At 35.9% G+C, this 144,179-nt stretch overlaps 11 protein-coding genes and 1 long non-coding RNA gene across 20 annotated transcripts in view; 6 read left to right on the top strand and 6 right to left on the bottom strand.

The window, feature by feature from the left end:
* Window positions 1–605, bottom strand: part of LOC130589931 (uncharacterized) — a 1,539-nt gene extending 934 nt beyond the window's left edge. The window contains exons 1-2 of the mRNA XM_057391581.1: window positions 287–605; window positions 1–157 (exon numbers count right to left, since the gene is read on the bottom strand). The exon at window positions 1–157 is cut by the window's left edge and continues 934 nt beyond it. Coding sequence (XP_057247564.1) covers window positions 1–157; window positions 287–605 — 476 coding nt within the window. The remainder of the gene's footprint in view (window positions 158–286) is intronic.
* A 30,035-nt stretch (window positions 606–30,640) lies between these two features.
* Window positions 30,641–38,923, bottom strand: LOC104901653 (probable polygalacturonase). Its single transcript, XM_010689245.3, has 5 exons — window positions 38,148–38,923; window positions 36,490–36,610; window positions 34,826–35,074; window positions 33,066–33,219; window positions 30,641–31,489 (listed from the first exon to the last, which is right to left on the bottom strand). The coding sequence occupies exons 1-5, from the start codon at window positions 38,547–38,549 to the stop codon at window positions 30,964–30,966; spliced, it is 1,452 nt and encodes a 483-aa protein (XP_010687547.2). The 5' UTR covers window positions 38,550–38,923; the 3' UTR covers window positions 30,641–30,963.
* A 4,280-nt stretch (window positions 38,924–43,203) lies between these two features.
* Window positions 43,204–48,427, top strand: LOC104901652 (photosystem I chlorophyll a/b-binding protein 6, chloroplastic). The gene is made up of 5 exons (XM_010689244.3): window positions 43,204–43,359; window positions 43,458–43,631; window positions 44,611–44,648; window positions 46,154–46,668; window positions 48,237–48,427. Exons 1-5 carry the CDS (start codon window positions 43,310–43,312, stop codon window positions 48,252–48,254), a joined length of 795 nt encoding a protein of 264 aa, XP_010687546.1. The 5' UTR covers window positions 43,204–43,309; the 3' UTR covers window positions 48,255–48,427.
* A 2,759-nt stretch (window positions 48,428–51,186) lies between these two features.
* LOC104901650 (pollen receptor-like kinase 3) lies at window positions 51,187–54,395 on the top strand. 2 transcript variants are annotated; one of them, XM_019251254.2, is made up of 3 exons: window positions 51,187–52,097; window positions 52,206–53,003; window positions 53,391–54,395. In XM_019251254.2, exons 1-3 carry the CDS (start codon window positions 51,641–51,643, stop codon window positions 53,957–53,959), a joined length of 1,824 nt encoding a protein of 607 aa, XP_019106799.1. In that variant the 5' UTR covers window positions 51,187–51,640; the 3' UTR covers window positions 53,960–54,395. The 2 variants fall into 2 exon arrangements, with proteins under 2 accessions (XP_019106799.1, XP_010687545.1); XM_010689243.3 differs by having other exon boundaries at window positions 51,187–53,003.
* Window positions 54,396–61,481: 7,086 nt separating this feature from the next.
* On the bottom strand, window positions 61,482–68,370 carry LOC104901649 (uncharacterized). Of its 2 annotated transcripts, XM_010689242.4 has the most exons (7): window positions 67,796–68,370; window positions 67,486–67,593; window positions 66,365–66,526; window positions 64,396–64,567; window positions 62,215–62,288; window positions 62,031–62,138; window positions 61,482–61,918 (listed from the first exon to the last, which is right to left on the bottom strand). In XM_010689242.4, exons 1-6 carry the CDS (start codon window positions 68,117–68,119, stop codon window positions 62,058–62,060), a joined length of 921 nt encoding a protein of 306 aa, XP_010687544.2. In that variant the 5' UTR covers window positions 68,120–68,370; the 3' UTR covers window positions 61,482–61,918; window positions 62,031–62,057. The 2 variants fall into 2 exon arrangements, with proteins under 2 accessions (XP_010687544.2, XP_057247141.1); XM_057391158.1 differs by having other exon boundaries at window positions 61,482–62,138.
* Window positions 68,371–80,552: 12,182 nt separating this feature from the next.
* Window positions 80,553–83,614, top strand: LOC104901648 (ethylene-responsive transcription factor TINY). 2 transcript variants are annotated; one of them, XM_048635130.2, is made up of 3 exons: window positions 80,553–81,161; window positions 82,803–82,871; window positions 83,230–83,614. In XM_048635130.2, exons 1-3 carry the CDS (start codon window positions 80,642–80,644, stop codon window positions 83,289–83,291), a joined length of 651 nt encoding a protein of 216 aa, XP_048491087.1. In that variant the 5' UTR covers window positions 80,553–80,641; the 3' UTR covers window positions 83,292–83,614. The 2 variants fall into 2 exon arrangements, with proteins under 2 accessions (XP_048491087.1, XP_010687542.2); XM_010689240.4 differs by lacking the exon at window positions 83,230–83,614 and having other exon boundaries at window positions 82,803–83,004.
* Window positions 83,615–89,477: 5,863 nt separating this feature from the next.
* Window positions 89,478–94,044, top strand: LOC104885379 (uncharacterized). 4 transcript variants are annotated; one of them, XR_007269095.2, is made up of 5 exons: window positions 89,478–89,919; window positions 90,711–90,796; window positions 90,875–91,041; window positions 91,137–93,543; window positions 93,788–94,044. It is a non-coding gene; the product is annotated as an uncharacterized LOC104885379 (long non-coding RNA). The 4 variants fall into 4 exon arrangements; XR_788892.3 differs by having other exon boundaries at window positions 89,480–89,919; window positions 90,875–93,229; window positions 93,457–93,543; XR_007269096.2 differs by having other exon boundaries at window positions 89,481–89,919; window positions 90,875–91,213; window positions 92,351–93,543.
* Window positions 94,045–110,954: 16,910 nt separating this feature from the next.
* LOC104901646 (ethylene-responsive transcription factor ERF017) lies at window positions 110,955–112,012 on the top strand. Its single transcript, XM_010689239.4, has one exon. The coding sequence runs from the start codon at window positions 111,070–111,072 to the stop codon at window positions 111,742–111,744; it is 675 nt and encodes a 224-aa protein (XP_010687541.2). The 5' UTR covers window positions 110,955–111,069; the 3' UTR covers window positions 111,745–112,012.
* A 7,216-nt stretch (window positions 112,013–119,228) lies between these two features.
* LOC130589930 (uncharacterized) lies at window positions 119,229–120,688 on the bottom strand. The gene is made up of 4 exons (XM_057391580.1): window positions 120,506–120,688; window positions 120,130–120,242; window positions 119,614–120,062; window positions 119,229–119,455 (listed from the first exon to the last, which is right to left on the bottom strand). The coding sequence occupies exons 1-4, from the start codon at window positions 120,686–120,688 to the stop codon at window positions 119,229–119,231; spliced, it is 972 nt and encodes a 323-aa protein (XP_057247563.1).
* A 3,962-nt stretch (window positions 120,689–124,650) lies between these two features.
* On the top strand, window positions 124,651–128,682 carry LOC104901645 (20 kDa chaperonin, chloroplastic). Of its 2 annotated transcripts, none has more exons than XM_010689238.4 (6): window positions 124,651–124,824; window positions 125,058–125,238; window positions 126,768–126,947; window positions 127,035–127,190; window positions 128,097–128,174; window positions 128,262–128,682. In XM_010689238.4, exons 2-6 carry the CDS (start codon window positions 125,065–125,067, stop codon window positions 128,436–128,438), a joined length of 765 nt encoding a protein of 254 aa, XP_010687540.2. In that variant the 5' UTR covers window positions 124,651–124,824; window positions 125,058–125,064; the 3' UTR covers window positions 128,439–128,682. The 2 variants fall into 2 exon arrangements, with proteins under 2 accessions (XP_010687540.2, XP_010687539.2); XM_010689237.4 differs by having other exon boundaries at window positions 124,652–124,824; window positions 125,061–125,238.
* A 112-nt stretch (window positions 128,683–128,794) lies between these two features.
* Window positions 128,795–129,503, bottom strand: LOC125492700 (uncharacterized). The gene is made up of 2 exons (XM_048635411.1): window positions 129,069–129,503; window positions 128,795–128,872 (listed from the first exon to the last, which is right to left on the bottom strand). Exons 1-2 carry the CDS (start codon window positions 129,501–129,503, stop codon window positions 128,795–128,797), a joined length of 513 nt encoding a protein of 170 aa, XP_048491368.1.
* A 1,568-nt stretch (window positions 129,504–131,071) lies between these two features.
* LOC104901644 (auxin response factor 7) lies at window positions 131,072–139,121 on the bottom strand. 2 transcript variants are annotated; one of them, XM_010689234.4, is made up of 13 exons: window positions 138,727–139,121; window positions 137,639–137,748; window positions 137,426–137,521; window positions 137,095–137,151; window positions 136,829–136,984; window positions 136,657–136,741; window positions 135,906–135,996; window positions 135,637–135,801; window positions 135,353–135,548; window positions 134,790–134,928; window positions 132,705–134,629; window positions 131,957–132,147; window positions 131,072–131,857 (listed from the first exon to the last, which is right to left on the bottom strand). In XM_010689234.4, the coding sequence occupies exons 1-13, from the start codon at window positions 138,767–138,769 to the stop codon at window positions 131,683–131,685; spliced, it is 3,429 nt and encodes a 1,142-aa protein (XP_010687536.1). In that variant the 5' UTR covers window positions 138,770–139,121; the 3' UTR covers window positions 131,072–131,682. The 2 variants fall into 2 exon arrangements, with proteins under 2 accessions (XP_010687536.1, XP_010687537.1); XM_010689235.3 differs by lacking the exon at window positions 138,727–139,121 and adding an exon at window positions 138,067–138,224.
* Window positions 139,122–144,179: the final 5,058 nt, after the last annotated feature.

The following is a 144,179-nucleotide window of genomic DNA, read 5'->3' as shown; positions in this document are numbered from 1 at the left end:
AATGAACCAGTGACATTCCAAGTCATCCATGAATCTATTAACCTTTGATCAACTTCGTCAACTCTAAGCCAATCTTGTGAAGGAACACCAGCCTTTATTGCCTTGTCAGCTAATTCTCTTGCATCATCATCCTCATCCCTATCAGAATCCACATGCCCTCCTCGTTTCCCAAAAAATCAACATCATTTTGATGTAGAGTGTCAAATGGAATGTGGATGGTATGTGGGGAGACGAAGCAGGAGAAATAAACTCATTCATGTGCTGATTTACATAATGTGGGTCTGACAACATGCTAGTAAATGATTCAAATTGCATATTAGGAGCTGATGTCGGTACTCCATGCTATCCCTAAAGTCCATTGAAGGTACATAACCCACATTACTTTGCACATTTATCTCTTTGGGAACTTGTTCAATGTACACCTCCATTGCCATGGCTGACGTTTGTGTCACTGAAAGCCACATAGCACTCAGTGACTCGTCATCCTCTAGTGCAATTGGCACATATTTTCCCGGCATCGGATATCTCATAAACAATTTCAGTTCCACATACATACGATCACATCCAACAACGTCATATACCCTATTCAGAATCTCTTGAAACATCATACCGGAATTGATGAACAAAAACTTTTTCCTTCCACCTCTATACACAATATCAACATCATTTTGAGATAATTCACCATTCCAATAAAGGTATAGAGGATATTTAGGTTGTTCCATATTCTACATACAAAAAACATAATGTTTAATTAAGTTATTCTTATTCTACATATTCAAACAATATCAACACTATTTTTCACCTATACTAGTAGTATTTACAACATAAACACAACAATTCATGCAAAATCAACCATCACAAAATGCTCAAATTCATTTTTAACCAACCAACAACTAATTTAACTAATCAAACAACTAAACAATATGCTAATAACCTTTGAATTATACTAATCACCTTCCAATTATACTAACCTTCCAATTAATACAAAATCAACATCACAATATCCTAAATTTTTAATCATCAACAACTAAATTATACTAATCAAACTAAACAATTTCCATCTAACAAATATGGCATGCTACACAAATTAAATTAAAAAAAAAAACAAAAAAAATACTCACAAAGATGGAAAAGATGCTGTGGTCGGAAGAGAGAGAGCAACAAATGACGGACTGTCGTCGGTCGCCGGTCGCCGGAGGTGAGAAACGTGCGGCAGCTGTCGCCGGCGGTGAGGAAGGCAGTCGGAAGAGAGAGAGTATTGTGAGCACCGTCGTCGGAAGAGAGAGAGAGTGTGAAGTGATTGTGAGAAAATAAATTTCGAGCATTGGGAAATTGGGAGTTAGGGCTGGAAATTGGGGATTTTTATAAACCGCTACTCGGAGTAGCGGTTTTCTTTAATGAACCGCTACTCCGAGTAGCGGTTTACAACGGGTCCAAAAATCTTGTAAACCGCTACTCAGAGTAGCGGTTCATTAAAGAAAACCGCTACTCAGAGTAGCGGTTGATTTTAAATATAACCGCTACTCTGAGTAGCGGTTTTAATGCATTAACCGCTACTCTGAGTAGCGGTTTTACTGCAGTTTTAAAAAAAAAAATTTTTTTCGCGTGCCGTCCTACGTGGACGGTACGCAGGGAAATAAAATTTTTTCTCACACATTTTGGGAATTAATCCCCTTTTTGGCATTATTCAAGGAAAAAATTCAAAAACTATCTCTACATTTTATTTTCTAAAATAACAGATGTTGAGTTTAAGTGTCCTACTTTCCCCCTTTTTTTCGTTCAAATGAAACAGTTAGTTATCATCTTTCTTTCTTTTTACTTTTTTTTCCCTTTTTCTATTTTTTGGTGTCCCCCATATGTTGCCTTATATAATAGAGATTAAACGCAAACTATACGGTTTTACGGTCTGACTGTGGAGTACTCTCAATTGCTATATTCTATTTTGGAAATTCAACTCTCATTTTTCACCGATTATTTTTAATTTCTTTATAACCAAAAATATTTTTTTGAAATAGAAATCTCATTAATTTAATACCAAACGGCCTCTATGATAGATATCAAAGAAAAATGAGTAACAATTAAACAAGGTTAAATCGAATTCATATTGGAAAAAACTACAATGAATCAGATTGAGAAATACAACTCAACCACCTTGTATTTGGTAAATCAACCAGATATTGATGAGGAAGTCTATTATTTTGACATTGTTTGGGAAGATAATTCTTAATCGAGACATGTCGAACGCATTCGAGATTTCAATACCTCCATGTTGAGTCTGGAACTTCAACCAATGAGAATTTTTTCTCATACTTAAAACAAACAACACCATACTGACAAAGAGATACTAAATTATTCGGAAAAAAACTAGAAAATGAACTAAAAACTGAAAATAAAAGAGGAAAAAGGGTTTATTATGGATGAAATCATCCATCGCAACCCCTAACTGATGAAAAAGGATAGAGGAGGCTAGGGTATTAGAGGAAAAAAAAAGAGATCGTCGTATTGCTGTTCTGTTATAAGTAAAAATATATCATTGTGTGATCTTATATTGGATTCGTCTTCATATGTAGATTTATAATATCAAATTATTACTTCCTCCGTTTCATTATAATTGTTACACTTTGATATTTTACACTATTCACAAATTTCACCTTGACCATCATTTGTGATTTATACGCAGATGAAAATATAGTCATGTAGGATCTTGTTAGATTCATCATAACATGTATTTTATTAATATGTACTTTTTATAATTTTTACAAATACAAAACTAAAGATATATGTCCTCAAAGTTTTGCATCGACATGCGTGAAATGTGTAAGTGTGTAGATTAAAATGAAATGGAGGGAGTATTCTTTTTTACCTAAAAATAATAGTAAGGGATACTAAAGATTAAAAAACATTTTGAGTTTTTGACCATACAATGTAGCAATTAAGAAAAAACGAAATGAATACTTTAAAGTTAAGTCGGTGGTTGATTGAAATGAGCAGTAGGTGGTAATCTAATGGTATTGATATTAAATTTGATTGATTTTAGAGATTCTGGAATGAGTCTCACTCCATGCAAGAAAGGATCCCCAATTTTCTTTTTACTTACAAGAGGTTTCATCTTACCTTATTAAAAAGAAATTGATTGTTCTAAAAATTTTAATCGGCAATCATTTATAATTTTTTTTATCTATTCTATCTCATTCAAGATCTACTTTAATTCTTTTTACCTTCAATGAATGATCTAATTATTGATCTTCATATCATCTTTTCTATGCTTTTACCATACCTCGCCGTATATTCCCTCTCCTCAATTTTCTCTTTTCCACATTTTTAGTTATTATGGATTATTTAGAAATCGAATAATGATTATTGAATGTAAATAGTTTACATGTTTGTAATTAAATAATATTAGCTATAATTAATTTCGTTAATAGCATAGAGTACTTAGTTAAGTAATCTGGTAAATTAATAATTAATCATATTCCAAATTGGTTAATGCTAACAATTTAAGTATGTAATCACAATATATATAATGAAATATTGCATTAAATAATATATAGCAAGTACAAACACATATAGTAAGGGTGAAAGTTTGGTGTACGGTTTGGATTTGAGATTAATCCAATCCCATCGAAACGAAATTTGGATTTCAATTTGCAAATCCGAATCTACACCAATTAGAAGTTTGAATCCCGTCCAATCCAATATGAATTTTCAAACTTTAGATTGGACCAGATCCGAAATTTCGATTTTTAAAACTAATTTTTTATGAAACAAATTAGGTGTGACAAACCAACAACAACAACCCAATAGATTTACAATTTACAAATTCATAATTCATTACAAACCTCATAGTCCACTAATAAACTAATAACAAAACCATGGGCCATAATTCACTACAACATAACGTAACAGAATACATGAGATTAGTCAAACAACACATAATACAACAATTTCAGTTGAACAACAAATAATACAACAACAACACTTAAGCACTAAGATTTTTTTATAAAAAAATAAGTTAAACACTTAATTTCAATTCATAACACATAATACAAGACATATTACTTTTCGATTATATTGAATTTTCAGATTCAATTACCCTCAATCCAATCTAATCCGAAAATCTAACTTTTTAAAAAGAACTCAAATTTAATCCAATTCGAACACAGATAGAATTCGATCTGAATTACTAATTTCGATTGGAATGGATTGAATTTCGATTTTTATCCGAATAACTTTCACCCTAAACTATAGAATTATATTACATATTTAACCAAAAAAAAAGTAACTCAATAAATAAATTAACTAAAAAAGAAGATGTGTGGAAGTAACTCATTAATCGATGTCTCTTTAATTTATAAAGAAAAAAATAGGTTGTTGGTGTAATTTTTCAAAAAAATTATTGAGGAAGTCATTTTATTGTTGCAAAATATGCTACGTTATAAAATTTGCAGAAATGATAGCCGTTGAATTGGAAGCATCAGTTCTGCGTTGGATCTACTAATTGAAAAGCTAAGCAGGCATCATGTGCATAACTTAGCAAATGTATAATGCCATGTGTCCTATGATTTTTTTTTCTTTTCAATTTGGATCATTTTCATGATCCATTCATCCTTCTCTTTATACCTTATTTTTTAAAAATATTTTTCACTCTCGCTTCATGATTTATACTCTAGTTCATCTAATAGGCATGCTCTTAATCTATCACATACTTTATGTTGTTCACAACTCACAAGGCTTTGCTTGGCTCATTTGGTACTAATTCCAGCTCCCAACATCAAGGTTTGGAGTTCGAATCTAATCAAGTGAAATACACTTGATTGGATGAAATTTCCCTTATATTTGCAGACTCCTTCCAAATGTCTGGGACTTGTTGGAATATTTATAGGGTAATGGGTTTTATTCTCACTAGGTTTTATACTAGAGGAGGAGGAGGTCTAGTATGCAAAAGATTAGAGTACACAAAGTTGCATAATCACGTGGAATAACCAAGGGAAAACAGAAGCTGGTCGCGGGTCGCGACCTAGGGGCCGTGTCGCGAGTCGCGACCTAGGGGCCGTGTCGCAAGTCGCGACCTGTCTTCTGCCTTGGAACGTGAAAAGATGCCTTGACGGTTTTTAACCGTTGTGATGTGTATGTTTTCATTTTAATGACTTTTAGGGTCCTTAAATCAGTGGATTAAAGGTCTTTGATTAGTGATTAAGATGGGGGTTATGAAAGTAACCACTCTAATCTATGAAGGCTATATTTCCTATAAAACCTTTGTGGATCCTATGAGGAAAGGGTTAGAAGAAAATCAGAATTTTCTATACTCTCTAATCTTCTTGCTTTGCTTAAGAGAAACCTTGCAAATTTCTCTTGAGTGTTCTTCACAAACACAAAATACAAGTTCTTGTTGATTCACTTAGAAGATCATCTAAGTGGATTGTTCTCTCCATGGTATCTCATCAGTTATTTCGTGGTAACCCGATGATCCTAGAGGGGTGAAATTAAACTAATAGGAAAGCGTAGTTTTCGTGCCTTAGAGTGGGATATCCGGTTCTCTCATTGATCACACCTAACAATCTATTAGTTTAATTCTTCTTTCTTTTCGGATATGGCTCAATCACTCAGGGACATGACTATGAACTTCCAAAAATTGGATAAGTTCGAGGGGGTGGGTTATCGGAGGTGGCAAAAGAAGATGCATTTCTTGTTGACTACCTTGAATGTGGTGTACGTTCTTTCAACACCCATGCCACCAATCTCGGCGGATGGAGAGGAGGAGTCTAATGAGGCTTCAAGGAAGAGGGTAAAGTGGGAGAATGATGACTACATTTGCCGGGGTCACATTCTTAACTCACTTACCGATCCTTTGTTCGATCTCTACCAAAACGTGGAGAGTGCAAAGGAACTTTGGGATGCTCTTGAGGCCAAGTATATTTCGGAAGATGCTTCAAGTAAGAAATTTCTTGTTAGTAATTTTAATTCATTTGAAATGACTAATGATCGGCCTATTGTGGAGCAATTCCATGAGGTTCATCACATTTTGAGTCAAATAAGATCACATGGTATGGTGATGGATGAGGCAATTGCGGTTGCCTCAATCATCGATAAATTACCAAATTCTTGGAAAGATACTAAACATCTTTTGAAACATAGAAAGGAAGACATGTCCATGGAGCAATTAGGAACTCATCTTCGTATTGAAGAGGGGATCCGGGCTCAAGATGGGGTTAAGGATACTACTCCTAGTATTCCTAAATCTACCGTGATTTAGGTAGAGGTCGGTGGGTCTAATAAGACCAAGAAATCCAACAACAACAACTATAACAAAACCAATGTTGCAAACAAGAAGAGGAAGACCCTCACTTGTTGGATATGCAATGGTCCTCATCTTAAGAGGGATTGTCCTTCTAAGAACAAGAAGAAGACAAAGAATGAACAACCTAGTGTTGTTCAAAACCAAGGTTAAATTGGACATGTAAATCTAACTGAAGAAATGCATTTTGTTGCTATGATTTCTAAAATTATGTGTATGCAGGTTGATGATTATTGGTGGATAGATTCGGGAGCCTCTAGACATGTGTGCAACAATAAGCACTTCTTCAAGTCTTTGAAAGATTTGGATGATGGTCCTATCTTGTATATGGTGAATGATTCTACGGTAAAGGCTACAGGAATAGGCCAAGTAGAATTGTTGTTAACCTTGGGAAAGACTTTAACTCTTCGAATGTTGTTTATGTACCGGAAGTTAGGAAGAATCTTGTGTCGGGAGGTCTTTTGAATAAGTATGGTTTTAAAGCTGTTTTTGAGTCGGATACTTGAAGAAGAAGACCTTGAAGAAGTATGGTTTTAAAGTTTGCAAGGTTTCTCCTAAGCAAAGCAAGAAGACCTTGTATTCCATTCTTGTAACCCATTTTAAGAGAAGGCCTATTTTCAAACTTAATTATCGTTTGTGTCTTGTACATATATACTTATATGGTATCTTGTTAGATACGTTTTGACATATATATTTTTCAAATATGAACTTTTTATAATTTCTAGTTATACGTAGTTAAATATATTTATAGTCAACGTTATGCATTGACAAATGTAAAAGTCAAACTGTGTAGATTAAGGCTATGTTAATAAGCTTTAATGAAAATAAGTTAAATTAAGCCAAAATAAAATTTAGCAAAAATAAGTTCATAAAAATATTAAGTTTTACAAAAATAAGTTTACTTCAAAAAATCTTCCCCAAGTTTGAGCAAAAATATATTCAGTAAAAATAAGTTTGGCGAAGACGAGATAAGTTTCGTAAAGATAAGTTGAAGAGAATATCATAAATTAAACAACAATACGTATCAATCTAGACGCTTTCTCTCTCCTTTTTTTTCTCACTTCTCTCTCCTCTCTCGCAAAACTCTAGTTTTCAAGTTTTTTATGTTTATGATTCTAATAAACTTCAGTCTCTCTCAATGGAGCGAGAGTTTTTCTACCCATATATTAGGTTATATCTACCCATATATTGGGTTTTATCCGTCTCCATGTGAGAGTTTGGAGACTTTGTTTTTGGTTTTTTGTGTAATTCAAGAGGTTGCTTTGTTAACCGAAATTTGTGCGAAGTTGCAACAGATGTCAAGACTTCGTTTACAATCAACCATGTTCTACTTCAAAACTACAAAAGATCAACATACCCCCTTGCAGAAGGCTGCATCAGACAACGATGTGAAAGACGAGGATTTTCAGAAGTGTTAGATTTACTTAATGATCGCGATGTTGTCATATTAGAATTGTATGTATTTCATTTTGATATGTGTTTGTTTAGTTTTGACTTATATTGTAGATGTCGTATGATTTTGAATCAATGAATTAATGTCAATTGTTTTCTAAAAAAAACAAAAATACATTGAAGTAAAAGAAATAGAGATCGTAAAACATAGTAAGCATTATTAAAAATAGGTAATGGCTTTGTTTGGGAAAACATTTTAGCTATTTTAAATGATAAAGTGCTAACATATTTTAGGTTAAAAAGATTAGTAGTGTTTGGGAAGCACCTAAAATAAAATTCCAGGTGGCTAAAATGACTTAAATGATAAGTTAAAAATTTTACCTTTTCAAAATCAGGTGACTGAAATTTTGAAAAATCTTTCCAAAATTTTGACAACAACTAATTTTGCCAAAATAATTTATCAACTTAATCAACTAATTTTGTCAAACAGTTATACTAATTAGTTCCAGCACCTTATCAATTTCAGCTTTATCTTATCAATTTCAATTACTCATCAGTTTCAGTTTATTTTTAGTTAATAATGCCAAACAGAATCAATTAGTTAAAAAGTTATAAGAACAATACTCAAAAAGTTAAAATTTAAGGTAAAGTTAAATGATGTGATCCAAAGTAGTTAGGTCAGACCCTTAGCTTAAATTAGTATAATACAATACTTGCTTTTTTTTTAAAAATCTCATTAGACTTTTTGCTAGGATGCACGTATTTAATTCGTAGACTTTGGAGGCAGTCAATTATGCAGAATAATTTCAGTTTCAATTCTTTTTTTTAGTGGTGAGAAATTTTATATTTATGATGATGAAACAATATTCGTAGACCTAAAGTAATAAAAGGAAAATAAAATAAAAATCAAGGTCAAACATAATAACATAAGATTAAGTGTAAACATTCGTTGACTGTATCAATTTTACATCTTCACCGGAGGATAAGTTCAAGCCTCGTTGGTCTTAAATACCATCAAGGCATCAACGAGAGAGTGTCAATAGATTGAAAATTTATAACTTGGATATACATCTAAGAATATTTTATGATCATTGCTTTCAAATGAGTAAAATTCTATATTTTTTTAATCACTTTTACTCATTTGCCTAAAGGAACAAACTTTGTTAAATGGACAAATAATTCTACTTATTGAGAAAATGGGCACAGTTTTGACCAAACCTTTTAGCTTATTTTCTCAAATGAAAATAAATATCGGTTCATTTTGAAACTGCAATATTGATTTTAATTGTGAAACTTAGGGCCTGTTCTCTTTAGCATAAAACAGTTGAACTGATCTGAATCGAACTGAACTGATCTGAACTGAACTGATCTGAATTGAACTGAACTGAACTGAATTGAACTGGACTGAAATGAATAGTGATATGTGAGAGTAAAAGTATTGTCAAGAGCTGAACTGAACTGAACTGGTCTGAACTGAACTGATCTGAACTGAACTGAACTGAATTGAACTGAACTGAACTGAATTGAATTGAACTGAACTGAACTGTACTGAAAATAAGCTGGGGAGAACAGGCCCTTAGTCCACCATTGATGAACTCTGAAACATCAATATTCGTTTTTGCCATCAATGAAGGTCAACTTTCTCAAATTATATATTTATAATTTATCGATTTGATTGGCCACAATAAGATAGAAAACTATGAAAGAGAGAAACAATCGAGGAGGGATTAATTGTCGGATAAGAGTAATTTAAAACTAGTGTTGATTCTTAAGTCTTTTTTTTGCATTATCGATCATTAATTACGCCCTTGAATTCTAATATCAATTATCAAATACAAAATTACTCCCTCCATTGATAGAATTCAGAGCTTCAATATTTAATTTTGTCATTCATTAATTTCAACGAAGGTTGCAAATTTGGAGCAAAGAGGAAAAAAAAATAGTAGAAAAATTGGAGGTGAGAAACAATTAATGAGAGATAATTTTGAAGGTGAGAAACAATTAAGAGAGATAATTTTGGAGGTAAGAGAAACAATAGAGGATAGGTAAAATTGGAGGTAAGAGAAACAATAAAAAAGAGGAGTAAAGAAGATGAGGAAAGAAGAGAGATTATTAAATATATTGCTAGTTTTGAGTAGAATTTTGCTAATTTGGAGAATTTACTATAAAATTACCCTTGGATGTACTAAGAGCATAGTATATCTGAGTGTGCCATGCATGTACTCAGTGGATACACCTTCATAACACATACTCTATGAGATTTAATGTTTCATTAATAAAAAAATTATGTTATTCATACACTTTATTTGTGCTTTAAATTTAAGGAAGAATATAGTCATATAGGGGTCTTGTTAATTCGTTTGATATGTACGTTCAAAATATCATCTTTTTATGATTTTTAACAATAAAAGGTTAGAAATATTATTTTTCAAAGTTGTGCATTAGCAAAGCGTGAAATCTCATATGATCAATAGATAAAAAAATCATTGTGTTATATGGTACTTTGTATTTACCAATAATGCATAACTGAAACAATCAATAATTTACTATCCAATCAGTAAAATTTCAATAAAAACAACTACTATTTTGAAAATATATATTAAGGTGAATTCAACAATTATAAATATTTGTTTTTAACATATACTAGTAAAAAGAACTATTGATCAAAGTTGCTATGTTTCATCTTATATGGCGTAAATGACGAACTTTGACAGTTAATTATTTTTAATTCATATTGATACAATTCTTAATAAGCCTTTTTAATGATATTACTACACATATCAAATAATTTCATATTGATTTAGCTTATAACAGAATAATATTAGGAAATTACTTATAAACAAATTTATGCTGCAATATCTACTTCATCCGTCCCATTTAACAGTTTCCATTTCATTTTGGGTACATAAATTAAGGAAACAATGATTATGTTGGTATATATGCATTGAGAGTTGTTTTTTTGGCATGATTGTCATTAAAAAATGAAAAAGAATGGAAACCTTAAATAGGTGGACATGTGATGAGAGAGAGATAGAGAGAGAATATAAAGTGTTCTTTGTTATACCCAACCAATGAGATTGATGAGGGAGCATTAAATGAGAGTGTCAAAAACCATGTGAAAAGGAGGAAAGAGATAGAGAGTAAAAAATGATGTCCTAAAATAGAAACAAGGAAAATGGAAAAAATATTTTGGAACATCTAAAATGGAATACAAGAATTATAAAATGGGACAGAGGGAGTAATCCCTCCGTTCCAAAATATAGTTCCCATTTCCATTTCGGGTGTCCCAAAATATATAGTTTCCATTTCCATATTTAGTTCCACATTTTTCCGTAATTTGTCTAGAAAAACCGTGTCCCATCATTTATTTGCTTCTTGAATTTTGTTTTTTCCTTTGTTTATTCAACGAAAATGTTACAATAATGCTCTTTCACCAATTATTTTTCATTCTCTCTCCTAAAATCATCTTTTCTCATACAACATTTATTTAAATAAACAAAAAATCTTTACTATCCCTCTTAGATTCTACTTGCATAAATTACCATCAAAAAAGGAAAATGGGACTTATATTTTGAGATGGATGGAGTATAATTTTATTTGCCATCAAATAAGAAATATTCGTGGTCAAATCAAAGTTTCCATAAGTGTGTATACCTTATATGTAAAAGCGAATGGAGTGGTGTACAAATATTATTGGAGTCAAAATGATCAAATTGGTATAAAATTAAGGGTCACTCCTATATAGGCTATATTTTCAATTACCAAGTTTGCTTGGTGGAGTAGGTGGGGAACTCACCTTGTAACTTTGAGGTCACAAGTTCGAACCCTACTACCTACTTGTGCTTGGGAGTAGGGATGTCTTTAATCCCCCTATTCTCAAGCGTTAACTTATGTAGTTGGACTGGCTGATTTGCGATAAGTTTTAATCCAGTAGGGTCCTTCTTCTTACCAACGCATTCCAAGTACCCAAAAATATTCCCAATTCTTGGTCCTTAATGGAGCCACTGATGCTTACAAATAAAAGTATATTCAACTAGTGTCACCTCCCTATGTCATTTAAGGGTTCTATTTAACTTATTTTTTCTGAATGTATCAATTTTTTAATGAACTATTTTTTTTTAGATAATTTGTTTTTTGATTTTATTAATATGGTGGAAGCCCAAAAACACACGATCCAAGCTTAGAATTAGGACTTGGCTTTCAAAGCCCAATAAACTCCCTCATTTACATTTGAAGTAACAAAGACAAACAAAGTAACAAGGAGACAGATATGTGGAGCTATTGGCCACCATTAAATCCAAGCAAGAAATTCTGAATTCCGGTGGAGACCTTTTTTGGCTAGTGCATCAGCGACATGATTACAGCTTCTAGGTTGATGAACAATTGATGCAGAGGTGTTCCTTGTGAGGAAGTTTCTGATGAAGTTCAAATTCACCGCATTAAGGGAGTCATATTCGATTACAATATTTTCACTATTGACTCGGACGGGAAAGAGGGATGAGATTTGGAGGGCTCTGAAGATTGCATTGACTTCAGCATGATTTATCTCTATTGCAGGGATTGGAGTGGAGAAGATGCAAATGAATGAGCCATTAGAGTCACGTAGAACACCCCCAATGGCAGATAAGTTCAAAAGTGGATTGAATGATGCATCTACGTTCCATTTCATCGAGTTTGCCTGAGGAGGAGTCCATGAGGGAGGAATAGGTAGTGAGGGGGGCTGAAGTGGCAGTTTCTTTGTTTCACATCATTGAAGACATTTCGGATTGCGGATGATATCTTCAAGAGAGTAAGGCATATGATCACCCCACCCTTTGATCCACCATCCTAAACGAGTAAGGATGAGATCACAAATCTGTTTGAGGGAGCATTTGGAATCATTGAAGATTCTTTCATTCTGTTCTTTCCAAATGGACCAAATAATGATGTAAATAATTGCCCACCATACGTTCTTGAAGAAAAGGGGTGATTTTCAGGGCTTCCATTGATTGAAAACCTCCATGATTGATGAAGGTGCAATCCAATTAATGTCCCATAACCTTGCCCACCAACACCATATCTGCCAGGAGAAAGGACAATGCAGCAGTAGGTGATTCATAGTTCCAGAGTCTTCATAACAAAGAGGGCACAAGTCTTGGGATTGCGATATGATATTAAGCTTTGCGAGTTTGGCTCTCGTATTTAGTTTCCCCCCGGTAAGAAAGCCACGTAAATAACTCGATCCTTGGAGGAATTAAGCCCCTCCAAAGTTTAATGACCGAGTCATGATGATGATTTTGGAATTGCTTTGAGAGTTCAAGAGAGAATGACTTGACTGAAAAGTAACCGGATTTACAAGGAGACCATATAAGCTCATCATTATTTTCCAAAGAGAGACAAACCTTGTCAAGTGATTGTTGAAGGGCATCTCTTTCCAACAAGTCCCTGCTCCTTAGATCCCTGAACCACATAAATCACCAAGACCATAGAGTACCATTCCAAACTCCCATTGAGTTGACAGTTGCATTTTGGTTCGAAGCGATTAAAAATAGTCTTGGGAACAAAGACTTGAGCGGTTTTTCATCGATCCACATATCATGCCAGAAAAGAGTTTTTGTACCATTCCCAATTTTTGTGCGAATTCCATTCAAAGCAAGTTTCCTCGCATCTGGATTTTTTAGAATTGAAGCACACAAGTTTCTCCACGGGCCACCTGATTTGGGGATTTGAATGTCTGCAATTTGGAAATTTTAGGGGTACTTGTATTTGCATTGGATTACAGTTCTCCATAAATTCTTCGGTTCTGCGAAATATCTCAATATCCATTTGAACAATAAAGCCATATTCCGGTGAAGTAAGTTACCAACTGAGAGGCCTCCCATTTGTTTTGGTTTTTGGATGACATCCCATTTCACAAGTGCTATTGCGTTTTTTTCAATGTTTCCGCCCCATAAGAATCTTCTTTGCAAGGCTGAGATTTTGTCAATAACCCCACTTGGAATTGGGAAAATTGACATGTAGTATAGTGGGAGGTTTGATAGTGAGCATTTGATGAGAGTCAAACGACCTCCAATGGAAAGCATTTTCCCACGCCTATATGCTAACTTTCTATCCATTCTTTGGATTAGTGGTTCCCATGTTGCAAGGCGGGACGACGATCCCCCAATTGGCAAACCCAAGTATGTAAAAGGTAGGGAGCCCTTCTTGCATACAAGAGTTTTTGTTGCAGAATCAAGCCAATCGTTAGAAACATTAATCCCCATAATGGAGCTTTTATAAAAGTTTACTTGAAGCTCTGATGCAAGGTGGAAGAGTATGAGAGTTTTTTTCATGTTTTGCAAGTATTCAATGTTTGGAGGGCAAAAAGAATAGTATCGTCCCGCATATTGGAGGTGAGTGATACTCACACCCTTCGACATATTGGTAAGCCCTCCCTTAAGTTCATTGCCATTGCTTTTGTAATAACAAGATGTAGAACCTCAACAATAATATTAAATAGGAAGGGTGATAGGGGATCACCTTGCCTTAAGCCTTTTTGTAGTTTAATAGGTGAGTTTGGGGGAACCATTTATGAGGATGGATGTTGAGGCAGAGGTCACACAAGCTTGAATCTAACTCAACCATTTGCTCAGGAAACCCATTTGAGATAGGGACCAAACCAAGAACGACCATGACACCGAATCAAAAGCCTTGTGGAAATCGATTTTGAAGATTGAGGTAGGAATGTTTCTTTTTTTGCAGGAGTCAATTAATTCTGATGCAATGAGGGCACCATCTAAAATTTGACACCCCTTTACAAACGAGAATCGAAAAGGACTGATCACCGAGCCAATCACCGCCTACAATCTGCTTGCAAGAAGTTTTGTGATTATCTTGTATAGGCATCCGACCATGGAGATTGGGCAGAAGTCCTTGAAGCTGCCCGAGGAATCAGTCTTAGGGATTAGGGCAATAAAAGCTACATTGCTGCCATGAGGGAGAAGAGATGAGTCCCAAAATTTGTGTACATACACGTCATTTTTATAAACTCCCAAGCACTTTTGATGAAAACGAAAATTGAAACCGTCGGGCCCGGGAGCTTTATCTGAGGCACATGAAGACACTGCTTCATCAATTTCAAGGTTTGTGAAGGGAGCAATGAACTATTTGTAACTAGTCTAAACTTTTCTTAATTTTGAAGAACATAACATGTACGTCTAATTGCTAGTTATTTTAAATTGTTTTAGATGAACTGAACATACCATGTAAAAAAGTCAAAATGGCATGGTGGAGTATGAGGTGAATGTTAACTAGAACAAGTGACACATTTTTGCTTACCAGTTACCACATGAGAAATGAAGTTCTAAATTATAATGTTATAATGCAAAAAACAACAATTTATTGAGTAAATAGGAGAAAAACTCTCACTTTCGGCTCCTATCTTTATCATCATACTATACGACATTTCCAGAATACTTTATACTCTTAATTATTCAATCAACTAGTACTTATATAAATTATGTAAGAGCCAACTAGATACTAAGGGTCATAAATGTGTTTATTCTGCAACTTAAGGCTAATAATATCTCCATAGAATTTCAAAAGTCAGAGAATTACTCATGCTTTTTTTTTTTAAAAAAAAAAAAAACTCAATCAAGGATAACATGTCCAATTTCAACTTAGAATAAAATATGATACATTAAAATTGATTGTCCTATTAGATATTTAGGGCGGCTATAGTAATACAAATTGAGGGGGAGGGTGGTCTTAAGAATAAGCCACCTAGTTGCAAGTTATTATCTGTATAATTTTATTTTTCTTTGGATTTTAAAATAACAATCCTAATGGCTAAAAATAAGTATTAAACATGACTTAGAAATTGATGATAAAATCACACATCAATGAATGTTAATAATGCTTAATGTATATTTTTGGCTTTTTATTAGGTCTTGCTATTCACCGTGAACAATAAATTTCTTTCTTTCATTCAAAAAATAAAAAAAAAATCCTTTCTTATTTTTTCGAAACCATAAACGGCGGTGAAGAGAAGAGAAAAGAAGAGGGGAAGTGAAGATTGAAGGTGGTGTTGGACTCCAACGGAGGTAGCTTGGGCTCGAGTGAACACAAAGGAGGAGGGAGGAGAGTTATGGGTAGAATAGGAGGAAGAAGAAGAATGGGTCGTTAGATGAAGGAGTAGGGATCTTCTGCTTTCGGTATCTATTGCTAGCGATAGGCAGGGGAGGAGGAGGAAGGGCAAGAAGGGAGGAGAAGGAAAGAGAAGAAGGGATGATAAAGAATAAGAAAGGAGGGGGTGGTGGCTGCAGGAGATGGTGGTAGCATTGGCGACAGTGGTGGCGATAATGGTTTTGGTAGGTTAAAATAAGTGGAAGGAGAGGAAACAGAGAGAGAAAGAAGAAACATAATATTATATGAATACAAACAACATTTAGTAAATACTTTTTTTAAAATTTTAATTTTTTTATAAGGTAAGGAAAATAAATTTTAGGAGACCTTCCTCGCGAGGGGAACTCCTAAAAAGTCATTTACAAGGATAGATAGAAGAGCAGAATTGTTACAATCATTGAAGTTGAAACTAGAATTAACTTAGTGATCTACATTTGCAACCCAATCTGCTGCTTTATTAGCTTTCCTGTAGATATGTTAGATGTGTACGTAATTAACACTGAGTAGCAGTTGTTGAATGTCGTGGATGATGTAATCAACTTGCCATGGATGTTGCCAAATTTTTTTGACTGTGTTGATAACTAGAAGGTTGTCTCCTCAATGTGAATGTCTTTTAAACCCATGGAGACAGCCAGAAGGACCCCCTTTTTGCAATGACGTGGCTTCAGCCACAAAGATTAGAGCGGTTATGAGTTTGTAAGATGTTACTTGAAGAAGGTTGTCGAGGTGATCTTGTAAGGTAACTCCTGCTGCCGCTGAGGCGTCTCTGACGGAGCCGTTGAAATTGAGTTTGATAACGCCTGGAGGGGGGGTGACCTGAATGGTGGTTGTTGGTTGATTATGGTGTGCGGACCATGGTGAATTTCAGAATGGAGAACCTGTGAGGTAGCAATTGTCAAGCTGAGTGCGTAGAAACTACTCGTGATAAAGGAACTTTGCCTTTTGGAGGACCTAAAATGGTTGAAAGGCCAATGGGGGGGGGGATATTATGCTTTCCAACACTTAAAAGGCCAATGGGGTGTTGAAAAGATAATATCATGAGCAAGCCAAGTAGCGAATTTAACCGTGAATTCCCTTGACAATGTACAACCCTAAATGGGCTGTCATCTGCAATTTTGGAATTAAGGAAGAGGGATCCCTTGAATCAGGGAGATGATGTGAGGGGGAGCATATTTTTGAAGATTTAGGATGTCCCAAGATTGGTTCGGGTGGATAAAATTTAAGACAAGAAAATTGAGATCTAATTGATGAATAGGGATGTTGAGCATTTGGGAGAGGGTAAGTGGGAGACCCAGTTATCAAACCAAAAGGAGGTGGAATTCCCGTTTCCTATTTTCCACCTAATGCCTTTGCGAATTATGTCCCTTTGGGCAAGAATTTGTCTCCATATTTGAGAGTCGGTTGCTTTTGGTTTGCAATTGAAGAAGAGAGTAGAGGAGAGATATTTTCATGATATCAATTTAACCCATAAGTTATCTTTCTGGGTGAGAATTTTCCATCCTAGTTTGGCTAGGAAAGCTCCATTTAGGGGGCTAGTTCTTCGGAGGTCGAGGCCTCTTGAACTTTTGGAGTGCAAATTTTTTTTCAATGTAATTAAGCGTATTGCATTATTGTCGTTTTGTTGACGCCAGAAGAAAGAACGTTGCATTGTGTCAATGTTTTTAGAGATGAACTGAGGTAGCAGAGAGGACGAGCAAACATAGGCTGGAAGGGGCTCCTGATTAGTTTGGATCAGTGTATGGCGCCTGCTTTAGAAAGGAAAGCTGATTCCCAGTGGTGCATTCGTTGTTCCGATTTTTGGATAATATGCTTGAAATCGCTTGGGGTGAGCTGGAAGGAGTTGAAAAAATCCCTAAGTAACGCCCCAGACTCGAGTTTGGGGTCATTTGAAAGTGGCTAGCCAGAGAGGATTTTCTAGCATTAGTTACTCTTTTGAAGAAAATGATAGGCGACTAGTGAAAATCTATTAATTGACCCATTAGTACACATAAGGAGTCAATAGTGTCTTTTAAAGTTTTGCAGGCCGTTGTACTAGCTAAGCTATCACCCGCAAACAATAGACATGGAATATTAGTGGCATTAGGCCGGAATTTGAAACGCCAAATCCTGAACTAGGGGATTTAGAGAGATTTTTAAGTTGGAAAACAAACACTTCCATACATAGGATAAAAAAGGCGGGGTTAAAGAGGGTCTCCTTGCTGGAGCCCTCTGGTTGGTTTGAACCATGGACCATTACTACCGTTGAATTTAGGGAGTAGGAGACATTGGTAAGGCACTCTTTATATATTCAGCTTATCCAAACATCAGGAAAACTAAAATCTTTTAAGGTGGCCCACAAGAAGTTCCACTCTATACGATCATAAGTTTTTCCATGCCGAGTTTGAGAGTTGTGTGTCCAACCAGTTTTATTTTGTGATTTGTGAAAGGTATTCAAGATTTCTTTGGCAATAGAAATGTTATCATGGATGGAACGATTTGGTGTGAAAGCATTTTGGAAAGGGCTAATAATTCTTTGAAGAATGGGGCTTAACCTTCCAACAATAATCTTGGAGGTAATTTTGTACATAGGATAATTAAGGTTGATTAGTCAAAAATGATTGGGCTTTTCTGGGTGGTAGACTTTAGGAATAAGAGTAATGATCGTATGGTTAAGCGAAGGTGGGAGCTTACCATGTTGAAAAAAAGTTTTGGATAGCAATAATTAGTTCTTTATGAACAATTTCCCAATAAGCTTGGAAAAATTTACTTCCAAACCCATCAAATCCTGGGGCTTTGTTGAGATTGATATTAAAAGTGGCTTATTTTACATCAGTAGTAATTGTGGCAATGACGAAGTTGCAATCAAGATCATTAATTAGGGTGGGGACAAAAGAGAGATCTAGGGTCATAGGCGTCTGGTGGGCGACTGTGAAACGCTTTCTAAAAGAGGATGTGAGCATACTGGTAATGTCGGTCTGATCCTCAACTTATTGACTGAGATCATCCTTGAGTCTGTAGATAGTATTGTATACTACCTTTTTTTCATTTCCTTGTGGAAAAATCTTGAGTTGCGATCTCCTTGCGAAAGCCATAATTTTCTGCTATAAGTAGCACTTGCGCGTTGATTGAAGAGAAGAAACTTTTCTCTTTGAGTAATTAGTCTATTTATGTGTGCTTTAAGAATTGGGTTGAAAGGTTGTACTCAGAGCACGACTTGGAGCTCGTTTATCTTATTTTCATTGCTGATAAGTTTGTTGGTGTTGTGCGTATGGAGCTTTGAAGCGCAAAGTTTTAGTTATTTTTTTGTGTGGATTAGCTTGGTTGAAGCGATGAAAACGTGAACCTGGACGTTGGAATTCCCAATTCTTTTTGACTATAGTATGTGAATGTGGCTCAAGGACCCATTTGCTTTGTAAGCGAAATTGATAACGAAACATGTTTGGCGTTGTATCCGTAGAGAAAAAGATGCGTGCATGATATGAGATAGTAAAGTTGCCCTAGTTTAAGAAACTTTTAGGTAGAGATTGGCCAACTGTGCGGGCCAATCCAGCTCAGCCCGTCTCTTGGGCTGAGCCGGTCCAGCCCAACTCAAACCGTGAAATTGATGGGTGGATCGTGGGCCAGATTTTTAGAGCCCAACCCATGAAAGCCCGCTACTAAAGTCGCCCAACCCAGTCCACGAAAGTGGTCCAGTCCAACCCATGAACCAGACCAGCCCAACCCAAACAATTATTCAATCGAATTGTTTATATTTTAATCAAATTGCATATAGAATAATTCAATCAAATTCAAAAATAATGACATTATTCATTAATATTGATAATTGTATATATTTTAATTAATATTAAAGGTTTTATGTAACAATAATAAATGATTATATAACTTTGAAAAAAAATCTCATGCCGGCCCGCTAGCCCGCCAACCTGCTAGGCCCAAGAACCGCCAGAACCGCTTCCCGAACCGTGAAAACGATAACAGACCAGTGTGGGCTAAGATTTTTCATCTTGTAGACCAGCCCACCCAAACCGTGAATTTCACGGCCTGGTCTTGGGCCGTGAAATCTTATCCCGGCCCACTAGGGCCCCGACTAGCCCGCATCAGTGGCCATCTTTACTTTCAGGAAAATCATCTAGAAAGGAGTAGTGTGCAATAGTGCGGTCTAACGTTTATAAAGGGGATTAGGATTGTCATTGTTTCTCCAAGTGAATTGGCCTCGGGAGCAAGGTATATCAATGGCATTAGTCAAGTAGATTAGGGAGGTGAAAGAGTTAAAAAGGTAGAAAGGGTGCCCCCTAATTTATCAATAACCATGGGCAAAGTCGCCTTGAAATATATCGTTGTAGGTCTGCCCAGAATTGATCTTTTTCATCTTCTTGGGCAGGCCAATAAACTCCAGCAATAGTATATGTTTTTTTTTTTTTGATTAGGAAATTAAGTTAGCCCAAGGGTTAATCCCTACAAAGCTACTAGTCTGTAAGAAATACCAACACATTGGCTGGTAAAATCATCTAGAAAGGAGTAGTGTGCAATAGTGCGGTCTAACGTTTATAAAGGGGATTAGGATTGTCATTGTTTCTCCAAGTGAATTGGCCTCGGGAGCAAGGTATATCAATGGCATTAGTCAAGTAAATTAGGGAGGTGAAAGAGTTAAAAAGGTAGAAGGGTTCCCCCTAATTTATCAATAACCATGGGCAAAGTCGCCTTGAAATATATCGTTGTAGGTCTGCCCAGAATTGATCTTTTTCATCTTCTTGGGCAGGCCTATAAACTCCAGCAATAGTATATGTTTTTTTTTTTTATTAGGAAATTAAGTTAGCCCAAGGGCTAATCCCTACAAAGCTACTAGCCTGTAAGAAATACCAACACATTGGCTGGTAAGGCATGCATAGCATGCTAAGGAAATACCCCAACATAATGCTGGGAGTAAAGATCGAACCCTTGACCTCAGGGGCCAAAGGGGAACACTCTACCCACTTGAGCTAACTCCTATCCTTAATAGTATATGTTTTGTGATTAGGCTTATAAGTAATGTTAAGAGAGGCAAGCCGAGGTTGGACGACAAAAAGCGTCACAATTTTTATTTGTCTATCTCTTATTATTACATAAATTTTTTTCTTGTTATTTATTGAAAATCTAATATTATTTCAAAGGAGGATTCAAGAATGTAAGAGATAACTACATAGTCAAACTCATGCCAACTAAGAGGTAGAGTAATGCATTTCTTGTGGTTGCATTAATAAATGTTGTTGATGTGACACAAAAGAGTAAATATTTGTAGATAATAGATATAGGGAGGGTATACCACTACTAGTTGGACTCTTGCAAAAATTGCAATGTTTTCCTTGAATAAAGAAATATAATTATAGTATTAAAAATGTGCTATTTGGGCCCAAAGTGGTTGGATTAGGAGAAATTGTCGGAGTGAATTAAATAATTGGTGGTAGAAATTGGTTAAATGAGTTGGAAAAGTAGGGGTGGGGGGGGGGGGGGGTGAAGTTGACCACTCGCACTAACGTATGTGCCAAGGCTTTTAAAACTCGCACGTGATTTATATGTCCGTCTTTGATGCTTCATCATGAATCCAAACATCATGCATGTACTCACCATTCATTGGGGTTGCTTCCATGATTCATGATTGGTATTTCTTTATCATCCATATCTTCTCTTCATTCTTTTGAATTTGAATTTGAATTGAATTACGATTAGGTCTGATGTTCGTCACTAGGATAGAGAACCTCGTTTGTTATAATGACATAAGTCATCTGGATGATTCTAAGATTTATCTTCACTGATTCATCTTAAAAAATTGTTTCTTCAGAAAAGAAGAAGTTAAGTTAATAAGCTATGTTTTCTTCAGTTATATTATTGTTAGATTTGGACATGTTACTCCCATTTATTTTCAGTTCAGTTTAGTTGCAATTACTTCAGTTCAGTTTGATTGCAATCAGTTCAGTTCAGTTCAACTCCAACTATCATTTCTATTAGTTATAATTTAATTTATTGTAGTTCTATTCAATTTAGTTCAGTTGCAATAAGTCCAGTTCAGTTTAGTTGCAATCAGTTTAGTTCAATTCAATTCAATTGTTTTATGTCAAAGAGAAAGGCCCTGAGGATCTGTTCTTTTTGACATATAACAACTGAATTGAACTTAACTGAATTGAACTGAACGAAACTGATTGCAACTGAACTGAGCTAATCTGAATTGATTGCAAGTAAACTGAACCGAACGGAATTGAATTGAAATGAATTAAATTATAACTACAAGAAATAATAATTGAACCTGAACTGAATTGATTACAACTAAACTGAATTGAACTGATTGCAGCTGAGCTGAATTGAACTAAACTAAACTGAACTGAATTGAACTGAAAATAAGTTGGGGAGAACAGTCCCTTAGAACATATCATATCATATCATAAAAGTTCAGATATAATCTTTTTATCAAACATTTTCAGTTTCGTATTAGAAAAACTATAAAAAGTGGATACTTGAATATAAATGACGACACGATTGCAACAAAAAAAACCACATGAATACGGTATTTTCCCTCTAAATTAGCGTCAAAATACAATCAAATTTCAATTAAATGAATAAATTAGAGCTGGGGAAAAAAGCAGAAATTCAGACTAGACCATACCAGATTAGACCAGACTAGATATATAATAAATCAAATCAAATAACCTTGTTTCGAGTGAAAAATATATAGCCTAAGGGCCTGTTCTCTTCGGCATAAAACAGCTGAACTGAACTGAATTAAACTGAACTAAAATGAATAGTGATATGTGAGAGTAAAAGTATTATTAAGAGCTGACAGAACTGAACAGAACTGATCTGATCTGAACTGAACTGAACAGAATTGAACTGAAAATAAGCTGGGGAGAACAGGCCCTAAGTCTCAATATTAAGTTGAAGAAAATACATCTTTATATATAGTGGTAAATAGCAAAATATACAAAAAAAATTTCCTTTTTTTTTTCAAACAAATTACTTTCGATAATATCCAACTTGAAGATGTTTATAATATTTCAGTATTTGACTTCCTTTATTAGTATTAAAGTATTCTTTGTCAACAATGGTATGTGATACAGGTGAACAAAAATGCACCTTCAGAAATAAGTGGTAACCATGACAATTATAGCAAAATATAGAAGGTTTTTTTTTCTCCCTTCCACTTTTATGCAAACAAATCACTTTCGATAATATCCAACTTGAAGATGTTTATAGCATTAGAGTAGTTGACTTCCTTGATTAGCATTAACGTATCCTTTGTCAACGATTACATGCGGTACATGAACTTATGGTTGACCTATTCTAGTAACATGGACAAGAGTTTAGAGTTCACTTTGATTACTAATTATTAGCTGGTCACAAATAAAAAGTGTTGAAAACATACATGTGTAAGGGGTTATTTCTCTCAAATATGTGGAGTATGGACCCGGGTGCATGGTGATTTACATGCACCCGATATGAAACGACAATCTCTATTCAATAAAACGCATGTATGAACTGGTGGAGCAAAAGACATATGAAATTACTTAAATCTAACAATAGAACATCATCATATTTTGGAGGACTTTTTTCTATTGAAAACCACACTTAAGTAATTGTATATTCAAGACACACGGCCAGCTCAAATAGTGAGTATAAAATTAAAAAGCCAAGAAGACAAGAGGCCTAAAGACCCATTGCCACTACAAGGTGAATACCCCCAGCATGAAGTGATGAGGATTCGAACCCTGTATAATACCCTTAAATTCGGGGTGGTACTCCACTGATCTACCACCACTCCCTCAATTCTTGCACTATTCATGAGTAAAGAAAATTTTCCAATTTTTTTTTACTATATAATTAAAAACAGTCATGTGGGGTCTTATTTGATATTATGATTCGTCTCATTGAGTACATTATGAAACTAAAATCAAAATTTTATAACATTTACTGTAATCCCCCGTAAATTTATGGATTTTATAAATATATTTTAATATATATATATATATATATATATATATATATATAATATATATATATATATATATATATTTAAATATATAATTTAGTTTTAAAATAATTTATTTCTTTAAAAGGTTGATTATTTGAAAGTCAAAGGAATTATTTTGATGATTTAAGGAAGGTACAATATTTTGTTAAGACATGCTTTGAAAAACATTTAAAATACTATTTGGATTTGAAAAAGGAGTTTAAATGGGCTTGAGGAATCCAAATACTAGTTATATTAGGAAAATGACTTCTAGTGGTGTTAGGAGTTTCAATCATCAATCCTAATCATCATTAGACTCTATTTAAAGCCCAATTGTCTTTTCCTAAGCCCAAAAAAACACATATATAAATACATTAAATCCAAAATTTTCACTACACATAATTTTCTCTCTCCTCACTCCCCTAGAAACCGACGCATATTCTCTCTTCCTCTCTCACGATTTTTCTTTCCTTTTTTTCTCTCTTCCAAGAAACGATTTATTCTTCAACAATAAACCTCCCTTCCTCAATCAACAACCGCCGACCACCGTGTACTGCTGTTGCTGCTGCCACCTCCTTACGCCGTTTGATTATGTTTCTTCTTCCTCAAGTTTTATTTAAAGATTATGTTTTAAGATTTATTTTTAGTTTAATTATATTTAGAAGCTTTAATTTGATGATTTGAGTATGAATTTAAGATTCAATAATTTATGTATTGAAGAAATAAAAAAGTCAGATTTAACTATTATGTCTATATTGGATTTTTAGGATGTTAAAGATTGGAAGATCATAGTAGTATGCTATAAATTATGAAATTGATTTTACTTATAAGTTTAAGTATGTTTAAAGGGAGTTTTAACAAATTATATGTTGCTGGAATTTTAAAAAGAATTTTATTAATGAAGTTTTAAGGATTTTAATGACTAGTATATTAATACTATGCTAGGAAGTATTAGTAATTAAAGTTTAAAGATGGAAACAACTTTTAAATATTTTTAAAGGAGGTTCAAAGTATTTTAAAGTTGCTGGAAATTATTTGAGTATTGATCATGAATTATTATTGGTTGTTTTAGGTGGAGAATTCTTTCTAGGCGACTTTTAAGGTTGTTAAAGTAGACTATCAATTTGCCTACACAAGATACGTATATACCTATGTGTTGATTGATGTAGTATCATGATTTTAAGAAGGAAAATTATGTAGTATAATGTATAGGAACTATGTGAGTTCATATATGATTGCTATTATCTGTTGGATTTTGCATGAGAATACTCTTTACACTTCTATTTTGGGATATGACCCACTATTATCATAATCATTTTACCTTTTAAATATTGGCCCACATTCCCTCTCTTCCAAATAAAATAATACCACTGTTATTACCTACCAACTCTAACCATGACCCACATTCTATCTCCTTAAAATAAAATAATACTACTTTTACTAAAGGCTAAGGCTATGTTTAGTTCACCTAAAATTTTCTGATCTGAACTTATCTGATCTGAACTTATTTTTTCTGATCTGATCTGAACTGATCTGATTTACAAGATCTTATCTTTTCGATTTTTCTCAATATATAAGAAAAAATATAGTCATGTGGGGTCTTGTTTGATTCGTCTCAATGAGTACTTTATTAATACTCAATTATTATAATTTTTACTAATATGTAATGAAAGATATTTAATAGTAATAATGATTTTTAAATATAAGCATGATATGAACTGATCTGATCTGAACTTATTTTTTCTGATCTTATCTGATCTGAAATAAGCAAAAATGAGGTGAACTGAACATAACCTAACTCCTAGCACATCTACTTTTCAATAAAATAACAATTGATAACCAAACAATAACTTATCATCTAAAACTACGTGTTTTGATAAGTGTCAAGAGTATTTTGGGGTGGAGGGAGTATTTATTAGTAACATGTTAGAATTGTTTATTTATTACTCAGCTTTGCTGATTCGTGCTTTGTTGATCACGTGTTTCATGGCTTTGCCTTATTGATCCTGAGATGATACATTCTTGGTGAGCAGATTCTCTAGTGCATTGTCATTTACAGGCATAAAGATGATGCATCATGGGGGTTCAGGAATGGATAGCTTGTGTAGCTTGTTGATTTATTATTGTACTTTAGTTGATACATTTTATATTTAGTTTGGTTAGAAATTAATGTTAAAGTTGTTGAGTGGCTTAAAGTTAACTTGGTTATTTATTAAATTTCAATTCTAAACTTTAGTTATATGTTTTTCCCTGCAAAATTTTGAATAAGCCGATACATTATCACACGGGTGGTAATGCTTTAATGATTCTCTAAGTTTTATATTTGAAAAGTATTTTTAAAAAAGAGAGAATTATCAGGGTGTTACATTGACTACTCCATCCGTCCCAAAATATAGTTCCTAATTCTAATTTTTTACGGGAATTAAGGTAAGTAGAATCTAAGAGGGATATTCAATATTTTTTGTTTATTTAAATAAATGTTGTATGAAAAAAGATAATATTACGAGAGAGAATGGAGATAATGGGTGAACGAGCATTAATTATGACACTTGGGTTGAATAAACAAAGCAAAAAATTAATTTCAAGACGCAAATAAATTATGGAAACATGGTTTTTCTAAGCAAATTATGGGAAAATGTGGAACTAAACATAGAAACAAGAACTATATTTTGGGACACTTAAAATGGAAATAGGAACTATATTTAGGGGAGTCCGTTTTTGGTGAGACGGGCACACGTGAGTGTTAACGTGAGATCGTTGATGTCATGCTGACATCACGCGCGTGCATCAAACCAGTATTAGAATTAGTTAAGCGCTTGCACCTATTAGTTATGCTAGACTTAAATTGCTTTTGGGTGAATTAGTTAAGCGTTGAAGTATATTAGCTAAACGCTGAAGTATATTAGTTAAGCGCTGAAGTATAAATTAGTTTTATCGTAAAATTAAGATTATAATGCATTTTATTAGCCATAATTTCAGTATCAAACATAAATAATTCTCTCTTTCTCAAAAAAATTAACTCACTAATTCTCTCTTTCTCAAAAAAATTAACTCACTAATTCTCTCTTTCTTAAATAACTATCGCATCTTTGCATTAGTTATGCCAACCTCAAATAACCAATGCAAAAACAATGTTTATTAATGCATACAATAAATAAAACTAATGACCTTAAAATCATAACTATATATTGACTAGCCATACTATCAACCCTCAAAGTATAATTGTTAACCAAATATCGAAACTATAATTGTAAAACCATGCATCATTGTTACTCATGAAATTAATAAATAATTATTCATATGCTATAATTATAATCTTTCAGTTACTTTCTAGATTGAAACTACTACCTCCGTTTCATATTAATCTACACACTTTGACATTTTACGCTATTCACAAATTGCACTTTGACCCTCGTTTATGATTTATACGTGAATAAAAACATAGTCATGTGGGATCTTGTTAGATTCGTATTAGTATGTACTCCCTCCGTCCCTTAATAGAGTGCCCATTTCTCCAATGCACGTTTGCCCATGCACGTTTTGTATCGTTAATATCTTTAATTTCATATTAGTAAAAATTATAAAAGTTTGATTTTCTTAATGTACGTAATGAGACGAATCAAACAAGACCCCACATGACTATGTTTTTTCTTATATATTAGAAATATTTTTTGAGGGCTTTCTTTACCTTTGAATAGTGTCCAAAAAAGAAATGGGCACTCTATTAAGGGACGGAGGGAGTATTTTATTAATATGTACTTTTTATAATTTTTACAAATACAAAACTAAAGATCTATGTCCTCAAAGTTTTGCATTGGCATGCGTGAAAAGTGTAAGTGTGTAGATTAAATTGATACGGAGGTAGTATTAGCCAAGAAATCGGAACTAAAAAAAAGGGTCATAACTAATGTAAAAAAAAACAAAAAAAAACTAAATACCAAATATCATAACTATTTATCAGAAAACAATAACTAATAGCCAGAATCACAACTATCAACCATAAAACCATAATTATTAACCACAATTAATAACTAATAACCTAAAAATTATAACTATATATCCGAATATCATAATTATTAAGCAAAAGTTAACTGTGAATAAAAAAACCATAACTAAGAGCCGAAAATATGTAACTAATTATTAAAATTCCTTAACTAATTGAAAAATTATAACTATAACTTGAAAATGACAAAATTAGAAAGAACAATTAAAGTTGGTTTAATAGGGAGAAGCCACAATTTTGTTTTGCTGTCAATTACTTATACCTTCTCAACAAAATAAAAACCCCATATTCATTCTTTCTCGCTTGAAAATTTTTTCCTCTCCGTATTGTAGCTGCTTCGTTGCTCTATGATAGCTAGGGCAGAGCTGCTCGTTGCCACCACCATTCCTCTTTGCTTCACCATTGCTTCTGCTAGCACTCTAGTCCCTGTTTTTTCTCTCTCATATGTCTCTGTCCTCCTGCGGTGCTGTGTAGTGATGTCACGGCTGCGTTGCGGTGGTCGCCATGGTTGGGTCATTAAATCCTATCATGCTATTTGTTACCGCTTTGTTGCTGTTATAACTGGTCTTCTTAAGCTGTTCGTACTCTGATTGCATCTTTCCCTCTCCTCCGTTATCTTTGCGTCGCCGCTACTGAAATGTTGAATTTGGACGGTCTCACATTAAGCTAACATGAGACCGTATTTCATAAGACTTAGCGTATTTAGGGATGGAGGGAGTAATATGTAATTAAAGATATCTATACAAATATAGGAAAAATTGACAAGAATAATCTTAACTTTTACCATTCCGCTCAAAATAATCCCGACTATGGGTTATTCAAGAATAATCCAAACTACTGGGAGACTTTCTCAAAATAATCCAACCTTTTATTATCCTATATATAATAGACCCAAAAGGGATCATTGAAGGGAAGAAAAATAGAAGTTTGGATTATTTTGGGAAGGTACCCCAAATAGCTTGGATTATTCCAGAATAACCCAACGTAGGGGATTATTTTAAGCAGAACGATCATAGTTGGGTTAAATATGTCAATTTTTCCACAAATATAGTAATAGTCGTGCCTAAGGAAGTATATGTGCCACGTGACACTCTACTCAAACTCCTAATACAAATACCTTATATCCATGCATACTCATCAATTTTAAAAAATATTGTGTAATTGTAAGGCCTCGAACACGTGACCTTTGAAATGAAAAGTGAGAGTTTAACCATAAATACCGTATGAATTTATTGTCTAATGTTTGAAATAAAATATGATAGTGTCCATAATAAATATACTTGACTAAAAAGACTTAAATAAGTATATACATTTCTAACACTCTTATTACGTAACTAACAAAAGATTATTGATGTCATATTCTCTTAAGAAATTATTTTCAAACTTAAAACTTTTGGATTATTTTACTTATCACGTCAACTTTTCAATTTCTTAATGGACAAAAAATACGAAAAATGACCAAAACATTAAGAAATTCAAAAATAATAACATATTTGTTTATTGTAAATAACCCGAGACATCGTCCGGGCCAAAATACTAGTTAATAATACAAAATGTGCATTGACAAACGTGAAAAGGAGAAATAAAAAATTACTCCCTATGCTTTTTTTATCATTCTCACTTAGAATCTTGACACTATTCATATTTATAGAGAATCTTCTCAATTTTTTTTCAATTTTATAAGAAAAAATATAGTTATGTCAGATCTTGTTTGATTCGTCTCAATTAGTACTTTATTCATATTCAATCGTTATAATTTTTACTAATATATAATGAAAGATATTTAAGTGCAAATATTCGTATTGAGAGACGCGTATAAAAAAACGATAAAGATATAAAAAAAATTAAGGAATATATCGAACGTGTACGGAGTTTATCTAAACCACCTAGATCTGAAAACTTCAAACAAAACCACTGCTATTTATCAATTATCTTTCATCAAATGATCAATAGAAGTCAACCCTTAATCACTAGGTTTGTCATTCATTTTTGAGGTTTAAAGGTTTAAGATAAAGCAATATACCTATTGATTGAAGTACTATAATTTTGGTTTGGGTGATAAGTACTTCGATGTTATATAGACCACTGGGTTAAGTTATCTTTAAGTCTATCATCATTTTGCTCATTACGTTAAATTAATCAATACTATTATACTAGCCTACTAGGTCGCAAAGATAAATTATAGGTTTCATTGGTTCAAGTGAGGTCAATTTAGATTGAGTTAAAATTGAATCATATTAATTTGGGTATAGTTTGGGTTTGAATCAAATAAATTATATTGAGTAATCTTTTTTTATTTTATAAAAATAGAAAGAAAGAAACAGTAAAAGACCCTTTCGCGAAGCAGAACTAAGTAATCTAAGTAAAAAAAACTTATATGGACTAAGTCCACGCTAAATTAGTGTGGACCTAATGCTAATTCATGTGATTTATGAAAAAGAAGGATTACTATTTTTAAAAAATAATATAAACAATAATCCTAATGCTAATTTGTTTTTTGATCCATATGAGCCATGAAAGCGGTATAAAGTACAAAGAAAGGGAGGAGGGATTCGAACTTGTGACCTGTTCACAGCACCTCAATCTTAACCACTAGGTCATCTAACAGTTTAAGTTGACATTTCAAATGATGTCCTAAAAAACCCATTTGACGGTTTAAGTGTAGCTCAAATTAGGATGTTCTGTTTATAATTGCAAATCACCTTTTAGTAGGGCTTCTATTCTCTAAATCACCCAAATCTAAAAACATATATCCACACTCTTGTCACTTTCACTTTCCAACCAAGATCATGAGACAAGTTAACAACAATGTATTACCTAACTTACTGTTTTCAAAATACAGGAAGATAAATGTTCCATAAAGGCAAAACTTTCTTATTTTCTAATTTTGTTTCCAGAACTCAAGATATCACTTCCATTCCGCATGCATTTTGTGTACATTATCTGTGTATCTGCTCTATTTACAAATCAGTAAAATATAAACCTAACATTAACGAATCGATAAACAAAATATCGATGGAAAACCTACAGAAAATGGGGAAAAATATCTGACCAACAAAACTAAGCTATGATCCCCTGCATTCCAGCAAAAACTCCGGCACAAGGCATAAAAATGCAGCTATTGGGACATAAAGAGAGCGAGAAGAGGAAAAACCCTGCAACCTGGAGAATCCCTCAAATATTATAATCAATATCTGTTATATTTTGTGAAGAAGAAGGTCGTACGAGTTTTCCCATTTCATCGTATAAATCAAGGTTCTCACAAGGAGCTGGGAATATGGTCCCAATCACACGGCCTTGTACAAAGGCACACTGAAAAATTTTCTTCTTTTTGTATGAGATTCCAACAGACATGTCACGGAAAGTAATATTTCTTATGGGAATGTCTTCACTCCCATGGATTCTCACGGGTACACGAACTCCTTGGCCATGGATTGAAGTAAAGCTAATATCTTCAATGATTGGAAGAGCTTTGGGATCATATCCCTCATCCGGGTGTTCATTGTAATCTGTTTTGATAACTATCCCAACCCGTACTTCATCAAATGTCAGATTTCTGTAGGTGACATGTCGTACATATCCACCCCTACCAGGAGCTGTCTTGATTCGTACAGCTCGTCTAGAACTCCATACAAGGACATTCTCAATGGTGATGTTTGAGACACCACCAGACATCTCGCTCCCAATCGATATACCAGCACTGCACAAATTGTACAGAGAGTACCGAGGGTTATACCTACTTAATTAGCAAGTACAATATAGCTAGAGCCAAAATGAATTTCTAATATTCTTCAAATATAAATCATTCGGACTATTCTCAGCATATTGTACTACAATCACATTTCAGCTGTTCAGCAAACTAAAAAAGGATCTCGAGATTCATAAATTCAGTCCTTATTGTTCTATCCTAAGGAGACTGCTACAAGGTAGGTTCCAGAACCTTATAGCATGTCTACTCTACTAGTATACAATAAATTTGCCTGACGTTTGAAATCATATTTGAGATTGTTGAGCTGCCTATGGGACCTGAACTTGATGTTAGATATATTATTGGACAAGGAAGCAACTTGATACAAATTGAAAAAGATCAATGCTCACTTCCCATGGAGCAAAATTCTAGCTCAACTTCTTATGCTTGTAGCCTCCTGCTAAAGTTGCAAAGAGAGCAATGTCCATGTATAATCAAATCCAGAATTTTTAAACTGTGCAAGTCAATTGACCAGATGGCATGGACAGAAATAGCAACTGTAAATACTATATAGCATAAGCAACTAAAAAGATTTAAATAAATGTGAAAATTTAAAAATTGAGGCCCAACTCTGCATGAAATTTTCGTTTTCTTGTCTTTTCAACTTCAACATCCTTCATCTTTCTCTCTCCTACACACTGCATTAATATCGAACTTGTTCATTCCTTTAACCTAAAACATGTGTCTGCACAGACATTTTGGAGCTTGGCAAGCTCAGGTTTGCTCAAAAAGCTCTATATATACTCTTGAGTCTTGAGCTACAAGTCAGAAGCTCACCAAAGTAAAAGTTGCACTTATCATCGTCGACTGAAACCAAGTCAATGCAGAGCTTGCATTTCTTCAACTTCATCTATATTTGATTCAACCATCTTTAACTTTCATGTACATTAGATTGACCAAAGAGTTGGTCAGCCTACCTTATAATCTTTGGCGTCCAGATCCTATCCATTAAGCTTTTATACCATTCAAATCTACATCTCTCAGAAAAGGGAAGAACCTAATCATCACAAAGTAGTGAGATACTTGTTGATAATTACTTGTTGATTTTTCAATTTTCCTTTATTGGAGTAATTGTGACCAGGTGGATCTTAAAACTACTAAACTTTAAATACTGAATCAGGCTATTAAGGAAAAGGCTGATTTCCCTACTTTGTACACCCTCTCTCCCTAAAATTTTCAGCTCAGCAGTCAGCTGTGCATGAAACTTTTGTTTTCTTTCCCCCTTCGACATAAAAGATTCTGTAAGAATAAAGTATTTCCAAATTCTCCTGAAGTTCTAACTCCTGCACGTTCGGTGACCAGGATTTATGGAGCTTGGAAGCTCAGTTTTGGCTCAGAAAGCTCTCTAGTCTTGAGCTAAAAAAAATCAATATTTTTAGTTGAGGTTCACGTCACATCTGTTGCATGATCAGACTGAGAAATTTATATGTAAAGGCATTTTCATTCACTAGTTTCATAATAAAGGAAAGCTAGAAACAGGCAAGCAATATTATGCAATTGTGCAGTACTTTAATCCAAGTTTACTCACCTGACCATAGAGCGAAGAATGAGATTCCGGATGAGAATGTTTCTAGAGGGACGGCCATAAGCAATACCATACTGATCCCAACCACTCTTTATTGCTATTCCATCATCCCCCACGCTGATGTAACAATCCTCAATCACCATGTCTTCACAAGAATCTGTCGCATAGGAGCAAGGTTAATTATTTGAACATGGTTGCCAGCATGACCAGTTTGGTAATTGCACATTTGCACTCCCCCCTTTGCGGGATGCATACTATCTAATTTACTTCCTCCGTTCTATTTTAGTTGCAATATTTGATTATTGCACTATTCATATACTCGACTTTGTGCCTCTTGATCTTACTAGATTTATCTAGTTATGTATTTTCAAGATATAAACAATTTTCAACTTTTACTTCAAGATAATTAAACGTTACCAATGGTCAAAATCTTGCATTGCACGCATGAAAGTCACATTGTAAGATACACTCAAAAGACAACAAAATTCTATAATTGGCCAAAGCAACACAGATCATTTACTTTCAAGTTTCAATGATGGACATCAATCCAAATTTTTTCACATATGAAATAAGAGTTAGCATCAAAAGGAGATTGATCTTCAATTTTCAACCAAAAGACCTCAGCTCCCCCCCAACACATAATATAAGACGTGGAAAAAGGAAAGCCACCAATGGTTGGAAACAACTGAGCAATTTGACTAAGTTCGAACCAAGAAAGAGCTATTTCATTCTCCGCGGGAATCCGACGTTCGTATGATTCTATTCTTTGATAAAAAGAAATAACAAAAAAGGCATGTTGCTGCCATTTTTGAAAGGATTAAAAATCAACGAAGTAATGTCTAAACCCAATGATTCAAAAAAAAAAGATAAAGATTTCCGGAAGTGGTCACCTAACATATAATCCCTCTGCCCTTCTTGTTTGCCCCATTGAGAGCAAGTTGCTTTTCTAATTTTTGGTTGGGCAAAGTTGATAAAAAGACAAAAAAAGATGGACCAACAGTAAAGTGGTGGATCCTCATAGTCACTTTAATTATGGGGTAATCTTCTAGGGACATCCTAAAAAGAAAATTGGGACAAACAAAAAGGCACAGAGGAAGTACACCATAATCCATTACACCAAGCGTCCTTTTTTTCAGGTCAGGTTGGAGAGAGGGGGAGGGGGGGGGGGGGGGCTTCAAAAGTAGGCAGTTTTAACCCAGGAGTTGAAGCTATGCCATTGCCATTTCTCGCAAGTTGCAATCAGCAGCTCAATTATCAACAACTTTCAGAAAAAAGAAACCTGCCATTGCCAGGCAGGGTACCAAATCTAGCTAATATTGGCTGGGAGATAAAATTCATGCAAACCTATCCATCCCAGAATTATTTGGTAGCATCAAAATGGCCAAAACAACAATACATTTGGTGTTGTTTTAGGAGCCACCTCTTCGTTGTCTTTGGGCCTTCACATGGGACTTGCTACCAATCATTGATGTATGTCTCAAATCGACCAATGGAGAGAAAAAAGCCTAGGGGAAAGCCTATTGCAAGAGGAGCATGCAAGGAGATAAAGAGTAATATTGTTTTGTATGTAGAAAGTCGAAAATTTAGCAGCATTATAATGGAAAATTGAAATTATTCTTCTTCATTGTGTGTGTGTGTGGTGGTGGTGTGTGGTGGTGGGAGGGGGGGGGGGTCTGACAAGACGGTAAATAAGCTATGGCTTTAAACAACTACAGTTCTTTAACACACACCGTCTTGGTAAGAACCATTTAATATAAACTTACCAGGGTCTATGCCATCAGTGTTTGGAGCGTCATGTACAGGCGCCAAAATTGTGACATTCCGGATTGTCACATTTTTACAGTCATAAGGATGTAGCGTCCAGAAAGGAGAATTACGTAAAGTAATGTCAGAAATAACAATGTCACTTGACCACATTATCTGTACAAGAGGACCTCTAGTATGATTAAGGACCTTCCGCTTATACTTCTTCCACCATGTCTGTCCCTGGCCATCAATTGTACCATTGTTTCCTGTGAGCAGAGTAAAGTTAAATTATGATGGTAGTGGTTGCAATCTTGTCAGCTACCATACCAATTTAGAACAGATTCACCCAGAAATAAGTAGACACATCAAAATCAGCATCCAACACACCAACCGACAAAATCAGAACCTACACATGCAAAAAAATACAGCGCCTCAATCTTAGGTGGGAAAAGGGATACAATCCGATATGATCTCACAAGTCATAATTATGTTGTTGAACTTAAAACACAATGAGCACAAAACCTACCACAAATTAATAGAAGATGTCAGACCACAGGATACATAGTATAGTACTCAGTGTCAGCTCAACCTCCTTATAATGCACTCCACATCCGAAGAGAAGTCCTCAAACCGAGGATTCGAAATTGTAAGAGATAAGAAAAGGTAGGTTTATACAATAACTGTTGGCTTGTGCCAACATATGGTTGAAGTAGTTTGACAGCCTATCCATGGAAGGATTCAAAGAAGCCTATGAAATTGAGATGCCTCTCCAAAGATCAAAATGGTTTGATGCTGTCAGTAGCCACTTTTTTGCGCAATTTATACACAATTAAGAGCAATATAGAGTCATTGGAACAAATCCATAAGGTATACATACTCCGTTCTAGTTGCAACACTTCCCTGCTAAGGAAGTTTCTAACTAATTGCAACATCACCTGTTTTGCCTTTTTGTTTCTCTTTTTTTCTTCTTTACATGGGCCTCCTATTTCATCTCTCTTTCTCTCATCCACCACAAAAATCTCCTAATTTCTTATGCATAAGTAAAACAACAACAAAATATATATAGATAATTTAAATAAATGATACTATTATTGATTGTCATGTAACAATGGTTGTCACTAAAATTATAATTTTATCATTCCAATTTTATTGCAAGTACTATAATATTGAAACTTATTAGCGTTCTAATTTTGATAAGTTTCAATAAGTTATAATCAAGTTAGTAATTACAAGAAGTGCCAATAAGTTGTTCATATAAGTTCAAATAAGTTAAGTTCAGTCGTATATAACACACCCTAAACTTGAAGAGTAGCCATATCTACGGAATCTACCATTTGCCAAGTCTTCTCTCTAAAATCTACACTTCTCACCCCCATACATTCTTTTCTCTTCCCTTTTTCTGTTAACCTCTCTTTCTTCTTTACATCATGAGTGGAGCACCATTAAGCTTAGATAGCAGGTTTCTGTTCATTCATCTATCCCCTCGAAATTAAAATAGAGTCTTAACTATAAATAGCAAGTTTCTTAATAGCCCCACCATGGATAAACTCCCAATCCTTCCCAGCTAATGGGACAAAAAGCGTTAAGATTCCTCTCATTATCACCAAAAGGAAAATAAACTCTTCCTTTCAAGTTCAATCACTTAGGACAAAGAATACACTAGTATGCTAAAAATCCTTACCAGTTATGACGACATCTCTGAGATTTTGTCCATGAATCAAACTACCATATCGGGGCCCTGGATGCTCTCTCCCATATCCATACGATGGCAAGGGTGGCATCAATGGCCATTTCTTCTCATCCTATTAATACCATGAAAAATACATGGTAAGAAATAGCTTTAAAAGCAATAAATAATGAAAATGACAGAACTCAATGACATTCAACTCTATGACTGCCTTGTAAAAAATAATAGCTTTAGAAAGATACGATTTATAGCTTATATAGAAATAATAGATTTAGAAAGATAACATTTATAGCTTATACAGAAATAATAGCTTTAGATAGATATGATTTATACCTTATATAAGATACAAAACTTAATTGCTAATGCTAATAAGCACCATGAATATACGACGAGATTTAAGAAAAAACCACATAAAGTTGCTAGAGAACATGAAGATGACTGAGTAATGAGTCTTGTTCCACCAAAAGCCACTGTCTCCAATGCTAGATTGATACATATTGAAGTCATTGCAAGGAGTTGTAAATCTAAACTTTTATATCGGAAATCAAACATCTCTAGCTCTAATCTCCTCTAATTCATTTAAATTCAACTAATAAACTCTCTCCAATAGCAGGGTTCATATGTCAGTTGATACTAAGACAATTAGCATCATGATAATCATAATAAGAATTTGAACGAATGTGTTCAAATTTAGAAGATATTGGCAACAACATTCAGAGTCCAGTCTTTCATCTTTGAAATGGATGCTACAAAAATTGGCGTTGTGGGCTAGTGGCTTACTGAAAGGACATAGATATACGTATCTGATAAAAGCATGCCAACTGTGAGCTTTATGTATAGGAAAATAACCCAGCTTGATGAAAGTCTACACAATGGCGCAATGTTACAATAATTTTCTCATGTCTGCCAATAAGTTACAAGAGGCATCCTAATAATGCACAGAATCTCCTACATTCTTGAACAGGCTCGTAGAGAACATCAGTTCAATACAAATATCCATAGCTTTGCACATAATTATCATTTGGTATTTGCACACTTCTGTTCACTCCTTTGATTCACCCAAATAATTTTATAGAAGACTCCACCTAATCACAGACATTTAAGGCGCATAACCCTCCCCCTTCCTCCTTTGAACAAAGCAAAAAAACAGAAACTTTCATGTTCCTTTCATGCCAACTCCTATCTACAATATCTCTTCCTCCTTCAAAACCAATATGAAACAGATTCATGTTCCGGCACCATATTGCCTCAGCAACTTTCCATATTGAGCCATTTGGACAGTTACTAAAGCACAATCAATAAGTGTAATTGGCCAGCAAACATTTATCAATCATCACAACAGTAAATTCAGACCTGATCTTATCTCTCCTCTACTACTTTAATGGTAAAGATCCAACACTAAAACTGCCATAAAAGATGAATCTTATCCTCTCTCCTCTACTAACAAAGCTCAACCCAACTAATCAAATCAACAAACTTAACTTACTATATAGAACACAAATCCAAATCCCTACTCAATTCTCTATTTAAAACATATCATATCCACCATATATAACACCAAGTATATAAAAAACATCACTTAAACCCAAAAATTTGAAACCTATCAACATAACAACTTTATAAATAACAGACATTATAAAATTTAAACTCACATCAACTCCAAGAATAACAGCATCTTCAGCAAGGTACAAAGTCATATGACTAGTCAAATTAAAAGGGCAAGTAAGCCAAACTCCAGGTGGTACATTGAGCTGAGCTCCACCTCTCTTCCCAAACTTAGCAATGGTGGAAATAGCCCTTTCAAACGCCGCTGTATTATCAGTTCCGCCATCGCCGACCGCCCCGAAATCCGAAATATTAAAAGCAACCGGCCTTAGCCTCGGCATTGGCCTCCCTGGAGCTCGCCGGAATGTTAATAAACCATCAACAATGTTGCGCTGCCATAAAAACACCGATGCAAACACCATGATCCACAAAACCGTGAAAAGGGTTTTGTGATTTGACAAAATTGAGGGTACCCATCTCCTTAATTCCATCCTATGTTGCTGAAACATGGCTTAATTCCAAAACCCACAAATTAAAAGATGCAGATTTTGAGGTTTTAAAGTGTTTATTATTATTATTGTTCTTATTTATTTTAGTGTGAGTTTGAAGAGGAAGGAGAGTGGAGGAGAGAGAATGAAGTTGCCATTGATGAATATGAGGTGAGGATTTGGGAAGGAGAGATGTCAGGAATCAAAATCAGGTGAGAGATGGAGAAATTTTGTTGAGTAATTGGGAAGGGATGGTGATGGAATTAGAAAGTGTTAGTAGAATACTTTGTAAGTTAGAGAGGTTCGTTTCTTTTTCAAGAAAATACAAATAAACTAATCAAGGGTTTGGTTGGTGAAGATTGGTATATTGGCTAACTTTGTAAGAATGGTATGGTATGGTAGATTGATAGTACTTCTACTTCATGAGCAATTTTTATTTCCAAACAACATAAATGCCAAAGCACTAAGTTTAAGTGGAGCTCCTCTACTTTGATGATTAATGTATGCCATTATTTTATTTTGACATGTATGTATGTTATTATTAAGAAGTGTTTGTGATATATGTTATTTTTTATCCGTTATATCATCTTTATAAGTAGTTTAATCATTGATGCAATATCAGTCTTACGCTTATTTTATCAACATAACTCCATTAATAACATCCACATCAACTCCATCCTAATCGCTTGGGAGCCCCCATATTATCCGTTCTTCAAGCTCAACTTCGAGTTTCATCATCATCCTCTGCAACTGCAAGTATCATCATCTAGAATCATTAAGGAAAAACTATCGAAGTGGCCACCTTCAAACTTGGTTCTTATGCAAGTCTGCATAGCTGAGGCTAATGCCCTACAAACAACAAGGCATCCATCCTCCTTGTCATCCAAAAAGGTATTTAGGATCTACTAGTTGAATGTGAAAATCTTCTTGTCTCCAACTCTATCAAGCGCATACGGAGTCCTCTGTGGAGAATTACTTCCATCATAAAAGATATCCAAAATCTCTTTACCACTTTTAAGAATTGGAACATCCACCATATTTTGAAGGAAGCTAACAAAGTCGCTGATTAGATTACCAATGTTGGTCACCTGGTTACTTGTAGCATGTAATTAGATACGTGTACTTCTCCTTATCTAAAACGATGATTTTAGTGTGTTCCCCTCATGCAGAGAGCCTCATAATTCTCTTTTTTCCTTACCTTATAAAAAAACATAATGAATTTATGTACTTGAGAAGTATGAAAGACATAAATACCCACTCTAATCAATCACATGGTCACATTAACTTCTGTAATCTCATTTTTTGGTGATCAATATAACTATCTAGCTAAATTTACAATTCTATCTATTATCAAAGATATAATAAAATAAAAATTTGTTATCTAAAGCAGGAAGACACGTTGTCAATGAGTTCCATCTCATATGTGATAATGTGTAGTAGAAATAAGTTTTTGGGTAAAAAATACTGATGAATTAAAAAAAATAGTTGCAAAATAATCATGTGAATAAAGTTGAATCTCGAATATTATGTAGACACCTCCAAAACTTTTATTACCTCCATTTTCATGATTTCGAGTTTACTCAACGAACTTTTTTTTTTATTCTACATAATCTATTGTGACAAATTTTCGATGCAAATAATTGTGACTTTTTAAATTCAATGGTATACTAACAATCTTTTAATATATTTCTATGATCTTACATGATGGATTAGTAGCCGATTTCATTAGACACTAATTAGCTTTTTAGTAAGTGAAAGTATTAGGTCAGACCGTCTGACCCAATATTCTCGTCAGACGGGCTGAGCCCAGTACTATACAATTTTAGTTTTGACTTCCCTCCACAAAACTATGGTAGATTCTCTATCTCACAACTTTCTCTCTCTCGTTCGCACATTTTCTCAAGTATACAGTGGGTTACTTGTACTTCTTAGCTAAACAATTTGCTTCTCCTGCAACACAAAATGAAAGATCTGTACAAGTGTTGGAGAATTTCTTTGTTGATTATATTGTGGACGACATTATTGCTGGGCATCATCATCATCACTTCTCCCCCTTTCTTCTTCACCTTCATTTTCACCTTGAAATGCATCTTCTTTCCCATCAACCACTAGTTCATTTTGATTTTCTTCATCAACCTTAGATCTCTCAGATCCTTCATATTTTGTTTTGTTAGAATTCTGCTCACCAGTAACAGTCACATTTACATTGTTACTGGTTTTCTTGCTCAAATTACCGCGTTGCTTGTGCTTATTACGGGACATGGTTGCTGAATGAGTAGCCCTGTTTGTATGCGATTGCGAAGATGATGATGATGATGATGATGATGATAGTGTAGTTGTTGCTGCTGCTGGTTCTGCAATATCATTGAAACTCTCTCTCTGAGCTGCCAAGGAATCCGGGGTTGATGAAAAGAATGACCAGACAAAAATGAAACACAAACCCAATATCACCACTGCAGATACAGTAATCAAGGACTTTGTGGCAGAAGAGGAATGAAGAAGAAGGAGAAAGTGAGAGAAAGTAGAGGTTAGTGTTTTGTTTTCTTTTCAGTTGGACTTTGTTTTCTTTCAGTTGGACTTTCTTTTCTTTCAGTTAGACTTTCTTTTCTTTCAGTTAGACTTTGTTTCTTTCATTTGGCTTTCTTTTCTTTCAGTTGGACTTTCTTTTCTTTCAGTTAGACTTTCTTTTCTTTCAGTTCGACTTTTTTTTCTTTCAGTTGGACCAACTGAAAGAAATAATGGGCCAACTGAAAGAAATAATGGACTAACTGAAACAAAATGAAGACTACCTGAAGAAAGATGTAGACTACCTGAAAAAGAATAAAGACGAACTGAAACTCAAGTAAGTCTAACTGAAGCACAAAAACCCACTGAAAAACAAAGAAGACTAACTGAAAACAAAATGAAGACTACCTGAAAAAAAATTGGAACCACCTGAAAAAAAATGAAGACTACCTGAAAAAAAATTAGAACCACCTGAAAGTCGTCCGACCAAGATTATGGTCGGACGAGTCCGACACAATACTAAAGCATAATGACGATATAACTTGGGATGACAATCGGGCAGGGGCGGATCCAGCGTGGGTTCAGTTGAACCCACGCTGGAAAAAAATGAAACAGCGGCAAATAGATAAAAATAAGATCTGTTTAAGAAAAATATCTCGCGCGATAATCATCATAATCGAGATGTTTGTTTCAGTGGTTTGTGTCATGCGGACTGGCGGAGTACACATTGGCGTAGTATGTCGACCTGGGTTCGACTTCTGCTGGCCACATTTTGCTTTGTTTTCTTTTTTTAACTTACTTTTGTCAATCTGCTAGGAGAGGTTAAGAGTGATAATGTCCTGTCCACAATTCCCTTTCCATTTTTAGATTTTGTACTCTTTACATCTACAATTCTACACTTTTATAATTCTTGTTTCCTTTTTTTTTTAGTTTTATGGACCATTTGTCTAATTTACTTCATTTTATACTCCCTCCGTCCCAATTTATTTGCTACATTTTGCCATTTAGAGGTGTCTCAATTTATTTGCTACATTTACAAATATTTCCATATATAGTACATAGGTACCACACTTTATTTACAAATTTGCCATCACTCCCTCCTTGGTTTTGTAAATGTTTCCATATATAATACATAGGTCCCACAATTTACCTATTTGCTTTTTTGTTAATTCCATTTTTGTCAGTGGTCCCCACTTCCTCCTTGGTCTTTGTGAAAAAGTGCTTGTAGCAAATAAATTGGGACGGATGGAGTATTAAAAAGAGGTCTACATAAATAATCTGAAACTCCATTTATATTCCCAAAATAATTTTAAAAGTCTCCCAGATTCTTGGAATTGTTTCCAAATAATCTGATCTAAAGTTGGAATTATGTGACAAGACAGGTGAGAGTTGAGTTTATTCATATTAACTTGTCCTTTCTTTATTGTTTTTAAAACCCAACCTATTGTTTGACGGTCACTCTTCGCGTTACTTTTTTTTTTTTTTTTATTCTTACATCCACTTTGTACATAGTTCATAACTACTTGGATATAATGATTTGCGTTGTTGTATAAGTGTTTATCACTAAAGATTTTAGACTATTCATAGTTGTATTGTTAGTTTGGGACAAGTTTAACAATTAAAATAAATGATAATATATCTTTTTCTCAAAAAAAAATAGCAATTTATCAACTTACTAATTATTAGTTGATTGTAATTTGGAGTTATGACTAACCATTAACGTATTAATTTTTTTTGATCGATTAATCTTGGTTTTTTTTTTAATAAGTTCGAACCCACGTGACCTAATTCCTGGATACGCCACTGCAATCGGGCAGACAAGTTCTATAATTGCGATCTACATACTACCCATAGAAATTACAATTCCAACACCCAAATGATCATACCCACCCACTTAACCACACAACCCACTTGTTCATTTGTAAATCTACATCAATATTACCATATATCCCTAGACAACAATAATGACTTATCAAATTTCATTTACATCACGAATTACTGTCTTATGTAACTGTAATTTTTTTGAATAATTAGTAGCCAATATCTCAATCTCCAAAACATTGGGCCAGAACTAAAGAAGTTTGGCATACATTCTAACTTAAAAATTTCATTACCAGTGGGCTTGACTGAACTATAGCCCAATGAGTGGTTGTGTTCCACATGTCATAGTGTAAATGGCTGTTATTCATCCCAGAAGCCAATTCTGCAGATAAGCTACTATTTATAAGTAGGTAGTGGCAGTGCTCATCTTATTCAGTTGTGGGAATTAAATAGAAATGGCTCTGGCTGTAGCTTCAACTGCACTGTCTTCAAATCTTCCAATAAGGTGATAATTAATGAAATATTCCATATTAGGAAACTTGTATAGTTATTTAATTCTCATGGTTTTTGATTTTATTATTTCATTTTTGGAAAAAAAAAAAGAGAAATTCCAGGGAAATTATTATATCCAAGCCAAATGAAGAAATGTAATATGATTGGAAATAGTAGTAAAGTGAATGCAGCTAAGGGAGGAGTTTCAAGTGTTTGTGAACCACTTCCTCCAGATAGGCCTTTGTGGTTCCCTGGTAGCACACCTCCTCAATGGTTGGATGGCAGGTAAGATTTACAAATATCAATCCTTCCTCCGTTTCGTTTTAAATGCAACAGAGGGTATTATTTGTGAGATATAAAATTCACTCATGGTATATCTGCATGGTACACCCAGTGGTATTTTTGTAATAAATTAGAACTTCAGGTGCTCATTTGACACACCAGATTTGCTCATATGGGCATTTTGCTCATTTACTCATTTGCTCATTTTGCTCATTTTGCTCATTTTGTAATAAAAATGTTTGCTCATTTTCTTAAACGAGTAGAAATGTTTGCTCATTTGTTCATTTTGCTCATTTGCTCATTTTGCTCATTTGGTCATTTGCTCATTCGCTCATTTTGCTCATTTGGAGAAAATAGTTTTGGGTGTACCACGAGCATGGTACACACCCAGATGTACTATAAATATTCTCGATATAAAATATTCATTTATTGTATTTAAAACGAAACGGAGGAAGTATATGTAATAATGTCAACATTATTACTTAATGTTAGAGATCATATAATATCTTTAGGATATTATTTGATTCTCCATAATACTTACTTCCTCCGTTTCAAAATAAGTGCAACATTTGCATAGTGTATACTATTCACAGTTTAAACTTTAATTAGCTTTGGTGATTTACATTTTAGGAAAAACATAGTCATGTGGGATCTTGTTAGATTCGTCTGAATGTGAATTTTTTAATATCAACTTTTTATAATTTTTACTTATTGATGATTGAAGATATTAACGGTTAAAATAATGCATTGGCAAACGTGAAAACAAGAAGTGTTGCACTTATTTAGAAACAGAGGAAGTATATTTTATCAAGATTGTAATCTCTTAGTTATCTTTCTAACATATCTTTTAGATTTCATGTAGTGCTATAAACAAGCTTTCTCATTAACTTCGTCACTTGATGCATTTAAAAACTCTTGTTTTTTATCATTATTATTACTATTGATGTTAACTATAATACCCAACTTTTCCTCTATTTTGTAGTCTTCCTGGTGATTTTGGCTTCGACCCACTTGGATTAGGTATGTACTAGCCTTTATATGCACGCGATGCGTGCGTTAATTTCAAAATTTGTTATTCTATTAGATACTCCATTCGTACTTTATTTATGATTAAACTTAAATATGAAAAATTTCAACAGTTAGATGAATTTAGATATATTAATTCACTAATGTAAAAAAATAAAAAGGTTGTGAGTGATTGTTAACGTTAATTTTTTGTGAATGAATATTGAACAGAAAGAACAAAAATAATGAGTTGGTTTAACTGAATTAAAGAGTATCAAAGGTAGTGAATTTTCAAACTTTTCATGTGCACGTTATGTATGCCATCTTTTTTTATAAGGTATAAATATTTTGTCCATTTAATTTTTGATTGAAGTATTTGATGCACATACCATTTTAAACTTGTTTTAAATGGCAAGTTGGAATGAGAATTTTTAAATGATTTGCTTTTGTAATTTTTTTCATTCCATTAATTAGATCATTAAGGGTATTTTGGTCACTTCAAAAGAGGACACCACACCTCCTCCCTTGGCTTATATAATAGAGATTAGGTGACTTCCTATTGCTATGCGAAATTAATAATTATGTTGATTAGAGTAATTTGAACTAGTAATATGAAAATTGAATTAAGATGGATGTGATATATCATATAAAATCATTAAAATCTAATTGTTGTGTGATTATAATACACCTTAGATTACTAAGTATTATTATTAAATTGATTTTCAGAAGAAGTACAATATTCAATTTATACTTCCTCCCTTCTGTAACCAAAGGGGATTGCTTTTACCTCATCCATAAATCATGTAGTTTATAAATTAATGATAATTGTTGATTTCATAATAGTAGCAAAGATGCAAGCAGGAGTATCTAATGAAAATCCTGTGGCTACTCTAATTTTATGGTGTGTCATTCGATAAATTCACAATAAGTCGTCACATTTTTCAAAGTTTCCACAGGACTCATGTCTTTTCAAGCGACTGAATTATACTCTACCTTTATATCATAATTAATATATTTCGTGTTCTGAACTCATATTTTAGGGTTTACAACTAATACAATTTGCTAACTTTTTTGCTATCAAGTGAGAAAAATTAAATTAACTTAAACCCATTATTACTTTAGATAAAGAATTTGAACTACTTTAATCAATTTTAAGCTCCAAATGAAGATTGGATGCATAACCTTTAATTTCATACACAATTTATTGATGAAAATATAATGGTGACTGGTAAGAGCATCATTGACACACTTTTACAATCATATGAGTATCGCCGTATTGTTGACACTAAAGAAGTAAGAGTATAATAGATTTCCAACAAGTACAATTTACAAGACCAAATGACGTTCTACCTTGAAACCATATTTCAATTGCATAGAGTATATTAATGGTTACAGTCGTGGGTTTGACTTTAATACCATATCAAATATGGGACTGGACCGCACCCATCACTCCATCAGTACGCTACTTACAGAGCTCTTTTAGTTTCACAACCAACTAAAAATCAACAAACTAAATGCAGGTTCAGACCCAGAGACACTAAAATGGTTTGCACAAGCAGAGCTAATGCACAGCAGATGGGCAATGCTAGCAGTAGCAGGCATCCTAATCCCTGAATGGCTCGAATCCATCGGCCTAATCGAAAATTTCGATTGGTACGATGCTGGATCCCGCGAGTACTTTGCAGACCCAACCACCCTATTTGTGGTGCAACTAGCCTTAATGGGATGGATTGAAGGTAGGAGATGGGCAGACTACGTGAACCCTGGTTGCGTAGACATCGAACCTAAGCTTCCACACAAGAAGAATCCTAAGCCTGATGTGGGTTACCCAGGTGGGCTATGGTTTGATCCCATGATGTGGGGAAGAGGGTCTCCTGAACCTGTCATGGTTCTAAGGACTAAAGAGATTAAGAATGGAAGGCTTGCTATGTTAGCCTTTGTTGGCTTATGTTTTCAAGCTTTGTATACTGGTGAAGGCCCTCTTGAGAACCTTACCAAGCACATTGCTGATCCTGGTCATTACAATATTTTTTCGGTAAGTACATCAATTGCACATAGAACTTATAAGAAAATTAATGGGTCCTAATTGCTAAAATCAAAAGTTAACCTATTCGGCATAATATCAATTTTCCATTTTATACTTAAAATTAATCATATTTGTATCCAACATGTCAATTTCAAATTTACAGCAAAAATGGAAAACTATTTTTTTATGATTTTCTTATTTTTGTTTGTGGTTTTTTTTAAAAATGAAAACAAAAAATGATAACGAACAAGCCTAAGATTAGGGATGACAATTGGGCGGGGCGGGTGCGGAGGATGGTACCCCCACACCCGTACCCGCATTAAATTCTCATCCCCATCCCCGCCCCACCACCCATTGCGGGGGAAAATTCTAGAACCACCTCCGCCCCACCCCCGCACCCGCGTCGTACCCGCGTCATACCTACTTCATCCCCGCAAAAAAATCCACCAAAAAATCTGCCATAAGCCTATTATAGTGGTCTACTTCACAAAATCACAATATAATATAGTAAAAGAAAAATTAAAATACATTAACAAAGGCAAATGTTTTATTACATTTCAAAAGTGTCTTTAAATACGTTAGTAATATATGTATATAAATAGAATTTTAATAATAAATATGCGGGGCGGGGGTGGGGCGGGGCGGGCGGAGATGGAGCGGGTATAACATAAAATCCACACCCGCTCCACCACCCATTGCGGGTACAATTTTAATCCCCATCCCCGCCAAACCTAGACCCATCCAGCCCCAATTGGGTGGGGATGGGGCGGGTCTCCTACTTGACCCACCCCACTGCCATCCCTACCTAAGATATTATTTTACGATTGGTATAAGTATGTTAAGGGGATAATATGCTACTTTTGCCTTTTTAGAACTATAAGACCCTGTTCTCTTTGACTTATAATTTTTTTTTTATCACAAAGAAATTGGTTTTAGATTTAAAAGTCAGTTTAATTAAAACAAGTTTGTTTAGTCAGTTAGATGGATTAAGGGGACATGACCATATAGGGGTGCGCACCAGTCCAGGACCGAACCGGGACCGGTTGGACCGGTTCATCAAAATTTGGAATTTATGTGGCGGGATCCAGTCCGGTCCGACTTTGGACCGAAATTTGTATTTTTTTTATTAAAGAAACTTTTTTTTGCTTATATTTAAACAAATTTATAAATTCATTAAATCAAAATCCAATAATTCTAAATGCAATAATGATGAGGTTTTAGCTTTCTAACTTTCTAATTTTTAAACATTTTTAACCCTTAAACCTATTTTTACAAAAAAAAGGAAACTCCAAACCACTTATCCGGACCGAAAAATTATGGGTTTGAACCGGACTGTATCGGGAACCCGGAATCCCAAATTTTCATGGACCGGAGACTCCGATCCATTGTGGTTCGATGGTCTGAATTCCAGTACTGATCCAAAATTACACACCCTAATCCTATATAATTAATTCATCAATTTCTTATTTTTTTTCCTTTTATAATATAGTGTGAGTTTCCTTATATGTACAAAAGTAAGATAGTAAATGTTTATTATTTAATATGTTTTGCTGATTTTCTTTGGTTGTTGTTTGTAGGCTTTCTCATCACATTGATCTATGCTATTGGCTGTGGGGAAAGGGAGAGACCAGAGTTTAGTATATATATATATGCATGAAAAACTATTTGTACAAACTAACGAAAAAGCAGAGTAATTCTTATTGATACTAGTTCGATAGTCACATTGATGCCTTTATTATATATCAGCTAATGAAGCTGCAATTTCATACTTGCAAATGTTAATATGAAGTATCCAACGAGTCAAGTAATTAAAGATGTAACTTTGTCTCTATAAGAAAAATTGATGATTGACAATAAATTTTTGTAACTCATTCATGTAAATTTTTTAGTTTAATTAGCATTTAATATTTCTCAAGTTACCAACCCAATAAACAAAGTTTAGCTAATCTTTTGCTTGTTAATTTTTTATGCAAATTATCAACTTGAGATGAATAAGCTTTAACACTTTGAAGCTTACCTAACAATTATATGCAACCTCTAAGTTAACAAAATGAAAGTATTGGATCAGACGGGCTGACCCAAGTTCATTAAAACCCCTGCAAAAACCTTCAAAAAAAATCATCAATGGCAACTCTCACATCTTCAAATCTCTCTCCAACTTACACTCCTTTCTCAAAACCCATCTTCCCCAACACCCCTTTCACTACCCTCCTCTCTCTCTCCTCAAAACTCGCTCGACTCGCGGGTCACACGAGTCACCCCACCCCCTCAACTCAACTCTTTTCTCTCTCCTCGAAGTCAGCAATGGAGGTTACGACCGCGGAGATGGCAGACGAGGTTCGGCGGACGTTCGTGAGTGGAAAGACGCAGAGTTATAAGTGGAGAGTAAGTCAGGAGAGAGAAGAGGTTAAGACATAGAAGTAAGTTACTTTCATTTAGAAGTAAGTTGCTTTCATTTAGAAGTAGTGAAAGTATTGGGTCAGACCGTCTGACCCAATATTCTCGTCAGACGGGCTGAGCCCAGTACTATACAATTTTATGAAACAAACCTTAGGAATTCCTTTGATGCAAAGATCAGAGAGAACGCGATTAATAGCGTCGAGATTTCCATGTCTTTTTGGGAAACATGGCTTTGCATATTTGAAAATGCTGTCAAGGCCACTGTGAAATTTTTTGTCGTTGCCAAGGCTTTTGATTCTCCTCCCATTGTGTATGGGTCTCTTGTTGCACAATATAGCAACTATGAATACCTGACTAGTTTCCAGAAAAACTACTAGCGCAGTGTATTATTTGAAGAGCAAACCATGATTGTTCCTCTGCGAAAAATGAAAAAGATAATTCCGGCGATGAAAAGGAGAGTAACAACATTGGTTCCACAGCCAAAAACTGTAAGGAACTGTTAAGGACAAGTGAAAATAGGCATATTGTTCATTGATGTTTGAATAAGCAAATAAAGGTGGAAAGGATTTCAGTTGCAAAAACTCCGCAGTAGCAAAAACTCCTATTTATCAATCTCACATCACCACTCCGCAGTACCTTTTGATGATAACATAAATCCGTAGTAGCAAAAACTCCAGAAATTAAACTTTGCTATGGGATTTCAGTTGCTATGGGATTTGAATGAGGGTTGTTTAATAATGAAGAAGGAGAAAATGAGAGAAAGTAAAGGTTAGTGTTTTGTTTTCTTTTTAGTTGGACTTTGTTTTCTTTCAGTTGGACTTTCTTTTCTTTCAGTTGGACTTTCTTTTCTTTCAGTTAGACTTTCATTTCTTTCAGTTAGACTTTCTTTTCTTTCAGTTGGACTTTCTTTTCTTTCAGTTGGTCCAACTGAAAGAAAAGAAAGTCCAACTGAAAGAAATAATGGACTAACTGAAACAAAATGAAGACTACCTGAAGAAAAATGTAGACTACCTGAAAAAGAATAAAGACCAACTGAAACCCAAGTAAGTCTAACTGAAGCACAAAAACCAACTGAAAAACAAAGAAGACTAACTGAAAACAAAATGAAGACTACCTGAAAAAAAATTGGAACCACCTGAAAAAAAATGAAGACTACCTGAAAAAAAATTGGAACCACCTGAAAAAAAATGAAGACTACCTGAAAAAAAATTGGAACCACCTGAAAGTCGTCCGACCAAGATTATGGTCGGACGAGTCCGACACAATACGTTCTCTTAGAAGTAAGTTGCTTTCATTTAGAACTTATTTTATTTACTTAAGTTTTGTTTTCAGTTAGAATAAAACACTTAAATGAAACAATAAGATAAGTAACTGAACTTAAAAGATATCCAACTGAAAATTTTTGGAAACCAACTGAACAAAAATTGAAATCAACTGAAAAAAATTTGAAACCAACTGAACAAAAATTGAAACCAACTGAAAAAAATTTGAAACCAACTGAAAAAAAAATTGAAACCAACTGAAAAAAAATTGAAACCAACTGAAAAAATTTGAAACCAACTGAAAAAAAATTGAAACCAACTGAAAAAAATTTGAAACCAACTGAAAAAATTTGAAACCAACTGAAAAAAAATTGAAACCAACTAAAAGTCGTCCGACCAAAGATTATGGTCGGACGATCTGGCACAATACCTTCTCTTTAACAAAATAACGATATTGAAAATTGACTCAAACTGATATCGGCTATGACTTTTTAACCAAGTATGGAATTACACGTTCTCGAAGAAGGCAGAACATGTCAAGTCTGGAAGAAAGAGAAAAGTGTTAACTAGACCTTGTACAATTGAATATTGAGATTTGAGATATGAATAATTCTATGGATTTTAATACATGTAGCTTTTAAGGTTGCAATTAAACATTAAATACAATTTTTGAGTAGTATTATTTGAAGAATTTATGACACAATCACGCGTCAATCAATATAAATAATGCTTATTTAATCTTTAGTGATTCCATTTTTAAGAATTGCATACATCAATAAATGAAGTTTTCTCTTCTTTTATGACAAAACTTATATTCTTATTAATAAAAAACAAGATTCAATGTAAAACCAAAAAAAACAAATTTGGCGGGTAGGCTCTAAATAAATCTCTTTTAAGACATACTAAATCTTTAATTCCCTATATTTCCTGCTAAAATTTATCAACCATGAGATTGATTTGGTTAATAAAAGTGTGTTTATCTTAAACAAACCAAACTGTTTCCTAAATTCCCGTTAAGTTACTCATGAGTGTAAGGTGGGATTGAATTTAATTTTCACCCTCTCAAACACCTTTCTCTATTATATGAAGCTATTATTAGTTAATCACCTTCTAATCAACATTTTTTCTCAAACAAAGAGTAATGAAAGAAAGAGAAAACAATGACATATTGCAAAAATCAAATAAGCCAAGAAATAATAATAATAAGAAACTACACCAGATTTCCTCCTCCCATATAGAAGAGCTCTGATTGAAAAAAAGAGCTCAAATAAACAATAACATCACCATTAGAAAAAAGATAGAGAATAAAAACCCATTAAATGTCCACTGTTGGATTCCTTCTCCTTCTCCTGTGTCTCTCATTATCACCTGATTGTTTGTTGTCAATGAGTGAGGCAGAAGCACTCTTAGCGTTCAAGAAATCGATGTCGAATGCGGAGTCTTTAGACAGTTGGAAGCCGAATTCGGACCCTTGTAAGGACAAATGGGAAGGTGTGTTTTGTGATGAGGAAGGAAAAGGTGTTGTAATTCGTTTACATTTAACAAAGATGAGTCTTTCAGGTACCATTGATGTAAATACAATAACTCAAATAAAAAACTTGAAAACTCTTAGTCTTTCTAACAACACATTTGAAGGTGCATTACCACCTTTTAACATGTTAAAAGGTTTAAGGGCACTTTATGTTAGTTCTAACAAATTTTCAGGGGAAATTCCTGGAGATTATTTTGCTGATTCAATATTAAGAAGAATATGGTTGTCAGATAATGAGTTTTCTGGTAAGATACCTTATTCTTTAGGGAAAGTACATGGTTTGATGGCACTACATTTAGAAAGGAATAAGTTTATTGGTGCAATACCTGAAATTTCCCAAGAATCTTTGACAGAGTTGGATATGTCAGGAAATCAGTTGGAGGGGCAGATTCCTGCTAGTATGGAGAGGTTCGGGGCGGATGCGTTTAAGGATAATTCCGGTCTTTGTGGGAAGCCGGTGAGTAAGGAATGCGTGAACGGAAAGAAGACAGGTGGTAATGTCAAGGTTACAATAGCTATAATGATAGGAATTGTGGTCATTATGGCTTTACTTCTTCTTTTATCAGCCTTGATCAAGTCTAAAAATAATCAACATGAAGAAGAATTTGATGTGCTTAATAAGGAATCTGCCGAGGATGTGGTTGAGGTACGTGTCCATGGGAACGCAAAGACTGGTGGTGGGAGCACTCGAAGCCAAAATGGTGGTGGTGGTGGTGGTAGTGTTGGTGGTGGCAGCTCAAGAAAGTCGAGTACTAATGATTCTTCATCACATAAGAAGGGTGAACATGGGAGTAAAAAAGCAGGGTCTCAACAAGGGAAAAATGCAGGAATGGGTGATTTAATTGTCATCAATGATGAAAAAGGTTCATTTGGTTTGGCTGATTTGATGAAGGCATCTGCTGAGGTTTTGGGAAATGGAGCATTAGGATCTGCTTATAAGGCGGTCATGTCTAATGGGGTGTCTGTTGTAGTTAAGAGGATTAGAGATATGAATCAACTTGGGAAAGATGAATTTGATGCTGAGATTAGAAGGATTGGAAAATTTCGTCATAAGAATATTTTGACACCCTTAGCTTACCATTATCGAAAAGAAGAGAAGCTTGTGGTTTCTGAGTATGTTCCTAAAGGCAGCTTGTTGTATGTCTTGCATGGTATGATACCTAAATCATCTCTTCAGAATATAACTATCATATTTCTTCAATGCTAGCGTTAGTTTAATTGCATGTGTTGACATATTAGAAATTTTAGCCGTTAGTACAAATTAAAGCTAAGGATTGCTTCATTCTTTGTTGCTGTTTTGTTCCTCAATACATGCAACAACATTGGATTTTCATGGTATGCAAAAGAAGATTCTTGAATTGAAGAATTGAAATTTGAAAAAATGAACTTAAAAAGATCACATATAGATTAGTATGCTGTCAAGTATCAAATTATACAAAATATGTTGCATCTAGATTAAAAGTACATGTATATCATAATCTTCATATGAGCTCGAGCTCATTAATAATTGATCCTAAAACATTGAACAATATGTTCAGGAGATCGAGGAATTAGTCATGCAGAGCTCAACTGGCCTACACGACTAAAGATCATCAAAGGCATAGCAAGTGGATTGCAGTACCTATATGCAGAGCTCTCTGACTATGAGCTACCACATGGGAACCTAAAGTCAAGCAATATATTTCTTGGCAGTAACTATGAACCAATCCTTTCAGATTATGGGTTCTTCAGAATGGTAACAACCACACAAGCAGCGCAAGGAATGTTCGCTTATAAATCACCTGAATCAGTTGAAAGCCAACAAGTATCATCGAAAGGAGATGTATATTGTCTTGGGATTGTCATCCTTGAAGTCCTAACTGGGAAATTTCCTTCGCAATATCTCAATACTGGAAAAGGAGGCACAAATGTCGTCCAATGGGTAAGATCAGCTATTGAAGAAAAGAAAGAAGCAGAGTTCTTAGACCCGGAAATAGCATCAACTACAGATGCACTCGAGGCTATGACACGACTCCTTCGTTTGGGGGCTTCTTGTACCGAGACTGAAACTAATAAGCGGCCTAGCATGGAGGACGCAATCAAGAGGATAGAGGAGATACAAGCTTAAAGGATAACAACCAACATGGCCATTGCATAATATGGTTAAGCCAGATATGTGCAAGAGAATGTCGAATTGTCAGCATCACATAATGGAAAAGTTAAAGATTAATCTTCATCATTTGAAAATTTGCAGTATTCCAAGCTTATTCATAGGTTTGTGAAGATCCAATTCAAGCAATGTAACAAGAAGAAAGTTTTCTTTTAGTGTTTGGGTGCTTGATAAGATTGAATATCAGAGCTGACAACTAATCACATTCTCAATTCTTTTGTTAGGTTTTTCTTTTTAGAAAGTTGTTTAGAAAGATTTATATTTTGTATTTTTGTAGGAAAACCAATTTTATTGTAAAATATTACTTAAAATATATCTTCAGCATGTGAGTTGATTATTAATGCATAAATCTTCTGTAACAACAAAATAGCCAAATTTCTCTGGTTCTCACAGCTTCTAAAACCAACTTGTTAGCATTACTTAATAGAGGGGAAAAGGGGAAAAAGTATACATCATTTTGTCAGCAACATTTTTATTTTGATATCTAATATGCATGTTTCATTGAGTTTGCCGTAAATGCAATCAAGTCGCGATGAACCCTTTCTAAGGAGTTGAGACATATTTGATTGCAATTGGCAAGCAATTAGAAGAGCCGAACAGATGATTATTTAACGACAACGCCTTATAGATCTTAACCTCATAATTGTTGTTAGAGCCAAGGATGGTTTTAAAAAATTTCATATTAACAACATTTGCTTACTTATAGAAAACTATTGTCCCAAGGATTTTGCAGAGCAGGAAAGAAACGATATGAAAAGATCAACCTTTCATTTGCAGAGTAAAATATAAGAAACTATTCAATTGCAGAGGAAGTCTTGAAAAATTGACACAAACAAAAAAAAGTCATGTTTCGATATTGAACAAGAGGATACCTGATATTGCAAGGCCACCCTGCATAATAATCGTTGAACCTCGCTAGTATGATGTGCATGCAAGATGAACTCCAAGCACAGGGTGGGTCCCTGTGCTGGAGCCTCCGACGCCCAAGTCAATACCCGAAGATGGATAAATATAAGAGAGAAAGTACGCTAATTTTTGGAGAGTGGAGAGAGCCCTTTACCTTGACCGTTCGTCCCCTATTTATAATAGTGACTTATTAGGTTAAATAGAGTAAATGAGCCTCTTAAAGTATACGAGCCATATAACGAGTTATTCCCAATAAAGGGACGAGCATATTCGTATTGGGCCTAATATGTTATTGTTAAGGTAATCAGGAATATAGACCGCTTTAGGTGGCGTCATTATTATTCCCATACAACTAGCCCCCCAGGTCTAAGTTAGATTGAAGATGGAACTTGAGCTGAACGCTTTATAATTTAGCTATGGAATGCGCCTTGAGGCTTTATAACATATTACCATCTTTGCAGTTAGTGTTACAAAGATAATATCGAGTTTGTACCGTACTGTTGCACTTGCTTTCTTTTCGAGTCACAAGTTGCTAATCGGTCAATTGACAGTACATGGTGTCGAGCTTGTACCGTTGCACTTGCTACTTTTAGAATCGCAAGTTGCTAATCAGTCACCCGACAATACATGGATCCTTGTCGGAAGTTGCTAGGTTCCTTTTAGCTTGAAAGAAAAGAATGTAGTTTAACAATTAATTGTTAACTTTACATTTCTATGATCATTTTGAGCAATATTAATACTCAAACGTTTTTCTGATGATTTATACTCGGTAGCCTCACTCTTGAGTTTATGTCAGCTTAAGAGTGACGTCAATATCCTTTTTATATGAGGTATATTTGTATGAGTTTATACTAATATAGCCAACTATTATGACATACCTAATAGCCTCTTACTCTTAAATTGAGTTTGAGTCGGCTTAAGAGTAGTATAGTATAATATTTACAACGTATGCTATGTATATGAGTATGTACGCTCCTTTACTTGCGCCATAAAGATATGTTATGGCGTAGTCATTACTCTTCACATAAGCATAATTGAATCAAAGCTAATAAACACTTGTTGTGAGGTGGACTTAATCACACTCTTGTGGTATGTTCTTGCAAGTGAGCATATCATGTTTATTGAGTAGTTTGTCTCAGTTCAGACCTTTATTTATACTCAATTTAAATTTGGCCACTTTAATGCAGAGAACATTAGTATATAGGACATATTGAGAAATGTATGCAATTTCACAATGAGACATAATTTATGCTCACAAAGATGATATAGGAAGAAATACTTAGCTCTGCTCCTATAATAGGAGAAGTTGAGTCTGTGATATGCCTTATTGAAATACATAGACCATACTCAAGCTCAAATAAAGAGCACAGCTTCAAGAAATCATGAGCTTGATAATATCTCTTGTTCTGCATTTGGAGGTTTGCATGTATACAAGACAAGTGTGCTCGACTAAGGTTTGCATGCACCATCCTTTAATTTGTGAATGTCTGTGAAATTTCAGGAGCAACAATAGTATATTATGCTTCTCACTTAACGACGGATTAATATATAACTAACCGCTAGGTTTTTCTTCTCCTTAATAGCAGATCCACTTAGGTTGTAGACTGTTAATAGAGATAGTCAATTTGAGGTTTGCTTCTCTTTTAACGGCAGATCTACTTAGTTCGTAGACTCCTAATAAAAATAGTAAATCTGAGGCATGCTTCTCTCTAACGGCAGATCCACTTAGGTCGTAGACCGATAAGAGAGATAGTCATGAATGTTATATTACTTCTCGTTTCTTCCTGACAGTTAGTTGTTAATGCATTTATGAGTGTCCCCAATATATTTAGTTCAGCATGATTTGCCTAAATAAAGAGCGTTATAGTATATGGGCTGGAGTATATGTACCAATAATGAGGCTTGCTCATATTTGATGAGAGTGTTGTCAACTTATTTTTCATCTGATGGAGTGAAAAAATCCTGGTGCACTATGACCCTGATGTAAGAGATCTCCAGATTCACGGAATATCCATGTATGCCTTTATCATGTAAATGTGCAAATATAGCTCAAACGATGACGATCACTCAATGATATATAAATATGCTCAAATAAAGAGCTTCACGAGTGTGCAAATGGAAGCTTATGAGTTCGGCCTTGTGTGGCGACTAGCTCTTGCTCTTGCAACTCTATGCGATTTTAATGCTTCTCATTATTTTTAGTAAAAGAAGTAGAGTCTGCCAACTGTAGTATGCCCATGAGTTTACTAATACATAGTCTAGCATATGGGATCTGTGAGGTGTTGTCTGCAGCAAGGTATGTAAGCCATGATCAATGAGTCAGCTCGGCTACAAGCTGCAATAAGAGTTTCTGCGGGTCTTTTTCTCATCTTTAATTATGCTAGATTAAATTGAGTAACTCCAAGTAGATGGAACTTGTAGCACACATAATCCAAATATAAACCGAGTAAAAGAATGAAAGTTCCCTGGCTTGCTGTCTCTTAGTACTAGAGTAACTTCACAAATTTCTGAGTGCATTTTCTCCTGGAGACACATGGTTGCTTAGATAATGCACTAATCATGGGTGCCTAAATAGAAAATGAATTTCTCCTAAGCAGTTTGTCGAATGATTAGTGTGCAAATACATAATACTACCAGGTTCAAGTAGATGCTTGATGCCATCAAATAATATATAAGAAAATTAATGTTAGATTGAAATTCAATATGTTGTGATTAGGATTCCTAGAGACCAATGTGTCTTGATTTAGTGATTCTTATTCCATAGAATAGTAGGTGAACTCAAGTCATCCTATCACATTAATACCATATCGATTTCAATAGAAGTGGTGCTACCGAGGCACGCATAAAACTAGCTTGATGTTTTGATTTCATTGAAGCATATTATCAAACACTTTATGTGCGTTATTGATATGTGCTTGCCTACCTAACATTGATTGATAATTTTTTTCCCCAAATTGATGAGGTATATTGGTTGGAAATAGATATACAATAAACTCAACCAATAATGCAGACCAATATTCAAACAATTGAACAAAATCTGAGGTACTAAATATATATCAACAATAATGGCATAAATAAATAACTTATTCCATTGTATATCAACAATAATGGCCCTCCGTGGTGAAGGTTTTGATCCATGCACAAGAATCCTTTGAAAAGATATCGTGAGTCGCAAAGGTTCAATTGCTAATTAACCCGATATTTTGATAAAATAATGGAAGCAATACCTGATAAACATATTTGTCGGGATTGCCGCTTAGAACAACTCGATATTTTCAGCAATATATAGATGATGATAGATCATTTTTTGATTTTTTTCAATTTTGCAAAGTAGCTAATTATGAGTGGTAAATTCTATAATTAATTATTAGCGTGAACTCAGAACTCCATCAATCTGCCACCGATGAGTATGTAATTAATATATTGATCGTGCCGCAATCTCCACCGCTATCTCTCCTTGATGTTCAGGAATAATAATTAATTATTATTTTCCCCTCCTTTTAGCGTCAATTGTTTCGATATAGAACAAGAGAGTATGATATTACGAGGCCACCATGTATAATCATCCTTGAACCTCACTGGTAAGATGTGCCAGCAAGATGAACTCCAAGCACGGGGCGGAGCCTCCGACGCGCAAGTCAGTACCCAAAGATGGATAAATATAAGAGAGAAAGTAGGGTACTTTTTGCAGAGTGGAGAGAGATCCTTGTACCTTGACCGTTCGTCCCCTATTTATAATAGTGACTTAGTAGGTTAAATAGAGTAAATGAGCCTCTTAGGGCCTACGAGCCATATAACGAGTTATTCCCAATAAAGGAACGACCATACTCGAATTGGGCCTATATGTTATTGTTAAGGTAATCAGGAATATAGACCACTTTAGGTGGCGCCATTATTATTCCCATACAATGTGTAGTTTATTTGAAAGATTAATACGACTAATTATGACTCTTCCTGTCTCAACCGCTTGTTATTGAAAGAGCATTATTTTTTGCCACGAAAATCGTGAACACAAGAATTGGTAATAAAAGAAAGATGGATTTTTGGCGGATATCTTAGTTATTTATAATGGGAACGGAAAAGTTCTAAGAGTTTTAGGACCAAGTAAATTAATGAGGATTTTGAACTTTATAAAGACCATCCAGCGTTACTTTCTTTGCAAGAGTGGGATCATAACACTTGTGATTTTTAACTTTTTTGGTTGATATTTATTTTATGTTGATAACTTTATATAGTATATACTTATTTGTTTACATTGAATTTGAGAATGATATTTCTACTTTTTTATATTATTTGACTTTCATGTCAATATGATATTTTTTGGCCCCAATAACAAAGTTTCCAAGATCGGCCACTGAAGAAGCTAGCTTAAACTTAAACCCTCGCTGGTAATGGATTCACCATCCTTTGTTCCTCTCTTTTCAATTGTTTTTTTTTTTCCTCTCTATGCAACTTTGACTTCATTAGGTTTATTGCAATAGAATTTTTGTTTATGTATTGTTTCAGGAAAATGGGGTCTTGGTTTGTAGTTTTAGCTTTTAGTTTGCCAAGTGGGACACTTGCCCTCACTCACTTACACATACATCCGCCACTGATTATGACTATTTTTGGTAACACTAGCAAACTGGAAGCTGAAATTGATATGTTAATTAAATATGTCAACAAATTTTGAGGTGACAAGTAGAATTGATTAATTATCGGAAATGGTAAGATAACTAATTAATAAATAAATAATTTAAAAGCATGATTGATTCAACATCTTTTGGTTCTAAAAAACATAATCAATTACCTACTCACTACACTTGTCTAGTTCAACCCTTTCTCAATCCAATACCATTACTTGTTAGTAAACTAGTAATGGATTCTATTCAAACCCGTTAAGATCCAGAGCAATAGTTGTGTCTCCAGGTTTTTTGGGAAGGATTTAATTGGGTGTAGAGTTTTGCTTGGCGAACGGACCTATGGCCTTAGGATATTGAGGAAAAAGCGAGCCTTGACTTAATGCTTCAACAAGTGTTCCCATCCCAAGAGACCTACAATAAAATTATTTGGGCATTCACCAAATCAAGTATCTTCTCTACTAAATTGTTCACCCTATTACTTGATAAACTCCGCCCTCCCTCTCATCATGATGCAAGTAAAGAAGTGTGGAAGGGACTTGTTCCTCATAGGATTGTGGTGTTTGTATGGATTGCGCTGACGGGAAAAATCAATACTCGTAGCAAGTTAGCATCCCTTGAGATTATTCCAATCGAAAGCAGCATATGCCCTTTAGGCTCCTTAGAGTCCGAAATGAGTGATCATCTTCTTCTTCATTGTGTCTTCTCGTATCAACTATGGATGTGGTGGATTGATTTATGGCAGATCAATTGGGTATTTCCACTCAACTTACAAGATCTTTCAATCAATGACATTGGCAAAAAAATCACCTTCCTTCAAAAAGGTATGGTCAACCTTTTTTTTTCATTATTATGTGGACAATTTGGAAAGAGAGAAATTACCGCACTTTTTCTGACACTTCTTCATCTATCAAAGACTTGAAAGATATTGTTTTACTCATAATAGGGTGGTGGATTTATGGATGGAAAGAAGATTTCCCATATTCTCCCATTAAAATAATGAGAAACCTTTCATATTTGCAATGGAATGACAGTTTAGGTACTGGTTTCTCGCTCCTATCTCAAAGATTACCGTGTCTTGGTGCCCCCTAATCTTAACATAATCAAGTGGAACGTTGATGTATTGGTTAATCCTCTCAAATCTTGCTCTGCAATTAGTGGTGTTTTGAGAAATCATTTAGGGAATTTCATGTGCATATTCTCATCCTTTATTCCTTTTATTGGAAATAAGTAGTGCTGAAATACTTGCAATACATAGGCCAATCAAGATTTCTCTATTGAATGAATTGACAAAAAATGCAAGTTTGATCCTTGAATCAGATTCAGCAAATGCGGTTCTATGGTGTAATAGTGACAGTGGAAGTCCTTGGAATTTGAACTTTCAATTAAACTTCATCAGACATGCTCGTAAAAAGAATCTTGATATCTCAATAGTTCATAAGGAGCCAACTTCGTGGCTAATTCATTCGCTAAGCGAGGTCTTCATCGCCAGTTTGAATTCATTGTGTAGTTGTGAGTCTTCTCAAAACAATTTTTCCCCATTCACCATCTCCATCGATGCAAAAGTTCGAAAGAATTTGGTTGTTCATAGCATGTATGAGTTTATATTTGATGTAATTTTTTGTTTTATACGTATTGTATTCTAAACCTGGAATGTATAAGTTGTTTGCGAGAGGAATATTTCCTCAATTTCGGGTGTGCTTGGCACTACAAAAGTTTTCTTCTTTTATAAATCCTCTTTCTGATTAATGAGAATGCAAGCTTCATTATCACACAAAAAAAAACACTTTAAATTACAATAGGTACATGCCTAACAACTCTAAGATTTTATAACTCCTTAAACATTTTTCGTTTAAGGGATTAAAACAGATTACCAAACACAGGATTAGAGAAGTCTCATCAGTTGGACTTAAGACACTTCATGTGACAGCACGATTTAGAGCTTAGTTCATGTATTCATCTAGGAAGATATATAAGTTTATGCTTCTTTCGTAAGCTTCGCTTTGGTGGTGTTATTACATCAGAAGGGGGAAAAAAGGACCAACCGCAATAAATGAAGAATTTTGACTTCCAATAATACATAAAACAAAGAATTTCACTTCCAATCCCAATTAGGGGAACACTCTAAGCAAATTCAACAATTTAAATGAAGCGATAGAACGTGTTCATTATCATGTTAAGGTTTAGGTGCAAGTTATACTACCAACGGAAGAGAAAATGCAGCCATTATCTAAGATCACCAACATGCAGGAGTAGCACCATCACCAGCAACGCTGAACAATGCCAAATTACCAATGAACAATTGAAAGAGTTGACCTTGTTGCAATTACGAACGTCTTCCGAGCTCCCAGAAGGCATACATCGCCCGTTTTGAAATGTAAGGTCATATTTCCTAGGCAGGAACAGCACAAGCTACTTCATATATATGCTTGTATTATAAAAGTACTTTGAAAGAGCATCTCAAATTTGAAACTCTGTATGTATCTGCATGTTCAAAGGCTCACAGGAAAATGACTGAAAAGGGAGGAGGATCATCGTTTAAAGACTCCTTTCACCATCCCCTGCAAAGAGCCACCGAAACCTGCACCTACTGCCTCCGCCAAATACTGAGCCTGTGGAATTATTATAAGTGTCAGGGAACTACGCAATTCAGAACACAACAATTAACAAAAACAAAAGATAGCAAACCTCTTGCAAGGTCTTCTTTAAGTCAAATGCATCTCTAACTCGTGCATCCAAGAATGCCCATGTGTCACGGAAATCTGCAACAAATTGCATTCCCAATGTCAGAAGGTAAGCTTCTGAAACAGAGTTGAAGATTGCGCCATACAACTAGCACATCTACAAAGATCTATTTTTTTTAACTTCAAAACATAGCACCTTGTAGAAGATATCAACTAAAATACTTTTTTGAATTAGACCAGATAGTAGGGAATTTTTATTGGAGCAACAAGACGAACCAGTGGACATTCATATTTTGCAAATAACACTTGAAAGGCAAGCAAAGTGCAAATCCTTCTTGCCAAATCAAATTAAGATCTTATCTAATGTGAATTTCACGGGGAAGTACAAAGAATCCTACAAATCGTCCATGAATAGTGGTAAATGATACTGAGTGTTGACTAAGAATCTGCTTAAGCAGCCGCTTTTTCTAGTCTTATTCACCTGAAGTTTTTGGACTGTACTTAGCTATGTTCTTTGCATTATCCAACTACTCTTCATGTCAGCTACAAAGTTGACCATGAAGTTTATTTTGGAAATTAGGGGGGAGGGGTTAAGAAGTTTAGGCTATGTATCATCACTAGACCATATCTGGGTAGCTCACCCTATGGCATATTCAGGTGAATGGGAAATAGTCTGAAAACCCATAACCTCTCCCTCTTCGAAGAGGATATAATATACTATATGCTCTTAGTAACCTTGCAACACGAAAATCCCAATATCATATGATACACTATTTCCTCCTACTTCATCTCTAATAAGAATTCATAGCATCAAACTATTATCTCCCTCTGCTCTCCTCCTCCCCACCTACTGATACAACCTAAAAGTGCTCAAGGAACCTGGAGGCTCAAAAGTCAAAACTGTTCTAATGGACAGAACAGAGCATGAACTCTGTATTCATTTTTAATGTATTAATTTGGAACTTAATAGCGAAATATACGAGATTGATAACCTTATCCTTCCTATCCATAATTCTCAACGGATGCTCCTTGTATGATAGATAATAGATTATCATCCACTTCTAAGGATTCATGTTGTAGTACGTGCATCGGGTACTTCAAGGGTCGTGATACATGAAACAGATTGTGCAATGTGAATACTCCCTCCGTCCCAAAATATAGTTCCCATTTCATTTTGCACAGTCTCCAAGACGTACCTTTGACCTACGATATCTTCTATTTCTTATTAGTAAAAAAATATAAAAAATTGATATTACGAATTTACATATTGAGAGAATCTAACAAGACCCCTCATGAATATGTTTTTTTGTATACATTAGTAAGAATATTTGGTCAAAGTTTTTAAAATTTGACTCCCAAAATAGAAATGGGAACTACATTTTGGGACGGAGGGAGTACTAATTAACTCTAGAGGTAAGGCTAACTTATATGCAACTTCCCTTATTCAGCTCAAAATTTCATATGGACCAATATATTTTGGGCTCAATTTCCTTCTTCCAGATCTCATAGCTCCTCTTATTGGCAATATCAAAAAAAAAAACTTTTTCACCTACCTCGACATAGCTTGTGCAAACTCTTTTCACAAGCCAGTCCAATTTAGCTTATTCGGCTTTAACAACATCTTAGGCATGGACTGACTTAGAAAATAATACATACGGGTTCTTCGTGTGAGAAGTACAATGACTCCAATCTTATGATGAAGCAGAAATATTTGAAGCTATATTATGAGTTTGTGACTTCATATTTTTATATTATGACTCTAATGATAAGTGATGCTACACTTTATCATTATGTTGCGACTCTAACTACTCACTTTCTCACCAGACCCTGACTTGCAAAACTTGACCCAAAAAAAGTCCAATATTACAACAAAGAATGGGTGAAGAATTTGGCAAAAAATAGAGTTACGTGGAGCTGAGATAAGATTTCATCTTTCCACCTGCTCCAATCTAACTATATATTATCCCACTAAAAATTATATTAGTCATGAAGATTGCTCATGCAAAGCCAAACATAACGCATCAGATTTTTGCTCATTATAATATCTAGCACCATTTGAATTATATGGCCATTTTCTAACTTTCGACATAATATTCTGAACCTTGCTAAGAGTAACAACGGCAAGTACTTAGCATTGACATAACAGCTGACAAACAAACCACGCACGCAGGAGGGTCAAACAAACCTGGAGAATTATCAGTCAGCATGTAAACCTCAGTCGTGGAGTATATTCCACCAAGCACAGTACGCTTCACATACCAATCAAGATCAGAGGCATCATCACCAGCAGCATGCCAGATCTCGTCAACCAATGCAGCACGTTGCTTAAAACTTCTAGGGACATTTGTTGGCAGCGCCTATAATAATAATAATAATAAAGAATCTACGATCAGCCATTACAGACTCGAGGAATGGTTGCAAATTCTAAGAGCATGCTTTCACGCCCTAAGAAGGAGTCGTGGAAACCATCTCATAAGTTGCTGCATACAAATTACAACATACTTCTTCCCTTAGAATTTTTTAACCTTGGAATTTTTATCCTTCATCTATGATTATTAACTGGCCATAGTAAAATGAACTAGGAAAAATTGATAAGAGTAGTCACACCTTTTGCCATTCTACTCATAATAGTCCCACCTTTCGAGAATCTAGCAATAACCCCAACTATGACCCATATCTTCCCACACTGGGCCATTTTAACCAGTAACCTCGATGAGTTGAACTTTAATTTCCTTTTTAGAAGCAATTTAAAAAAAAATAAAAAGCCTTAATCCTAACTCCACCAGCCCTCATCTTCAAAACCACCCCCTCCCCTTCCAGGCTTCCACCAGCTGCCACCCCCGCCACAGCTCCCCCGCCCACCCCCCCGAAAAACTAGAACAGCAACAGTGACTGGTTGACGTGGAGCTTTCTGCACTTCCATCCCCAAAAAGCCACTTCCTCCCTTAATGTAGAGGACATCCATAAGAGAGACAACAAGCAGGCCACCACAAAGGCCCAAGCCCATATTGATCAGGACAAACCATCAGACTTTCCAGGTGAAAAGATGATCAAGAGGAGAGAAAAGGCCCACAAGCATGTAAGCGACGGCGAAGATGCAATCAACACTCTAATGAGAGTAAAGGAAGTCAAAGTAATCAACGGCTGTGATGAAGCTGTTCCATGGGAGTAAGAAGTCTGCTCCTAGCATGAAGTAGATGATGTATGCAAAGTGAAAGAAGTCTTTAGGATATTGTTGGGGTTAGTCAGAAATTTGGTGGTTGAGAAGTGTGAGTGCTGCTTCGTCGACGGAGTTTCCGGCAACTCCCATGTTTTGGGTTTTGCTTTTGGACGCGGGAATCCCTTGGGGAGGAGAGAGAATTTAGGAGGGTGTTGTACTGTTGTATTGTTGCGTGATCGGAGAATTTGGACTTTGGAGGGAGGGAGGTTGTGGCAAAGGTGGCAAATGTGAGGGAGGAGGGGCGGTGGTTTTGGAGGGTGGGGACTAGTGGAAGGGGAGGGGAGAGTGGTGGTGGTTCAGTTTTTTTTCTTTGAAGGATTTGAATGTGGTAAATTATTGATATCATCTGCTTCTTGTATAAATTGAAATGGGTGAAGTGAATTCAACTAGATATTATGTTGGACTTAGTTAATTTGCTTGACTATGCCGCATAAAAGACATCAATGTTTATGTTTTTTTTTGCGATCAGAAGGGAGGAGGTTCAGGGGAGGAAGTGGAAGGCGACTCAGGGATGCTCTCAGGTATTAGCGCCCAACGATTGAAGAGCGACTCAGGGATGCTCTCAGGTATTAGCAAAAGCAACACAAAGATAAAGTACATAATTCCACCATCCTTGAGGTAGAGCATAACATAACCATGTTCGGAGATATGAGACAATTTGCGTTCTTTAAAGTGAGTATCAGAGATATGGGTCCGATCCATGTTCACCTAATTTGCCAAAGACAACTTTCAATAGAGCTTTTCTTTATGTTTTGAATCCCAATAGACCCTTGCCTTTCTCCCCCTGGTTTCATAATTCAGGTTGAGAGAGTTGTTCACAACCCGTCTATATAACAAGCCTATCCCAATGTATTTGACTTAAAAAAATTATTAGTGATGAAGATGCATCAACATTTGGCGCATCTAAGTATGCAAATTATTGAAAAATAGTTACCTGGACACTAATAGCCTGGGCCCATTTTGATATATATGGAGCCTGCATTTCCAGCCGGATCCTTACAAGTTTTGAGATGCGCTGGCTGGGAATCAAAAGCTCCAGCTCCGTGTCAGACTCAATTAAATCAATAAGTCTTTCCAAACAGTCATCCATGAAATACTGCAAGATAAACGTGAACAATATCTATTTTTAAAAGGAAGTGTACAAAAAGAAACTGCCAGTATGTAAAGGACCATGAAAAGATTGAGTTTTCACAACAAGCAAAATCAATCTGGTTCAAGGCACCACCTATGTAGACCTTGTTTGATGTCATCACTAATTCTCATACGAGGGCGGCTAATTATCATTTAAAGAACCATCCAAAGCCAACAAAGAGTCAATACAAGAAGGGAAATCAATTGACCAAACCTTTCTACCTAGGACCCAAGGCAAGCAATGGGCTAGTTCATGAGCAACCCTATTGCCATTCCGGCATCAGTCTTCTAAGAACAGTACTGGTAATAAAGTTTGTAACAACGTCAATTCCTTATCAGAGTCGGAACATATGATCCTATGTATTCTACTTTCCAGACACAAAACCAACATGATATCTCCAAAGTGACTTAATTGTTTTAGATAAACACTAAGGCTCCGTTTGACAGGGTGTAAAACATTTTCAGTGTAAAATGATTTTAATGGAAAACAATTTACCGTGGAAAATACAATTTCAAAATTAGTTTTCCGTTGTTTGGTTCCATGTAAGAAAAATGATGACATGAAAGGAAAATGAAAAGGAAGGTAAGGAGGTAGTAAGAGGAGTGTATAAAAGAAATAAGGAAAACAATTTTCCCTTCATTTGGAAAGGAAAATGGTTTTCCATCATTATGATAGCAATTTTACTCCAAGAAAAAATGGTTTTACACTCCTTTGCAAACCAAACAATATAAAATTGAAAATAGAGGAAAATCATTTTCCAAAAAAATGTTTTACGCCCTACCAAACGGACCCTAACTCTACAACATTCCCAACAAATTCACTCATACTATAAACAGAACATTACTACATAATATGCAAAAACAAAGAAAGATATGTGAGTAATGAGCATTTTATAGAATACAAAATCAAAAGTGAAAAAGTACCTCAACAAGTGCAGCTTCCTTCCTAGAAAATGATCCAACAATAGAAGGAGAGATACCAACCTCCCTCGCACCCGCCATGAGTGCCGCCTCACTCCATCCCAGCCTATCCTGAATTACACAATCAACAATATCACATTAACATTAACATCAACACAATCATCATCATCATTATAAACATTAACATCAAAAAAATCATCATCATCATCATCATTATAAACAATAACATCAACACAATCATCATCATCATTATAATAAGAAAATCCCCGAATAATAAGAATATGAATGGGGAAGAAGGGGGTCACGTGCATACCACGTGACGGAGAGAAGCGTGAAGAACACGAGCTTGCTCCTCCTCATAGTCCTTAATGGGGAGTGTAGAGCGAGCTTTTCCGGAGGACGACGACGTCGTATGAGAAGAATTAGGGATTTCCGATTGAGTGGTGTTAAAATTGGAAGAATTAGGGGTTTCCGATTGAGTAGTGTTAAAACTGGAAGAATTAGGGTTAGGGTTAGAAGTGAAAGTAGAAAATGGAGTGGATGCTAAAATTGAAGAAGGAAGAATGGTGTTGGTGGTAGTGTTTGTGATTGATTGTAAAGAATTGATGAGGAGACGTTTCGTGGTTGAGCGAAACATGGTTTGAAGTAACTCACTAACTCAGTAAACTCAGTAACTCAGAAACTCAGTAAGAGAGAGAATCAAAAAAATGGTCTTAGAACTTAGAAGAAGATGATTACTGATTAGTGTAATAGTGTTTACAGTGTCAACGACGAGGATGCGGAAGAGGAGGATCAGGATTCAGCCAGGGAACTGGGGATCCATCCACGTACACGGTACACGGTACACTTGTTCTTCTGCTGCTACGTGGTGTTCTAATCAAACATTCGTTATGGTCTTAATTATGGAGTAATAACACACCAAGCTTAGTTACCAACTTACCATAAGATAACTGTTATTAAAAAGTTTCCTCTAGGTTTCCTTAGGTTTCCTTGGGAGGGTGTTTCTAGGCGATTTTCCTAGGGTTTTCTTTGGGGATTGTGTTCTTGAGTTTTGACTCGAGATTCTTGGTTCTCTTTGCATAGAGTCCAATCCCCATACCATCATTAATGATTCCAGGTTATTAGTTTCGGAAACTAACGACAGTTCGCAGAGAAACAAGGAGTGTGATAGTGGAAAGTTAGGCGATTGGGTCGAAATCCATAACCCAATTAATAATCCTAATGATGAAGGTGTGATTGATTGGAATGATGATGTCGCAGACGATGAGGATGCTCATATTGAATTAGGGCTTGTGGGAAAATTATGGACGAGTCGGAACATAAATAAAAACGCTTTTATGAATACAATGAAGAATGTATGGCAGCCTACGTATGGGATTGATATAAGAAGTATAGGAGAGAATACTTATGTCTTTCAATTTCACCATTGGAGGGATAAACTCAGAGTGTTGGAGGGGTAACCATGGCACTTAGACCGTCACGTTATCTTACTTAGTGACATAAAAGGTAATACAAAACCATCAGACATGATTTTATACGAGTTGCCTATGTGGATAAAGGTTTACAATTTGCCTTTCAAAGGTAGGTTAAATCCGGAAAACGTCGAGACTATTGTAAGGAAACTTGGAGGTTTTGTGAAGGTGGACTTTTTGGGATCGATAGGAATTGACAAGTCGGATACGACTCCGAATCAATGTGGATGTTCGCAAGCCTCTGACCCAGAAAATCAAAGTTAAAATGCGAGGTGGAGACAAAGACTTCTTTGAGGTAAAATACGAAAAACCGACCCTTTTTTGCTTTTGTTGTGGTAGGATGGGGCATGGTTTAAAAGATTGTATGGACTATGGAGAGGAGAAAGAACTGAATGTGAAGTACGGGGGATGGTTAAAGGCGTCCCCATAGAAGAAAGTGAGTCTTGAGATGGATAGGGGACGAAAATTAGACCATGGTAGTTGTGCAAAGGAACTGTTTATTTATTAATAGACCAAGACCGCCATCAAGTGCTAAAGAAAAGGAGGAGGTGCAAAAGATGGTTGGCAAACAGACAGATATTACTTTAGCTGGGGAAGGAGCACAGGATCGTACGGATGTCGATCAAGATGATGTGGGAAGCAAAAAAGGGGGTGAAGGAGAGATGCAGATGGTAAAACTCATAAAAAATGACTCACAGCCAGTAGAGGAGGGGGTATAAATATTGTTACATTATAAACCGATAAGCACACAAAAGAAAAAAGGGTGGAAAAAGAAGTTTAGAGAGGATGAATAGGAGAGTAGTGGTGGAACCGTGGTAAATGGGGTTCGTAGAAAAATGAGGGAGGATGAAGCTGATAATGATGACTTGTATGAAGGTGAGACTTGTGGCATTAAAAAGAAAACTGGTTTAAATGTTTGCGTGTTGAACAACCATTCTGAGGAAGTGGCGGGCCCCACTAATAGGGGGCTTGGGGGTCAATGAGTAACATATTAGCATGGAACTGGCAGGGGTCGGGGAGCATGCCGGCAGTCAATGTGCTACGTCGTATTGTGTTACATGAAAAACCTCATTTGGTGTTTTTATAGGAAACGAAATTACACCAAGCTAAAATGAAGAGAGTTCGAATGAAACTGAAGTTTAAAGGTATGTTAGCGGTGGATTGTGAGGGAAATGGGATACGGCATCGAGGAGGAGTAGGATTACTATGGACGGAGGAGTGTGATGTCACTATTCACTCTTTCTTGCTGAATCATATAGATGCACTTATCAAAATTGGAGGAGGGCATGAGTGACAGTTCACTGGCATTTATGGCTATCCGGAAACAGAGAATAAAAAAAAGACATGGAGATTTTAAAAAGGTTGAAAAATGAAGACGACGGGTCGCGGGTGTGAGGTGGTGATCTAAGCTTGATGTTGTGGTCAATGGAGAAAAAAGGGGGTGGTGAGTTCAAGTAGGATGAAGCGAACATCCTTTGGAGTGTCTTGGATTATTGTAGCTTAGAGGATCTGCATTTCCAGGGGCATCCTTACACGTGGACAAACAATCAAGGAGGAGTTGACTGCCTACAAGAGAGATTTGATTGTTTTATAGCCAATGCAAGGTGGAAGGATATGTAATGGCAGCTTTTATGTTACACATCTTGAAAAACGAAAATCTGATCACCTTCCCATCTTGCTAAGCATTCGCACAAATTTGAAAGTAGACTCGAAGACTAAGCGTAAGATGCTATTTAGATTTGAAGAGATATGGACAAGGGAGGAGGAGTGCGGGGATGTTATAGCTGCAGCATGGGATAAAGGTGACGGTGTAAGGGGAAATCTGACTCGTGCAACGAGAGAACCTCGCGAGTGGAGTCATAACCGGTTTGGGGAGTTTGCGAAAGAGATGTGATCTTGTAGGCAACAAATGGGTGCGTTGATGGAGGCTGAACAAACATCCGAGACCATCAAGCAAATGAAGGCCCTTGATAGTAGGATGGATGAGTTAGAAGCGAGAGAGGAAATTTTTTGGAACCAACGGAGTAGAGAAGAATGGTTAAAGTATGGAGACTGGAATACAAAATTTTTTCAAACAAAAGCGAAACAGAGGGAACGAAGAAATACGATCACGAGAATTAAGGATGATGCAGGAGTGTCATATGACGAGGAGGAAGATATAGCTGAAGTTTTTGTCCACCATTTTCAGGATTTTTTTGTGCAAATTCCGATACTGACATGTCCCCGGTTTTAGATGAAGTCCAAAGATCAATTTAAGAAGAGATGAGGAGGATGTTGGAAGAGCCCTTTAGGGGTAAGGAGGTTAAGGAAGCTCTCAACCAGATGCATCCAACGAAGGCATCTGGCCCGAACGGAATGTGTGCTCTTTTTATCAGGAGTTTTGGAGTACCATAGGTGATGACGTTATCTCTACAATCCTGGATATTTTGAACAATGGAGGTACTATTGGTTTTCTTAATCAAACTTACATTGCTTTAATTCCAAAAAAAAACGAGTGTGAGTCTCCTGTTAATGTTAGACCAATTAGTTTTTGTAATGTGCTTTACAAAATCATTTCTAAAGTCTTAGCTAATAGCTTAAAAGAGTCCTCCCCGAGTATTATTCATGAGTTTCAAAGCGGTTTTATCCCTGGTAGACTTATTACTGATAATATCCTTATTGCCTATGAGTGCTTTCATTATTTGAGAAAGAAAAGAAACAGGAAAAGAAGGTTACATGGGGATTAAATTAGACATGAGCAAGGCGTATGTTAGAGTTGAGTGGGATTTTTTTGGAAAAAATGATGCTGAAAATGGGTTTCCCGGGGAGATTTGTTAGCCTCATCCTGAAATGTGTTAGATCGACCTCTTTTTCGATTCTTCTTAATGGCCAACCTACACGCAATTTTAGCCCTACTAGGGGACTCCGACAAGGAGACCCCCTATCACCTTTTCTCTTCATTATTTGTGCAGAAGGGCTCTCTTCATTACTTCGAGATGCAGAAGTAAAAAAACAAATCCATGGAATAAAAATCGAAAAAAAGTGAACGCAATTTCTCACTTATTTTTCGCAGATGACAGTTTATTGTTTACAAGAGCAAATGATATGGAGGTCGATAAAATACTAGATATTCTTTCAACTTATGAAGCTACTTCAGAACAAAATTTGAATATGGAGAAATCGGAGGTGTCTTTTAGACGAAACATTGATTAAGAAAAGCAAAATTTACTTCAGATGAAGTTATCCTTTAAGGCTGTAGAAGGACACGAAAAATATCTTGTTCTCCCAACTTATGTTAGTGGATTAAAGAAGGTTTTCATATATATTCAAGAACGAGTGTTGAAGAAGCTAAAAGGGTGGAAAAAAGGTTCTTGTCTCATGCGGGAAGAGAAGTTCTCATCAAAGCTATAGCACAAGCAATACCAACGTATGCCATGCAATGTTTTCGTATTCCTGTGGAGATGTTAAAAAAGATTGATCAAGGTATGTGTAGGCGATTCTTCTAGGGACAAAAGAAAGATGAACGAAAGATGGCATGGGTGGCTTGGAGTAAAATGTATAGGTCGGAAAAAGAGGGATGTCTTGGGATCCGAAACCTACAAATATTCAATGAAGCTTTGCTCACAAAACAAGCTTGGAGAATCAACAAATTTCCAAACTGATGGCAAGAACTTTAAAGTAAATACCTCCTAATACCTCCCTCATGGATGCTAAAAAAAGCCTTATGGCGAGTTTCACTTGGAGATTGATGATTTCAGCTATAGGCATACAAAAGGGTCTTCGCAAGGTGGTGGGTCATGGGCATAGTGTGGAGATTTGGGACGATCCTTGGGTCTCAGGCCTCCCAAATTTCAGGCCGAGGAATGTAGAGAGGCGCGAGGATGCTGGCCTTAGGGTACTAAGTGATTTGATGAGACATAGGAGCTAGAACATGACGATGATAAATCAGGTTTTTCTAGTTTGGGAAGTAGCAGCCATCACGAGTATACCGGTGCCTCATGTGGGAGGGGAGGACAAATGGGAGTGGCATCACACTAGAAATGGGGAGTTCATGGTGCGCAGTGCCTACTACATTGCCATAAAAGAGACGAACGACATGGCCGCGCTTTCATAACGAAAACCGCGTAAAAACAGCCCCGCCCGATCGGGTCGGGCGACCCACGCCCGATCGGGTCGGGAGACCCACGCCCGATCGGGAGCTTAACGGCAAAAGAAAAACTCGTCTCGGGCCCGACCGGGCGAGACACGCCCGCGTCGTAATCTGGTGTCTCGCCCGACCGGGCGAAGTGGCCTGATACCATCGGGCGAAGCACAAATACATGCAGGCCTGGAATTCGTTGCGGGCCCGATCGGGATCCCTCGCCCGACCCGATCGCGCGAAAATCCCAGTCTTTGTTAAAACAGCCATAACTTTCTCATTTCTCAGTGGAATTGGTCATATGACTTATCGTTGGAAAGCTCTCAGAACAAGCTATCATCTCAAATTTGAATCACCTCAAAATCATTTATAGATTGAAAGATATGTGCATTTAAAGTCAGCCTTATGTCCCAAATGACGTTTTCCTTCTACGCAACCTCATCTCCACACCCATACACCTCCATGAGCTCCATATTACGCCATATACCCAACACCAGTGTTACTAATTTGGTTTTGTATTCCAGTCACTTGTAGTGAAGGAGAGAGAGATGAAGTCACTTTTTCCCCATTCCCTTTTATTCTCCTTATATTCCTTTTCTCAAACTCAAAAAGTTGAATAAAATATGTTTTCTAGAATATAATACATTATTTATATACATTCAATTTTTTGCAAGATTATTTTTTCACTATTATATTGCTAATATGGGCAAAAATTGTCCATATCTAATATCGTTTTATCATTACTTCTTGAAAAACCATTGCCACTCTTATTTTCCCATTCTCTTCTTTTGGAGCATGTCCTCTTTACGACGACCAACATTTTATGATAAATCATTTATTATTTCTGGCCAATTAGGATTGCAAGTGGCAGAGTTTGAAGAATCATCAGGGGGACCCAATTCACGGACAACTGCCATTACATTGTGATAATGCGCCACCAAACTACGTGGGGTTCCATTAAAAGGAGATGAAAGAATGTATTTACGACCTATGACAGATGCATTACATCTCCTTCAGTGATTGCATCTTGAATCTCCTATATAAATTGTGCATAGTTTTCCCTGATTGCGCTGCTTTACAAAATCCAAATCATTTAGTTCCATTGTCGCAAATCCATTGACATCATATTTCTGCAGCACACATCCACTTTCAATCAAGGTATTGCCCATGTCCATTCTAAGTAAAACAATGACAAAATATACCTTCATTAATTTTGCACTTGCCAAAACATCTTCATACATAGTAAAATAGCTATTAAGTTCTTCCTTTGAAAAAAAAAAATAGCTCTTTAAGTTCTAATATATGTAACTAGCCTTTCTACCCGTGCAAAATGCACGGGATTTTTATTTATTTCATAAACTAAAGATTTTATGCTGTTTATCCTAAAATTGAATATTAGCTCATCATTTGACGTTTTTATAATCATATAGTGTATTAAGAATATATTAAAATTGTTTTCTGATCCGTGCGTTCAGTGACTAATGTAGTTAATATTATGTTGGAACATGTGATCAACCATTTTTTTAGTTAATATTCAATCTACATTAAAAAAAAGATAAGTCCAAGTTTCTAAATATACATATATTACATATCAATACGCACAGTTAAATTATATGATATGGTGCATGGGAGGTTCGAGTTTCTAACTCTCGATATGCAACAAAGATTTGCCGTTTGATGGCAAGGTATGGTCTTGGCTGGTGATATTAGACAATATTACATGTTGTCCCAGAAGGAAGCAGACAAGACATTGTCTTCTTTGCAATCAATAGCTCCTACCTGTGGGAGTTTTGCCGAGTACTCATACTAACAAAAAATATGCGTTTGAGGCCAGGGTCTGATGAGTGAGAATTTGGTCTCACTCATATGCATATTTTGGCAAGATTTACATGATAATTTTGAATCCAAATGCACTTTTTCTCTTAATTTCATCATTTTTATCCTCTAACGATGCATGCTAGGTAGATGAAATTTCATGGTTCTTTCCCCTCTCCTTTGACCACTAACTATTGTTGATGTGTTTGTTTATGAGGAAAAAGGCAAAAAGGAAAACGGAGCGGGCGCTCCTTGTAAAAGAGGAGCGGGCGCTCCTGCACGTCCCTGTACATGACAAAGCAAACCAGAAAGTTGGAGCTAGGAGGGAGCCACCAAGGAGCTGGAGCTCCTAGCATGAGGAGCAAAGGAGCGGGAGCTCTCAAGGAAACAGGAGCGGGCGCTCCTTGATGCGTTGAGGATGGCAAAGGAGGGCAGAAACTTTGGAGCTACCAAGGAGCTACCATTGAGCAAGCGCTCCTTGGAGCACATTATACAAGGAGCGGGCGCTCCCCACTTGCTGGGCAGCCACTTTTATTGGCAGAAACCTTGGAGCGACCTAGGAGCTACCAAAGAGCTCCCGCTCCAGAGCCTCATTTTGTTAGGAGCGGGAGCTCCTGTTTTACAAGGAGCGGGCGCTCCTTGTTATTTTCGCGATATTTTTATGTTAAACGCTGATTTTAGCCTCGTTTTTGTGGGGATATAAATACCTTTTTCACTTAATGACGAATTAACTTTAATTCCAGAAAATCATTTTTAGGGAGTTCTTAGCTTAATCTAGTGAGAGAAAGTAAGGTTCTAGAGAGAGAAAGTAGATTTCCATGGTTTTGTAGCTTGGATTATGACAAAAATTATGGTTTTTATGCAAGATCTTCATTTCTTCTTCATGGTTTAAGTAATATCTCCTCTTCTCTCTACTTCTTATACTCTTATCTTTTTGTTTATTTAAGTTTTGTCTAAAATTAGTTTAACCCATGTTTAGATTTTAGTTTTTATCTTAATCTTGATTTAGTTGGTGTGTTGATTGTTTAGTTGTTCATGTTTGATTCACTTTCTCCTCCTATTAGTACTATTATGATGACTATAATGATTAGTGAGTAGTTAATTAGTTGGGGGTGGGGGAAAACCCAACCATGATTGATTTTGGTATTTGAATAAGAAGATAGGGGTTCTTTGGGTTTCTTAATCGATCAATAGCATAACTATTATCTACTTGCATTCTAGAATTATGATGTTTGTTGATTTATGCTTTAGTCAAGTTGAGAGAGGAGACTAGAGTTGATGTTTATGTTATTTTCTTACTTAATTGCTCATGAGAGTGAGAATTGAGTGAGGGTTTGTTATTTGATCCTTCCCCCTACACTTCGCATTTCTTACTTCCTAAATCATGATTGGATGGTGTTTATCCCCTTCTCCCAATGTTTTTATCAATCAATTTCTTGTCTATTCATTTAGCTTTTTCTTAAGACCTTAGTTGATTACTTAATCTAGTTCTTAGTTTAACAAACCAAACCTTTTGCTAAATCTTCGTCTTAGCTTGCAACAATTAGCAACATTGGTGTTCTTCTTGCTATTCCCTGTGGATTTCGACCCTTACTTATCACTTTACTTAGTCTAGTGATTTAGTTAGGTTTGTTTGATTTTAGGAAGCTAGTGACGACCTAGTTTTTCCTCTGTCAAAATGGCGCCGTTGCCGGGGAAAAACTAGATGTAGTTGAAATTCGAGATTTCTCAGAGTGGATATTAAATATTGGGGATGGGGAGGTGGGAGAGCCTAATGACGGGGAGGGTTGTGTAGAAATACCCGACGGTATACTGATCAATGGAGGAGATGACCCTATCGCGGCCTTAGTCGACAACACATACCCTGGCCTAGAAGCTCATTTATAGGAAGCAACTTATTTCCAAGAGAGAGCCATACTTGCTCCAACACATGACATTGAGGAGACGGTTAACAATTGTGTGTTGTCCTAATTACCCGGTGAAGAAAGAACTTACCTTATTCCCGATGCAATTTCAAAAGAGGAGGCAAATTTTGGAGTACATGAGATGTATTCAACTGAATTCCTGAATACAATCAAATGCTCTGGGTTGCCAAATCATAATATAAAACTAAAAGTTGGGGCACTGATAACGCTTCTTATGAATATTGACCAAACTTCTGGGTTATTATGTAATGGTATGCGTTTGGTTGGCAAACACCTTGGTAATTGCATCATTGAAGTTGTAGTCATATCTGGAAGTAACTTAGGCGACAAAGTGTTTATTCCTCAAATGTCACTAACCCTATCTGATAGAACAAAATTTCCTATTATCAAGTTTCAAAGGAGATAATTTTCTTTGATTGTTTGCTTTGCAATGACAATTAATAAAAGTCGAGGGCAATATTTATCTCATGTTGGTTTAATTTATATCTTCCTAGGTTGGTTTTCAGCTATGGACAATTTTATGTGACAATTTCAAGAGTTATGAGCAAAAAAGTATTGAAGATTCCAATCTGTGATAAAGAACGAGCGAAGTCGAATATTACCACTAACGTGGTGTACGAAGAAGTGTTAAAATGTTTAACTATTACTGATTATAGTTCCGTAATTTGTTAATGTAAATTATTTTAATGATATTTAAGGAAATTGTTATTTATTAATTTTAAATTCATCACTTAAGTATATAAGGTTCACCTTATTAATTTTCTTTCGAATAAAATAGCTATTAAATCTGTTACTAAATTGATGATACCTTTTTATGTATCCTAAAGGGTTATAAGTCAGTTTCTAAAATAATCTCAATACATGATTATGAAATCTTAAATCATAAGTTAATATTCACCACCATGATTTTAGGATAAACTTCTTAAAATCTTCAATTTATAAGACAAAACATTTCCCGTGCAGTATGCACGATGCACGGGAAGCAACTGTTCTTTCCGAAAGCAATGTCGGAGAATAAATATTTATCCCAAGAATGGCACTAATCTCGTCTGACTTCCCTAAATTTCCTATCAGATTTCAGAGATGGCAATTTCCTTAAATTAATGATTTGTTTTACTATGACTATAAATAAAAGTCAAGGACAACTCTGTCTCATGTAGGCATGCATCTTCGGGTACCTGTTTTCAGCCATGGACAATTTTATGCTGTCGTTTCTAGAGTTACGAGTAAAAAAGGTCTCAAGATCCTTCTGTTTGATAAAAGAACATTGTTTGCATGGATATACACCAAATGTAGTTTACAAGGAAGTATTCGCAAACATTTAAATTTATTTGGAAATTTCATTTATAATTTTTGCTCATCACCACTCATACTTTATGTTTTATGATTTTGTGTAATATAAAAGGTTCAGTCAATGTTATTATGTGACTTCCTTTAAATATATAATAAAGCAATAAATACTTCCACACATTATGCACCGATCATAATACTAGTATTCTTTTAAAGCAATTCTTAAGAGTTTCTATTATAAACTCCAACACAAATCACCCTCAAGAGGTATCATTTGACCACTTTGTTTTTTACCTGTACATTATTAGAAAATTGTTGTACGGAGATTCTAATTTGTGAAAAAGCAAGCCAAATGCAATACTTAAAAATAGAAGACATAAACATAGTGAAGATACCAAGGAAACAGGGTCATATATGTCTATCGAGGACAAAACAAAGATATATAGTATGATAAGTCTGATGTAAAGTTATACTATATGAAAGTCTTAAAGTTAAGCATCACCTAATTGATTAATTACCAAAACGTGCTTCGAAAATACTAAACAAGACTGCTACGAAGGTAGGAGTACAGTCAGTATACTATACTCAAATACTTGCAAAAAGTAATCCAACTAGACAATCCGACCCGAACCTAATCCAAAAAAAACGGATTAGGGTTGGGATTTTTGACCCATTTAAGTAAATAGGTTTATACGATTAATCCATTTAATTAAACAGGTTAGGTTCAGGTTGATATTTTCGACCCGAAAATGACCTGCTTTGACCCTATTGACTTATATATATATATATATATAGAAATTTCTCGGAAAAATATATTGGTAAATCTGAAATTTGGTTACAAAAAGTAAACATCGTTAGAATAGGTGATAATTAATTCTAATTAAGAAACTCTAAACATGCATACTTTCAATAGTGGAGTTACTCATTTAGCTTTTTAAGAAGAATTATTTTTTATTATAATAATTATTATGATTAAATGAGTTATACGTAGCCCGTTTATTAATTAAGTCGGGTCACAGTTGATTTTTTCAACTTATTTATAAAATGGGTTAGGTTTGAGTTGCATTGAGGGATTCTTGACCCATTTATTATTGAACCGAACACGAATCCGATCCAACACGACCTGATTATCAGCTGTACCTGCATCATTCACCAAAGAATTAATTTTCCAAGGAATATTTCAGCTATTCCGTAGCGAATTTATAACTACTATATCATCACCTTACACACACATTCTTAATCCCAAAAGCAACAACAACATGAACACCTTCGCACATACTCCCAAGCTTCAGTAGTGGATATCGAAGTATTTTTAAAATAAGAAATACCAAACATGCCACCAAATAATAGTTAATTGACATATATCAACAGAACTAACCATAACTTTAAGGATCTGTTCTCCTCATCTTATTTTCAGTTCAGTTCAATTCAATTCAATTCAGCTCTGGACAATACTTTTACTCTCACATATCACTATTCATTTCAGTACAATTTAATTCAGTTTAGTTCAGCTGTTTTACGCCAAAGAGAACAAGTTTTAAGAAACCCAAAAATATTCTTAATATTAGATTGTCTGTCCATCATAGGAATAAGTGGTCAACCTTCATGTTGTCATAACTTTCATTTTCTATTTCGTGCTAAACAGAAAATTACGAAAAACTAACAAAATCGATTATTATATTTAAGAATATAATATAAAAATAATTGATCATTGTAAATGACTTGGAGTATCTTCCGGGCAAAAATACTAGTTAGGCTTCGTTCTTTCAGACTGAGAAAAACTGAATTAAACTAAATTTAATTAAAATTGATTGAATTGAATTAAAAATAAGACCAAAAAATATAAGGGTAATGTTATATGTAGTCCTAAGGTCTACATATAAACATTAAATACATTCTTTAAATTAAAACAGTTTAAGAATTCAAGACACATTTTCAAGTAATAAATGCTTAAATTCAATATTTTATTTTCATTTTAAGCACGTTATACTGTTATACATGACCCTAAGAAGTAAGGACTATATATATCATTTTCCAAAATATAGGAGTACTTCTCAGTTTTCAATATTGCTACCGTTGGGTCCCGCTAGAGTTATACTTTACGGCTTTCCCAGATAGTGCCTCAATTAAACAACGTGGATAACCAAAAAAACCCAATTTTACTGCTACAGTGCTACTCCCTCAAATCGAATCTAAATGTTACTATGTTAGTCCCAACAATAATTCCCCTTAAGCCAAATCACTATCAAGTATCACGTGCTTTTTAATTTAGCAACAGAATAACAATATCAACCGCGTATAACTTCCCTCATTCCTATGTTATTTTTATCTTCTCTCTCCACGTACCCACCCTCTCCTTTGACCAACACGCTTCTTTAACTGTGTTGACTTCTCTCCCCTCAAAAAAACACACATATATAAACCACTTCAACTACTGCACCCCATCAAAAAATCAACCAACACTAACATACTACAGAACTACACTCTCCAAACAACTAGTCAACTACTGTTCTTTTTTACCTTAATCGCGAAAACTCGAAATGGTAAAAAAATCACCGGAATATCAAGAAACCAAACACGAAAGTTCGATAAAATACACCGGTGTTCGGAAGCGAAAGTGGGGGAAATGGGTGTCCGAAGTCCGCCTTCCGAATAGCCGCGAACGTATTTGGTTAGGTTCATATGATTCACCCGAAAAGGCTGCGCGCGCATTTGATGCCGCACAATATTGCCTACGAGGTAAATCAGCCAACTTTAATTTTCCTGACAATCCCCCAAATATTCCTGGGAGATTGTCAATGACACCAGCAGAAATTCAAGCTGCTGCTTCGAAGTTCGCAAACTTATCTTTTAGTGATGTTAGAAATGATCATTGGATGGTCACGGAAGTATTGGAAGATCATCATCATCAACAAGAGTCTTTGTCTTATTCGTCGTCGTCGATTTCCGACGAAACGACGGTTCAAGACTTTCAAGTAGTGAATAGTTTTCAGGTGGTAGAAGGAGAGGTAGAAACTTCTTTTCATGAGCAGTTGAATTTGTGTACAGCGCTTGGTTCAGGTAATTATGTTTCGGATTTTGGGTATTATTGTACCGAGTTTGATGATTTTACTGCGGCTGATTTTTATACGACAACACAACATCAACTGGATAATTTTAGTTATGGTTGTGAGGATGATACTTATGATGCATCACTTTACCAAGACTCGTATCTTTGGAATTTTTAAGAGGGGTAGAAGAAATTGAACATAGTAAAAATTAGTAATATTGTGAAGCAGAATTTGGAAACAATTTTTTTCTAGTTTCCACTATTCTGTTCAAATGAATTTGATCGTTTGATTGAATTATTCAGAAAACAATAAGGAAAAAAAAAATTTGATAGTAACCTTTTAGGATGCAAGATGTAATATGAGAATTTTAGCATTTTGTTGACTTTTGTTTTTAATGGAAATTTTTTGTGAAGCAATGGCCTTCATTATCAGACCAATGACTATGATCCATTTTCTTTTGTCGCTAATGTGTGATTTACATAAATATTGTGATTATTTATAATTATATGATCTTTGAATTCTATGGCCAATTATTCTCCATCGCAATATCATCAACTTGTTGAGGTTTAAAGGAGATGGGTGGAGAAGAAGGGATTTGCGTATGAATTGGTGAACCTTTTTCTTTAATAGATTTATTGAGTTTTGACATGTGACGAAATAAGGAAAGATGTACCGCGACCATGCATATGATGACAAAAGAGTAATGATTTTAATGCCTCACCTTAAGAACAAGATAAGAGGATAATGGGGATGATCGCTGATGACATCGGGACGAGGGGACCTCTAAATAATAAGGTGGAGCCTTCAGGCATATTTGTACCTATAATGGCTTATATGGTTCATTAATTTTTATGGTTAGTTTTTCTAAAAGGAAAACTCTAATAGTACATTAATCAACGTATAAAGCATTCATCTAAAGGGACAAATCTCCGCAGGACAATGACCCTACATTTATTCCATCCCAAAAGACACTATCTTAGCAAGGTGATGAGCTACATAATTCTCACTCCTTTTCACATGAGACCATACTAGACCTGTTCAATGGATCGAGTCCCCAAAAAAGCCTTTGACCCGACCCTATATTATAGGATCATGACCCGACCCAATTGAAATATGGTCAGTTGTATAGGGCCTAACCCTAATGAGACATTAGCAGGTCGGATCGGGTAAAAAAAGGTTACTTGAGTTTTGTGCAGGGTCCAACCTTTCAAACTCATTTTGTTAAAAAACCCTAAATTATCTCTCTCTCTCTCCTTCCTTCTGTCTCTTCTCTCTTCTCTCTTCTTCTTTCATTCAAAATTGAACGTATATCTCCCTGTAAATTGTGAAACAAACGGTTTCTTAGATTGCGACACCATAGCTGTCAAACACAAGGTATTTATATCTACTTTTTAGTATTTTATTCGAATTTTTTCGATCTGCATTTTAGTATTCTCTTCAAAAAAAAATTCCGATCTAATGTTTAGTATTCTCTTCCATTTTTTATGATTTGTAAATCAATGCTTGAAGTTCTGATTTTAGAATTTAGATTGAGTTCATTTTTTTTCCTGATTTCTTCCCTGTTAGTGTTATTTTTGTTCGATTCTTCATTATTTCCTTGTTAGGGTTTTAAGCCTTAAATTGTTCTTCATTTGGATTTTTTGTGTTACAGGTCCATTGATTAAACATATCTCTTCATTTCTCAAATGGACCAAGAATGCCCCAAAATCTACCCAATCAGGTATAATTTTTTTGATGAGTGTTGTTTTTCTTTTTGAATATTTTGATGTCGATCAATTTATGTGTTGAACATTCAAATATTTGATGGGTTTGTTTATTTTGTGAATATAGTGATGTTGAATTTATTTGGTGGACATTTAAATGTTTGATGGGTTTTGTTTATGTTTTGAATTTAGTGATGTTTCCATTAATAAAACCCTAGCCGTTTTTCTCTCAAGCCCCTTACCCCAGCAAAATCCTAGCGGTGCAGTAACCCAACAGGGGCTCGCCGACCGCCTGCGCCGCTTTGGTACGGTGGCCGTAAAGCCCCTCCCCCCTTTCCCCTTCTCTGCTAACTCTAGTTCGATGGTGTTTTGAAGCGGTTTTAGTTGAAGTTTTGTGTTCGTCCTCTGGTTTCTCCGGTGGTGGCGCAGTGGTATAGCCTCGCCGGCGTTTGTCGTGTCTGATCCCCCACCCATGTTCGTCCTCCTTCCATGTTTGTCGTCCTTTTTCCATCTCATATTGAGTCTTCTTTAAGACATCCAACCTATCCTTCTGCAAGTTTACGATAGACAGGACTTGTAATAGCTTGGTTTTGTTTCATAGTGTCTGTAAAAGTAAATGTAGCTCCTTTAGTTTTTTTTGCTTGTTGTATATGTGGTTGTATTAACATTAGGTTGTACTTCCTTTTTTAAATTAATGCACGTTTTCTCGTTGTTAAAAAAAAAAGAACTTAGTGATGTTGAATTCATGTTTTGGACATTTTAATGTTTGATGATTTCTCCAGTAATTTTTTTTTTTGTTATTGAGCTGGAGATTTTAATCAGTCTCTCCAATCAAATTATGGCATAATAAGTTGTTTATATAAAAAAAATTAAGAAACTAGGGATAAAAATAACAATTGCAATGGAATTGGGGTAGAGAATGTTATTACTTAATAAAAGTATTAGAAATCAACAATCTTGTCTATGTCTTTATAATTACATATAATTATTACTTTATTATGTTCTACTTTGAAACATTGAGCATTGAGCAAAATCGTAGTGGATTAGTAGTTAAACTCTCACATTTTATTTCAAAGGTCATGTGTTCGAATTCTAGTAACTACGCATTGTTGATATTTTTAAATGAGATTGTAAACATGTGTATTAGAAGCTTGAGAAGAGTGTCACGTGGCACGGTTCCTTCGTTAGGAGCGTCTTTTAATATATTTGTATAGATTTGCCCGGCCTAGTTCCAAAACTACGTGTTTTGGAGGAATTTTTGAAGAAAGGAACCCAAAACAAGTCGTGTTGGACATTGTGAAGCAAAAAAAAACTAAAGTATCATCTATTAGTTGTTTACTAACATGCGTCAGAATGCTGACGCTGACCAAAAAAAAAAACTGTTAGCAAGTGTTTTTGTTGGTCTAAATATGTTGTGAAAATGATATGGAAAGAAGATAAATATGAAGAGAAGAGGATCAAACATTTTTTTTTAGTTCATGAATAAGAATATTCTAAGCGGAGCGAGATAAAAAAAAAATTCAAGAAATAAGTGACATAATAATCTATATTAGAATAAGATTCCAACCAGATAAGTTGATAGTTTGCGGATGTCAATTGTTGTATGGTTGAGGAAGGCTCTCAACATTTTTTAGGTTTTCTAGTTTAGCACGTGAATAAGTTTGAAGGGGTGAACAACATGGTGTTTATTCAGATGCATCCCGCTATTCCATTGTACATATGGCAAATAAAAGAAGTGTATTAAGCACCATTTTTTTTTATCACGTTGTGGATCTTTTGGATTACCATGAACGCAATGAGAGAACGTCATAGTTTCCTTCGTACTCAAAACTTGATATTCCTTCACAAATAACTTTTGTAGCCAATATTGGCCTTGATCTCATGGGTTACAAGTCTACTTTAGCCACTATATACAAGTGGGTGGCTCATTGGACCTAACAATCACACAAGTCCGGTTGACTCGGGCTAAGTTTCATTCGATTATGATGACCATACAATAAAACTTAAAAAGAGGTAGCTCTTTACCTTGCACATTAATTCTCTGTTGCAAGTTAAAACACTGCCGAACATGAAGATCTGGAATAGGCTTATCCATGTGCTTCTTGATTACTAATGCTAACGGCCTGTCAAAAATTGTCCGACTTTGAAGATTCAACCCGCATGAACCAGTTTTTAAGGATCATAAACCAATGTTTCTAATGACAGAACCAAAGTTATATATTTGAACCTGTTTGACTCAAGAAATTTATGTGTCAAACCAACTGTCCTAGGACTCAACTCGCTGAATTGATATTCCATTCTTTTATTTGGATGATTAATTCACAATTTTTTGAGTTTTTTCTTAAAGTCATACCAAACAAGGCGAATCAATTGTGAATTGGTGGATTACACATAAAAAAAGATCAACAACCATTCAAGAATTGTAGGAATTGGTTGAACCGAGCAAAATCAGAGAGCCGAACTATTCTTAATGTTTCTTATTTTTGAAAATACTTTTTTCAGCGATATATAGTATAAAAAATAACAATATTGGTTTTCATTCTGCTACCGGTTGTTCATGGGATAGATAAGGCCACATTACATTTTCTGTGTTCACTTACCATCGTCAGTATAATTATTGTTGTTATATTGGTTTAAGGATATGCTCTCTTCACCTGCCTTAACGAAAAGCTCAAGGGTTTATAAGTTTAATTAAGTTTCAATAAATATAATTAATTTGTAATTAATTAGCTCTAGCTAATAAATTCAAATAAGTTTTACCACTTTATAAAATAAACTTGAAAAAGTTCAAATTAGTTTAGAAGAATTTAGGAAAGGTGAACGTACCATAAACGGTATATATTATGAATGTATGATTGTTATGTGATACATACATACTAAAGGTTGTACCGTTATTGTATGAGTTAAAAACATTTCACTCATGTAGTTGTAAAATGAGAAAAAAAAATAGTGCTAAAAAGCATTCTTGACTTGTATTTTGACCCTCACCTAACTCGAGACGACCTATATTGACCAAACTCGAACCTCGCATGTTTAACCCATTGGGCAGGTCTACTATCTAATGAATCACTTAATTTGGTAAGATCATCGCAAGGACAAGAAACGATAGACATTCAACTAAAATTGATCGATAGTGTACGCACTGTCCATAAAATTGATCGATGAATATATATGCATCGAAGATTTTTTTCAAGGGAACAGGAAAATTATCATTAATAAATTATCATACGACAACTACAACTATAACTCTTATCTAAAAGATAATCCAAAACACCAATATGAGATTCTTCATCCAATTTATTAATATAAATAACATTTTGAAACTACTTCTTTGATATGATAATATTCCAACCACAAACTAATTTTGACGACTTAACATCTTTTATGCCTAATGTAATAGTAAATTGAAATCTAACTTTCATCTTGATATTCTTTATCTTCAACCAATAAGTACGATTTTCCACATATTCAAATTTCCAAGCTAAACAATAGACTAATTAAGACTCTCAAGGTGAGAGTAGATAGAAACGGAATGGCTCCCTACCCTAGCGGGTACGTATCTAAATCCATCCTTGCCCACCACCCGCCAGGGTATCTGCGTATGTTTCGTCCAGCGTCGTACCCACTTCATATGCGCAACTATCCTCCCAAATATCCCAAACAATCTGTCATTACTACAGTTCCAAAATAAAATTATTAATAATATAAATATATAAATTGAATTCTAATAATAATATTCTAATATATGATATGCTTTTAATAGAGAGTAGGGTATGAGATAAAGGAGAAGCGGGACGGGTAAAGATGGGGCTGGGCAAGTGAGGATGGAGCGAGGCAGATGTGAATGGGGCACGGCACGGCAGGCAGGGTGGGCAGGGATGGGGCTGGTGTAGCATTAAATCCACACTCGCTCCACCACCCATTGCGAGTACAATTTTATTCGTCCCCATCCCTGCCCTATTCCCGGCAAACTTAGACTCATCCCCTCCCCAATACGGCGAGAATGGGCCGGAGTCTCTCACTTGACCCGCCCACTACCATCCTTAAGATAGACCCATCATATTGATAAAGAAAAGCCTTACAACATGAGGAGAGACCACCTTTATAACAGGATAGAATTATTAAAAACAAATTATAGACTAATAAAACTAAGAATAAAGCGATGAAAATAACAAACATTAAGGCATTCCACCGGTATAACAACCAGCGGGGTCCTACAAGCTAGGGTTTGGGAAAGAAATTTTTTGAAAGGAGTTGTTATATCAATAGGTACGGCAGATTCTTGAGTCTTGACATTGCGGCAAAGTGTTGTTCCTCCAGGACATCTTTATGCAATAATTTGTACTTAGTTCATGATTAATTCTTTAGCTTACATGAAAAAACTAAAAAACAGAATTAAAAAAAGTCATGAAGAGACAGCCCTCAAGGGAGAAAAAAAAACGACTATCCTCATTTTCCACTTATAAATCATCAAACAAGGGCTTTAGTAAGTTTCGGAGATCTATGAAGATTCATTAATATTGAAAATTTAGAATGGTCCACTTGGAAAAATATCATGAGGAAAAGGACGTGAGGCTGAGTTAAGTGAATGGATTGACATTTTGAAAATGCATCCGCGCTTCCGTAGTTTTACCATGCATGCATAATAAAGTTGAAGTCTTCATTAGGAGGCTTTAATAATAATACTATAAAAACAAGAAAGGCGGCGTTACTAATAAGCAAAAGAGAATAAAAGCAATTACACAGTTCTTTTGATGCTTATTCAAACAATCATGTGTGTTGTGTGTCACTTTCCTGTACATTTTAAGTATATTTTTGACTGGTTGATGTATATCATTATCAGGGAAGTGCATGGTCCTAACAGCTAACCGTGTTAATAATCATGGACTCTCACACTCTTTCTTTTTAGTACAACATATGGTGGTCACATTATCCGCTATCTCCTGTTCTTCTGCACCACATATCATCACTCTCCTCACTTGCACACTTTCACTACATTTTATTGTACTAAATTGATTCTCTATATATTGTACAAGTGCAGAAGTCCACCTATCATATCTAGGATGTTCTCCTCTCGCCCCCCTCCCCCCCACCCCACACCAAAAAAAAAAGTTTTATTGACTCTTAATTTTACCAAGCAAGATTTGGCCTGTAACCTAGTAAAGAATTGGCCTCATAATTTTAAGGTCATGAGATCAAATCCTATTATGAGTTATTTGAAGTGAGGTTTCCCTTACCATTCACCCTCCCTTCAAAGAATCTGACTTGCAAATCTAACTGATTATGTAAATTCAGTAGGGTTCTTCGATCATTTTACCAAAAAAAAAAAAAAAAAATCTAAGATGTATTATTTTTGTGTGAAAGATAATTAGGTTATTGTGACTATTATTTATGGGAGTCGATTTAAATACATATATACATATATATAAGGTATAAAATACAAAATTTATATTATTATCTTTGTATCGCCTTTTTACTTCTTATGATTCTGTTTTATTTAAAATATTCAATGTAAACTTAAACTTACCTAAACTTATTAATTATAAAATTAATTCATCTTGACATAATAGTATGTAGATTAGGTGATTTGTAAGATTAATGCCTTGAATGTGTTCTACGAAATGCGTCGAATTCGCTGGTTTGGAGTACCCCCCGATTGGGTCGGGCGAAGCTGCCCGGTCGGGCCCGAGACTATTCTGTTAGAAGCTTTTTTTTTAGGATCCCCGACGATGGCGTTGGGCGTGTTCGCTCGATCGGGCGCCTTACAGAACTTACAACAGGGCGAGGTCACCCGATCGGGACTGTGTCAATCTAGAATCAGGTAAAATACCGCCCAATCGGGCGGATGTCGTCCGACCCGATAAGGCGGAGGCCTGTTTTATGCGAGGACGTGTTTTTAGACACGGAGTATAAATAGGTTATTTTACCTAGTTGTTTTAGACTACGAATTTAGTCTAATTTCCTTTGTAATATGGTTTTTCTCACATAATAACATATTCTCTCTCTCAGACCGTGGACGTAGCCAAATTGGTAAACCACGTAAATTTGTTGCCTTTTTTATTATTTTGCATTCAATTATTTATTTATTCCTCACGTCCGTTATAACAAATTGGCATTAGAGCTTTGTGTTCGATATGTGTGACAAAGATGTTTGGGATGAATGTGAAAATTGATAAATTCAGTGGGAGGAATAGTTTTAGTCTGTGGCAAATCAAGATGCAGGCTTTACTGAAGCAACAAGGTTGTGGGCACCGTTAACAAAGAAGTCAACAGATTCAGTTACCGCTGAGATGACCACTCTGGAGGAGAAGGCTCATTCAACGATTATGTTGTGTCTGGCTGATGACATAATCACTGAAGTTGCGGAGAATGAAACCGCATGATCTGGTCTGTGGTTGAAATTAGAGAGTTTGTATATGACAAAATCTCTAACCACACTAGTGGAAAAAACTCCTTGTGCTACTTATCAAGTGCTTGGGTTGATTAATCAACCGGAGCACTTATTCACAAGTGCTCCGGTTGAGTAATCAACCCAAGCACTTGTGAAATAAGTGCTCCGGTTGATTAATCAACCCAAGCACTTGATTGGACTATGATTTTCCCTCCCAATAAGAAGTTATTAATTTTCGACTCTCTCTAAGCCCACTTCTCCCTCCCTCCCAATTACTTCCCTCAATTAGACTCTCTCAATAGAACCCTCACTCACACCGTTCCTCCTTCCGCCGATCCTTCACACCCTCGTCCTTCGCTTCTATCGTCCCTCCCTCCGTCGTCCCTCGCTCTCTCAGTCATCCTCACTCTGTCAACCTCGCAATTGGTTCACTCACGCTATGGAACTCGCTGCGTGAAAGTTACTCCATCGATGGCTGTTCATGATGCTGTTCTGTCGGTTGGTGGCTGGTGCGGTGCGCGAACAGCGGTGCGGTGGTGCGACGTTTTGCACCCTAAATCTGAAATCACCTCTTTCTCTCTCCTGCTAGTCAAGTTCCCCAATTTCAGTAATCGCGAAGATATACAGATTCGAAGCTATCTTGCTCTTACTCAATGGTCCTTATCTTGAGAATGGTATAATTTCTCCTCCTAATTCTTAGTCTTCTCTGTTCACAGGTTGAATTTTTGTGATTGAACTACATTTTGAATTTTTTGTTGTGCGATTTCAATTTGTGTGACCTTGGAAATTCTAAAATTTCAATTGCTTGGTTAGCTTTTTATTTTCTTTGTTGCCTAAATTTTCTTACTTCTTTTTTTTCATGTAAATTTAGTTGTTTATTGATAGAATGGACTTAGGAATGATCTATGAATTTGTGGGATTTATAGTTTGAATTATAATTATCGATATGATTGAAAAGGAATCATTTCCAGCCATACGAGAGTTACGATGTTATTCTTTAGTGTGTATTTTTTTGTTGATTTTTTTTTCCTGATGATTTGGAACATCGATAATTTGATATATTCTTCTGCCTTGAATAATTCGTATTGTTGCAATAAGGATATCATAGGTTTTAATCTTAAGTCTTAAGCTTCAAGTATTCTTAAATTATTTAATGAAAATTTACATGTAGAAGCTAGCTGATTTTGTATGTGATCCGGGAAGGGAATCGTTTATTTGGTTAGTTTGTGATCCATCAGGGTTTTGTTCACCTTATTATCACATAGGCCTGGTTCCATGTTCCAGGTTTTGCTAGCCTTAGGAGTTAGGACTTGACGTTGATGTCAGGAATGGTGGAATTATCTCTGGTTCAAGTTTAAGCTTCTGCAGATAAAAGATTTTTTTTATAATGGGAGTTTGTAATATGTCTATAAGATCTCTTAATATAATATCAGGGGTTTTACAATGGATGTATTATACTATGCAGGCTGGCTTGAGGATGCAGCATATTTTTAGTTGCTAAATCGACATCTTTCTGCACTGGTGAAAATACATCAGAGCGAAAAACACTTTGTAAGACTTGACTAGCTTATATTCTTGAATATTATGTGTGTGACAAATCATTTATTGATAAAATACTCATACTTTCAGTTGGAGAGATTGTCCTAGTCATCGCCCAACAGTTTCTATTCCAAAGACAATGGAAGAAAGTTCGTAATTATGCACAACTAAAGGGCATCAAGATCATGGGGGATATGCCAATTTATGTAGGTTATCACAGTGCTGATGTTTGGGCTAACAAAAAACATTTTTCGCTGGTGCGTCCCACTTTTATAACCTGTGATGTTGTTTCTGCAGTATGATATGAAATTTGTGTTTCTGCATTTGGTGTTGATGTCTGTTTTTCCAGCAGTATAGGAAGGGTTATACTCTGTTAGTCAGTGGTGTTCCGCCTGATGCATTCAATGAAACTGGTCAATTGTGGGACAGGTTGGTGACTCTGCAGTCTGCACATGAGCTTCGGCATCTTAATTTCCTTATCATGTCTTTCTTATTCATTTTGAAATCTTTATACTTCCTCTTTTTTTTTTCTTACTTGCACAATTGGATGTTGGCACGTGAAATTAGGAGAGGAGAGGAGAGTAGAGGAGATAAAAACGGGAACCCATGTACTAGGAGAGAGAAAGAGAGAATATATTGCCGAAATTGAATGTTGCAAGTAATATGCAATTTCCCAAAAATGGATGGTGCAAATAAATACAAGTGGAGGAAGTATTAGTGGATTGATCCCCCCCCACCCCCTCTTCTGATGCTTGGAAATTGGAATGCTGTTGAGGATGTCTAATTCATGGTCTTCTTCTTTTTCTTTGTTTTATGGGTCAGCTTAAAGTGGTGATTTATACATTAGACAATGTTTTTTAGGTGATTTTGCTTCACCTACCGCCCACTTGAGTAATAAACTCGCCCTATCTTGGTAAAGCTTAAAGTGGATGATCTTCCTAGTTGCCATCCTTGTTGATAAAATTTTGAAGTATGTCATTTCTGCATAATTACTAGCCTACTTGGTCTCTGGCAAATAGCAATGCACCTCTGCTTAGTGTTGTTCTTTTATATAATTATTTTCTGTTATAAATATAATATCTTTTTCCTTAAAACAAGTACTAATATCTTTCATCTTGGGATGTCTCACAAAGTAGCTAATATCCCATTTATAGTACTTTTGTCCTTCCTACTTTTTAATGTAGTTGGAGCCTCACACTGAACCATGAACCACCCACTTTTGATCTGTACTTCTTCACTTTCCTTCACCTTCGTACAGAAAGTAGATGTTAACTTGGTTTACTTTAGGAGAGCATACGTCATTTTAATGGGCTGTAATATCTTCTAGTTATTTCATGATATATAGTTGTGAACTAGCTAATGCTTGTCGGTTTGTTTGAAGCCCTCTATATGTATTTGATGTGAGCTATTTAATTGTGACTTGCTTCTTTATTGGATTTTACTTTACTATCTAACATCTGATGCTCCTAGTTCCTTTTACATTTCGTACCTGATATGAGCCCCACATTTGCATTTTGCACCTGCTTTTCTTATCTCTTTTGAAGGATCTGCCTTTTTTTGTCTCAGGTATAAATTTTTTGAGGACAGTGTTAGTTTTGGACTCCTTATATACATTCCTGATTCTTTATCGATTTTCCACAATTCACATTTACTTGATGTATATTTCTCTTGATTTATATTATGGAAGCCTCCTTAATATTGTATTATCCAATTGTAAAGTATTTGAGGACAGTGTTAGTTCCTCTCTTTTGCTTTCTTAGTTAAATAATTTCTTATGCTGGCTGACCTGAGTATCTAGCTTGCTTCCACATGACGCCTCATTGAACAGTTTACAGTGAGGGCAGATCCTTCAGCAGTTTACAGTGGAAATGGAGTGTAAATATTCAGTATAAATTTTGTCTCAGGTAATACAGATTTACTTTTCGTTGAGGTCAATCCTCTGTTCATGTGCCAGTTGCTTTTCAGAACCATTATCAGGAGTTAAAAGTGGAGCTCCTCACCCTTTTGGCATTATTACTCTAATTTTAGGACTTTGGGAAAATATGGTTGAGTAAAGCCAGTCTTGAGAAATGATAATCTCACTTGCTTTTCAACTGAAGTACGGTTTAGTCCTCTTTAATACTTTATGTTCTTGAGCAACTTAAGGATGAAGTCAATGATGTACTTTCTGATTTTATATTGTGTGGCCTTCACTTTGCATTGATACTTAAGGATGAAGTCAATGAAATAATTTCGTAATACAAAAGTTCACGCCTAAAACTCAACATGATTTATTTATATCTACAGCAAGTTCATTAGTAATCTCCTTGCTGCTGCTCCTTTAAAAATTATGTGCTTATGTTGGCATACCTGGATAAGTAGAAACCTTGGGCTTTGATGTAATGACAATGCTGACTGTCAGCTCATGAGCTTTCTGCTTCCTGACAACAAAGAAATGATACAATGGTTAGATTCTTTTTCATTTTCGTTTTCTTTGGATAGATAATATAAAGGATTATCTAAGAAGATCTTTGCATTTATGTTCTCATTTTCAACCTTGCACATAAAGGAAAATCGTAAAGGCAAGATAGAGCAGAGCTTACTCGAGTATAACGAGCATCAGCTTTTGATACTTGGATGAGTGCACTTTGGACATTCTTTGTACTGATGCCATTATTTTTCTGCTATGACAGAGATCTCCCTGGAATTGTCGTGCCTTCGAACATTCAGAGATAGAGGAATGGTTGCCAACATCCATAACTTGGGGTCAAAGATGAAAGGTATAAGTTCTATCTGGTAAATTACTCAGACTCCGAAATCAGAAATGACTCAATGAGCATTGAAGGATTAGATGCAGAGAAATTAGGATGGCTAGACAAACTCTATTTGCTATATACTACTACTCAGACAAAATGTAAAAAATAGGTGAACATTTGGTTGGATTTGAGAATGATTATATTTTTTAGTTTCTATCACGGGCCTTTTCCATTTCCTAATATACGTGCTTCCAATTTGCGTTGCCAGGTGTTGTTCCATTTTCCCGCTTGGTGTGCATGGCGTGATTACTTTAATTGAGCTTGGTGCACACTTTTTCTGTCTACTAGTTAGATATAGGATTCTTGCTCCTGTATCTATATTGTTGTAACTTTCTTGATGCAAATAAAGGATCTTTATTTATGAAAAATAATGTAATGTTTGTCCTTTTCTCTTTGTTTGAAAAGGAGAGGGAAATGTTTGGTATAGATATTATGCAAGGAGTTCGAGAAACAATGCCCTGGGCATGGTATTATTCCAACTAGTGGTGTTGCTGTAACAGCAACAACAATTTTTTTTTATAAAAAAAAATACGTCAAGTGCTCCGGTTGTTAGGAAAAAACCGGAGCACTTAATTCACAAGTGCTCCGGTTTTCTCTTAACAACCGGAGCACTTGACGTATTTTGAATATATAAAATTCACAAGTGCTCCGGTTTTTAAGACAACCGGAGCACTTGTAAATTTAAGTGCTCCGGTTTTCAACCGGAGCACTTGATAAATACTCAAGTGCTCGTATGACGTTTGCTGCGGGTCAAATACGGAGCACTTGTAAGGTTTTTAACCGGAGCACTTGATGTTTTTTCCACTAGTGCCAACAAGTTGCTTTTGAAGCAACGTCTGTTCAGCCTGCGAATGTAGGAAGATACGCCTCTTAGAGATCACCTAGATCAATTAAATACAATTTTTCTATAATTACGTAATATTGATGTTAAGGTGGAGGATGAGGATGTCGCTTTAATTCTGCTTGTTTCTTTACCGTTATCATATGAAAATTTTGTGCAATCTTTCATTGTTGGTAAAAATTATGTGTCTTTAGAAGAGGTTAGATCATCTCTTCATACTAGAGAATTGCACAGTAAGGCATCTGGTAGTACAGGTACAGATAATCAGGCTTTTGGATTAGTGGCCAGCAGTAGTGGTAAGGGACGTGGTAAAAAGAATTTAAAGAAATCTGGAAATTCTAAAGGGGGTACTAAACCTAATGATGTATGTAATTACTGTAAGGAAAAGGGACATTGGAAAAAGAAATGCCCTAAAAAAAAGCATCAAGAGAATAAATCTGGGTCTGGTTCAAATTCGAATTTTGGGGATGATCTTGCTCTAGTTGCTAATGAGCAAACATATTGTAATAATGTGTGGGTTCTTGATTCTGAAATGTTGTATCATATGAGTCCTCGTAGGGAGTGGTTTACTACTTATGAGCAGGTAGATGGGGGTAATATTTTAATGGCTATTAGTGCAGTCTGTAAGACAGTTGGAATAGGCTCTATCAAGATCCGAACACATGATGGTACATTATGCACTTTGAATAATGTTAGGCATGTTCCACTGATGACCAAGAATCTAATTTCACTTAGTCTGTTAGACATTAAGGGGTTCAGATTCAGAGGCGGACGTGAAGTTGTGTATGTCTGCAAGGGTTCAAAGGCTGTATTGAAGGGGGTCAAGTGTGGTACCTTGAATGTTTTGCAGGGTTATACTCTCTCATGTTCAGCTGTTGTTACATCGTCTGAAATTCAGAAGGAGGATATGACCAAGTTATGGCACATGAGACTTGGACATATGAGTGAGAGAGGGATACAAATCCTCTCCAAGACTGATCTTCTGAGTGGCCATAAGGTCACCAACCTGGAGTTTTGTGAGCTTTGTGTCTTTGGGAAACAACATCGTAGCAAGATTAATGCCTTGAATGTGTTCGATGAAATGCGTCGATTTCGCTCTTTTGGAGTACCGCCCGATCGGGCCCGAGACAATTCTGTTAGAAGCTTGTTTTTTAGGACGCCCGATGTCATGGGGCGTGTTCGTCCGATCGGGCGCCTCACCGAACTTACAACAGGGTGAGGTCGCCCAATCGGGCCCTTGTCAATCTGGGATCTGGTAAAATACCGTTCGATCAGGCAGAGGCTCGTTTTATGTGGGGATGTGTTTTTAGATGCAGTCTATAAATAGGTTATTTTACCTAGTTGTTTTAGTCCACGAATATAGTCTAATTCTCTTTATAATCTTGTTTTCCTCACATAATAAAATATTCTCTCTGTTTGCAAGTGGACGTAGCCAAATTGGTGAACCACGTAAATCTGTTGTCTGTTTTTCATTATTTTGCATTCAATTATTTGTTTCTTTCTCACGCCCGTTATAACAAACTTGACTACAATTGGATTGAGTATATAATGTCAGACCATCTATAAATTCTTTCTATGTTTTATTTGTTTTCTCTCTCGTAGTTCCGTGCACCACCATTATTAGATAGCCACCACCACTATGTCATCAACACTTTACCACTCCCACATATTCGACAACAACTTCGGTGTCATAAGCCAATCTCGAACACTTTCACGTTCGACTTGTGATTGTTCGCGAAAACAACTTTTTTAGTACTTATAACTTTTATTTTTTTTAATATAAATCAATTTATACCACTATGCAATTAGCCTTTCCGTAGCTTATTATTGTAGTTGTTTCTTTTTCAATTAACGACATTTACACATCTTGATGGTTGGGCTATATTTTATTGACAAAATTGGCCTAAACACCCTAAACTATAGCGCAGGTGTACCTAACACGCCTAACTAAGATTTATAGTCAAAACACCCCATAGTATGTATATGGGAGACCGGGACCACTATGTACCATAAATAAGATAAATGACCAAAATTCTAACTAGCGACAAAAGATTCTTAATTTAATATTATTATTTTTCAGTTACCCCCATCCCCCCTTTCTTAATTTCTTGTTTTTCACCCATTCTCATTTTCTCTCTCCTCTTCTCATGTCTGATTGTAAGAAAGCCACAACTTTTCTTTTAATCTTTGTTTTCGTCTCTCCTTCATCTTCAAAGTTGCTCTCTTCGTGTCTTCACCTCAAGCTCCCCTTCTTGACTCATCACCAACCTATATCTATTGAGCTACGAATTATGTATTAACATGCTAAAACTTGGTTCACTTAGCTCGTTTGCAGTTCTACATCCTACGTGACGAATCATTCATGTGCAATTTTATTTGAAATTCTATTTTTGATTAACTATTTTTTCTGGCCCTTTGCACATGATATATGTAAATATGGCAAAGGAAGAACACAAATTTTTGGCCGAACCGTTCTTTTGTAAAAATTCACAAATCATCGTTTTTTTTGGAAAGAAAAACTTAAATGACATGAAATAGATGACATAATGACATGATATTCAAATCATTATATATATAGTTTATGTTATTAATGTTGGAATCTATGTCATTATGCATGTTATACAATGGGGGTGTTTGGCAATTAGAATTTTGGAGCAAAAAGAGAGGTTTGGATCACTTTTAGAGTTTTTACTAGTCAAAAACTCTAAAAGGGGTGTTTGGTAAAAGAGAGTTTTAGGGAGGGTTTTAGAATAATAAAGAACTCTCAAAATGAAAAAGCTCCTATTAGGAGCTTTTTCTTTAGAGGATTAGGTAGAAATATGTTCAATGACTTTTTTGCCTCCAATAATAATACTATATATATGTATTAAAATGTCTATAAATGTCATTTTACACAAATAAATGTCGATAAGCTTTTACGGCCCGTTTGGTAGACGTTAATAAATTGCGGTAATGGGAATGAATTTTAAGTGTAATTTTATTAGGGAAGCACCCTTAAAATCTCCATGGGAAGGCATTTTTTCTCCATGAGCAAGCGATCTCACTCCTACACTTGTGTTTTTGTCTCAAAGGGAAAGCAATTTTCATTACCACTCATTACCACCTACAAGGTGATATTGGATGGGAATGAAAATTCAAGAAGGAAAGTGGACACTTTAGGATAAATTAGCATTACCATGGGAATGGACAATGATATTTTTCACAAATTTACACACAAATTCATTCCCATTACCACCATTTATGACCAACTACCAATTTAACGGACCGTTAGTAATCAATTTTTACCAAAAACGTTTATAGAAAAAAGTTGTCAAATCAGCAATCAGATCTACTAAACTAAAAGTTAAAACTCTAACATCAAACTCTAAACTCTAACTACTAAACTCTAAACTCTATTCACCAAATAGGACCAATAAGTTATGGTGTAACATGATACACTCAAGAAGCGATGTTGAGACAAAAAATATAAAGGAGAAAAATATGATATTGCTACTAGAGGTGGGCATGGGCCGGGCCTGTTCACGGGCTCGACCCGCGGGCTTGAGTAAATGGCGGGTCGGGCCCAGGCCTAAGAGTGGCGGGCCGGACCGGGCTTGAAATTTTAAAAATTTGTCCACGGCCCGGCCCATGTTTTATGTTGTATTTTTGACAGTTTTAGGGTAAAAAAACAAAGGAAAGGAGCGTTAGGCCCGCGGGCCGGCCCACACAGGCTCGTGCCGGTGCAGGTCGGAAATAAAATTTCTTGACCATGACAGGCCCGCGGCCCACGTAGCGGACAACGGGTCGGGCCAGGCCTCGAGCGGGCTTGTGTCGGTCCGGGCCCAAATCGTGCCGAACCGGGCCGGCCCGCGTGCCGGCTTGGCCCATGCCCACCTCTAATTGCTACTCACACATTAAATGAATTACTCGGTACTTGGTCCACTAGAAATTTATGGTTTTATTACGCAGCTATGATGACGTAAAGGACTTGTTGCCTGGGCGTAGTCATCACTAGTCATGTACGAGTAGAACGACGCGTTAACAAATAATATTGTCGTTTAAACTTATATCTCCCTTGACTTCTATATTTAAAAAATTACAATAATCCTATGGAGTATTTACTTATTCCTACAATTTTTTACAAAGTGCATTTTTTGTCTTTTTGACTAGCCGAAATGCATGAATTATTTGAATAAAAAATTGCGGGAAGGTGTGTAACAAACAGAAACAAGAATAAAAGCAAAAAAAAGAAGAAAAATTGATCAAATGCTCGTGATGCCTGAATTTCATACATCTGCATGCTGTGTTTGGTGGTGTCTCTAGTTTACAGTTTACACCTCAAGGGAGAAAAACAGAGGACGGTTAGTAGTAATGAGTTGACAAAGAACATTCTTTTTGCTGGACTTTCGGTTTATTAATTTCAACTGGAGAAGAGACGAAGAGTACGAGTTTCTTAAATGTTGAACAACTTTTGACCCTTAATTTATTCTAGAGATCAGTACGAGAGTTTCCACTCTTGTCCATGGTCCTCCCTAGTAACCGTGTTTGAGATTAGTGCAGTATCTCATATTCTCACCTTCTAATCACTTCTATCAAATTGACACAGTTCCATAACTCAATTAGAACTACATGCACATAAATAGTAGTTTAGGCCAAGATTTTCAATATATTCCAAAACATGTTAGTAATAAGGAACGTATAGTGGATTCACCTCAGACAAAATCAACAATTGTTTATATATATGTACATTTTTTTAACGGACTTTTATCATGTATGAAATTCATGAGGTACGCATACGATTTCAAAAATTCATCGAGTATCCTTCAAGTTTGCATATAATGTACTAAATACCCTTTATAACTTTCTGATGTTGATTATGTCAACCTCAATGACCCAAAATCAGTTGGCCACTTGGCCTCTATCATAATTCTCCTAAAATTTCATACTTAGGTCATTATTAAAACTATTTTGACCGCATTGAAAAAGGATTTATATCAGTATAGAAGGACATTTTTGACATAATGTGGGTTAATAAGCAAATCAGGTTGGGGTTCAAGTGACTTCAGGTCATTTAAGTTAACAGAATCAACACCAATCAATTCTTGAGGGTGTCTGGTACATTATATGCAAACTTAAGGGGTACACGGTGAATTGTTGATACCTCATGAATTTCGTAAAACCTCAGGGGTACCTAGTGAAAAATCCATTTTTTAATAGATGAGAATAAATTCTTTGGGCTTGCCTTGTGCAAGGCCCCCACCTAGAGGCTCGTTACAAGTCAAACCATTCTTCCTAAACTTTGCTACAGAAGATGGGAAAGCTCACCATTTGAGCCATGTCTGTTTATATATATGTACATGCTGTGTTTGGTGGTGTCTCATTAAGAGTATTACGTTTTTAAGTTATTACTTTTATAACACCCTTTTCCCACTTTCTTGTCTTAGAAAAAACCTTAGTTTCATGTTTAGTTTAGGGGCTACCATTTTGTAAGACCCAATTTTTCATCTATTTTTTCTAGTCTTTTGACTTATAGTAATATATCTCATTAAACTCTCTTGTAGAGAGACACTCTACGTAATTATTGGATTATTATCCTTTCTCTTTTGGAGAATTATGTTGTTTTTCTATGAAGAGAGTTTCAAGATCTTTAGTTTTCAATTTTAGATTATTAGTTCTTTGATAGATTTTTATATCGCTTACTCGTTTAGCAATAGATCGATGATAAAAAATTGCAATTAATCAGATTAGACAACTTACGCTTGATTTAGAATTGTGTCAATTAGGTCAATTGACCCCTTATAAAAGGTTGTATTAGTAAACAACAATGTGATATAGGGTATACATAAGTGTTCAATCCTAGTTTTATCGATCTTAATTATTTTTTGCTAAGTAAGCGAGAGTTATTAACATCACAAAACTATTTTACACCAAACCAAACGATACAACCTCATCTTCTTTTAACATATCATCTAACCAATTCTATCACTAATTGTAGTTTTCTGTGGAAGGACTAGATACAAACGCAAAAAAATAGACTCCTTCAACCATTTAACAGGCTTCTCGAGCGCAAATAGGAACATGCACGCAAGTGCATGTAGAGGATGGTGTACCCTCTCCTAAACATCGTAATTTCAACATTTTAAGAGTCCATGATTTTGAGAAAAATATTATTTTTGTTTCCTTAAATCTTGCAATTTATTTCACCTTTTCAAATATGATTGTTAGCGGGATTCATTTTTTAAACAATTTGAATTTTAAAAGGTATGTTCTTTAATTTTCATTATGGCCTATTTTCTTTTTTAATTATTGAAGATTTACATGTTCTTTAATTTTAATTATGTTCTTTTATATGAATGATATGTTGTTTAGGGTGCACAATGAGAATTGTGCACCCTAGTGCATAATCCACGTTTTGCTTCTTGGACATCTTCACCACCTGATTCCAAACTAATTTTTATCCATCTTAATTTTGTTGGAAGTTGATAATGTTATGTTTTAGTTGTCTTACATTTATTCTTTTTAATTCAATATCATTTTTAGATGTTCTATGACTTTCAATAAATGAACTGATTTTTGTTTTAAGCAAACTTATGAACATTTAAATATAAATTTTTTGAGGGAATTTATAAATTAAAATAATTTAATTCAATTTGACTTTTTATGAAACAAACAGAATGAAGCGAAAACAGGCTCCAAATCAATTCACCTTCTACGAAGAGGGATCATTTGACCAGTTTGTTTTCTTTCCGGTATATTGTTAGAAAAATGTTGTACGGAGATTCAAAATTTTGTGAAAAAGACCACACAAATGCACGGCTTGATTATGGAAGACATAAACATAGCGAAGCTACCAAGGAAACAAGGTCATGTCTATTGAGGACAAAATAAACAAAGGTATACATTGTGATAATTCTGACGTAAAGTTATATATGAAAGTCACAAAGTTAAACATCACCTAATTAATTAATTATAAACATCACCTAATTAATTAATTACCAAAACGTGCTTCAAAAATACTAAAATATACTGGTACGAAGGTAGGAGTACACTGTACACTCCAATACTCTATATGGAAACGTTATACTAGCTAGAAAATTGAAGTATTGTATCGAATCACTTTTTGAGAAAATAGGAAAATGTTTGATAACTTTTTGTACAACGGGACAGTTAGTGGTGTCAGAAATAGACTTGGTTGATGAATCAATCTGATACCGAATCGACTTGAACTTGGTTCGATTTGTGGGGTTATTCAGACCTGACCGTCTGCCGACAAAATCATAATCAAACCTGACCACACGTACCTGAATTCAAAGCCAAACTTAGCTTGACTGTACCCCCAACTAGATATATATATCAACCAAAACCTGACTAGACCTAATAGATACCCTGTTCAACCCAATTTGTTTATGACCGACTAGAATTCAACTATAATTCATGCTAACTAGATAAAATAAATCTACCTTATTTGATCCAAATTCTCAAACCAACCTATTTGGACGACTAAATCCCAGAAAATTATTAAAATTCAATTATTATTCTATATCTACAAAAGTTATTTAAATATGTTATAAATGTTCTATATCTACAAAATTATTTAACGGGTTTTTCACCAAATGCCCCCAAGTTTTCATGAAATTCACCGGATACCCCTTCACTTTTGAAAATACACGGGATACCCCTCAGTCATTAAACCTTTTTTTTGTTTTCAATCCTAATTAACCACTAACCTAACCCTAACCCTAACCCTAATCCTAACTCTAAACCCTAACCCTAATCCTAACTCTAAACCTTAGCCCTAAACCCTAACCACCCTCCCCACCACCCCATCCACCCACCACCCCAGCAACCCCCCTCTCCAACCCACCCTACCCACCACCCCAGCAGACCCCCCTCCCAACCACCGTTCGCCCCCTCCCCGCACCCCCACACTCACAGTCGCAGCCTCCTACCTACGCAGCTGCCACCCTCGCAGCCCACGCAGCCGCGCAGCCTCCCTCCCCTCGTCGGCGTTTCACCCTCTTCTCATCTTCGTTGTTTTTCGTCACTCTAAAGCTGATGGGGTGGGTGTTTTTTGTGGAAGCAAAGAACCCAGAAAAGGTAGCGGGGAGGGGGAGATTCGGCCGGAGTGGGGGAGGGTGGGAGGATTTGACCGGGGAAGTGGAGGGTGGGGGATTCGACAGGGCGGGGGGATTCGACGGGGTGGGGGCCCTGTGGATTTTTTCTTCATCCGTCCTTCATCCTTCATTCGTAGTTCATTTTTTCTTTCATTTTCTGTAATTTACCTTTTTTTAGTTAGATCTTGTTCTTTTTTTTGTAATTTTTGTTCATTTTTTGTAATTTATATTTTTAGTTAGATATAGTTAGATCTTTTTTGTAATTTTCGTTCATTTTATGTAATTTACGTTTTTTTAGTTAGATTTAGTTTTTTTTTCATTTTCGTTCATTTTCATTTTTGGTTCTGAAATTCCAAGCCTTGATTTTTTCCATTGTTGAACTGGAATTCGTGTATGTGTTTTTTCATGTATATATATATTATGTATATATACGTTTTTTCAGGTATACAAATCTGGTTTATATATATATATATATATGTACCTTTATTGTTAAAGGTGAGTGTGAGATTTGAAAGATAGTGCAGACCTGTAAGCTACATGTCTACACCTTTTTTTTTGCATAAATTTCAAAAAACTATTGCGGTTAGCTGAAAAACCGAATCATCAGTTAATGCGATTAAAAGATTCAATTTTAGCTGAAAATGGGGTCAATAAATAATTTTCTGATCCGATTTTGGACCGGACTAGTAAATATTTGGGATCCTCTGCGAGATTGTTGGTTTTTATTCCTCACTCTCCACCTGATGCGGACCAAAATCGAATCAGTAAGCCTGGTTTTGACCGCATCAGATGGATTTTTTTTTCACTAGTGTTAATTAATAATTTTAATAAGACAATTGATGGGGAACATAGTAAGACAATTTAATATATTTAGTCAATATAATGTATAATAACTCGGTCTTGAAACTATTTTATAAGTGATAATTAAGTGACAAAAAAAGTCAATAACATGATATAAAATGACCTGATCGGGAGTTTAATCGAAGCCCAATTGACGTTCAATAGCAAATGGACTTGATGCTTCACAATGATCGAACTAAGGTCATAAGCGCTTCACCCCAAGCGAAGTTGACTCGACCCAAGTGTACATGAAATTCGAATACGACATGCGTAAACCCCGTTAAAAAATGTCCACGGGTGATCGAACCCGGGAATAGATCGACTTGTAAATTGGACGACCCACACCTGCTAGGCACCCGCCAATTTGATGATTCAATTATGTGGCCGGCCCAGATGAACCAAACATGACCGATCCCGACCCAGGGCACTGAATGGCATAAACTTTATCTATCTGAGTCTGACCTGATTCGGCGTTGGCATAACTATAACCTGTTCAATAACCTGTTTTGACACCATTTTTCTATCCTTAATAATGGTCACAAATTTTGATACCATTTTTTAAGTTGAAACTGAATTTGTTACATTGAAGTAGTTTGAAATTCATAATAAAAGAAATAGGCAGTGTTAAAACGTACTCCCTTTGTTTTTTTATCTTTTTCACTTTCCTGTGCACATCTCCCAATACACAATGAGCTAAATCAATTTTTTGGGGTTTCTGAAGGTTTAACAATGATTCTAAAGTCTAAGTAAACTAGCAAATTGGAAAAATAAAATTATTAGACAAGCAAATAAGATAAAACAAGGGTAAAGGAACTAGGGGATTCACCAACATTCAATTCAAGAATCCAACCATCAAAGTCAAATGGATATAATTGGGGGAAATCATGGAAATAAGAACTCTAATTAGCTTAATAGTGAAGGGATGTAGTTAGCCCAAAAACCATCAGCCCTTCGTAAATGAAGGGTTGCGGGTTTGGGCTAACTGTAGCCCTTCACAAGAGGGCTATGATTTTCTTATAAACCGCAACCCTTCATGTTCCTTTTTTTAGCATTTTGCGCGCATATACTTATACACAGTGCTTCCCTCCCTCCCTGTAATAACTCACACGAATCTGCCTCGTCCCTCCTTCCCTCTAACTCGCACAATTCCCCTCTCTCTCTCTCTCCCAGTTAACATTCGTCGGAGCCTCGCGCTTCGCCTCCACCGCTGTCATCTTATCTACTCGTCGTCACCGCTGTCATCTCTTGTGCCAGCCACTATTGTCATCTCACACGCACTCTCCTCCTTTTGTTTGTCGCACGACCACTACTGTTGAGCGTCCGAAGCTCCAGTTTATCTTTCCTCTCTTTTGATTTTAAGTTTTTACCTGATTTTATTTTATGATTTTCGTGGATTTAGGGTTTGAAATTATTGTAGTCTTGCAATGGCTAGAGTTTCTTTTGTTATTGATTTAAGTTACTCTAATTCTAGCGTTTTTTGTCGTTTGTCTGATTGATTTTCTTGAACTTAGGGTTTGGATCTTCTTTAGGATATTACAAAATTTACTTTGAATTACAATAATTTTTCTTCATTATGCAATGAATTTGAGTTTGCAAATGTTTATTTGTTTACAGTAATTCCCAATTCGATTTTGATTCTGTTGACTGTGTTGGGTGTTTTTTTGGTGGGATTTGCAATGAGGATGATTGCTCTTGTTTCGCTTTAAGAGGTGGGGACGTCATCACTGAGTGTGGAGCGAGGTGTGCTTATCAATCAAGTTGTCTCGGTTGACTCATAATGGTGTTTCTGTTCACTTGAAGATTGTTAGGGTTTTAAATAAAGGTTGGGGATTATTTGGTGCACAGTTCATTTCTTTGGGCAGTTTCGTACGTCAGCATGAAGGTATCATTTTAATTCGCTTTCTTATTAGCGCGAAATGTTTTATTAGTTGGTCTCCAAAAAGATTGTCTTACTTTACTATTTGAGCTAATTGTATGTCAATTAGAGCTTGTTTGCAAGCTCGGCTTAATTGATGGATAAGATGATCATGAGATTAGATAGACTACAATTTTTTTTTGGTTATCAGTAAATGTGTGGATCTCGTAGAGGATGCTTATGCTTGAGATCATCTGTCATTAATTTTTGATTGGGAAAATTTGCAAACGTTCGGCTGGTTGGTCAACTGTTGTTTTTTGGCTTTCAAGATGTTGGGATGTTTTGGTTGTTTCCTTGCAAGATCTTTTGGTTACATGGATAAATGCAAGAAATTACTCGAAATGGAGAGGTGTTGCATATTTGTGTTTATTAAAAGTTTATGCTCTTATGGGTCGTTATTGTAAACACCCCTAACTTTGTTGTGTTTTAGCATATCAGTTTACGAAATACCGGTGGTGGGATCTAGCTTAAAGCACCCCTTTCTAAGTTATGGCTTATGGAGTAGGCTTTCAAAAATTGAGGTTGCCTGGTGCCTTCGTCAATTTCATGACTGGTATCCGGACCTTGGATTATGCCTTAACCAATTAGCACTTCAAAATATCCATAACCAATTTGAGCACTTCGAAATATTCACAACTTGAATTTAATTAAGGTTAAACTAATACAATTAATCCTGCTAATTTTGAACTTCCAGGTACTATGTTCTTTTTCAATTATGCAACATAAATATCTAACAAGAATCTACTATTCCCAAGTCCAAAGTTTTTAGATTCTTCAATAATTGAAGTCTTAATCTTTTATTGAAGGAGAGCCTAATAATGCCCCACTTAAGAATGTAATGGCTTTTGTAATTTTTAACTTGGATTAATGTGGTAGCCCATTATGTAATGTGGCAGCCCATTATGTAATGTGGGCTCTAAATTCGAAAAGTGCGTTTGAACTTCATAATAATAGTATGATGTCCTTATGTTACTCTTGCGTAATTTAGTTGTTATATCTTGTCCGTCTGAGGATCACCATGATATGTGCTACTTTATTAGGAAGTAAAAGAAGTAGAGAATGCGTAAATTGGATATGAGTGTCATATATGGTGTTATAACTAAGAAATATACCTTAGTAGGTGGTTATTTATTCATTTCTTTGTTAGGTGCCTATTGCGAACTATGTGATGTGACATTTGGCGTGTTTCTTTGTTTTTTCACAACTATGTGATATGAGTGTCATATATGGTGTTATTACTAAGGATATTTTTTAATGTATTACAGAGTTCAAGGAGTAAGCTCCCATTTCTGGTACTTTTGTTTTGTTTTCTAGTATCTGCCCTAATACATTATGTTTATAATTAACAGCTTCTTGCACCTTGCTGATACCAAGGACCCAAAGCTACATCGGTGATCAGTGGTTTTGCAAGGAGGAAATTTTGTATGCTGATACCAAGGACCCAAAGGATGCAATTTATTCGGTAAAACGCGGCCACTACTAGCTAGAATTCATGAACTATTTGTCTTTCTACAGATGAGTGATTCTGACTGTTTTTATATTGTGTTCTTTTCCGATTTTGTTTTAAAATTAGAACCCTTTTATCTGAAGTTCATTGTTCGAGGTTGAACATTATTTATCATCCCATTTCCACTTAGATGATAATTGTTCGAGATATTAGTATGGGCATTGTAGCTCCCTTTATGATCATACTGCTGGTTTTATTGAATTATTTTTGGCTTTTATTGCTTGATTCATGTGTTTCCTTGATGTTTCTTATTCATTTTTGTCCTTTTCCTTTGGTAGGTGTTTTATTTTTTCTCAATATTATGACTGGTTATGTTTTAAGTGGAAATTGGAAATATTTAATTTTCTACTTGTCACATGTATGAAGTATGTTCGCTGTGTATTAAGTAAAGTCAATAGCATATTAGTCATCTCCTTTTTCAAATGGAGTGATTTGAGTGAGCATTTGTAGGTGTTGCGATGTTTTGCCTAGATATTTCTCTCATTTGTGTGTGCTCGAATCTACCGGAGCATATTGAGCTTATATACTAGTGACGACAGGTTTTACACCCAACCAAACACACTTCAAAACTAGTGATGGCAGGTTTTACATCCAACCAAACACAATTTCTCTATTCTATATTTGTGCCAGTTATCATTGCTTCATGCTACCCCCCACCCCCCGCCTAGCCTCCATAGCCCTTGCTAGTCCTCCCCCTGCTGCACACCCCAACCCCCTTGCCCAGCCTCCACAGCCCCTGCTAGCCCCCCTCTGCTGCACTCCTCCCGCACACCCCCTGCACAGGCCCCCCAGTCCCTACACAACCCTTCCTAGCCTCTGCCTCTCCCTTGCTACCCCTTGCACACCCCCTATATATGATATAATATATGTCTAATGCATGCATTAGAAGTTTAGAACAACTCTTTGTGCTTTCGTCAGGCTAAGTGCTTTATGTATTTGGTTTCATTATCTTATATAGATTTTCTTGCATGCTTTGGTGATTTTTCTTACTCTTCTACCTATTACATGCAGGTTTTATACGTTGGTCTCGATTCACTAAAGATTAGTATTTCACTAGGAAAGGCAAGCAGAGAACTTCATCCAAAATTTTCTGTAAATTTCTTATATCTATATAAAAAACATAATTTGCAATGGAAAATGATACTTATATATATATAACTGTTTAGGGATCATTTAGGACTAAAAATGCAAAAAAAAAAAAAAAAATGGGTCACAAGGGATGCGGTTCTCATCAAAATCACAACCCTTTTTAGTGAAGCCAACCCTTCCTTTTTTCCCAAGGGCTGCTACGCCAAGGGTTGCGGGCTAAAACGCAGATTAGGGCTATTTTGACTGCAATCCTTAACGTTTTTTCGGATAGTGATTACTCTCTCGAGCTAATTAGAGGAGTTTAATTAGTCACTCATACCTATTCTCATGGCACGAGCAACTAATCTAGCCAAATCAAGAACAACATGATAATCAAGCTTCCCTAAACTAGTAAATACCTATTTTCATGGAGATCCTAGCCTAGCAACAAAACTTAGTATATTCCTAGCTTCATCTCTCAATCCTTCACTAGGAATTCCAAATTAATATGCAAGTCAAGTGGTGATCAAGCACCCAACAAACCAAATCAAGCAAGTTTGATTAACAAGTTCAACCTCAAATATTAACCGACTAACTTAGATTTAGGATTCAAAGAGCAAATGAAGCCTACATCCCTTCCCCTAATAAGAAACTACTCACGCATTATGAAAATTAAGCAAAAGAAAGCTTGAAACAACTCCATCACCATAACCATGGAGGAAAGAGAAAAGGGGAAAATCAACAACTAATAAACAAGATCTAATTAACAAAACAATGACAATAAGCAAGATTAAGGAAAGAAAAGGAGAAATAAAGAAGAAATTACCAACTTTTAGCATGAATGGTGAAAATGGAGTTCAAAAGTTTCAAACCTCAACTTTCTCTCTTCTATAGTTCTAAAGTTTGAAAGTCAAAACAAGATTTAATCTCTTTCTAATCTCAAAATAAAATTGCTTAACCTAAAATAAGAGGAGTCCTTATATAGTCCTAAAAATTTAACATAGTTAGTTACATAAAAACCCCGTACAAAAGCATCAAAGTCTAAAAGAGTTTTCGGAAAATAACCCGACCCAGGCGGGTGACTGACCCAAGTGCTCGGTGGCTTGCCCCGGGCGGGTCCACTAATCAGGATAAAACTAGGTTCCTCAAAATACACAGCCCGGGCAGGTCTGTGAACCCTAGCCCTTTGGTTAGCAGACCCGAGCCCTCCAATCAACAAATCCCGACGGGTCGAGCCGCATGTTGAATCCCCTGTTATACCTGGACTGACCCAGGCTCTCGGGTTAGTCCACTTCGCTCGCTCCTTCTTCTCCTCTTTCGAGCGTTCGACACCCCGTTTCTTTAATGTAATGCCTCGGGTTTATGCGTAGATCCTCCAATCGTACTCCCAAATTCTGAAATAAAAACAAAAATAAAAACCCAAAAAAAGGGCACAAAGGAGGAAAAATGCTTAAAAAGAAAGAAAATTTAGCATAACACCCCTAAAAACTATCACAAAAACTATTAAAAACTAATCAAAAATCAAGTATACGAACCAATCATCACTTGGGTCAAACAATTAAGGAGTCCATTAACATACCATAATAAATTATAAACGAAATAGGATTTCTACCAAATGTGCAAATAATTTATCTAAAAAAAGGAAGAAGTATAAAACAATTGAGGCGAACTAATTAATAAGACTATGTTTTCTTCAACTTCCTTCTGAAACTTATAATATATTCTTGTTTAAATCTGATTAGACATGAAAATTAACAAAAATTACTCCCTTTATATCCCATTAAAATATGAACACTTTGTTGAGACATGTAGTTTGAGGTGATAAACTATATATAGTATGGTTATCAAATATTAAATTACTCTTTTTGTATCCCATTAAAATCTGAACACTTTGTTGAGACATGTAATTTGAGGTGATAAACTATATATAGTATGGTTATCAAATATTTTTATTGATCGAAGTTAGCGGAGTAAATTTTTGTTAAAGGAAACAAAAAGTATGACAATTCTTTTTTATTGAACGAGATATAGAGTGGGCCAAAGGTTATATAAAAAATAATATAATAATAGTGGTATCATACCAAAAATTGAAGTGTTCAAACTAATTTTAGGAAAAGAAAAAAGTAAAGTGTTCAAACTATTATGGGATGGAGGGAGTAGATTTTCAAAAAATACAAGGTGAGAGGAATTCGACACAACTCCATATGAATATATTTTTTTTTATAGATTAGCATTACAATATGGCTATACAGACTAGACCAACCTATAGCCTGACAGAATAACATTACATATATGTGTGAGACGAACCGACATAAGGGTCGTCTTAGCCTAATACTATGCTTGCTTGGCCTAGCGCGAGAGGCTCGGTGGTGGGCCGCTCATGGGCACCATTTTCATATTTTAACCGACCTACCTCTCGATCCTTCCATTTTCAACCAAAGTAGAAAAATATAGAGAATTTTTATTAAGGAACCACCAATACAACTCAACTTGATCCAACACGACAAATAGGTTGAATCTTACATCGTTCTCTATATTAAAATTTTGACACAACCCCGACTCGACATGATTTTTTCTTGGCCTATTCTAAACAAGGTCCGGTGGTCAATTGACAACTCTAGCTTCATTTTTATTTTTTCATTCCCCTCTCCCTATCCCCCTCCCTTCAAAAAAAAAAATAAAGTACACAATACACGTTACTATCACATTTCATTATTGCTAATTGCTATAATTGGGTCCCCCGTCCCCCGTCCCCCGTCCCCCTAGAATTCCACTTTACGGCTTTCTCAGATAGTGCCTCAACGACTCAACGTGGATAACCAAACGCCAAATTTTTACCGCAAATCACAATCATGTGCAGGCCCAAAATAAAATTCCCCTGAGCCAAAATCAATATCACGTGCTTCTTAATTTAGCAACAGAAAAACAATATCTACCGCGTATAACTTCCCCCATTCCTATACCATTTTATCTTCTCTCTCCACGTATTCTAATTTCTACCCTCTCCTTTGACCAACACGCTTCTTTAAGTGTGTTGACTTCTTTCCCCTCAAAAAAACACACATATATAAACCACTTCAACTTCACTCCATCAAAAACAACACTAACATACTACACTCTTCAAACTAGTAACATCTCTCCTAGTCTTTCACTATTGTTCCTTTTTCACTTACTAATCACGAACAAAATATTCTGTGTATATTCTCTATCACGTTGAAAACTCAAAATGGTAAAGAAATCACCAGAATATCAAGACAATAAAGGCGAAAGTTCAATAAAATACACCGGTGTTCGTAAGCGAAAATGGGGCAAATGGGTGTCCGAAATCCGCCTTCCAAATAGCCGTGAGCGTATTTGGTTAGGTTCATATGATTCACCCGAAAAGGCTGCGCGCGCATTTGACGCAGCACAATATTGCCTACGAGGTAAATCAGCAAACTTTAATTTTCCCGATAATCCTCCGGATATTGCCGGGGGACGATCGATGACACCCGCGGAGATTCAAGCTGCTGCTGCGAGATTCGCGAACTTATCTTCTAACGACGTTGTCGATGATCATAGGATGATCATTGATGAATCGTCGGAGCATCGTACAGTTGAAGAATCTTTGTGTTATTCACCATCACTTTCTGATGCAACCACGGTTCAAATGGATAGTTTTGAGATGGGTGGTGTAGAAAATTCTTTTCATGAACAATTGAGTTTGAGTACAGCTCTTGGCTCGGGTAATTATGTTTCGGATTTTGGGTATTATTGTACCGGTTTTGATGATTTTACTGCGGCTGATTTTTATACGACAACACAACAACAACAACAACAACCGGATAATTTTAATCATGGTTGTATGGATGATACTTATGATGCCTCACTTTACCAAGACTCGTATCTTTGGAATTTTTAAGAGGGGCACAAAAAAGAAAGTAATTGAACATAGTAAAAATTAATTACACTGTAAGAAGCAGAATTTGGAACCAATTTTTTTCTAGTTTCCACATTTCTGTTTAAATTAATTTGATCAATTAGATTGAATTATTCAGAAAAAAAAATAAGGAAAAAGAAAATTGTTAGTAAATTTTTAGGACACAAAATGTAATTTGAGTATTTTAGCATTTTGTTGACCTTTATAGATGGAAATTTTTTGTGAAGCAATATAATGGCCTTCATTATCATACCCATGACTATGATCCGTCGTTTTTTTTTTCCGTTAATGTGTGATTTACATAAAGATTATTACTATGTAGAATGAAATGATCTTTGATATCAATGGATAATTATTTTCCATCTCATCAATATCATCAACTTGTTGAGGTTTAAAGAAGAGATGGGTGGGGAAGAAGGGATTTGCGTATTAATTGGTGAAGCTTTTTCTTTAATCGATTTATTGAATTTTGACACGTGATGAAATGACGAAAAGATTTAGCAGTGTACCACCAAGATGCATGACGACAAAAGAGTAATGATTTCATGCCTCACATCTAGAACAAGATAAGAGATTTACTAATTACTGGGGGCTCATCAACAGATCAGCTTATGGAATCGGAACGTGGGGGCTTTAATAATAATACCTTTTTTCACCAAATATTCCCGAGTTTTTACGAAATTTACCGGGTACGCTCGTACTTTTGAAAATATACGAGGTACTCCTCAGTTTCGACATAATACATCCAAATGCCCTTTAATGACTAACAGTGATAACCGCCATTAGTCATTAACTCTATACCTAATCAAATCGGCCCGACCCGATTTATGGGCAGGTTTTGGATAGATTTTTTTAAGGCGTGGCCGGGTCCGTGATCACATCTAATTAACCCCAACCCTAAACACTAACCCTAACCCCTAAACCCTAACCCTCCTCCACCCTCCCAACACCCTCACCCCAGCAACTCCCCCCTCCCCTACCCTGGCCTCCCGCAGCTCCCCCACCCTCGTCGACCTTCCCGCAACGCCCCCACCTCGTCGAATCCCCCCACCCTCCCCCACCCCTGTCGAATCCCCCCTCCTCGCTAATTTTCGCTTCTGGGTTGTTCACTTCCACGAAAAACACTCACCCCCAACAGCCCTGCAGTGACGAAGAACAACAAAGATGAGAACAAGGAGAAACTACAATGTCGACGAGGGGAGAGGGTTGCGCGGCTGCGTGGGCTGCGAGGGTGGGGGCTTCGGGGATGCGTGGGCTGCGAGGGGTGGGGGCGGGGAAATTGATGAGAGTGGGGGAGGGGGGTTACTGGGGTGGGGGAAGGGGGGTTGCTGGGGTGGTAGGAGTGTGGGGGAGGGTTGGTCGGCTGGTGGTTAGGGTTAATGTTAGATTTTAGGGTTTTAGGATTTGGGTTTGGGTTAGGATTAGAGGTAGGGATTAGGATAGGTGATGATTTGGATTTTAAAACAGAAAATTAGAGTTAACGGCTAACGACGGTTAACGTCGTTAGTCATTAAAGGCATTTGGGTGTATTATCGTAAAACTGAGGGGTGCCTTGAATATTTTCAAAAGTGTGAGGGTACCTGATGAATTTCGTGAAAACTCGGGGAAATTTAGTGAAAGGATTGATAATAATAAGGTGGAGCCTCGAGGCATTTTTGTATCGATAATGGCTTTGTTTGACAATACTAACTAAAATGTAGCTGAAAATAATAAGGTATAACTGAAATTGATAAGGTTTCAAACTGATAAGGTAGTTAATTAGTTTTATTGTTTCACGGAACTAGTTGCATATATTGATTAATTATTTAAATTTTATATATTTTTTTTCAATGTATTTGAACAATAAAATAACAATATAAATATTTCAATATAGCTCACTTGAACAAAAATATTTCGCTACTTATCCATAAGCAATTATGAAACAAATTTCTCTAGATTTATACTACTATTTTTTTGCGAGAAAACGTCATAATACAAGAAAAATAACTTACAAAATATAGTAACAAATCATTTTCTACTATATTTGACTAGCAACATGGTCATGAACCAAATCCATTTCTTTAGAAGTCCCTCTTGAAGTTTTGCTACTCCTGTAGTTACCAACGTCCGAGATTTCTTCATTTGACATATAATCCGGATTATTATCGAACATACTAAACATAAGGTCATTTTTGTTGAGTTTTTCAGTATGTAGTTGTGTAAGGCAAATAAGGAAATAAAGAACGAAAGTTACAAAGATTGCAAGAACATTTGATATGGAAATTTCAAGGAGATGAAGAACGAAACTAGATGGTACCTGATTTGAGAAAATAAGATGTAGAAATTTGAGAAGAGATGCTGTAGAAGGATGAAGACCAACAACGTAATAAAGAATCCGTAAGAGAGAATGATGTTAAAATATGAGATAAGTTAAAAGATTTTCCAAGATTTTAGGTACCTCACTAGTAGAAAAAGGTCAATTTGCGTTGGACCCTGGACCCCTATTTTTGCGTCGGACATTGGTCCGACGGCACAGGTCTCGACGCAGATGAGCTAACAATGATTTGTGTCGTACGCGAGAACGACGCAGATAATTTGGCTATTTGCGTCGCACTATATATACGAACTACGGTGCGACGCAAAATACCCTCCTTGGCCCCCCAGAGGAGAAACTATGTGTGTCGCACCTGAGGCAACGTGCGACACACAATACCCTCCCCAGCCCCCAGGCAATGTGCGTCGCACCTGGCCAATGTGCAACGCAAATCAGCAATGTGCGTCGCACAGAGGCAAGGTGTGACGCACATTGCCCCTGCCATCCAGGCTAGGCTGGGAAGGGCAATTTGCCTCGCACCTTGCCAATTCATATGTGTTTGCATCGCACATATTCAGGTCAAATTAGCAATGCAAACACATATGGTACATTTTATATGCTAACATTGGATTTTATACTAATGTCAAAAAACATGGCTAAAGTAGAGTACATCAGTAATGCAAAATTAAAAATGGAGTATCTATTTGAAAACGACATATGAAGTAAATGTTTGATATAATTTATGGTTTACTAACAATATTTCAACTTTTTTTAGTGAAAATAATATAGCGGGTAGGAGTACTGTGGGAGCAACTTCTTCAAGTGACTTTCGGGTAGTTTGTACAAATAAGCTAGTGGTTTATATAGCAACAACTAGCAAGCAATAGTTAACTTTACCAAACCACCTTATAAAACAGACAATACTCAACAAATTGTACAAACTGTCTATAAAGCAAACCATTGTAGGAACGTAAACTGGTAACAGTTAAAACAAACTTATTTGACAACCATGGTGTGAGAAGATCAGTGTCCTAAAGTTGAATTTGCCCCATAACAACACACAGACTCACAACAATCAACCTCCAGGAATACACGATTTGTGCATTTTCGGTGTTGATAGAAGGAGAAGATTGAGAACGATCTTGAATATTGCCCAAAATAATATAGGAGAAAGAAAAAGAAGAGAAGAGGAAAAATCGAAATATTAAGAGAGAGATTAGGGAAAAATCGAAATATTAAGAGAGAGATTAGGGGAAAAAATGGTACCTTAAGACTGATAAAAACAATCATTAAATGCTACAAATAATTGACCCAAAAAGATAGTTAGGTTTATTCCCCAAGGCCCAAACAGATCTAATTTATTTTAGCACCTAAATGTCTTAGCAACTTATAGCTTTAGGCACCTAAAATACCTCCCCAAATAGAGCCAATGGTTCATTCATTTTTATGGTTAGTGACCCTTTTATGTTATGTGTTTTACAGTATTCGTCAAATGAAATTTAAATGGCTTTTATGTTGGTTTTGGTTTTAGAACTAGCTATTCCCTCGAATTTTTTCCTTGAATAATGCAAAAGTTAGTTTTAATTCCACAAATATGTCCAAAAAAAACCCTGCGTACCGTCCACGTAGGACGGCACGCCAGAAAGTGTTTTTTTTTTGGTTTTTGCTCAGGTAAACCGCTACTCTAAGTAGCGATTTACTTTAAACAAAACTGCTACTTTGAGTAGCGGTTCATACATATGAACCGCTACTTGAAGTAGCGGTTTTTATATATATATAAACCGCTACTCTGAGTAGTTAGCTAGAACAGTTCCAAGCATATCTAAACCGCTATTACGAATAGCGGTTTATGTACAATAACAACCCAGACTATACTGCTTCCCCATAACTGCCCAAAATGCCAGAAACACAAAAAATTCCAGCAATTCCAAACAATTCTCCAACCTGCAATTCCAGCACCAAATTCCATCCAACAACACCAAGTTCATCCACACATCAATCACCAAACACCAAGTTCATCCACATTCAAATTTATCCAAGAATTTCTTAATTACGAAGTTAGATTAAGAAAATATGTCAATCACAAACAAAGTTTAAAATATAACATAGTGTTAACTAACTATACAAATAATAAATGAAAGTGCTAAGACCCCTCTTCTTCTTTTGTGAAGGTCTAGATGAACTAGGTGTGATCTCATTAGACTCTGCAATGGCATCAAGAGAAGATGGAGTGGTGTCAGAACGTCGTCGATAGGTCCTCTGACAGACTAGAGGCGAAAGCAAAGGTGTCGTGGTAGATATATGGGCAGCAGGCATAGAAGATGTAGAAGTCGATGTATGTGCAGCAAAAGTAGGCACGCCCTGTAAGATGTGGCCATGTCCAGCTTGGCCAACAACATCAATACATAGTCCCCTCATGGTCTGCAATGTATGTGCAAACAACTGGAGTCCCATATCTGGAGGCAATGACTCAGCAGCCTCTAGTACAGAGACGCACCAATGAGCAACATCAGTTAAAGTATGTGCATGCATAGATTGAAAATACACATTATATAATCGTATAAATAAATAAAAGTATAACTACAAATCATGGGACTTACCAGTACTATATGTGCAGACACAGGTTGATAATGTGTAGAAGGAGGTCGCCTCAATGGATCCATCATGCGTAACCTCGTGATGCGACGATACCATATCATATACTTCTCAATGGCATGAGTACGACCAGTAAATGGAGTGCCCTGAACAACGTGTCTCGCGCTCATCCCACTGCGCTATGTAAGGTCGATGTCTGAGCGAATAATTCTTGTTCTTCGACCTCCGATCTATGTTATGAAGGGTTGTGCTCGTATCACAAGGTGGTGGAATCATCTGCTCGAATCCAAACTGGCGCATAACTCGATCAGGTAAAATGAAACTCCACAATGTCGAAACAAATAAGTGGAGCTAATGTGCGCCATACATGTCGATCTGCTCGACATATAGCAGGTAACAACGCCAGTCTCGCATCAGTATATGGCTGCCAAGTCATCAACAAAGAAAGAATCTTGCAAATATTAGGCATGTGAGACCTTATGTACCTGCTCGTCCGTCTGATGGTCGTGCATCCCTAAAGTAAGGAAGCCCACTTGCTAAGTGGGACCTAGTGAGGTGTATCCGAAGCCAACTGAAAAGAAATACACATTAATATCTTTGAGAAAATTAAAATGAAACTAAATAATGTCAACAAATGTGAGACACTGCATATTACCTGACAGCTAAAGGGTCAATCCCTGGAACATGCTGGGAGCCTAAAATAGGAACGTCGTCGTCAAACTGTGGAGGTAGGTCCCGCACCCTCGAAATCCGAGGTCTGCCGATGTGTATGTGCTCCCATTCCCAAAGCTGTAACAACAATATAGGGCCACTTAACTCCCTCGCACTCCTCTGTGGTGCCCGACATAGCTGTCGATACAAGTATGCAAGGGTCGCACTACCCCAGCTATATGTCCCTGCTACGTCGAGATCTGCCAAAAGTGGAAGATAAAGAACCTGGACTGCATCTCCACTCTTGTCAGCAAAAAGAATGGACCCCATCAAGACAAGAATATAAGCCCGTGCGAATCGTTGTACTGTCACCTCATCAGCATCGTTCGGCAACAAGAAAAAATGATGTCGAAGCCATGTCAACCTCAAAGATGAACCCTGGAGAACTTTGAGCTCGTTCTCTAATGTGGTGGGCCAAATCCCTAACAAATTGAAAACTATTGTAGCCCAATTACCCTCGTCTCGACCAATAACAGGTGGCCCGTGCACTCTAAGTCCAAGGATAATAGCGACATCTTCTAAAGTAATCGTCGCCTCCCCGACAGTCAAATGGAAGGGATGTGTCTCCTGCCTCCATCGCTCCACTAATGCCGTCAGAAGTGGTCGATCAATCTCCAAACCTCCCCCTACCAAACGATGTATTCCGAGAAAACCAGCACGCTTAACATACCAAAGAACCCTATCGTGAACCTACCAGTCAAGAATGAGACTATGATGATGCAACCGACACGATAATATCGTGTCCGCTACTCCCCTCCAGGCATCCTCACTCTGATGCTTGTCCTGGAAGGTGAGAACGCTGCGATCAATGGGGCCGGGAAAGATGGATTGTGCCATCAGACCTAAGAAAAAAAAACATATACCGGTTAGTAACACAATGACGACTATGATAATAATATATAAATTTATGAAATTTAAAAAATATGAAAACATTTACCCAGATGTTCCTTCACCGTTCTTATTAGGACATCTTTGCTTATTGTGTCCTGAAACCTTACAAATGCTACATCTATATTTGCCAGGCCTATCAGCTGCATCCATTTCATTTTGTATTCGAGTGGACCTTGGACGTCCAGCTCCACGTTTTAGCCTCTCATCAGCTATAATTCTCGGACCATCATATGGAGAACAATTATGCATATCAGGCACAGGCTTGAAAAAGGACATATAAGTAGATCGATACGAGGTAGTCATAAAAGAAGCGTCCACAAAACCACTATATGACAAGCTTCGGTATCGACAGATCGCAAGGACATGAGAACACGACAACTTATATATTATGACTTTCTCACATGTACATGTCTTCTGCATTAAGTTACCGTGTGTTTCTTTCCACCTTTCCCTGCAATACGGTCTCCACGCCAGTAGTGACCTCAAATAGCCCTCGTTCATATCAAACACAATCACCTCATGAACGCCTTCTCCATGTTCTTTTCAATGATGGTAGTCGCCTTCGGGCTATAATCATGGCCTTCCTCAAGTCTTTTTCTACCAATTCTCTCCTTGTAGCAAAATAAGAATTGACACGATAAAATGTCTTCTTACCAAAGCAGTGATCGGAAGACATCTTGCCCTTTTAGGACACCATTAAACACTTCAGACATGTTGGTGGTTTGCACACCATATCTACACCCACCATCATGATGAGAGACCATAGATGAAGGGGAATGTCCAACAGATATCTAGCTGCCTCGACATTAATGGAGCCAATTCGATCCATATAGTACAAAAACTTCCTTTTCTGCCTAGCATATGCAGCTTTTCCGAATAGATTCTTGATGGCAGCATTCTTATACTTCGAATTCAAGTTCGAAGCAAGATGACGCACACAAAAGCGGTGATGTGCATATGGTTCTTCCCATCCACTTTAAGGCTCGTTCATAGCTGCAAGGATACCCCTATGACGATCAGAGATGACACACAAATCCTTTCTATCTGTGACAGAACGTCTAATGCAAGCTAAAAACCAAGACCAGTCCTCCGTGCTTTCTTCCTCCACAACAGCAAAGGCAAGTGGGAATAGCTGGAAATTAGCATCTGTTCCCATAGCAATCAATAATTTGCCTTTGTATTTCCCGTACAAGTGAGTACCATCTATAGTGATAAGAGGCCGACAATGACGGAATCCGGAAATGGAGGGTTTAAAGGCCCAGAAGACCCTCTTAAAGATGTGCGTAGTAGGATCTTGTGTTGGGATCGTACACCAGTAAACGACAGTGCCTCGATTGGACTCTTTCAAGGCTTGCAAGTACCTGGTAACTCTTGATACGACTTATCCCAATCACCAAAAATATTGCTTATTGCCTTTTGTTTTGCTAACCAAGCTCTCTTATATGTTATTGAAAATTGATATTGGTTCTTCACAAAAGTAAGGATGGACTGAACTTTGAATGAAGGATCAGTCCTAATGAAATCCTCGATAAGATCAGCAACGAAATCTGATGAAATGAGAGGATGGTCTCCACATGTTATGTCTCCCAAACAATTGCTTGCATGTGGACCAACATATCGTACAATTTTGAATGAGAACGACTTAGTCATGATTGCACGCAACCTCCATGGACAGTGACACACTTCCTTTCTGGCACATTCAATGACATACTTTGTGGGCTCTGACTCTAACACCCGAAACATCTGGTTTCTAGAGATCGACCATGCTTTCACAAAATTCTTTAATTGCTGCAATGAGGCAACTCTTGTCCTATCTCAAATTCAGAAGCCACAGTCAATGAACCAGTGAATTCCAAGTCATCCATGAATCTATTAACCTTTGATCAACTTCGTCAACTCTAAGCCAATCTTGTGAAGGAACACCAGCCTTTATTGCCTTGTCATTGTTCCTTGCATCATCATCCTCATCCCTATCAGAATCCACATGCTCCTCCTCTTTCCCAAAAAATCAACATCATTTTGATGTAGAGTGTCGAGATGGAATGTGGATGGTATGTGGGGAGACGAACAGGAAAATAAACTCATTCATGTGCTGATTGACATAATGTGGGTCTGACAACATGCTAGTAAATGATTCAAATTGCATATTAGGAGCTGATGTCGGTACCTCCATGCTATCCCTAAAGTCCATTGAAGGTACATAACCCACATTACTTTGCACATTTATCTCTTGGGAACTTGTTCAATGTACACCTCCATTGCCATGGCTGACGTTTGTGTCACTGAAAGCCACATAGCACTCAGTGACTCGTCATCCTCTAGTGCAATTGGCACATATTTTCCCGGCATCGGATATCTCATAAACAATTTCAGTTCCACATACATACGATCACATCCAACAACGTCATATACCCTATTCAGAATCTCTTGAAACATCATACCGGAATTGATGAACAAAAATTTTTCCTTCCACCTCTATACACAATATCAACATCATTTTGAGATAATTCACCATTCCAATAAAGGTATAGAGGATATTTAGGTTGTTCCATATTCTACATACAAAAAACATAATGTTTAAGTTATTCTTATTCTACACATTCAAACAATATGAACACCATTCTTCACCTATACTAGTAGTATTTGCAACTAAACACAACAATTCATGCAAAATCAACCATCACAAAATGCTCAACACCATTTTTAACCAACAATATCAACAATATATCACCTTCCAATTCATGCAAAATCAACCATTACAATATGTTAAATTTTTAACCAACCAATATCAACAACTAGATTATACTAATCAAACTAAACGATTTCCATCTAACAACAGTTATAAACCTAAAATACATAACTAATATGGCATGCTAAGAAAATTAAATTAAAAAAAAAACATAAATTAAAAACTCACAAAAAAACAATTGGTGGTGGTGCGCCTGGCGTCAGTTGTGCGCCGGTGGTGGTGCGCCTAGCGCCAGTTCCGTGCTATCGGTGGCTGAGCTCCGGTCGCCGGTCCTCGCCGGTGGTTTTGTGGGATGATGGTGAGCTCCGGTCGTCGTAAGAGAGAGAGAGAGGAAGAAGTGAGTTTGAGAGAAAAAAAGTTCAAATGTGAGAAATTGGGGAAATTAGGTTGGAATTGGGGATTTTACTAAACCGCTACTTGAAGTAGCGGTTTCCTTTGATGAACCGCTACTGGGAGTAGCGGTTTACATGACTGGGTTCAAGGGCGACTAAACCGCCACTTAAAGTCGCGGTCAACGAGTGTCAACCGCTACTCAAAATAGCGGTTAATTTTAACCATAACCGCTGCTTAGAGTAGCGGTTTGTTTGTGTAAACCGCTATTCTAAGTAGCGGTTTAACTTAAGTAGAAAAAAAAATTCTCGTGTGCCGTCCTACATGGACGGTACGCAGGGATTTTTTTTTTGGGGCATATTTGTGGAATTAATACCCTCTTTTGCATTATTCAAGGAAAAATTTTCTATTCCCTCCGTTTTAAAACATAAGTTATATTTTGATTGCACAAAAGTCAATTTACACCTTTTATCATTAATGTCATTAATTATCCATTACTACAAATTTAGCAAATGCCCCTTTCATTCTTTTTTAGCATACTTTTTGACCCCCTTTAGTATTAAACTAGTTATTAGGCCCGGGCTATGCCCCGGTTAAGAAACAATTACATTTATTAATATAATACTTAATGATAATAACACTATATACAACTTAGTCTAGTGGTTAAGACTTTAGTATATGTACTTGAGGTCTTGAGATCAAACCCTATACTATGCAATATATAAATTTTTTTATTGACATGGATTACATGAGCTAAAACTCCCTAGGGAGAGCGCCACGTGGCACAGTTTCTTGTTTATGCACGCCTTTTAATATATATGTATAGATGAGGTGGGGGAGCTTACAATCTGAAGGGAAAAGTAGTAAAAAACTGAAATGCTAAATATCGCTCCAAAACTTATTAAAATCTCTCCAAAGCACATTTGAAAATACAATTAAACCCTTACCTTTATTTTTTACTCTCTAGCTCCACCACCAACCCCAACGAAATCGCCGCATATAAACCCAAAACTCTCAAGCGGCCAGAGAGTTAATTTTTTTTTGGGCGATGGCTGGAACGTCCGGCCGGACGTTTCGCTGGTGGAGGAAGCCAATTATTTTTGGTTTCGTTGGTGGTGTGTGTGGTTTAGTTGGTGGTGTGCATGGTTTCAGTGGTATGGTGGTTGTGTGTATGGTGGTGGTTGTTGGGTAGTGAGGGATTGGTTTCGTGATGGTGAGGATGAAAGAGAAAGTTAAGGGTAAACTTGTATTTTCAAGTGTACTTTGGGCGATTTTTAGAAATTTCGGGGCGGTGTTTAACAATCTCCACTGAACTTCTATTTATTGCCCAAAAATTACTTAAAATCGCCCAAAAAAACATTGAAATGTCATTTATAACCTTCTTTTTCTTTCTCTCTAACCCCCCACCCCTACCACCATCCACCCCCCCACCACCACCAACCCCGGCCCATTACCACAACCACCCTCCTGCCCCCACCCTCCTGCCGCCATCACCACCAACCCCATTGTCACATCCACCCACAGCAGCCCCCCACCCCCACGAGCAGCCCTTCCACCTCCCCACCTCCCCACCTCCTGCAATCCCCTGCGATTTACCCACAACTACCACCACCACCAGCCCCTGCGATTTACCCGCAACCACCACCACCATCCCCCTGCGATTTACCCACAACCACCACCCATAACAGCCTGGCACCCTGCGATATACCCAGATTCGAAGATTCGAAGCACCACCACCAACCCCCATGCCCTACGATTTACCCAGATTTAAAGTCTCTATTTCTCCTTCAACACCGACTGCAATTCCTACCAACACTGCCGCCATTTGGAAGCCACTGCAAATTGAAGACAACATTCCTGGTCTCCATTGCTTCGAAATTACAGAAGCAAGCCTCCAATTCAAAATTTTTTTTGGTGACCATGGGCTAATGTCCGCGATAGACGTTCCACCCATGGCCCGAACGTTTGGCTTGGACGTTGGGGCCATGGGAAGAACGTCCACCGCGGACGTTCACCCCATGGCTCGAACGTCCAGGCCAAACGTTCGGGCCATGGGTAGAACGTCCATCGCAGACGTTCGCCCATGGTCTCCAAAAAAAATTTGCCTGCTTTTTAGGTGGGTGGTGGTGGAGGTCGCAGGAGGAAGATGATGGTGGTGGAGGTCGCAGATGGCAGTGGGGAGGTAGGATATGATGGTGGGGGTGGTGGGTGGTGTTGAAAAGAGGAAAGAGTAAAATAGTCTATAAAAATAAATTTGGGGCTATTTTAAGTAATTTCGGGGCGATGTTTAATAAACCCCTTGAAACAATATATCAAGTAAAAAGAATCATTTAAGAAAAATGTAACAACTAAAAAAAAAAGCAGAGGGAGTAATAAAGTATACTACTTTTAAGGATAATTAATGACACCAAAGTAGCATGTGTCAAAGTGATAATTCACAACTTTCTTAGCGGTAAACATCATTTAATTTGGGCATGTTTGTAATCGTTTCTATTTTCAGTATTTTCTAAAAATTAAAAACAGAATATAGAAATCAGAAAAAGTTAAGGCTCATTTGTTATCATTTTATAAGTCTAGTTTTCAGCTTTTCTAGAAAATAAAAAACAAACATATGGAAACCTGAAAAGGTAGGGCTTGTTCGACGTCACTGTAGTTTTCAGTTTTTTGTTTTATTAACATAAAAGTCATATGATATAAGGGGTATAATAAACTTAAAACTAGTTATACTTATATTAAACATGCCATTTTTGAAAATTGACAACAGAAAAATAGAAACTAATTATTCTAGTTTCCATGATCATATTTTTGTCTTTTTTTTTAAAAAAAAAAAAAAAACTGAAAACTGAAAACCGAAAACGATAAAGAACAAGCCTATAGTTTTCAAATTTTGTTCTTGTCAGTTTTTAAAATTAAAATGATTAGTATAAGTGTGAATAATTTGAAGTTTATTATATCCTTTATATAATAAAACTTTCATATTCATAAAACCAAAAACTAAAAACTAACCGTAATACCGAACAGACCCTAAATTCTCAATTTTCAATTATCAATTTTCAAAATTAACATATTTACTATAACAATCACTAATTTTAAATTCATTATACCTTTCATTCACAACCCTACAGTCTCGTTCAAATGTATCCTTAATACAAAGGTCAGAATTTCATCTACATAACTTTGTAATTTCCTTGTACCCCAAAAGAGCTTCTTCATAAGTTGTCTTGTATTGGGCCATACATAAAAGAATAAAAATGACAATTGGGCATCAATTCCAAGCCTACCCAATAAACATGAATTCGTGACCCATCTACACAACCATCCATTCAAACGTTACAATTCTCTAGAACTCTCCTTCTCTTCCCATTTTAAATTATTAACACCGAAACTTCTAGGGTTTCATTATCCTAATTCCTACCATCATCTTATCTCTCACACTCTTTCTCTATCTCAACTCACACACACACGATTTGCATCCATCTTGCACTAAAAACAGGTAAATTTACCTTACATTTCAATTGAAAAACCTACTTTCTGGGTTTTCTTTGTATGTTCTTTATACAAATAGTTACACTTTTTAAGAAATTCAGCTTATTTTGAATTGTGGGTAGTATTGTAACATCTGCTTTTCAATCTTGTTAGTGGGTATTTTTATGGGTGCTTTTTTTTGCTAAATTTTTGTTGTGTATTTTTTTGCTAATTTTTTTGGGTATTTTTTAATCATGAAAGCAGGGAAATGGCAGCAGCCCAGCTTACAGCAACAAGTGTTTCAAGCAGAGGTTTGCCCACTTTTGAAGGGCTTAGACCTTCAGCAATAAAGATTGCTGCTTTTGCACCATTAAAACAAGGGCTTAGTCAAAGGTGTTTCCGCCCTCTTGTTGTTAAAGCTGCTACTGTTGTTGCTCCCAAGGTACTCTTACTTGTGATTGATATATGGCTGTTGTTAGATAGTATTTTGTTTTGCTATTTTTGGTTAATTTTTTTTTTTTATCTTTTTAGCTTTGGTTGAAATTGATTGAAGGCTTGTTGCTATAGAAGGTGTGAGTGTGTTTCATGATTTAGTTGTTTTTGGATTGAGTGTATCCTGGAGTGTGATGATGGATATGTTGGTTGTCTAAGGATTTATGTAGAAATGGTTGGGTTGAATTTGTTGCATTGGTGATTGTTGAGTTCATTGGATTGAGGAATTATTGGGATTAAGTGTTCAGTTTGATGGGTGGAAATGATGTTGGGTAGGTGTGTTATTTGAGCGTGGTTTTCTTTATATTTTCGCCTATTTTGTCTGAGTTTGGTATGAGGTCATGGAATTCTTGTTGTGCAATAGGGTGTCTTAGTAGTTTGTGGTCTTGGAATTATTGTTGCTGAGATGCAGAATGATCATTCAATTTGGGTTGTACGATTATTAAAATTTAGCGGAAAAGTTTTTCTATCTAAGAAAAGAGTTATATTGAGGTCAACTGCGGTTATGGCAATTCAAGGAATCATTGCTTTGTGGTGCTATAAGGAATTTAAGCCTCTAACTGACACAAACATGGGAAATAGAGTGTTTACCTTACTAGTGAGTATGGGGATTTCTGCCACCCGTCATTCATCCTGTAGAGATTCTGAACTTCACTTCCACAGTTCTTTGCAGCAACATGGAGGGATGGACAGGAATTTAGTTAGGGGATCTATGTGATACAGATAACACGTAATGATGAGAGAGATACTGAGAGCGAGAAATGATGCTGCAATGAATTTGAAACATTTAAGTTAAGGAATTGTTGCAACTGTTAAAGAATGGAGGGTGTGCATTTGGGCTACCCCTTTGCACATTTGCGTATAGGAGTAATCTACTCCTTTTTTTTCCTGCAATCTGGTATTGACTACTCAATTCGATAAGGGCAATTCTTTGTTTTGTTGATCGTTAACTGAGGTTCTTGACCCTTAGATATTTGGTCTTTGCCCTTTTGATAGTACTCAATTGTGAATGTTCTTCAATCTTCATTGTTGTTTTCTAGTTGAAATATATGTTTGGGTGATGATGAAAAATTGTTGTCATACAATATTTTTAACTACTTTAAGCAAAGTTTGTACTCCGTAGTTCTGATGTAAAGAATCCACATATTTTAAGATTGAGTTTGACTTTTGATTTTTAACAAAATGTGGAACTAAATAGAATTATAATGTTAATGAACTGAGATATCATAAAGTTACTGATATTGTCAAGATTTTGTTCTTGGAGTCCAGAAAAATCAACTAGTAATGTGGAATATTGGTCAGAAGGAGTGGTATTAATTCGGAAATTGCTGGACTATTATTATTTTGAGTACAAGTGTGCTATGAGATGGCAAAGTGTCTGGTTTGAAACGTGGATAGATAGATTGTTATTGTCACGAGTGCAAGATGTAAGCTACCAGTGCTTGAACAATTACTGACATTCGTTGGTTCACTGAATAGTATACCACAATTACACCTCTGGCTGATAGAGTGTTGATCAAGATCAAGGAAGCAGAGGAGAAGACTTCAGGTGGAATTTTGCTACCCTCAACTGCTCTCAGTAAGCCACAATATGGTGAGGTGGTTGCTGTTGGAGAGGGAAGGACAATTGGGAAGAGCAAAATAGAAATTGGTGTCAAGGTAATTGTTTAGTTGCCTAATGTTGTTCGGTGATTAAACATCTCATCTGTTTGACTGATATTTTCCTGTCCATTTTACTTGGCGCAGACTGGAAGCCAGGTAGTGTACTCAAAGTATGCGGGGACTGAGTTGGAGTTTAATGGGTCAAACCATCTGTTAATGAAGGAAGATGACATTGTTGGCATCCTGGAGACAGATGATATCAAGGAACTTAAGCCTATGAATGAGAGAGTCCTTATTAAGGTCAGTGTGCTTAATGTTATATGGTTTCTGTTTATACATGTGATATCATCCCTTGGCTAATTACTTAAATCACCTGCTGTATTCCCTATTTGAATATTATGCATATTTGCTTAGAAAGACTGCATTTGCAATACAAGTAAACGCACGACTTTGGCTTAATTGTTAATGTGAAGTTTATTAGATTCAACATGGCTGTAATGATATACTGTATTAGTCTAGGTTGCATGGACACTTCATGTCTTGTGCCCACACACACATTTCGGACTCCCCAGATGATTGTTCTGTATTGTATGTATATATATGACCGTTCGCGACTGTATGACTCTCAGTCCGGCTTTGAGACACTTGGTGGATTTTTTTTTTTAGTGCATGCAGAGAATTATATTTAATAATATCGATAAGGTGAGTGAAAATGAGAGAAGAAAATCACAAATTAGTTTATAGTTAGTGACACATAAATACGTTAACAAGATTAAACATAAAAGCTTTTAGACTGATCTTTTAGTAGACTAATAAAGAACAAATATAATTCCACTTCTGTTTTGTCTCCGTTGCCGTGTCCGCATCGGAGTACGTGCAATTCAGATTACAGAAGCCATCTTTTTCTGTAGATGATTCGTTCGAAAGATAATGTTTAATAGGATATAACAGAAGCCATCTTTTTCTGTAGATGATTCGTTCGAAAAATAATGTTTAATAGGATTTATAGGAGGACGTGCTTGAGCACGTCATCCTTGGCTTTAGATACTTGCACATATTTCATCTTCTATGTTGGGCAGGAATGATGGAACAGATTTTCAAATGAAGCTTAGATCTTTTCTTTCTGTGTATTTCCCCTTGTCCCTTATTTCATTATTGCTGATGGAAGCCGAATGCCTTGCTTGAATATATGTGTGAAAATTGTAGGTTGCTGAGGCTGAACAGACAACTGCTGGAGGTTTGCTATTGACAGAGGCATCCAAGGAGAAGCCCTCAGTTGGCAGTGTAATCATCACCTATCTCCAATCTCATATGTTTATTTGTATTGCGTTTCTAGATGTGCCCGATTTCTTAATTAACGTTTATATACAGGTAATCGCCGTTGGTCCCGGTCCGTTGGACGAGGAAGGTAACAGAAAACCATTGTCAGTATCACCAGGTAACACAGTGATGTACTCCAAGTACGCAGGGAATGAGTTCAAGGGCAAAGACGGCTCAGATTACATTGTGCTTAGGTCGTCTGATGTTATGGCTGTGCTTTCTTCTTAGTTTACAAGTCCCGGGATGTCTGTAGAAGTAACGTTTAGGTGGTAATGATTTTTGTAGCTACTGGCAGGAGCATAAAAAGGTGTCTACTATAACAACTCGTGTCCATAGTTGTGCTTGCATTTTTGATTGTTGAGTTCAATTTTCATTTCAACAATGTATTCTTGATCTTAAATATGAAACCAGTGAAACAGAAAGTTGAAGATTGGTTTCAGTATGAGAAGGCGGCTTTTTCCCCTGGATGGAACATGTTTGGTTCGATTGGCTCTATGAAAAGTCAGGCGATGCCTGCTCAGTTGCTTTGTGTTTCTATTCAATGTTTCTTATGGTGAAGCCTTAGTCTCTCACCCCCTCCAACCCTAAAAAAAAGCAGTTCTCACTTTCCCTAACCGATCTCCGGTGGTTATAGGTTCAAATCGCTCCTTGTCTTTGTTCCCCTGCGTTTCGAAAAGGACTGCATAAATTTTAGAATTATAGAACTGATTTCAGGAAATAGGAGCCTTTTTTATAATTCAAGGTTTTTTCAGTCCACAAAAATTTCCTATACACACTCTTGACAACCTTGCTAATCTTTTTAGACAAGGGGAAAATGCAGGCCTAGTAGTTTTGCGTACTACTTAACACACTTCTAACCAGTTGAGCTCTTTCAGTGATTTTCTCAACCAAAACTTTACATTGGCTGTAGTTCAGCTTCTTGGCAGATAAGGGAACCCCATGGTATTTGAAGGGAAAGTCACCAACAGGAAGATGTACCGCTGTAGCTATATCCCTAGCTTCATCATATGACACCCCAACTATGTAGATGCTACTCTTTTCAATACCAGCAACTAGATCATAGGCTTGAGAGAATTTGTTGAAAGCAACCATGATTTTCCCCACAAAACTATGATCATCTGCGAACATGAGATGATTCAAATGAATTCTTTCACACTTAGGATGGAAGTTGAAAGCAGGTTCATTCTTCAACTCTCCTAGGCATTTGGTAAGATATTCGATACTGAGGGAAAATAGAAAAGGTGATAAGGGATCACCTTGTCTCATGTCTTTTTTTGCTTGAAAATATGCCATTTATCAAGATAGAGTATGAGACACTTCTAACACAACCCATTATCCTACTAACAAACAAATTGGAAAAACCTAATTCCAGAAGCATTTTTTCCAAGAATGGCCATTTAACTAACTCATATGCCTTTTTTGTATCTACCTTAATGACACATCTAGCAGAAAGATGCTTCCTAGTATAGCCCCTTATTAGCTTTGTAGCTAACAAAATGTTGTCAGGAATGAATTCTGCTTGAGAAGGACTAAAAACTTCATGCATGATAGATTGCATTCTATGAGTTATGATCTTAGAAATGATCTTGTAGATAATTGTGTAGCAGGCTATGAACCTAAAATCTTTAGCGATAGCTTGTGAGATTTTAGGAACCAGGATAAGGCCAGTAGTGTTACTACGTTTATGCAAAAACACATTCTGAAAAAATTTTAACACTCCATTGTAGATAATTGTGCAGCAGGCTATGAGCCTAAAATCTTTAGCTACGATAGCTTGTTTGATTTTAGGAACCAGGGTGATACCAGTAGTGTTAATAGGTTTATGCAAAAACACATTCTGAAAAAATTCCAACACTCCCTTGTAAACATCTTTCTTGATGATAGACCAACTCTTCCAGAAAAAAAAAACAGCATAATATCCATCCACGGGAGCCTTAGAGTCATCTATTGAAGCAAGGGCTCTATCAATTTCATCACATGTAACATGCTTCACTAACTCAGCTCTAGACAACAAGCTAAGAGCAGGACCATATCTCACTATTGTAAGATCAACTAGTATTTAGGTCCGGGTGATTCTCCAAGATTTCTCTGTTCTACAATTTAGTAGTAGTTAAATAAGTCATCTCATACTCATTTCAAAAACTCATCTCATTCATTATATGGATCTCAAAAGTTTTACATTCATATATCATTATCAATTTTGATTAAATAAACAATAATAGTATGGTGGAGTGATAGTTGAATCTCTTTCTTTCATACTTGAGGTTGTGGGTTCAAATCTTCACGTTAACAATACTTTTTTTACTATATGAGAAAGACGTGAGTAAAATGTTACTGAATGAGAGAGGGTAACACGTAGCACATATACATTCTTAAGAATGTCTTTTAATATATTTGTATAGATAGATAGATAGCAGGTAGAGACTGGGCACAAGATCCCAGTAATTGCTTATAGAAATGAACTAGCTCCTCCTGTATATTCTTTATTTCAATCAGTTCTCTCCCTTGTTCAGAATGAAGTAGTGCAATTCTGTTTCTTGCTTTCCTTACTTCAATAGCAGTAAAAAAAAAATTGTTTTAGCATCTCTTTTGGGCAACCAGTTTAATCTGACCTTTTGGGCCGTGACTACTTTTTCTTTTAAGAGAAATTGGTATAAGACTTACGCCAAGTGGATTTACCAGATATCTTAACTCACCTGTTCCATTAGTATTATTCTTCGTTTAATTGTACTTTCAGATGAAAAGCTTTAAAGAATTTAGCTGGAAATCACATGGGTGTCAGTTATCAAAACAATGCACATGATTAGTTTAATAATAAAGTGCATGATTCCCGTTCAGAGAAAAATGAGAATACCAAACACTAAAAAGAAAGATGTGATATTGCAAATTTGCAATGTCTCTTTTTGTACACTAATCTGTATTCCGGCTAACACATCTATCTAAAGAAAACAACACTAACTACAAGAAAATCTAGTTCTGCTTGATTGCATTTACATTGCCATATCACAAGTGATATAAATTTTCATCCATCCCTTTTGCATATGGAGTCAGCAGTACTACAACACTACATCTAGTACAACACTAGCTTTACAGGTAGGTTGCATTAAAACATACACCGGTGCCAGAAGATAAACCAGGTCCATACTTCCTATTACCTAAGGGCCGATAGTTTAACTTCCCGCTCCTAGCTCAATTTGGATACATTGTGAGTGGAGAGAGAATGAGCTCAAAAATGAAAATGTAAGTTACAATGACGTGTTCAGTCTATGAGTACCAGGAGGCGCGGGAGTTACAAGGATCCAGCAGCCTACCCAAGAATATTTTGTATCAACTGTTGATGAAAGGAAATGTTACAAGAGCAAATCCATCATCCTGCCTATGTATTATCATTGATTGCACCTTTCATCCAAAGATGTAACAGGCATAGAGTGGAATGCACTTCTGATGGGAAATCATACTGTAATTGACAACCTCATCGGTTAAACGAGGCAGCTGAGTGGTCGTCATATCTCCATGCATTGCCACTGTCGCTACCACTTGAAGCTTGATTAGGGATTGGTCCACTACCCAAATCTCCATCCAAACTCATCTGTTGGACCTCAATAGATGATAGAATCTTTATACTTTGAACACAATTTACAAATTCACTGTCATTGAGCAAGAGAAAGTTCAGGACTAGGAAATGGAATAAACAAATTACAAATTAAAGATAGAAATAAGATAATAAAAGAATGATATGCACTTACTCCCATGGATCATCTCCCACCAGTAGAATGTCATTTTCATGATCTACATACACCAGTTTCCAGTCCGTTCTTTGAGGATCTTCTAGTTGTCCTTCAATGCCAAACATACGAGCAAGATCACGCCTGAGCTCGTCGTATTCCTTGTAGCGGGTAACATCGATGGATCTACCAACTGAGCCACGCTTTTGCACCTTTTGGGAGATTGAAAGGAAGTAGAAATTAGTTCTCTCATACCAGCAAGAGATTAATCATTAGCGACGCAGATCCGACAATTCGGCCCATATAAAAGCATGTCCAACGGATAATCATTAACAAAGTAGATCCAACAATCCAGTATTCCAGTCCATATAACAACATCGAGAGAGTGTTATTTTAAGCACAAAGTAAACTTGTATCAAGCAGAGGAACAATCCAATCAATTGCATGTCGTGAAGCATTTAGAGAGAATACTTCTAAAGGACCACTATAATGTGCTAAGACAAGGAAGTGGTGAAACATATTTGAAAATTTTGTTCAAAACTATCCAATATTTTTTTTTTGTTCAAAAGTATCTATTCAGAACTTTCTTAAAAAGTACGACTACCTTGTGACGAAAAAATTCAAATAATCTGGCTAATGGGGTCAACAATAAACTCTTCCCTTCTATTAAAACCTCTTCTTCCCATTAATTGTGCTTCTAAAACCTCCAAAAAGTAATAAGCAGGACAACCAATTACAATATAAAGAAACTATAAGCAGAACAACTAACCTTTGTATATGTCCTCATACGTTGAGTCTGGCTTGGCCACATCCCACCACCCAAAACAGCAGGGTCATTAATTGCTGCAACATCATTTGAGCATCCCGTTTTGAAAGGCATATTTGGAACCCCAAATGACTGGGAGCTCATAGCAGCAGCCGACAATTCTGTTTCAATATCTCTAGGAGCACCGTTGTAATTAGAGAGCAAGTTATGAAGCTCCTTTCCCGAGTCAAAGTCCCTTGATAACAAAGTATCAGGCGTCAAACCATCCATTGCGGTTGAAAGAGGAATACTGTTCCTTGGATGGGACTGCACATCACCATCCAACCCAAAGCTTGGGAGCGATAGATTCTGTTGAAGTCCACTAGCATCCAAGCCATATGAAGTGACAGAAGAGGATGCTTCCAATGGATCAGTGATGATGCCATTGATCCTTGATGGTTCTATAACTTTTGAGCTGGGGATTTCATGTTTGATCCTAATATCAGACTTCTCTTGAACATCTTGCAACATATTACTATTGGGCTCAACAACTGAATGCTCGACTAGCATGTTCCTCACTTGCTGGTTGCGGTTCAAGAAGCTTGAATGGGGAATCTGGCAATTATTAGTAGAAGGTGATGTAGAACACGACGGAGCATCACCATCAGTTGGGCCAGATAGAGATCTTGCTATCCCACTTGTTTTCTGCATTCCCTGAAGTTGGACTGCTGACATAGGTGGGGAACTCATAAGCTGGGTTGTGGAAATAGTGCTAACACTCACTTGAGGCTGATACTGAGATAAAGAACGCTGCTGTAAAACTTGGTTTTGTTGACCAGCATGTTGTTGGGTTGTTACTTGATGCTGGACTTGTGAAGTTACAGGAGACAGCAAAGGGTGTGACTGCTGTGGTTGATGTTGATGCTGCTGCGCCTGCTGCTGTTGAGTCTGAGGTTGCTGCTGTAATTTTTGCATTAGCTGGAACTGAAGCTGGTGCTCTGAGAGGTTCTGTAGGACAGGCGGCCTCTGTGACAAACTCTCTTGAAATAACTGCTGTGAGGACTGTTGCAATTGTGCCTGCTGCTGATGCTGATGCTGCTGCTGAAGCCTCTGAAGAACATTACTTTGTTGTTCTGTTTGCTGCTGAAACTGCATATCTGGAGGTAAAGATGTTATATGAACAGGATCTTTGTTAGCCGAAACATTTTGAGGGGCCTGGTTATTTCCGCCCACCATTTGCTGGTGATGAAGCTGAGAATACATTGGGGACTGCGATAAATTCGGATTCAAGTTCTGGTTAGGAGAAACGAGACCACTATTTACAGAAGTTAATTGAGGTATTTGCTGCTTTTGTGGTGCAGGAGGTTGTTGTGGTTGCTGTTGTTGTTGTTGCTGTTGCTGTTGCTGTTGCTGCTGATGTACCTGTTGTTGCTGCTGCTGCTGTAACTGTTGTTGTTGCTGCTGCTGCTGCTGCTGTAACTGTTGCTGTTGCTGCTGCTGTAATTGTTGCTGTTGCTGCTGCTGCTGTAACTGTTGTTTCTGCAGCTGTTGTTGCAGAGGCTGTTGTTGCTGTTGTGAGTTATTCTGCAACAATTGCTGGAGCTGCTGCTGTTGGGACCAGGCCGCGGGTTGCTGCTGTAACTGGCCTACTTGATTTTGTTGGACAGCTTTGTTGAATTGGAAATTTGGCACAGACAGAGACGGGGCCTGGAAGTTCAACAACTTGGATGGATCATCAGTACCAAGGCCACCATGCAAGGCAGATGCTGTAAGCATGGATGGGAAACCCGCAGACTGTGCACCAGGAAACTGATTATTTTGTTGCATGCTCATCCATTGAACTAAACTCAAGCCAGGAAATATTGAGTTGGGAACATCTTTCATGCCAAAATCATCACCAAGCCAGGGCATTCCCCTCTTAAATATGCTCTCCATATCAGATTCATCATCTGCAAGAGACAATTGATGTTGATATGAGCCAAAAAGCAGCAAGTTGGAACCCATAAAAAATATAGGAACCATGTTCACCAACCACTATATCTAGGTGGTGGTTGGTCCAAACTCAGCTTCAGATAAAATGCTATGTCAAATTAAGCATTTAGCAGCTACCTGGCATCCCCGGTTGCTTAGGAAACTTTGGTCTGAAAAAAGGTGGAGGACATATGTAGAAGGGTGTAACAACAGGCTCAATGTCCCAAATGGAAACTCGACTAGGTCGTTCCCCAGCTGTTGATTCATCCCAGCCAACCTGTCAACAAGAGAAAATGGAAATTTTTTGAGGGGGGAGAAAATCAAACTACACCACAAAATAAGGTGAAGGAAAGCCTGAACATAAATGATACAGTCAGATACAAAATACAATTATGAAATTTTTACATGCATTTTCTCATGACTATATTGGACGATGATACTGCATATGTATCAACAGTTGCATGTTAAGGAAAATATTGAAAAGTTTCATACAGGAAAGAAACAGCAGGCGAAAGAAGTTCAGTGAAACTACAGATTACTGCTGCCAGTATGGCATATGCAAAATCAGGTACATATAGGCAATTGTCTCTTTAAGGAATGATAATAAGAATTAACAACCAATACAGTTGATAGCTTTATTGCAGCAGAAAACAGTGCTCCTGAACTAATGCAGATTATGACATCCTGAATCAGAGCAGTACCTGGAGATTACGCCACTGAGAGTTTTTCCATCGCACTGGATCAAGGTCACTGATGCCTGTTATAGTACCCATGTATCGACGTACACCACACTCCTCAGTTTCAAACATCATCCTAAATCGCATCCCAAGAGAAACTTGGGTGTACATAGCTTTGTTATACTTGGCTAAGGGAACTACAAATTCAGCTGGGCTAGCTCTGTATAAAATTTTCAATTTCAGAGGATTTAAGTCAGACAAACTAATGAAAAATGAAAACCCTTCAAGACGTATTTGCAGTGCAGTACCTCGGATTATAAAATATTGTAAACGGACTGTTATTAGCAGCAGCATGAGCAGCAGCAGCAAGAATTCCAATATGCATGCTGTCACTGGATATAACAGATGATGCAAGTGCAGGCTGCTGTCTATTTGCACGTCGTATACCTAATAGAAGGTGTGATTTCTCATCTCTACAAGTTATAAATGAGCAATTGAATCAGATACATTACCTATTCCAACAAAATCCCCCAAGAATAAAGAATCTTGTAGTGGATAAACATGACAGACTACTTACCGTATAAAGAGAACAGAATCACCAGCAAACAATCTTTTTGAGCTAACAAAAACACTCCATCCTGTAGTCAGCAAGTGTCGTTTTGGTTGCCCTGAAATTAAGAAAGTTCGCATTACGTACTCACTCATTACACATTTCAGCTTCTAGCTCTAGTTAGGCAAAGCATTTTTGTAACATCAATTATGTAGTCTCCGTCTCTCCAAAGTACAGAAGAATATCAATCAGATACGAAGGAGACATAATTCAATCAATCCTCCATCAAAAGCAAGAACCGCATGGTGAATAAACCAAGCCAGCACTCTTTATCTTTTCTACCATCGTTTAAGCTCTCATTTTTACTATAATTGGAAGTTGAGCCAAACCCACAGCATGTCCTAGGTTAAGTAGAAGTGTCAATTCTCATGATTCTAAGAATCAAAGTCTATTGAAGCAGTCAGATCCAACAATCTCAAGGCGGGGCACCTAGAATTATCAAGCAACAAACCCTCATCATACAGAACATTTGAAGGGGGGGGGGGGATAATTTGATATTTACTCAGATCTTAGGGAGTCCTGAAAAGTTCTTTCATACCAATCACTAGATGATCTTGATATGGGAATATTATTTTCTCAAGAAGCAAGGACCTTTGAGGCCCAGATCACTAGAGACCAGAACATGTTGAGAAATGAGAATTAATAGCACGACATCGGCCACAATAAATGATAATTGAATAATGTAAAGATGGAATGGAAATTTTGAACTCTAGTATACCTCGATAGATATGTCTAAAGGTCCATGCTTGGCTATGTAAATCTTTAGCCATCAGCTCTTGAGCAGGAGGTTGCATAGAAAAATCCTATCAGATATCTTCCACGTAAGCCAATAATAAGGTAGTGAAAAATGACAAACAAACACAGAATCATTTTGTTCAAATTTAACTCACCAGAGGTGGGAAAATCTTCTCAGCAGCCCGACGAGGTACTGAGAAACCCCCGTGTGTGCTTGTGTCACTAGCTGTAAGAGTTTTGCAGAAAAACTCCGTAGGTTGCCTGCTTTGTTTAAGAGCCATCTCTGAAGCAAGCAATGCGTCCCTATCATACTGCGAGATGATGTGGAAGGAACAATCACAACAAAGAAGGAAGATTGCACAAGGAAAATTATATTCCTTTTAACTCTTTTTTTAGATTCTTAAATTAACGGCTGTATTACCTTATTAACAGGTTGAAGAGTCATTTGTGCATATACCTCATCAGTTTCCGGGTCTGCCTGATATAAAAGGAATAAAACATAAGGCCACACAAATGTCTAAATGTGAAAATGACAAGGAAGGCATCAATATAACATATACTCCTAGGATCCAATTTCATTCCTGAAATCTACTTGTATCAACTTAAAGTCACATTAACACAAGTATCTATCTAAGAAGTCGGCCGAAGATCAGTGGTAATCCAAAGCCAAAGAGGGGATCGTAAAAATCTTCAATATCATGAATCCAAGAGATACACTGTGGTGAGATTGAGAAACATGGATACTGCCTTACATGTAGTGTAACATTATGGAGCATACAAATCAACTTTGAGGGGAGATTCGGATAGCTCGGGATGCCGTCGGTCTCCTTTTGCATAGAGGCTGCTACCTGCAAACAATGAAACAAAATTCCGAAAAAAACGTCATAAACAAGATAGTTGTAACTCCAATAGAAGAAAGAACTTAGCATTAACAACAAATCTTGCATAAATGGAAACTGCCATACTTGCTCACTGTGACCTTGTGGGAAGTAAACTACAAGGCTTCCAACAGGAGGCACAGCAACAAGTGGTCCAGCACAGGCATGCCACAACTCTGAATTTATGACCCTTCCCTCTGTCAGAGACAACCAAAAACAAATGGTTCAGAGAAACAATTGCACAAATATAAGACACATTTAATCTTACAGTAGACAAACTAAAAAAAACAAGAGATCATCAAACTGAGATATAACTATAGCACAATAACCAAGAGAAAAATCATTCCATGGCAACTAATCTGACTAAATAAGAACATACTTTCAGACAACCCAGAAAGGAAATTACACAAAAAGACTAGTTACTCACTTTACACCACCCATAACTATGAAAAATATATAATTTTTGAAGAAGACAAAAAAAAAAACATGAGGAATTTAAAAAATTTATATATTACCCATGTTTTATGAAGTGGAATCACTGAATCAGTCAGAAGTATTCATGAATATATTTGCTAAGAGATATTAATGGCTAGAGCCTAGAGCAGTGAAAAGAATATATATGAATACAGGAGTTTCAGAGCTCTTTTTTAAGCTGCCACAGGAAGAGAAATGTCAACTTCAATCTTTATCCTATTATTGATTATGCTCCTTTGTTTCTTTCTTTCATTATTTTTTTTTTCTTCTCTTTGGATGGATTATGTTCCCTTCTTCTGGTTAGTTGATTATATGCAAACAACAAAACAAACATAAACCAAAAAAATTACCCCCCACTTCCCCAAGAAAAAAAGGTAATCTAATACTATTGAAAGAAAAAAAAGTTAATTCTGTCATGCTAATGTGAACAATAATTACATCCATATCATCATAAAAATTCAATTCCCCATCAAAACTATTAGCCCAAAAATATGATAATTAATATAAAAAAAATCCTAGCTTTCAGCTCATTATTCAAAAATAAAATTCCCAGATCATACAACTAAACAGAACATCAAATTTTCACCCAAAAATACTAATTAAGGAAACACATTTTTTTGGGGGGAAAAAAATGAATGAAGATGTTTTTTTTTAATACATAAACAAGATTAAAGACCAAGCCAAAAAAGAACATCCATCACCTTCTCCAGAATTAGCCATGAGACCATTTGAAGGAGCCTTCATGATTATGAAACCCCTCTTTTACAATCAAACCACTTTAATAATTATTCCAAAAATTTATCACTTTCTTCTTTCTTTTTTTTAATCTTCTACAATTTGAAGCTGCAGCATTGCCTTCATCACTATACTTGATTCAACACCCACATTCATCACTGATCCCAAAAATCACTCAAAAAGCAACAATCTTGCTCAAATTATAATTCCATTTTCAAGCTCAAATTCTCCAAAATCAACCCCAAAAAAGTCAATAAAAAAGAAAGAAAAACTTTCTCCAGAGATCAAGGAGATCAGCACCAATCAAATTGAAGTAAAAATAATAACTTCAATACATATACAAACAAACAAACTAACACCCACTTCCTTCAAATCATAAAAAAAAAAACCTCCCAAAAATACAAAATACTAAATTCTACCCAATATTTAGCTGCAAAAAATACTTCAAATTTGCAGAAGAATGAATTATTTCAAAAAACAGAATCTGGGTTTGCCGGAGAAAGTTGATTTTCCGGCAAAAAATGAAGGTTTTCCCATGGAGGTGAGAGAAATTACTATAATTAAAGGAAAAAAAAAGTGGGGAAGTTTAGAGAGAGAAAGTGTAAAGTGGGGGAAGAGAGAGAAAGTAGAAAGAAAGAGAGGAAAGCAGCTTTTGAAGCAGGAGAAGGAGGAAGAAGAAGAAGCCGACATTCAACAGACTGGAGCAGGTCCCTCTACTCTACTCTTTCTTTCTTTTTTCTCACTTGTAAATTTTTATTTAATTATTATTTTTATTATATAGTTAATATTTTTTTTACTATAGTTTATTTAATGTTGCCTTTTTTATATTTTTTGGGATTTATTATTTGCTTCATCCCACCTCCTCAAGAACTCAACTTTCTCTTTTTACCTTCCTAAGCATGCTCATTGTTTAGCTCTTTGCTTGTTCCTCTTGCTTTCTTGTGTTGTTTTTTTTAGTAATATATGATATGATTTCACTTTTAATATTTTACTTTTTTTCTTGTGTTAATTATGTTCATGTTTTTGTTTTTTCCTCCCTGAAAATCCTCCCGATTTACATTTTTTTACTATTTGCATTTCCATGTTGGAGTAGGTTGTCACTTGCCATTTATGGAAGGAAAATTAGATGTAGGTTATGTATGTCCATTTTTATCTTATTTTTTTATTACAATAACATTATCATTATCGATAAAAAATAAATTTTATTGATTGAAATTGTTTTTTACTTATCAATAGTAGAGAGTTGTTTACGATAATTAAGACTTGTGTTTGTTACTTTTTAATATATATAAGTTATTATATAGTACGCTCTCCATCTATATTAATATATTAAAAGGCGTTCCTAAACGTGGAACTGTGCCACGTGGCGCTCTGTAATCCTCATACAATAAAAAAAAACTAGAAATTGCATAGCATAAGGTAAACTAGAAATTGCTAGCATAAGGTTTAATCCCATGACCTCAAGGTCATATATTAAAGTCTTAACCACTAGACCAAGTGATATTTGGTGTTATTATTTTAAACTATAATATTAATAAATGAAAATTCTCCTTACCCGGGACATAGCCCGGGCCTAATAACTAGTTTCAAATTATAAGGCATATAAACCACTTTTACGCATATTAAGTATTTAGTTAGGGATTGTTCTCTTTGGCATAAAATAGCTGAACTGAACTAAACTAAATTGAATTGAATTGAACTGAATTGAACCGAACCGAACCGAATTGAACTGAATTGAACTAAACCGAAATGAACAGTGATATGTGAGAGTAAAAGTATTATCCAGAGCTGAACTGAACTGAACTAAATTGAAATGAACTGAATTGAACTGAACAGATAATAAGTTGGGGAGAATAGGCCCTTAGTTTTAGTTAGATTTGTATAGGTAATAAAATTGACATTAAATATTGTATTGATAATAGAAAATAACCTATAATTTTATCTTGATAGTATAAAGTTGTATTTGATTTTACAATTATAATGCAAAATTCCTTATATTTTGAAACAAAAACTTTTACCTAAAATGCTTTATAATTTGAAACAGATGAAGTAGATTTTTATATATTGAAATTCGTTTTTGCTGATTATAATTAGTTTTTACTATATACAATACCTTTTTGGATGAAGTAAACAAAACTTACAAAAATGTTTCCTATATAATCATGTCTCAAACATATGGATTATTATTTGAAGGAAAATATCTGAATATTTTACCATTTTCCTAGTGATGGTTAAAAGTTTTAGGAAATTGCTCGAGGTATACTCAGGATTCTAAAAAAACACGAGGTACGCCTTTGTTTTTAACATTTATAAGGTACCTTTGAGTTACAATCTCCATTAGTGTGTTACTTTACTCTACACACTAAACTATAAAAAAAACATTAAATTTTTCAGTTAGAATTTATGAATTTTGAGTTAATAGTTATGATTCTCGAATTAGTGATTGTGGTTTTCTTGTAGTTATAACTTTTGGATTAAATGATATGCCTTTAGTCTTTAGAGTTATAGTCATGATTGCCAACCATTAGGTTTTTTAGAAGATTTCGTACAACAAAAATAAAAAAAATAGGGTAGACAAGTCATGACAAACATAATATTATAATATTTGATTTTACAAAGAAATTAAATTCTAATAAAATAGATGTATATTATTCACATATATAGTATTACATACATCTTCCATTTTAAATTACTTAATTTTGCACTATTGGTAAGCTAACTTCGATCACATAATTTATTTATACTTCACCTGTCCCAAAATATAGTTCATGTTTCTTTTTACACAGTCTCTAAGACGTACATTTTGACCTAAGATATCTTCTATTTCGCGTATTAGTAATATAAAAAGTTGATATTATGAATCTACTATACATTGAGGGGAATCTAACAAGATTCGACATTAGTATGTTTTTTATACATTAACGAGAATATTTGGTCAAAGTTTTCTAAAATTTGACTCTCAAAATAGAAACTGGAATTATATTTGCGGACATAGGGAGTACTATTGTAAATAAAAACAAATTGTGTTATTAAGTAAAAATTAGTTTTTAGGCTCGGGCTATGCCTCGAGTAATTATAACTTTCCTATATTAATGTTTTACTTTAAAATCATAACACCAAACATCACTTGATTTAGTAGTTGAGACTTTAATATAGAGGTGATCATAGGTCGAGCTTGGCCGAAAAAAGTGGTCTATGTTGATCACCTTTACTTCAATAAATAAGCTTGAAGACTCATAATTTTTATTGTATGTGGAGTAAATGCAAGGCCGCCTCAAACAATAGAGAGGCTATGTGTTAGTTTCTAAATTAGCCCTTTTAAAATTTTGTTAACCTTTATTCGTAATATGAAAAACACCAAAATAAAATATTATCGATTAGTAAAATTTATATAAAAGTAATATTTTGAAAATACATATTGAAATTAATTCAACAATATATTATATATAATAGCGTTTGTATTAGGTAGTATTAATAATCATATTTAGATTGTTTGATAAAAAAATTAAAGGAAATAAATTTCAAACTACTGAAGTACTCAAGTTCATCTTGTTTACCAACAATTCTTACAACTTTTTCTCAAAAAAAAATATTACAACTCCAAATAATATCAGTATACAAATAAAATGATTATGTCTTTCTATCTCAAATAAATGAATAGAATGAAAAAAATAAAACAAAAAGAAATTTATAAGAAGAAATTTCAAACAGCTAAATAAATTTAATCCTCGAACTCTAGATTATTTGTTAATGAAAAGACAGATACAACAGTTTATAAGAAGAAACTTCCAATAAAAAACAAGATTATTCAGATATTACCTTGTGAAAATTGAGATGGTTGATCAAGAAAATGTTGACATAAGGTAGTATTACATATTGTGAACAATTTTTGGCCATTTGACACACAAAAAAATAATTAAGTAGTTTGGTTGAGGAAAAAATGGAGAAAAATTTCATTACTTCCGGTTTAAGCGAGGAAGATGGATGTTTAACAAAATTTTGAAACAAGAAATAAGTTGATGATAGATTAGAGGAATGGAAAATGAAAGGTTGTAGAATAATTAAAGAAACCTGAGAGAGAGAATCTGAGAAAGAATTAAAGATGGAAGTAATGAATATTTGCAATATTTGCTTCTCGTCATTTACAAATGGTTTTGCTAAAGAAATTTAGTTAATTTTTATTAAAAAAGTTGAGCTCCGAACTTTGGTGCTCCAAATTTTCGAGGCTCTGTGCCATCGATTGGTTGCACACCCTTATGGCCGAGCATGAGTATGAAGCAAACACTCTAAGGAAGAGCGCCTTTAAATATAAATATAAATATATATATATAAGTATAAATATTATTGAAATTCTTTTGTATATTGTTTAGATAGTGACTTTTAATAATGTTTTATTTAATAACATATGATTAATCACCAAAATTATGATTTACCAAATACAAAAATTAAAGTGATGAAGGTTACTTATCGTTTATACTCCATCAAATATTCAAATCATTAAGATGCTAGCACTAACAAAAAAAATCATTAAGATGTCACCTCGTGAAATTTAGTGGTAATTGGGTGATATAGAGCTACAAACATCAATGTCCATGTTTTTGTCCTTTTATCTCAGTCCTATACGGGTATACCTTCAAAAAAGTTGTAAATGTATAGCCGTATAGGTGTTGGAAATTTTTTAAGGTGAGTATGAATATCTCAAAGATTAGGGCAAGTCGTTTAGTTAGTGCCTTAGTGGTGCATCCACACACACACAAGTTGTCAATCATAAGTAGATATACGGTAATACCAATCATGGACTAAAAGAGCTAATATTATAGTTTATACATTTCTTATTAGTACTTGGAAAGAAAACTTTCCCTCAATTAGATCTAACTCTACTATGCAAGCTTTGTAGGGGAACATGCCCAAACACGGATTCCTTAACTTAGTTTATATCCAAAAATTGTCACCTAGAACTTTTCAGAAACCCAAATCAATATAAGGGAAAAATGTTTGCAAATTAGAAAGGATCCTTTTTTGAGGTCTAAAAAAAAGAGGTGATAAGATTGATGCCAAAAATTACGATTTTTGTGGATGTGGCCTTTAGGGTTTTTGCGTGGGAGGGTTTTTTTTTTCTCTAGAGTTTTTTTTGGGAGATATTTTTCCTAACCTTCATTACTATGTTTTTCTTTTTCTTTTTAAGAAAGTTTTTCCTTCATTCTTTAACCTTTCTTTCTCTTTCATCTATTTTTTTTTGCCTCAATTGTGAATCTTTGTAGGGGCTTCTATTGATGTTCGTACGGGTGGTAAGCACTAGAAAAACTCCTTTAATTGATTCCAATAAGTATATTTATTTTAGGGTGTTCAATTTTTTTTGTTCGCGTGATGAAAGTGGAAGATCTAACAATCTCTATTCTTTGTAAGAATCTAGAAAACC

Source organism: Beta vulgaris, chromosome 8 (genome assembly GCF_026745355.1).
Source record: "Beta vulgaris subsp. vulgaris cultivar EL10 chromosome 8, EL10.2, whole genome shotgun sequence".
In the NCBI taxonomy this organism is placed as follows: domain Eukaryota; kingdom Viridiplantae; phylum Streptophyta; class Magnoliopsida; order Caryophyllales; family Amaranthaceae; genus Beta; species Beta vulgaris.
This window is presented reverse-complemented; position numbering and strand designations above follow the sequence as displayed.

Excerpts from the sequence above, each read along its gene's own strand:
- LOC104901650 (XM_010689243.3), top strand. The coding sequence starts at position 51,641 with ATGTCCACTGTTGGATTCCTTCTCCTTCTCCTGTGTCTCTCATTATCA. Across the intron at positions 53,004-53,390 it reads CTTGTTGTATGTCTTGCATG|GAGATCGAGGAATTAGTCAT; the intron begins GTATGATACCTA and ends CAATATGTTCAG.
- LOC104901652 (XM_010689244.3), top strand. The coding sequence starts at position 43,310 with ATGGCTCTGGCTGTAGCTTCAACTGCACTGTCTTCAAATCTTCCAATA. Across the intron at positions 43,360-43,457 it reads TCTTCAAATCTTCCAATAAG|AGAAATTCCAGGGAAATTAT; the intron begins GTGATAATTAAT and ends AAAAAAAAAAAG. Across the intron at positions 44,649-46,153 it reads CTTCGACCCACTTGGATTAG|GTTCAGACCCAGAGACACTA; the intron begins GTATGTACTAGC and ends AACTAAATGCAG.
- LOC104901645 (XM_010689238.4), top strand. The coding sequence starts at position 125,065 with ATGGCAGCAGCCCAGCTTACAGCAACAAGTGTTTCAAGCAGAGGTTTG. Across the intron at positions 125,239-126,767 it reads CTACTGTTGTTGCTCCCAAG|TATACCACAATTACACCTCT; the intron begins GTACTCTTACTT and ends TTCACTGAATAG. Across the intron at positions 128,175-128,261 it reads AGAAGCCCTCAGTTGGCAGT|GTAATCGCCGTTGGTCCCGG; the intron begins GTAATCATCACC and ends GTTTATATACAG.
- LOC104901644 (XM_010689234.4), bottom strand. The coding sequence starts at position 138,769 with ATGAAGGCTCCTTCAAATGGTCTCATGGCTAATTCTGGAGAAG. Across the intron at positions 137,749-138,726 it reads CATGGCTAATTCTGGAGAAG|AGGGAAGGGTCATAAATTCA; the intron begins GTGATGGATGTT and ends TGTCTCTGACAG. Across the intron at positions 137,522-137,638 it reads CACAAGGTCACAGTGAGCAA|GTAGCAGCCTCTATGCAAAA; the intron begins GTATGGCAGTTT and ends CATTGTTTGCAG.
- LOC104901653 (XM_010689245.3), bottom strand. The coding sequence starts at position 38,549 with ATGTTTCAGCAACATAGGATGGAATTAAGGAGATGGGTACCCTCAATT. Across the intron at positions 35,075-36,489 it reads CAGAGATGTCGTCATAACTG|GAAACAATGGTACAATTGAT; the intron begins GTAAGGATTTTT and ends CTCTGCTCACAG. Across the intron at positions 31,490-33,065 it reads ATTCTTCGCTCTATGGTCAG|TGCTGGTATATCGATTGGGA; the intron begins GTGAGTAAACTT and ends CAATTTGTGCAG.
- LOC130589930 (XM_057391580.1), bottom strand. The coding sequence starts at position 120,688 with ATGTTTCAAGAGATTCTGAATAGGGTATATGACGTTGTTGGATGTGAT. Across the intron at positions 120,063-120,129 it reads GTTGACGAAGTTGATCAAAG|GACAAGAGTTGCCTCATTGC; the intron begins GTTAATAGATTC and ends AATTTGAGATAG. Across the intron at positions 119,456-119,613 it reads GTCGTATCAAGAGTTACCAG|ATGGTACTCACTTGTACGGG; the intron begins GTACTTGCAAGC and ends TTATCACTATAG.
- LOC104901648 (XM_010689240.4), top strand. The coding sequence starts at position 80,642 with ATGGTAAAAAAATCACCGGAATATCAAGAAACCAAACACGAAAGTTCG. Across the intron at positions 81,162-82,802 it reads GTGTACAGCGCTTGGTTCAG|GTCCATTGATTAAACATATC; the intron begins GTAATTATGTTT and ends TTTGTGTTACAG.
- LOC104901649 (XM_057391158.1), bottom strand. The coding sequence starts at position 68,119 with ATGTTTCGCTCAACCACGAAACGTCTCCTCATCAATTCTTTACAATCA. Across the intron at positions 66,527-67,485 it reads AGGAAGCTGCACTTGTTGAG|TATTTCATGGATGACTGTTT; the intron begins GTACTTTTTCAC and ends TTTATCTTGCAG. Across the intron at positions 64,568-66,364 it reads CCCAGGCTATTAGTGTCCAG|GCGCTGCCAACAAATGTCCC; the intron begins GTAACTATTTTT and ends TTATTATTATAG.
- LOC125492700 (XM_048635411.1), bottom strand. The coding sequence starts at position 129,503 with ATGGCATATTTTCAAGCAAAAAAAGACATGAGACAAGGTGATCCCTTA. Across the intron at positions 128,873-129,068 it reads TCACTGAAAGAGCTCAACTG|GGGAACAAAGACAAGGAGCG; the intron begins GTTAGAAGTGTG and ends TTCGAAACGCAG.
- LOC104901646 (XM_010689239.4), top strand. The coding sequence starts at position 111,070 with ATGGTAAAGAAATCACCAGAATATCAAGACAATAAAGGCGAAAGTTCA.